Source organism: Dryobates pubescens, chromosome 3, assembly GCF_014839835.1.
Source record: "Dryobates pubescens isolate bDryPub1 chromosome 3, bDryPub1.pri, whole genome shotgun sequence".
Taxonomy (NCBI): Eukaryota; Metazoa; Chordata; class Aves; order Piciformes; family Picidae; genus Dryobates; species Dryobates pubescens.
Genome location: NC_071614.1, coordinates 40,906,621 through 41,018,351, shown reverse-complemented (window position 1 = coordinate 41,018,351; position 111,731 = coordinate 40,906,621). Strand labels below are relative to the sequence as shown.

General features: G+C 40.2%; 4 protein-coding genes across 5 annotated transcripts; 2 read left to right on the top strand and 2 right to left on the bottom strand.

The window, feature by feature from the left end:
* Positions 1-16,063: 16,063 nt before the first annotated feature.
* On the top strand, positions 16,064-79,240 carry PSME4 (proteasome activator subunit 4). Its single transcript, XM_054180030.1, has 47 exons — positions 16,064-16,283; positions 23,482-23,622; positions 24,162-24,278; positions 29,367-29,411; positions 30,113-30,262; positions 31,388-31,451; positions 35,262-35,336; positions 35,835-35,957; positions 36,422-36,514; positions 37,390-37,655; positions 39,183-39,369; positions 39,951-40,040; positions 41,661-41,725; positions 41,822-41,972; positions 42,757-42,855; positions 43,202-43,271; positions 43,704-43,771; positions 44,304-44,519; positions 46,473-46,630; positions 48,328-48,423; positions 55,379-55,434; positions 56,755-56,811; positions 56,991-57,046; positions 57,129-57,227; positions 57,760-57,822; positions 57,989-58,084; positions 58,548-58,679; positions 60,055-60,264; positions 60,705-60,841; positions 61,094-61,147; positions 61,800-61,929; positions 62,569-62,650; positions 63,175-63,328; positions 63,800-63,869; positions 64,615-64,740; positions 65,170-65,322; positions 65,784-65,888; positions 66,653-66,744; positions 67,127-67,258; positions 67,853-68,061; positions 68,337-68,422; positions 69,361-69,489; positions 70,413-70,568; positions 75,175-75,337; positions 76,212-76,345; positions 77,832-77,970; positions 78,609-79,240. The coding sequence occupies exons 1-46, from the start codon at positions 16,081-16,083 to the stop codon at positions 77,964-77,966; spliced, it is 5,493 nt and encodes a 1,830-aa protein (XP_054036005.1). The 5' UTR covers positions 16,064-16,080; the 3' UTR covers positions 77,967-77,970; positions 78,609-79,240.
* A 4,845-nt stretch (positions 79,241-84,085) lies between these two features.
* On the top strand, positions 84,086-86,254 carry GPR75 (G protein-coupled receptor 75). Its single transcript, XM_009902091.2, has one exon. The coding sequence runs from the start codon at positions 84,210-84,212 to the stop codon at positions 85,986-85,988; it is 1,779 nt and encodes a 592-aa protein (XP_009900393.2). The 5' UTR covers positions 84,086-84,209; the 3' UTR covers positions 85,989-86,254.
* Positions 86,255-89,330: 3,076 nt separating this feature from the next.
* Positions 89,331-92,011, bottom strand: LOC104301675 (toll-like receptor 2). The gene has a single exon (XM_054180029.1). The coding sequence runs from the start codon at positions 91,983-91,985 to the stop codon at positions 89,376-89,378; it is 2,610 nt and encodes an 869-aa protein (XP_054036004.1). The 5' UTR covers positions 91,986-92,011; the 3' UTR covers positions 89,331-89,375.
* A 5,988-nt stretch (positions 92,012-97,999) lies between these two features.
* On the bottom strand, positions 98,000-109,447 carry ERLEC1 (endoplasmic reticulum lectin 1). 2 transcript variants are annotated; one of them, XM_054180027.1, is made up of 14 exons: positions 109,215-109,445; positions 108,464-108,568; positions 107,448-107,528; positions 107,016-107,093; positions 106,813-106,876; positions 105,040-105,080; positions 103,382-103,605; positions 101,339-101,468; positions 100,772-100,933; positions 100,212-100,271; positions 99,677-99,801; positions 98,844-98,921; positions 98,592-98,667; positions 98,000-98,284 (listed from the first exon to the last, which is right to left on the bottom strand). In XM_054180027.1, exons 1-14 carry the CDS (start codon positions 109,374-109,376, stop codon positions 98,213-98,215), a joined length of 1,458 nt encoding a protein of 485 aa, XP_054036002.1. In that variant the 5' UTR covers positions 109,377-109,445; the 3' UTR covers positions 98,000-98,212. The 2 variants fall into 2 exon arrangements, with proteins under 2 accessions (XP_054036002.1, XP_054036003.1); XM_054180028.1 differs by lacking the exon at positions 98,844-98,921 and having other exon boundaries at positions 109,215-109,447.
* Positions 109,448-111,731: the final 2,284 nt, after the last annotated feature.

Here is a 111,731-nt window from a genome sequence, read left to right as displayed (position 1 = left end):
ATGACACATCTAATCAAATCCTTGCCTTTTACAGGGGGTCATACATTTTGCTGTTGTGGAATCTGCACCATTTTGTTTTTGAAGGGGAGGATTTTACAGAAAGCAACAGAAAGCAGTGTAACGTGAAAATCTTTTGTCATTTGCTGCCATCTATCAGCAGTGAAGAGCAAGACAGGTAAACGATAAATTTACAGTAGCCACCTATTTAGAGTATAAAGCATTGTAATACGAGTCTTGAAACCAGAGTTCATTCTGGTACAGATTATACTTTGCTATCTCTACATTCCAGGACTAGCAATGGCAACTTTTGTTGTATCCAGAGAAACTGAACTTTGAACTGAGTTTTCTTGATACTTGGTCCCCCTGTATCTGCTCTGGCTCCTTCTCAGAGTGGAAATCTCACTTGTTGCTGTCCCTGAGAGCTTCCTAGCTCCGAGAGACTCACCATCTCTTGTCTTCCTACTGCCTTTTTCCCCCCTCTCATAGAAGTCAGTTTCAGAATTTTTTATTTGCAATAGAAACATCTTGCCACTCTTTCCTTAGATGAGTCTGAGTCATTATTTCATGAAAAGTAGCAGAACCTAAGGGATTCCAGAAGATACTACTGTGAAACACCTGGTATTCTGTAGTCCAAATAATCAGTATCTGTAAACAAACAGTATTCAAATACCCTAATTAGCAAGAGATATTTAGTATGCATTATGAAGAAGTGTAGATAGTCTGTAGGAAGTCAGTCTGACTTTCCCTCCCTCCCAGCTGTTTACCCTACCTAGGATGGTGATGCTGACCTAAAAAGAATCATTTGGTTGCACTTCCTTAAGCTACAGCCAGTTGTAAAAAATACTAAGCTCCTATATCTAGTAAGGCATACAATACACTCCTTGAGTACACCGCAGAGAAATGCAAACGATTATGAACATTTCCTGCAGTGAACAAATTATTTGGCTTGAGGATGAACAGAAAATATATATGCTGTAACACCTGTAGATCATCTGGAGATAACAATAGTCTTCCACGGTGCTGCCAGCTTAGCTATTACGATGTTGGACTCCACTTGATATTCAGTAAATAGAGGTGACCTTCTTTCATTACAAATGCAAAGCAGCAACAGTCACAATTAATATCCAAGTGATAAATTCCAGGCTTCAGTGGATTCCAGGGATGACTAATACACTGCTAGTTTACCTAAGCCTTTGCTATGCTCACAGCAGTTGCTTTTTTTTAGGATTCATCTCTTATTTCACCATATTAATTTCATTTTTTCTTTTCTGACCATATTATATCATTGTGCTGCAGTTTGAGCTGGGTGCCCCCCTGGTGTGTTCACTTCCTGTGTCCAGAAGTCCAGCCCAGAGGGCTGGACACAGGAAATTGTGTATTTCCTACCATAATTCTTTGCACCTCTATAAGATCCAGTGCGGGGTCTAGCACTCTCTCTTTTCTTCCTCCTCCGCCAGCCGGTAACTGGGGGAGATGTCTCCTGGCTTTGGGCCTGGCTAGGCCCAAGGCCACGGGGGGATGGGCAGTCTCAGGTCTGGCCAGCTGAGACTAGCCCAGCAGAGGGAGGGGGAAGAAGGAGCCCTGGGGGTTGTGGGTGTATCCTCAGGTGGGAATGGGATGCCTCTGGGTTTGCTTTGGGATCTTTCTTTGTCACTGCGCTTTGGGTTTTCTGTAACATTCACTGCTCTCTATTTAAACTCTCCACTACTTTTGCAATCCGTTTGTCTGAGTCGTTATTTCTGCGCGTGGTGGGGAGGGGGTTTGCCGCAACCCATTACACATTGTTAATTCAAATCAGGGCTAGCCAGCTTTTATTGCTCTGTCTCTTTGCAAAGACATGTTTTGTATTCTCATTTTTGATACGTAGATTGTGTCATCTAGGAACAGCTATTATTGCAACTTAAGTTTATATGAAGAACTTTACTTTTATACAAAATATGCTTTACTTGGCAAGTTTTTCACAACTGGTGCAAACTATTGCAGACTGATCTAGTTTTACTACTAGGTCATCAGGCTCTGCTATGAGCATTAACCCTGTAAAATTTTCCCACTGCCTTATTTTCAACCATAGCATAAAAACTTATATGTTAAAAAATATCATTACTGGAAAACACCAAAACCTTGTAATGGTGCCAATGCAGCCAAACATTAAGGAAGTGCACAAGCATGGCTGCATAGGCCAATGAAGGAACTGAGGATGACCCTAGCATTTGGGTGGCATAGTCCTATAGTACTTCAGTAGGGCAGGTGGAGGCAGCACAGTCTATTCAGGATTGGCAGAACACTGGAAACACATCTGTGTGTTGTAACACATGTGTGTTGTAACACACAGACAAGGTACATCCAAGAGGCAAGGCTGAAGACTAGTTTGCCTATTACTTAGAGAAAGTTGATGTGTTCAGACCTGAACTTAAGTGGCGCTCCAGGACCAAGAGGCAGAGGGGGTGTGGTTGAGGTGAGGCTGGCTGGGACAAGTAGACCAATTGGTGCCCTTGACACTGACCACTATCAATAAAAGGGGTTTTGATTTAAAAACAAAACAATCAAACAAATAAACACTTACTTGTTAAGCTTTTGTTTTGGTGGTTAAAAACTTGATTGATAGCAGAGTCTGATGAGTGGTTTCCCAAAGGATATTGAAGACTCTGAATAAAGGAAGCTCCTGCTCCTGTTGCCTGGTTATTGGTGTTACCTAGGGAGCACTGAATACCCAGGAAAAAGGTTAGGAGCTATGTAAGTTTAATTTGTTCTTTCTGGTTTCTTTTTTTGTTTGTTTTCTGCCAAATACAATATGAACCAGTCTCTTTCTTTAATCCTTTAAAGTTCTCTTGTGTCTGCTTCTTCAAACAAAATTATAAACTTCCTTCTTCAGTATCCTTCCTCTTTTCATTATTCCCTTATCACATTTTCTCCATCTATTTAGTATTATTTAATTGTATCATTATTTAATTTCTGAATAAAAATTAATAGCATTTACAGACTTCAAAGTTGTACAAGCACCTTCAGGGGCTTTATTTTGCAGTCCTTGTTGACACCATGTATAAAAGTACGCCAGAAACATTCTGAAGGCTTAATCTTGATCAGCTGTGAAATAAGAGATGACTTTACTTCATCCCACTTTTTCCTCTTCCCGGTGATCACTGGCTATCAGTAGATGTCTGCTCTTTAACATTAAAGATTAGATTTAGAAGCCTGTAGGATGGGGATTCTCGAAGAGCCTTAGTCTGATTTTTTGATTTTTTTTCAGGTTAACATATAAACAAATGATTTGTTACAGAACTGCTAAATAGAAATGCTATAATCATATAAAATAACATAAACATAAAATATTTTTCCCCCCATAAATTTAGCATGAGACAATGAACTGCTCGTAGCCTGGAAGTGTTTTGCCAGTGCCAATACCCGTAGCCATGAGTCAGCTTATTTACAGGAAATTAAAAATCAAATGGAATGGATGTAAATGTGTCTGTTGAAGTAAAGACTTACACTTTATTTATCTTTTATGTGGTGTGTCCATATATCACAGAGAGTCTAAGCACTCTGTAGAAAAATGTAGAAAAAAAGAGTGTCTATTAAGAGAGAGACAAAAAACAAAGCAGTGCCTAGCAAAAATGAAGTCTCATGATGAAATAGAGCAGCATAGGAAGAAACTATTTTCCTTAGCTGCATCATAAATGAAAGATTACTTTGTACTGTAGAACTGCAAAATTTGAAATCCATGCATATAAATTTTATAGGCTTTGAGAATAATCTATGTGGTAACTTTTATTGTAATTATTACTGGGTAACCCATAGAAAACATTTAATAAAACAGTTGAAATAAATGCCACATTCAGTGTTGAAAGAGGATTTTATCCTCTTTCTGGGAAAAGTATATATGACAGATTGTTGAAATAATAATGCATGGAGAATTGCTAAACCATTTCCTTGGCGGCTGGCTAAGTACATATGTTACAGATGAATCTACAGTACGCCCATAGCACAGGCAGGTGACCTGGTTACAACATTTGTCTCCTGAGCCATTTATAATGCAAGATCCAAATCCGGCAATCTGATCTGTGTGGGAGGACCCACACACCTGTGCCAAGGCCCACTTAGGCAAGTGGAGTGTTATGCAGCGGAAGGGTCATGCCTACACAGATCTGATTGCAGGACTGCAGCCAAACTTTGTGTGGATGGGACCTAAATTTGTCCCTCTCATGCTCTAACATCATCAACTGCTTACATAAAGTTCTATGGTGACATATAAAACTGTGAACCTGTTATTTTACTGGAGCTAGACTACTTTGTGTGGATTTTGTGCTAGTTTGTGCTTTCCCCAGCAGTTATTCTGAGCCTTCATGTAGAACTATACAGCAAACACCTGGAAGACATTTTGTTTTATTAAAGCCTCTATTTGCTATGCCATGATCCTGCTGAGGGCACAAAGACCTATCAACTGTATTCTTCTCTGAAAGAAGCTTCTATTTTTCACATTACAGCAGTAATCCCCAAAGCTCTTTCACTTGTGATCCTGTTCACTTCTCAATAATTTTGCTTGACAACATCATATATGGATATGAATATTTAATGAACTTAAACTTCTTTTTTTATCATTGCCATTTCAGAGTCCTTAGTTTGCTTAACACTCCTCCACATAAAGACCTGAGATAATAACCACCAAAAAAAAAAAAAAGTGAAAATCTAAACTAAGCATTTTAAAATATTCTCACTGAAATATAAAAAAGAAAGCATTTTCAAGTACATTTGCCCTAGTTATTAGTAGTGAAATTTTTCACCTAAAGCTGTCACAAGAAACTAAACTACTCAGTAAACATAAATGCTTCATGTGAGGAAATCAGCCTTAAGGACTTGCATCATAATTGCAAATTCTCTTACATCAAAGTGTTGGCCAGTAAAACACGGGAATATGAACTAGTGTATCCTATATAAAGAAAATGCCTCTCAAACAAAAAAGTGACAAAGTTCTGCTGTTGAGTTCCAAAGCATAAGAATCTGAGGGATAATTTGGGGTGTAGTCTGCCAGTCTTGTGCCAGCATGATGAATCAAGTAAGTCTTGGCCTGATGATTAGATCTAAACACACCCAACTACTAGAATGCCTCCAAGGATTTAAATTCACTGGGTAAAATTTCATTACAGAAGGTGAGTATAGTTTGACTTCAGAAGGAGTTTGTGAACAACAGAACAATTTAAGCATAATATTTTAATTTTGCGATTCTGAGACTCAGGAGTTTTATGTGAATTAGATTAGATCCTGAACAAAGATGCAAAAGCAGTATTATTCAGGAAAAAGTTTATTCTGCAGGCCAAGAGAATTCCCCCCCTCTACTCTGCTCTGCTGAGACCCCACCAGGAGTACTGCATCCAGTTCTGGAGCCCCTGTTACAGGAAGGATCTGGACGTGCTGGAATGTGTCCAGAGAAGGGCCATGGGGATGATTAGAGGGCTGGAGCACCTCTCCTATGGGGACAGACTGAGGAAGTTGGGGCTATTCAGTCTGAAGAGAAGGCTCTGAGGAGACCTAACTGTGACCTTCCAGTATCTTAAGGGGACCTACAAGAAAGCTGGGGAGGGGCTTTTTATGGTGTCAGGTAGTGATAGGACTAGGGGGAATGAAAAAAAACTAGAAATGGGTGGATTCAGATTGGATATTAGGAGGAAGTTCTTCACCATGAGGGTGGTGAGGCACTGGCACAGGTTGCCCAGGGAGGTGGTGGAAGCCTCATCCCTGGAGGTTTTTAAGGCCAGGCTGGATGTGGCTTGGGCAATCTGATGTAGCATGAGGGGTCCCTGCCTATGGCAGGGGGATTGGAACTAGATGATCCTTGAGGTCCCTTCCAACCCTAACAATTCTATAATTCTATGATTCTTCAGCCTAGCAAGGTGCTCTTTTGTATTTGTAGTCTCTGTTTTACCTGGATTATTACTTAAGGGTATGAAATACCATGCTTTTTGAGATTTTACTGGAGACTGAGCTGCAAAGGGAAAGAAAGCAAGCATGAAAGGATCTGGGTTCTGTGACAACGGGGAGCCCAGGCCATCCTCTAACATTATAAACCTTAGTCACATGGTTTGACAGGAAAGCAGAAGTAGATTTAACTGGCATTTGAGTTATGAACTATCCATTCACAGGAAACGGGTTAAAATTCAGGTGGAACATTAACTACTCATCTCAGCTTATGTTTTCCTCAAATGTTAAAGTGTTTCCTGCTGATGGTTTTATTTTCTTTTATTACACAACATGATGAGGAGGAGGAGGTGTGGTCATTTAAGGCAGGTAGTATTTTATTCCCATTTGAAATATGGAAAATTTCAGCATCACCCATCCCACAGCCATTAGAACAATCATGTCAGATTTTGTGGAGGATTTAGGGCTCTATAAAAAAAAAAAAATCTAAGAAAGCACAAAAGAGTGTGGGTTGGTAAAGGAATGCTTTAGAGTGGAGGTGGGTTGACAGCTCTAAAATGTTGCAGTTCTGTGAAACTATTTGATTCATTCTCATTAACTATATTACCCCACTATTTTTTATTTAAAAGCAACACAGAGAAACCCTAATTAGTATTTCAGAATCTTCAAATGTATTACTGCAGTCTGTGTCATCAGTATTTCAGTCAGGTCTCGCTGAATTGATTACTGCTTTAGTCACTGCAACTGGGTAGCTTGGGTTACAGTTTGTGTTGAAATAGCTACAATGAGCCACCTGCTATTATTAGAGGGGTATCTGAGAACCAGAGGTGACCACACAACTGGAGCTGAATGAGTGATGGAGTCCAAATAGCTTCTTAGATTTAGCAGTAAATGTTGTCATATCAATTCAGACTTTCTCTGGGAAAGTGAATAGTCTGTTCCAAACATTTACTCAAAATTGCCCATAATACTGCCTCCTTAAAATTGTACATTGAGTTGTTATTTATGCTAGAAAATTAAATGGTAAGTTAGTCATGACAATGAAAACATGTTGATGTGCTCATCTTGCTAAGATAAAAAGAGAGAACACATCAAAAGCAATAATTGCATAGACACTGTCTATATTGATACATTGAAAAATTCCAGATGGTTTCAGGTGGTCCTTTTGTTCTCTATTTATAGTTCCCTGATAGCAGGATCTTGTGCTGATAAGAGTAAGCTGCTAAGAATAACAATTCTTTCCTTAAGTAGTGATATTTATGCTGTCACTGTCTCCATCTGCCTGTCAACCTGCCATATCTTTCCCCAAATCTGATGGCCAACCACAATCAAATGAGGGGAATACATTTAAGAGACATTAACTTGTGGCAGTTTGGGTGAAAATGAGCATCTGGATGAAGGAAGATGCTGTTTTGCCTCTGAAAGGTGGGATGGAGCTCTAGAAATACTAATCATTATCGAGATGCAGCAGGCAAGACTGACTGCATGCCAAAGGTAATGAAACATAGCTCTATGACACAGCCTTGTGTGCCCTTTCTTTTGTCCTAATTGGACAGGGTTTGTGCTTAGATAAATATGTTGCTGCTGTCAGACCCAAACTTCCATCCGTTCTTACACTATTCTGAAGCCATTTTCCCCCAAGCCTAGTAAAAACATCAGTTCTGATAAAATGGGAGGAATCTGTATGATTTTTGTAGCACAAATTCATGTTTAGAACTGACTTGAATGCTTTCAAGAAATCAGTGATTATGTGGAAAAGGGTCATGTGGATTTTTAAAAACCTTTTGACAAAATCCTGGGCAGTGAAAACAAGTGCCACTGCGAAGAGATACACGAGTATCTCATTACACTGAATGACTTGGCATTAAAAAGTCAGACTAAATTCACTGTTATTACTGTGCAGAGCAAAAGCACACCAGACTATGCAAACAGCAGTGGTTTCTGGATGTGGCATTTACTACTCGAGAAAGAGGTTTGGGAGTTACTGTGAACACTTATGAGAAGATAAGTGTAATGCTCAGTGACTGTCAAGAAAAAGCCTTCTAAGAAGAATGTTAACAAAGAGCAAACCAGAAAATACTCTTGGGTGCAAACCCTGGTTCTTCCAAATGTCCTGTTCTTGCTGTTCTTCACTTCAAAAACAATAGAAAAGGCAACAGAAGGAATGATGAAGCCTGCAACAGCTTCATATGAAGAAATATTAGAGTAATACTCTCCTGTGTCTTCTGGAGACAAAAGGAATATTGTCTGTCCAGAGGATACCACACAGGTTTGTATACTCATAAATGGTGAACAGACCTCGTTATTTTTCATGTCTGAAAACTTGTGGGCATCAGACAAAGTTACTGGGTAACAAGTTTATGACAAAAGGGAACAACTTATCACACTGTGCATGAATCAGAAATTGTGGCTGTGGGACACTGCTGCACAAATATAATGAGCTTAAAAAGCAGATGAATGAGGGGATGAAAAACCTAGTTAGCACTAATTACACACAACAAAATAGCCTGTGACTCAGGATGTCTGTGAACTGAAGAAAATGGAAAGTATATAGAGGGGAAGTAAAACTGTATGCATGCTTAGTCTTTAGTTCTTAGTTTTGTCCCAGGAAGCATTTCTGCAGCAAAGAGGGAGGACAGTCTTAATTAAATGGAAAGCTTTCCTGTGAAAAAAAGAAATGTTTGCATGGGCTGGAGAGAGAAAAAGGCACAGAACCCAGGAATCTAATGAGAAAAGAGGTGAATATTGGTGTTTTGGTTTTTTTTAAGTCAAATGAGGGAACCAAAGGAAAGGCTAAAAGTTGATGTGGTGCAGAGGTGGTTGGCTCAGCAGCTATACCAGAGCAAGCCATTGTATGTTCTGTTGGGATCTGAAAGTGATCCCTACTTGGTAACACCTCTGATACCCTGACACCACCCCAAACTCCCTTTCCTCCAAGATTACCATTTCAAACTGCTCTGGTTTCCAAAGTTGTTTATTTGCTGGAGGTAACCAGAATGTCTCTGACTCAATTTCTGCCAGTTTCAGAGCCTCTCACTGGAATTCCAGATGCTGGTGACCAATTCCTTACTCTCTCTTTCCCAAGAAAAAGTGGGCTGGAATCTCCAAGGATAACCCATTTTTCCAGTCATGTCATATCAGAGCTTTGGATGAGCAGGTTAATGCGTAGCATTGTTATAGGATTTGAAGATGCATTTGGCAAAGGCAAGCATGAATCAGATTCTGTATTCATCCATTCCAGTGTTGCTGGAAAAGAAAACACACGGGGGCTGTAGTGGTATCACTCTGTCTGAGGAAGTAACAGTTAACGCCTACTGAATTGTCCCGCAGAGCTCTCTTCTGAGATTACAAGCTATCTTTTCTGCTCTTTTTGTTCAAGACAGATTCTCTTTCTCACTTGATTTTTCTTCAGCTTCCTTAGTGCTTTCATGGTAAGTTCTTGGTAAGTTGCCCAGCAGAAGGGCATTTTCTGGCTTGATACTAAATACAGCTCAGTTTCCCTCTGGGTTTAGCCTTTAAGTTACAATACACAATTGTGGCAAAATCGACTTTTCCCTCTCCCTGGGATTTCACTGTATTTACAGTCCTGTTTTATTCCTTAACTAGAACATTCCTTCTATCCTAAACGGCCTTTTTGACAGCTACATTTCCAAGGTTATTATGAAGTGTTAATTTACAGTTAGCATTTCACCTTGAACTCTTCTTAATGGGACACCTGACACACAATAGCATGCACCAGTTTACAGATCCTTGAATCCCAGTGTTAGTCCTGCAGTTTAGACCTGTATTGCCATAATCATGCCCCTGACATAATTATACTTATTGTACTCATGTTGTTCGGCTATAAGCATAAATAACTCACCATATTAGACAGAATAAATGATACATAGCTCTGAGCTTGTTTCACATTATCCTTTCAGAGGTTTGTTAACCTGCTGGATGTCTCCATAAATTGCTATTTTAGAAACATGCCAAAACGTCTACCATGCAGATTCAAGGCATAAAACCATGCAGCCATGCAGTAAAGTATAAATAATTCTTTAGTAGGAGAGATAGGATTGGTTCCTTAAGGGAAAATTTAAGTTATCTCGCCCCTCTTCCAGAGCTCATACATATTTAAGTATTTCTGATTCACAGATTGAAACACACAATTCACCTGAAGAGTTAAAGCCTGAACAACCACTTGAGCTATGATCATGATAAGCATAACAATTATTTGTGCTGAATGCTGATTGAAACAAAGGAAACAAGGTTGAGAACCTGAACAAAGATTTTTAGCTGTTACTAGAGTCATCCTGGGTTGGGAAAACAGACCTTATACTTCTTTTCAAATCCCCAATTTTTCCTAACTGGAACAATGTGGAAGACCTTAATTTTTCAGCTAATGCTCAATTCAAAAGAGGACAGGCTGCAATATTTTAGGGTGAAGAGTACCTGTTCACAGGTTCCATCCATCAGTGATTTTCAAATGGGCTTTGGAGGCTTTTCTGAAATAAAATATTTATAATTGTGGTAGTTTTAGGCTATGCCTTTAAAATTTTGTTACAGATTTTCAGCAGAAAAGTAGAAAAATGGAAATAAATCACTATTGGGTGTGAAATAGAATAGAATAGAATAGAATAGAATAGAATAGAATAGAATAGAATTGACCAGGTTGGAAAAGACCTTCAAAAACATCAAGTCCAACCTATCAAACCAATACTATCTAATCAACTAAACCATGGCACTAAGTGCCTCATCCAGTCTCTTCCTAAACACCTTCAGTGATGGTGACTCCACCACCTCCATGGGCAGCTCATTCCAATGGCAAATCACTCTTTCTTCCTAACATCCAGCCTAAACCTCCCCTGGTGCACCTTGAGACTGTGTCCTCTTGTTCTGTTGCTGGTTGCCTGGGAGAAGAGACCAACCCCAACCTGGCTACAACCTCCCTTCAGGTAGTTGTAGACAGCAAGAAGGTCTCCCCTGAGCCTCCTCTTCTCCAGGCGAAGCAACCCCAGCTCCTTCAGCCTCTTCTCATAGGGCTTGTGCTCGAGATGTCTCACCAGCCTTGTTGCCCTTCTCTGGACACATTCCAGCAACTCAACATCTTTCCTAAACTGAGGGGCCCACAACTGGACACAGGACTCAAGGTGTGGCCTAACCAGTGCAGTGTACAGGGGCAGAATGACTTCCCTGCTCCTGCTGGCCACACTATTCCTGATGCAGGCCAGGATGTCATTGGCCTTCTTGGCCACCTGGGCACACTGCTGGCTCATGTTCAGCCTACTCTCAACCAGTATCCCCAGGTCCCTTTCTGCCTGGCCTCTCTCCAGCCACCCTGATTCCAGCCTGTAGCACGGCATGGGGTTGTTGTGGCCAAAGTGTAGAACCCAGCACTTTGAAAATAGAGATAATTCTAAACAATTTCATTGGAGAGATGTCTCGTTGTACTAAAACAATCTTCCCTCTTCTCATCTCTTCTCTGCTCACTTAATTGCTCTGAAGGGATACTAATCTGCTTCTGCTTGACTTTGGCTGCATTGTTTTGGTTAAGTCTAACAGCTACTTTTTCTCTGCTCCTCTCTCCCTTTTGGACAGGGGGTGAGGGGGTCGGGAGACAGCTTCTCTGGTCTTCTTGACTTGGGGGTTTCTCGTGTTGTTAATTGCAAATACCTGTAAATATTGTAAATACTGTAGATTTTGTACATACTCGTTGCCTTCCATTGTAGATTGTAGTTTTGCCTGTAAATACAGCTTTCATTTGCTTCCAACTGAGTTAGTCTGGCAAAGTTAATGTTGGGGGGGAAATTTCAACCCACCACAATAATCTTCTATTACAGTGAAGCAGACTACTGTATGTGATAGTTCACTGAGGTTGATGGGACTATTTGTGAATTAGGATACTATCAAACAAGTTGGTATTTCACGATTTGTTCCTATTTCAAAAGAGAAACCCTGCCCAGAAATACTATAAAGTTATTGTTGCCATTTTGCTAACCTAAGAATTGGAAGGTCGCTGAAATGAGAGAAATTAATAGATGAACCAGAGAACTGCAGATGAAGGTGCAACAAATATGTTTACCACTGAAAACAAAATACACGGTTGGCTGCTCAGGCACTTGGAAGGCAAACAGCAGGTGTATGAAGCCACACACTCTGTAATGAGCAGTTTCTATGCAGTGGACTGCAGGCTGCCAAGGCACCGTGTTTCCTTGATTTCCTAGAACAGCACAATCCTCAGAATTGAGCTTTGTGAGTTCACTGTCATCACATGCTCCCCTGCAGCTGGTTTCTGTTTGGCAAGGAAGCAATTCAGGTTCTCAGTGCCTCAAGAGATAAAAATAAAAAGTACTGTCTCTTTCCCTGAAGTTGGCTGCATTTACTTTGTATCCAATGAATTATTATTTACTTCAAATAACCATGAGTAATTTGGAAAGAAATCAGCAGTGAGCTCCTATAATAAGGCTCAAGTCTATTCCTTTTTCTCCATGCAGGTACAATATCTTCAAAGAATATCTTCAGGAGTTTCACATACATAAACACACTGTCAATGCCAGATTCTCTTGTGTGAACTTGAGACAATTTTGCTTTCCAAATCTTAGGCAATAAGACACCTAAAGAGAACAAATCCAGGGAGTGAAGATGGAAAAACAATTTTGCTATCAGTTTATTTCACCAAGGAGGATTTGGGTCCTATTTTTGTACAAGCAGTGACTGTTGATTCTTCTAAGTGTAACCAACTAGCTTTAGCTAGGAAAGAGAGGAGGCCAAATAACATCTTATGAATGGATATAACTGAGGATGAATTTAACCACCTGAACTGTCATAAGCAACCACCAAGAATGTAAAGGGAAGGACAGCAATGGTGCACATATTTGGTCAGCCTTGTCTATGTAGTAGAGTTTTGCAAACTATAGAAGTGCCCATAGAAACACTAACCTCTTCACAAGTATCTTTCATTTCTAGTCAATATAGGCTAAGCTGAGGAACATTACACCTGCAATAGAGATTTTTATGTAAATGGGTATCATAGAGCAATATCAGTATTAAATGTGCTTTTGCTGATACTGAACCCACCTCCCTATCCAACTTGAAACATGGAACAGTATTTAGACAACCTTACTTTAGGCACCTAAAATTAGTTCCTCTGAATCACACTTCAGAAGCAGCTATTTTTGTCCCATACTACACAGGAAGCCTCAGTTTGTTGCCACACTTGCATAGATTCTTGCCACCATCCTCCAGATACAATTCTCTGTAAAACAGAAATTGGGCAATAGCTTTTTCAGTGGCAGTCTTCTTGGTCATGAAACTTCTCTCTTAAGTAGAGCAATGTTTCTCATGTTTGGTTGTTTATTGTTGTTTATAATTTTTAAAGTAAAGCAAAGGAGGTCACATGCCTCCAGATGAGATTTTTCTAGCTACAAATCTAGATGCAATGTTTTCAAAATCAGTATTTCTGTTTATTTTAGACTTGAAACTAGTGATTTGAATTGCATTCACATACTTCAGAAGATTGGTTAGACTGACTGATCCTACTTCCATCTTGCTGATGGTTTCTCAAGAAAGGACTAACTGCAGTTGAGTTCCTGGTGCAGGAAGGGAGATGAGCAGCTGTAATTACTGCTCTTCATTGTTGATACCAGACAAGGAACTGACACTAACCAAAATCTTTACAGCAACTCAGTTTCCCAGGAGCAGGAGAGTAAACGCTTTGACAGCAGGCTGTAATTACAGGCTTTTCTCATGGGCCCATCCTGAAAGGACAGAGGAGGGATTAGAAATGCAGGGATGAGAGAAAGTTTGAGGATTCTCATCACTAAGAACATAAAAAACCAAGCTATTCCTCATTATTTTTGTAATGTGACTTAGTAAAATATGAGTGGAGGCGTGTCACAGACCAGGACAAGTATGAGACAGGCAACACAAAGCTCCTGTTGGACTGGGTGTTCTTTTCCAAATTGTGGAATATATAGAAGTCTGTCCTTCAAAAAACTACTTAGTTTAGGTCAGAAGACAGACTGACCAAAATGTCTGTGTGGGAAAGTAGCTGCTTCAGAGCTGAGATAGTAAAAAGCATCTTTAAGATTGAGTGACAAGTTTCCTAAACACTCCTGACAGTGCTGGTGTTAGTTGAGCTAAGCCATCCAGCCAGGGAATATGTGAATAATGTGCACTGTGACTTGAGCTGCTGTTAACAGCCAGAATTTCTCATGAATGGAAAGACTGTATTTTTTTTCTTCACAACTACAACACTTGGATTGATCAGTTCTTGAGGTTTAATGCCAAAACCAACAGGCAGCAGCCATATTTGGGTCACTCTCAATTCGTATTCCTCCTGCTTAGAGGGAAAAGCTGTTGATGCAAGTAGTACAGATGGGTTCATTGTTATGAAAGCTAGTCCTTCCTCATATGACTTGGAACCAAATGTGCTTTTACACACTGCTATAGCCAAAACATATTGCAAACTCAAAATTTATTTCTGACTCACTTGGCAAAATGTTCCTCTTTTTTATTTATTTATTGTTATTTAAATGTTTAAACACCAGAATCCTGATGAAAAGGATTGTTTTTTTTAATATTAGGTAAATCTATTAGACAATGCTTGGATGATGCAGGTACTATGTGTGTGTTTACTTTCATAATTGTAAATTTTTCCTTCTTTATGATTCCATAATAAGGAATCATATTCCAGAGGTCAGATTAGTACCGGCTGAGGTGCTGATACTTTGCACATTTTTCCTTAAGAACTACATATTTAATCGTGGTGGAAACTGAGACGCCTCTTACCTACATGACCACCCCTCTCAGAGCATGTGTTATCAGTTTTGTAGGTACTGTTTCTTTAATTGAAGTCAACAAAGCTGTAAACCAGCTGGGTATTTTGGTGATAAGAAATTGCATACAATATGCAAGAAATATGGGGGAGGTATGCTAGTTTTGCAAGTGACCACCTATCATCCAAACTTGCTCGACTTTGTAAATTAGTATCATCTTAGTGCTGTGTGGCTGTTGCACAGCAGGTGAATTTGGTTCTTTGGAGAATAAAGCCACTGCTAAAGATGTCAACAAACACCTTCCATGTCACTGTAAAAATTATAGTGTAGAAATTCTTCTATGTAATCTACAAGATTATGACACAAAATTCCCTCTTCAGAAGACTGCCATGAGAGTATCTGAGTGCGATGACCTGTGCATATCACATTTGTTTTCTGTGGTGTTTCTCCCCTTTGTAACATGTTTCAGCATTTAGTTAGCCGTATTTTTTGGTTTAAAAAAAAAAAAAAAAAGCAGAGCTAGTTTAAGCATGAATATCAGGAAACAGGATTTGCCCTTGTCAGTAGCTTTAAATCTAATCAGTTTGCAGCTGTTGTATGGTCACGATGTGATTCTTAGGGGGAAATTGAATTAACAATTATATTTAGGAGACAGCTGGAGATAACAGCTATCGGTACTGCTAGTACTGTTACCACCTCTCTATCACAGGGTTTATCCTACACCCACAGGCCAATGACGGGGCTGGACACCACTGAGCTCCGCTCCACTGACTAGCGTTATTTCCAATAAGCCTCTTAACCGCACAATCTGCTATCAAACTAATTACCTCTATCAAGTCCATCCCCATTTTACGTAACACTTGTCGGGTGAAGACTAGCGTTCAGTTCCTTTCCGAAGTTCTGCTCTTAACAGCTAGAAGGTAGATGTTTTTACTCCGAATTCCACGTTTGGATAGCGGCAGCTTCACGAAAACCGCAAAGCCACAGAAAGTGAACTCTGAATTCGAGAAGTTATGCGGCTTTTTCGCCCCATCGTTTTCCGCATGCTGCTGCCTACACGGATATCGCGCTCTTTCCCCTCAACTCTGCCGGGAGCCACCCCAGCACTGCAGGAAGAGGGGGCACGGGGAGCGAGTTTCCCCGGTGTACCTTTCTTCCCCTGCGAGGCTCCTCCTTGGGGAAAACGCCTTGTTTGGGCGGAAGGGGCGAGGTGCATGTGGGTGCCCGGTTCAGCGGGAGGAGGCGGGTGCTGCCCTCAACCCCCGCCTTCCGCTGCTGCGCCGGAAGTGAGCGGGGCGGTCGTTCGCTCGTTCGTTCACCGGCCGTTGCCCGGTGTGTCGTCACGGCGCGCCGCGGGGTGAGCGCCGGAGGCCGGGGCAGGGGTGGCATGCGAAGTAGTGTAGCGCCGACCATGGAACCACTGTCACCAGTACCACCACCGCCGCCGCCGCCGCCGCAGAAGGAGATCGTCTACAACAAGCTTCTACCGTACGGGGAGCGCCTGGAGGCCGAGGCCGCCCGCTTTCTCGCGCAGATCAAAGAGAACCTGGCCCGAGCTGTGCAGCTCCAGGAGCTGTGGCCTGGGGGACTCTTCTGGACCAGGAAGCTCTCGACGTGAGTGTCCCAGACAGGCTTTGCCTTCTTCGCTTCCCCGGAGCTATATGGGCTTCGCCCTATCTGGGTGGAAGTGCCGCGCCTGGGGTGAGGACGCCTAGTAGAGGGGCCTGCGGGCCGAGAGGGTGCGAGACTGGGGCGCCGGGCTTGTTTCGCTACCGCGGCGCCACCCCGGGGCCGGTGGGGCTGTTGAGCAGCTTGGTGGAAGGCAGGCTAGCCTCATAACGGTTCCTCCCGGCGCCGCTTAGTCAGAGCCGGGCGAGCGTCCGCTGCCCCGTGCCTTGCCGGTTTGGCCGGGAAAGGACTGCGGGCCGGCGCCGAGGGCCGACCGCTGCCGGCGAGCCCGGGCGGGAGCAGGGCGTCAGCTGCTTCTCAGGCCTGCTACTACTTAGACATTGGAAACGGGGACAAAGGTGGCTTCGTCTCTTAAGAGCTTGCCCGTCGGGCTATGAAGTTAGGGAATTTTTACACCCCTCTTGTGGGCTTATTTGTTGTTTGTTGTATTTTGCCTCCTCTTAAAAAAAAAAAAAAAAGTAAACTTGGCTCCCTGTTTTATCTCTTGCCCTTTTCAAACAAGTTGTGCGAGATACCATCTCCATGTAACCTCTGCTGTGGGAATGCAAAGTGTTTCTTACGACAGGCTACTTGTTAGTTCAGTGCTAGCAGGAGTAAATTCCGGGTTAATGCTGTGTAAACATTGTTGATGCCCTTGATGTCTTGCCTGTACTGTGGCATGGTATAGCTTATGCTGTCAGTGGCTCTGTGGTGTGTGCTGACAAGGTGTTTGTAATACAGATGAAAACACAGCGTCTTCATAAATAGCACAAAGTAGAACATAGGTTTCTCTTAATAAATTTTACAAAGCATGCTTAATCCTTTTTTCCTTTGACATTGGCACTGAACACGGTATCGCATGACAATGACTGTAGCTTTGGTCAGTAAACCAAACTTCTGTGAATGTGTGTTGAGGCTTTTTGCTGAATGGTATGTAGGCCTTCGTAAATGGTCGTTCCTGTGTACTGGAAATGGTGAAGTATGTATGCTTTGTCTGTTAGGTCTTCTCGTACAATTTTCTTCCTTGCATATTTTTTAAAATATTAATTGGATATTTAATATATATTTAGCAGTGTTTGATATATATTGAAATGCAACTGGTTTTATAATTGCAAAGAGTTATTCTTAGATAGAATTACACCGATGGTTGCGAAATGACTCACATGTTTGCGTTGTGTGACAGTTTGAACCTGCTTGGAACCAGTTCAGTACTGTTTCACTTCCTGCCCCCTCCCCAGCCATCTTCTAGCTCGTGCTGCTTTCAGTGCTACCTGTTGTCTCTGTATCTGTGGTAGAACTTTGTGTACTGATAAAGTTGAAATTAACTGTAGTGGTTCTTGCTGTGAGAAGAATTTGCCTTAGCTAAGTAGTCTTGGATGTTGCCCCTAAGTCCTTTGAAAATGTACAGGGTTGTCATAGAATCACCTATTACTCACACTAAATTGCAATTAATGTTCCCATTTTAGGCTCCAGGGCAGTGAATTTAGCCTTTTTAGAACTGCTGCCATGCTACTGCATGAGTCATAGCAAGGTCAGGAGGCTCTAATTTGTGGTTTTCACCTACTCTTTGAAGTTGGAATTTATTGTGTGTCTTTGCAACTTGGCTGATGCCCGTTAGTCCCAGGTTTATTTGTGGCATGTTATATGCAGTAAGACTCTGAGTATGTTTGGATGTTGGCAGGGAAAGAAACAGTGGGCTCAGTTTAAAAATAAGCTGGTTTATTTAACATGAGAGATATTTTGCTTCTCAGTTTAACACAATGAAGTACTTCTGCTGGATGAGATATAAGTTCAAGCCTAGATGAAACACAACCATATGGCTTTCTGATGGCATACTGAAGGCAAATTATAGGATAATGACAACAAAATAAAGGTTTTGATGTCTGTTGGTAGTGGGGGAATCAACTTTTTCCTGTTGGATGCAAAAAGGAATGCCAAGGATCTTCATAATTATATGCTTGCTGTTTTGCGGGTGTGTGAATTATAAAAGCTGGTGTTCTTGAAATATTCTGTGAAATAATTTATAGTTCAGAACAGTGTCTGACACTTACGCAGATACAAATGTTAATACAAACGTTGTGATGTATATACACACTATATATTTGTATAGTTACACCTCCTTGGGTGCTTGCAGCTAAATACAACCTGCGTAAACCTTGTAGAACACAAGGAATAAAAATGAAACACAAATATTGTGAATTACAAATTTAGTATTATTTCCTGTTTCATGATGAAAACTGTATTTGTTACAGTCCCAACAGCTGAATACATGACTTGAATGTAGTTGTCTTAAGAGCAGCTATTTTGGCTGTGTGAAATCACAAACTGAGTGGGGGAAAAGCGAAAGTGGAGCTTATCAGGTATAATGTCTGTAAGATGATTTGCATAATTTTCAGTGATGCGAGTTGGTTCTTTGCTTGGGATGCATGTGTGGAGTGTGGTGAGGGAACTTTCCTGTTAAGACAGGAATAGTGCAGTTACTTAAGTAAGTTATGTCTTAGTGGAACTTCTTATGCAAGTAAAACTGCTTGCCTTAAAGATTGGTGTTTAAATCTGTATCATTACCTGCAACTTTTCAGAGGACTGAATCTCAGTTATATAACTTGATACAGCATGTGTGGGGGGTGGGAAAAGCAGGTTGCATCAAAATCGTTTGCTTAAAGGGACTTGCGTCACACTCTCTTATGATCTCTAGGTCAGAAACAGGCTGCTGCTTCAATTTTCCCCTCTTCCACATTTTTTGTGGCAACTTTGTGTATGGTTGGGTTTTTTAAATTGTTTTTATTTTTGACCATAGCCTGTGACCAAATATATTAGTATAATGTGAACATTTAATAGTTATTGGACATATAGTTGACTCTGCATCCTGGAAAACACTCATTCTGTGCTTTATACTTCAGTAAGCAAAGGTAGAGTTTTTGGAGCTGAGTGACCTGATTTCTCTTCGTAATAGTGTTATTTTATGTGCCTGTCAGGTATAGGCTTATTACAACATGACATTTTACTCTCTTGTAAGGTGTGGAAAAAATGCAGCCTGTTTTGAATTAGAATGAGAAGACAAAGTTACAGTGAGGATGCTAAAGTATTGTAATCACTACTGCTTATAAATCTTGTTTTACATTATTTCTCACATTTATTAGAAAAATACAATATTTCCTTTTAGATGCATAAGGGATGTGAGTGTATACTCCATATGTGTACCTTTCTGTGTTTTAAATAGCTTTGTAGAGCATGATTTATTTGTTTTTCATATAATTTGTCAAAATCTGAGTTTTAGACCAGTCATAATCCTGTCCTCTGTGTTAGAAAAGGAAAATAGATAGCTGGGAATTTAGAAGAGTGCTTTCTTCATCTTTGTAACTGTAGCAAGGCAGCCAACTTTCTAGGGCAGTTTAGGATGTCCACTTGATAAGAGAGTACACTTCCTAAAAATAGGTATATTGTAATTGTGGAGTGAGAGATTAGATGCCTAATACTTTTAGAACAGGCAATTGATTTTTTTTGTTCTTTTTTGTTCCCCCCCCCCCGCCCCCCCCATCTCCAGAGACCCTGTCCAGAAATGGAGATGCAAACAGAATTTTCACTTCTAATCATGTTTTTTTTAAGATGGGGTGGGGGTTGGGTTTTTTGGTGGGTTTGGGGGGTTGGTTGGTTTGTTTTTGTTTTTCCTTCCCTCCCAGAACCTTGTAGATCAGCACAATGAAGGACAATTTATTTGTCCATTTTGCAGTTGACTGATTGAGTTTGAGAGGTCATAAAATCTTTTGTGGTTTCCTTAAAGGAGAAATCAAAGGAGTTAAGATCTCAAGAATCTTCTCATTTTAGTATTCCTTGCCTTCATATAAGAAGTCTTACTTTTTGGTTTGCAATAATACAGGTCTAGAATTCATGTGGTTTTTTTCCCCCAATACCTCAAATAGTAATATATTTCTTTTTAATCCTTAAAAACTACCGTTTATGTAGTGAACATGCATCAGTGCCATTAGCCTCTTGGTGTCCTTCAGGATTCATGAACTTCTGCTTGTATTCTTTTATTTAGTAATGGTGATAATATGAAAATGTTGCTGTTACATTTTGTTCATGAGGAAAAAGTGATTAACTCCATTTTATGAGTAATTATTTTCTCTTACTGTCTTCATGCACAACTGGATTAAAACAAATAATGGTTTAACATCTCCTCCTCCTACATAAAGAATATGTAAATATTAGAGCAATTTGGCATCTAGTTCTGGGCTTCTTGGGCATAGTGACATCTTTGTGCTTAGTATGTTTCTGTGCCTTCTGTTTTTTAATTAAATAGTGTTTTCTATAGTAGAGTTACTGTTAGCAAATGTCAAGAAGGGTAACCAACCAAACATTTAATTTTTGGTTAACTACAAAGGAGCTCAAATTAATCTGTCAGTGTTGCTATATTTAAAACTTAACTTTTCAGGCTTATGCAGTTTCTCTTTGTTTAATCATACATGAAGAAATGAAAACAGTACTCTTTGTTACTTTATATCTAATATTGTGAGAGTGAAGAAGTACATGAAAGCTCATATGGCTGAAGGATAATGAAATGAAAGCCATTAAAGGTTAAACTTCAGTTTAGTACATTCTGTTCCTCAGTGAAGTAAGCCCTTAATGTTGCTCTGTATCTTGTGTATTCCTTCCCAGTTGTGTAGTGCCATGAAAAGTAAAAACACTTTTGGAGGCAAACTCCTTTGAAGTTTTGATCATTGCTTCAAACATTATTAAACATTTATTAAACAGCAAGTGAAGACTGAGGGAAATGACTGAGAGTATTGATAGGCTTCTGTGGCTGGTCACGCCTCTCATGGTCATGTAAACTGCCTCTGATTTGCCTGCTAAGTCTAACAGGCTGTTTTCAAGGTAAAATGTGTGCTTTTCCTTTGAATGCCTGGAAGTACCTCTTCTCTCTGCTTCTGAAGTTTGTGTTGTCCTGATTATTACCCCATTTATCTTGAAAAAGCTTACAGATTTGACACTGGATTCTCACCATACAGGGGATGGCCAGTATATGCTTTTAGAAGGTAAAATACTGCATTTAAAATAAGTGTGGTTTAGTTATGTACTGTTAGCCCTCACAAAATTGTGTCACCCACTTTATTTTCAGTGAGGATTCTTTTTGCATTTCCATTTTATGCATATGGAACATGTATGTGTTCAGCTGTTGATGGTGTCAGTCTACAGGTAGATAGCGTGTCTGGCCAATCCAGATAGTTTAGGTTCCTGTGGTAGAAGTATAGAATATTTCGTATTTTGTTTGTTTCCTTCTTTATTTAGAATAAGTGAAACACATTGAAATGAACATTTGTGAAATTACTGCCCATTACATATAAAAATCCCAGCTAAAAAAGGGAAGTGAAAAGAAGTGCTGTGGAACTGGTTGGGGGTTTTTTTGTTTGTTTCTTTTTCTGAAAACTGATGATTATCAGATTGTCAGAGACCTGCAGCTGTTCCAGTGGGTCTCAGGAGGAAGGTTGGAAAAAAATCATGTGAGGAAGGAGCAAGGGGTCTTGCTATGTGTATATTTAATAACTCCTTTTGGCAGCTTTACTAGCTGTGGATGATCTTGAAAGGTCAGAGATCATTTTGTTTTAAATTGAGGAACAAGGAAGTAGAAAACACTTGAGCAGTTGAGTCCCAGTCCTGTGTGCTCCTGTGTCATTGTGTGAAGTGTGATTCATACAAGTGTGTTTTGTTTTATAAAGGCATCTGAATTTTAGTTCCCAAGTAGTCAGTTCTCTCACTGGTAGTTCTGTGAGAAATAAGTTTACAGAGGAGCTTGAAGCTTTTGAAACTGAAGCATGTAATATTTAACTAAACTCCTCAGTGTCGCAGGAGACAAATGTGGAGACCAAATTTGGCAATCAGGACAGTCTCTTTTTCATTGTCAGGTCACTAACTACACTAATGGTTGCTCCTTGAAAATTACCTAGTACCTCTGGTACTGTCCAGTAGGAGTCCTTCAGAAGTGTTTCTTTCCTTATCTTTTCATGTGGTGGTTACTGTGTAGGATTCTGCAGTCTGTCCTGCCCTGCATACCAAATAAGTAATGTGAGATCTGGCATTCTTCACAGAACAAGCCTTATTTCTCTACTGGTATATACTTAGTAAAAATCCAACCTCTTCTAAATCTTAAGAATAATGAATAGACTTCTCAAACTTTGTTTTATGTGAGTTCATATGTTGTATGCTTTTATCTAACTGCTGCTTGGAGGGTAGCATATTGGTAAGGCTTCTTATGAATCTGTAGGAGCAGGAAGGAAAAGAAAAATGTCCTTTCCAGGTGAGCATTATAGCTTCACTAGAACCTTATTTAAGTTTTGCTGGTGCATATCATCTTTCAAGGCTTTAAACATATTCCTTTATTCAATCTAAACTTGGAAAGAGCAAACACTTCTTCCAGAGTTAGTCCTAATGGATCTGCATTTTTTAAGATAGTAATATAAAGCATAGCAGTGAGACACACTGCTCTCAAACCTCAGTGGTTAAATCAGTTGCTCAGCCTTCCTGGGATTAGCAGATTTGGTATGTACATGATACTAATTTTTTTTATTAACTTCTGGATTGTGTCCTGTCTCCTCCCTCACGTTGCCCCGGTTGGAAGAGAGAGAGTATGACAAGGCTAGTTGTGGCAGTTGTGGTTTTGTGTTGTTAGTTTTGATGGGTTTTGTTTATTTGTGGTGGCGTGGGTTTTTTGGTGGTGGTGTTGTGGTTGGGTTTTGGTTTTGTTTTGTTTTGGTTTTTTTTTGTCTGTGTTGTTTTATTTGTTTGTTAAAGAGAAATAAATACATGGGGGTATGGAATTACTAAATAGCTGGTAGATTTTGAACTGAGGTGAAAGAACTTCTGTTTTTGTGGTATCTGGCATGAGCATGAAATTAGGTATTTAGAATCTTATGCTGTAAATTAGAGTAATTTATTTTCTATATGTTGTTAGTTCCAGTTTAAAACCTTCCTTTGCTGTGTATCTTCAGGTTCTTACTCTTTGGACTTGTGCACCAGGTTTTAGAATAGAATAGACCAGGTTGGAAGAGACCTTTAAGTTTCACTAAACAGCAAGTCAGATGGAGTCTCTCAAGTCTTAGATAAAACAAATATTTTAAAATATTTCTGACTCACCTTGTTTTGTTTGTAGGTACATCAGGTTATATGGGAGAAAATTTAGCCGAGAAGATCACGTGCTTTTCATCAAGCTGTTGTATGAGTTGGTAACAATTCCAAAACTGGAGATCAGCATGATGCAAGGGTTTGCACGTCTGTTGATAAACCTGTTGAAGTAAGTACAGATTTCTGCTGATTGCAGAACCTTTCATCTCTTAAGTAGCTGATCACTTGCTTAATGTTATGTACGTTAATGGAATAGTTTGCTCTCTTACATGTTACTTCACTTAATCTCCCATGTTGATTAAAACATTCTTACTACACAAACACTTTGCCTCTTGCAGAGCTTTGGGAGTATTAGTGAAACAATGTCAGTGGTTTTTTTTCCCCTTCTGCTGGGGGAGGAAAACACTAATGGAGAGCCAAGTGTTAAGTCTCAAATAGGAAAAAGGTGAAGACTTTCACAACTTAATAATGTTTATTTCACTTATTCAGATGTCTCCTAGAGGTTGTTCTAGCTTCTGTTGATGCAGAAGTGCTGCGTCTCGCTTTCTTCTTGGCTGACCTTCCTGCAGTTTCTGCCAGTGTTGGAGATATGTATAATTCAGAGCAGTGATCTGGAGTATTCTGAGGGGCAGATTGTTGATGTATATTTTAAATCCTAAAGTGCTGATGGTTGGTTTGTTGTTTGTGTTTTGTTTTTTTTTCCATTAGGAAAAAAGAGCTGCTTTCCAGGGATGATTTAGAGTTACCATGGAGACCCCTTTATGAAATGCTGGAAAGGATATTGTACTCCAAAACAGAACATCTTGGATTAAATTGGTTTCCCAAGTAAGTTTGCATTTTAAAACATTTGATGTTTTAAGTAAGTAAGTACCTATTATGCTTGGAAGCGCTTGGAGATTGGCTTTTAATATCTGGAATGTGATACACAGTAAATACTTATTTTTCTTTAAAATATATTTTGGTAATTGCATGGAAGACTACTAAATCATGTGCATCCTTCTGTCTGAACTGTTTGCTGTGATGGTCCTCTCTTCATGAATGTGATGAATGTGTAAATACTCTGGAATGGGTCGTCTTCAACTTATTTTAGGATGATAACCCACATTTTAAGACATTTAGTGATCATTTCATAATGATATTCAAGTAAAATGCCTGCTGTTCCATTTTACAATGCAATAAGGGTTTATGAAAAAACTATAATGGTACTGTTCTTAAATACATGCACTGTAATTATTTGCAGTATCTGTAATCTGAGTCTAAGCTGGTGTGCACACAAAGTGAAGTACATAGAATACATAGAATAGAATACATAGAATAAACCAGGTTGGAAGAGACCTTCAAGATCATCGCGTCCAACCCATCAACCAATCCAACACCGCCCAAACATCTAACCCATGGCACCAAGCACCCCATCAAGTCTTTTCCTGAAAACCTCCAATGATGGCGGCTCCACCACCTCCCCAGGCAGCCCATTCCAATGGGCAATCACTCTCTCTGTATAGAACTTTTTCCTAACATCTAGCCTGAACCTCCCCTGGCGCAGCCTGAGACTGTGCCCTCTTGTCCTGGTACTGGCCGCCTGGGAGAAGAGACCAACATCCGTCTGTCTACAACCTCCCTTCAGGTAGCTGTAGAGAGTAATGAGGTCACCCCTGAGTCTCCTCTTCTCCAGGCTAAGCAACCCCAGCTCCCTCAGCCTCTCCTTGTAGGGCTTATGCTCCAAACCCCTCACCAACTTTGTTGCTCTTCTCTGGACTTGTTCCAGCGAGTCAACATCCTTCCTAAACTGAGGGGCCCAGAACTGGACACAGTACCTTCTACAGAAAACACAGACACCGTATATTCCGGGTGCTGATACAATACTGACAAATAAAAGAGTTTTAGCAACGTTGTACTGATTTTCAAAAATGAGAACTTTGTTTCCTTTGCTTTCTTTCTGTTGCCAACTACTTCCCATCTGTCACATTTCCAAAGTGTCGGTTTTCCTAATCATTCTGATTAGAGAAGGTCCTGTTCTATGAACTACAGATTATAAAGGATATTACATGGATATCATTATGGATAATTTAATTTGCCTTCAAAAAAAAGTTATGTTGAAGTACTACCACTGATTCCTTACTGTGTGAAAGATTCTAATGCTGCTAAGTGATGTGAACAGAAAGTATACGTAGCCTTGTAACTCACTACAGAACAGTTCAAGCTGAATTTTGCTCGTGGCTGCATAGCTGGAGAAAATACTTTTGAACTAAATTGTGTTATTTTGCTAATTGAAGCTATTGCTTGTAAGGGAAAATCCAGAAGAGCAGAGCCTTTTTTGGTTTATTTTTGTGCACATGCCCTTAACTATTGAAACTGCATTACTCTGCTCTGAGGATTGTTGTCTGGTCTCTTCATTTACTGTGTGGGAAACTCACATAGTGGGGAGGGAACTTTGCCAAGAGGGAAAGGAATGTTAAGCTGGGAGAGGAGTATCAGTTGTGATGGTCTGTGTGAAGCTGTGTTAGATCTCAGACGTTCCATCCTAATATGCAGTGCGATTTGTTCTCATATGGTGCTTATTATTCTTTTTGTAGCATCAATTTTGAGGGGTATCTCTGGAAGTCAAGAGATACTTTTCAAACTGATTGATGTGCTTTATAGCTGTTAATGTTAACTCTTGTTTTAACTTTTTTTTTTTTTTTTACATTCAGTTCATATCGACCAGGCTTGTCTTCACCTAAAACATTTGTGCTTAATGTATTACATAGGTGGTAAGAATGACTTTTTGTTCTGTTCAGCTCTGGCCGATGTGTAATCTTCTGCATGTTCTGTTAGATTGTAACACTTGTCACACAGGTGTAATTCTCTGCATAAATAGTTGTACTGGAAAACCAGTGTTAACATGACACCACTGTTTATGAGAATGTCGCACTGTATGTAAACTATTCTAATTGGGGAACAAGGTAGCCAGTGTGAAGTGGTTGATGAAGTGGCTATATGCTAACTTATTTAACCAGCATAGATAAATCAAGGGTCAAAGGAGGTAAATTTTACATGTGAGTAATTGCTGTGTCTGCATATGGGCAAAATCAGTATTGGTGTAGCAATGTGTGTTACCCAGTAAACATACCTTACTATTAAGAACGATGAAATCATGGAAAGTGCTTTAGCAGTGAGGTAATAGGTTCTGGAAAATCCACCCAGCAACAGCCTTGTAGCTGTGCAGTGTGAAAGAGTTTCTGTGTCAGAGAAGTGTGACTTTTTGCAGTGAAAATTTTGTCAGAAATTTTGGTTTATGTATTGTTTTGGAAAACTGGTGGAGTAGAATTGCAGCGTGTTTTGCTTTGGATTTGTTTCATTTTTTTCTTCTTAGAAAGAAAAGTTCTACTAAGCCAGTGAGAGATTGATACTGGGCTCACTGTAGTTACTAATTCAGTAATAGTTTGTGAGGCTATAGCTTGTTGCTCTTTTCATTGTCTTAATTGAAGCTCTTGTAATGCAGTGTCCACTGCAGGGCTAGGAATTCACTTAAGGCCTGAGTCTGTCCTGAAAAAAATGAAAATTGTGCTTTTATTGCTTTTCGATAGTGTAAGAGTCAACAGTGTCAGTTTATACCTTCTAACTGAAATGTATTTCTCTTTGGAAATGCAGGGTTCAAAAACTTCCAGATTTGCAAATCAGTATGGCCAGATCCTTTCTAGAAGAGGAAGGGAATCATGTAGTACCAAAATGACTAGCAAGATAGGAGTTAATAGTATTGCTGTGGGTGACTTCAAATATCCATATGTCAATATATAATAATAATAATAATCAGCTAATAATACTACAGGGGGAACTAAAAGCTGAGAAAACAGAATGGGATGAGAAATTTTCTGTTACCTTGTCAAATATGCTGTGGGAAACCTTCCAGTGTAAGTGGCTTCATAATCTTTTGATCACAAAGGTTTTAATACTGTATCCAAATGGTCAGCATTAAATACCTGAGTAAGGACAATTTTGAATAATTCTGCAGTAGTGAGTATGCAGAAAGTTCAATGAAAAGTGAAACAAAAGCCACTACTAGAAAGCTTGAGAGTTGTTTCCAAGCAATAGCAACACCAGTAACCAGCAGTTTCTTCTTCTCCCTGGCTTAATTGTTCTGCTCATTACTAAATGATAGTCCCCCAAAAAGGAATGATAAAAGATTTCTTCAGCAGTTGGTCTGTAGTTTAACTGTCTTAAGTGGCAAATTCCTTATGTACAAAATTGCTGGTGTGTTATTCTTTTCAGCTTCTGTTTTAAGCTTGTAATCAAAAAACCAAGAGGGGATGTCCCTTTCAGTCTTTCTCCGTTGCTTTCTTCCATGACCACATGCTGAGATCTGACTGAAAACTCAAGAATCTGAAAGACTTGTTGATCTGGCATCAATATTTCTAAATTCCTCTGTGCTTCAGGTTCCCCTTAGCAATAGTTTCAGTGGAGTGTGTTAATGTGCAGATACATTTTTGTTGTTGTTGTTCGTTTTGTGACATTTTTTCATGTTAATATTTAATGCTCCTAAGGAATGTGGCTGGCTCATGCAGTCTTTATGTACTTTCGGGGCAACTGTTATCTGTTTCCTAACTCTTTTGAGGGTAACATTCATTTTAACCCAGAATCTTTATGAGCTGATTGCAGAGTTGGATCATATTTTTGTTTAGTGGGTGGTTAGCCATTCCTCTTCATATTTTTTGAAGCTGTCAGCTCAGATTTTTCGTTCTAGGAGAGGTCATGGATTAACTTTGTCGTTGTGGTGTAAAATGTATATAATTTCGCTTCTTAGAGCCCTGCTTGAACTGAAGTAGTGGTATGAGGGCTGGGTGACGTTTTTGCTGGCTTGCGGTGGATGTTGAGGTGTTGATGAGAAATGGCAATTTACTCATTTGTATTTCTCCTGTCTTGTGTGGGATCAGTTTTTGTGCAGGACTAAGAGAGAGAGTGTGTGCATGCTCAGTATTTGTGCGACACAAAATTAATTGACCTGAATTGGTCTTTGGTAAAATTCTAAAGATGATATATTTGCATCATCTTTGATCAAAACAGCATTTCTGTATGTTAGTTTTTGTTGCTGAACTAAAAGGATGCAGTTTTTCTATTAAGAATACACAAAGTACAATTAAAAGATATAGGAATCTTTCCTGCCAGAACTTTTTTTCCCTTCAGGAAATGTTTTTTGCTAATAGCGTAATTTAGTCTTGAGCTTATCTTGTACGAAACAGAAGATATCAAGAACGTGATTGCTTACTACCTTTATGGTTTCACTGATCTCTCTCTTCCCCCTCCCTTTCATTCTTTGAGTTTATACTGAAGTCTTTTTAAAAGGGTTTGATGGCATCCTGTGACAACTCCTGTTAAAATGATTTCTGAAGTTTTCTTGCTGTGGATGAAAAAGCTTTTAAATTGTGAGGAAAGCTAATGAAATAACCATTGATTTGCAGATAGTTCACTTCTGTCTCTTAGAACCACCGGACAAAAGCCAAAACCAGATTGTAAAGGACAGATACAGTGTTTGAAGGCTAATAATAACTTTCTGAAGTTGCCTGTGTTTTTATTACAAATACTTACAAAGTCCCATTTTTTGGGTGTGTTCTCAGATTCCCTCATAAGTTGCCTTGCACTGCTGGTTGTTGATTGAGCAGGGTATTACTTGCAGGAAATTAAAATTATTCTTCACTGAAATGCACTAAATAATTTGGTGATACATGAAAAATACAACCAAGAGTTCAGCAGAGCAATTTTAATTTCTATGATTAGGTCTCTGTAGAAGGCAATTAGCTACTGCATGTTCACAGAAGACGTCTAATTGCATCAACATTATCTTAAGCTCTTCAGGAAAAAAAATCAGCAAGTGTTTGTTTTACGTTGTCATTGAAACATGGTAATATGCTCTCCCTAATATTTTCTTTCATGTTTCAGCTCTGTAGAAAGTGTTCTGAAAACACTGGTGAAGAGCTGCAGACCGTAAGTGTTTGTTTTGGCTTTACTTGTTGGATGTTTCTAGCCTTTTTAATTTAAAGCATGTATCTTTAATGGGGTAAGGGGTAAGAAAAGTGTTCTTAAAAACAAACAAAACAAAACAACCCCACAGCACAAAATACCCACGATTCCCCACCCTACCAGTCATTCCTTGGCTGAAAAATCTATTAATAGGTAAGCCAGGGTATTGCTAGATAAGGCCACCATTGCTTTTACTCCTTTGTGTGGTTACATTCACTGAGAGTATGTGCCTGAACCAGTCTTGTTCTCTCTGCTGAACAACCATCTCTGTTCATAGTTTTAAGATACTGCAAAGATGTGGAGACTCGTTCTCTTTTATTTACTCTTTGTATGGCCATTTGTGTGTATTAGGAATAGTCATTTGAGTTTTGACCAGCCTTTACAGTGAAATGGTTTTACATAGTTCAGAATCTTTTCTGGTTCAACAAGAATCGCCTTACATTTGTGGTCTTAAAATGATGCACCATGATACCCTTGACCTTAACTCTCTGTGTTTTGTGGAAGTTAAGTGGAGTTGAGGGCTGCCTGTCTGTTGCCTCTGTGAACACAGTCTTAGCGTAAAACTAATATTTATGACAAATTAGTTGACAGTTTTAAACATGTTTAAAGAAAACCTAAGCCTTAAAGCCAAGCCTTTGTATATTCAGTAATCTCCATGTTTTCAGGTATTTTCCAGAAGATGCCACTGTAGAGATGCTAAATGAATGGAGGCCTTTAATGTGTCCATTTGATGTGACAATGCAGAAGGCTATTACCTACTTTGAACTGTTTCTACCTACTACCCTTCCTCCTGAGCTTCACCAAAAAGGGTTCAAGTAAGTATAAGTCTGTGTTGCAAATGCAAGCAGTTACCTTTTACAGGATGACTTGTGGTCACCAACAAAATGAATGGTGGATTTTAACAGTGGCTTTGGAAGGAATTCCAGATAGAAATTGTCAGCATTCTTTTGTCACAGTAACCTTGGGGAATTGGGTGTAAAAGCACAGTATACAGCAGCAAAGCAAACAAAATGGAATTAAAGGTACTTCAATTCTAAAGGAATAGTCTCGCAAGTAAAAATCATTAGCAATAGCACAGCTTTGAGTCCTGCCTTCTATTTAATTTGGTGGCTTCTGAACCTTCAAGTAGGTTAAATTACAGCTGTTACTACAAATGGAGGATTGTGAGATGGAGGCCTTCAATTCACTCTCAAGATGTGGAATTGTGAGACAATTGGAAGGCTACTATAGGAAATGAGTTTGAGAATTTGAGGAGGAACATTTGCGTGACAGAACGGTTTCTGGCTCATATTTAAGGTAGAACTTTGTTGAACTTTGAAAAATACCCCTTTGTTTAGTACATGTAAAGATCACTCAGGTTGTTGAGGTTAAAATTGTATTTGTGCTATAGGGTTATTGAAAACTTGAAGGAAGGGAGTGAATCTACCTTATAAAGGTGATTCAAGTGAGGAACTTGTGTGGAGGGCTTGCATCCTTGGCTTCAGGTGAATTCGGAATCAGTGCTCGTGACATTTGTACCTTAGTCAACAGGGACAAATTTTAGATTTAAAGGTAGAGGGAAATGAAATGTGACTTGTTTTCTTTTGGTTTGCCTGTGTGGGATGGAAACATATAATGAAATGGTAAAGTTGAAGTGGATAAGGAAACTCGTGGTGAAACACTTGTGTGAAAGGGAGAGAGCTGAAAAGTATAAGAGGAGAAGAGGTAAAAGAAGCAAGGACTGAAATTCAGGATCTTAGGAGGGTGTAGGGAACATGCTGTGGGAAGCAAAGCAATAAAGGCGCTATGTTGATCGCTGTTCTTGTTGAAGGAGCTGAGGGGCCAGTGAGTTTGTGTGACCACCTGGTAAAGTAAGAGTTGAATATCCAATGAGAGATAAATATGGCGTGAAGGAGCTGCTTTCACAACATTAAATCTGTTCTGATTCTCTTCTCTTGCAGGCTTTGGTTTGATGAATTTATAGGCCTTTGGGTGTCAGTTCAAAATCTTCCCCAATGGGAAGGGGTAAGTATTTACTTTTCACTTACACTAAGAGAAATCTATTTAAATGTCCCTACCCTGCCCTTTCAAGGCATTGAAGTTGAACAGTGATATAATTTTCCCTCTCTCCCCCCTCTGCTTCAACTAGTACAAGAGACAGTTTTAATGCAAGCAGTTACTGGCTTCCCATGTGCTGGGTGATCATTGTCTGAGCTAGCCATTTATCAGCTTTTCTTTCCAACCTTGAGAATGCTGGCATTTCCCAGACTGCCTGCCTGTGCTTACAATGATGCAAAGTGCCATTGTGTTTACTATAAACTGTAATTCCCTGCAGTCCATATTTTGTATCTTAGCACTTCTTTCTTGATCGCTTATTTTGAGTAGCAATATTTTGTCCTGACTACAATGAGATGTTCTCATCTTTATTTTAGATACAGTAAAGAACTTGTACTTCCCTTGGCCAAAAATACCACTGGGCTATATATTTTGAAGAAAACAGTCTTAACAACACCCCTAGCAGCATAAGTGCTGTAGTTGTCAGCTGACCTATGCCTTGGCTTTACTGCAGTGAAACTTGACATGTGACCAGATTTTTTTCCATACTCAGTATGAACATAAGCTCCTTGACCATCTGGTTCCTTTTTACTAATCTCTTGAATATACACAAGGAGGACATGCCACTGTCTTTGGAGAAAGCTGATTTCCATACTACCATTGAATGCTACCTGTGTAGCACATCCTATCTCTGGGAATTTCTTTGTAAAAAGGCTTATGTAGGTCTCTCTGGTTTGAGTTACCTTTCATCACAAATAGAGACGGTAGTCTTTGTTCCAGCAGTTGGCAGTTGTTCAGGTTGGAACAGAGATGATTGTCAAAGTTTTATTTGAGATTGTCTGTAGGCAATTTTGCATTTTTCTGATGGCTATCCAAACAAACACAGTTCTCTGCTCTGACAGGAAGATGACAGCCTGCATTCTGATACCAGGATTTGGTTTGCTTCTGTCAGTCTAACAAATAGTCATCAACACACTTTGACAAACTGTCTCTGACATCTTTGCACTCTTCCGTTGTATTCTGACAGTTTGCTCAGAAGGCTTAAGCAACTTTAATTTTTCCCCCAATGCCCAGTTCTTGTTCATTTCATCTAACTTGGATGCAGATAACTAGACATATGGATTCTGACTCTGCAGTCAAATTTATGCCTCTGTATGCTGCAAGCTTTCAGCTTGCTTTGGCAGGAGTTAAATTTGCTGTTTGAAGGAGAGGTATAAAATCAGTTGCCTTTGTGCGTGATAAGGGTTTGTTCAGCAGATCAAATCAAACCAGGTAGATCATCTAGGAAAATGTAACATTTCTCTTCAGGTTGTGTCAGATGTGACTGCCCTGAAGTGAATTTGTGCATTCACAGGATGGCCAAGGGATCAGGCCCAGCCAGCATAGGTTTAGGAAGGGCAGATCCTGCCTCACCAACCTGATCTCCTCCTATGATCAGGTGACCTGCCTGGTGGATATGGGGAAGGCTGTGGATGTAGACAACCCGAACTTCATCAAGGCCTTTGATACTGTCCCCCACAGCAAACTCCTGACCAAGCTGTCAGCTTGTGGCTTGGACAACAGCACTCTGCGCTGGCTTAGGAACTGGCTGGAAGGCTGAGCCCAGAGAGTGGTGGTGAATGGTGCCACATCCATCTGGCAGCCAGTCACTAGTGGTGTACCCCAGGGATCAGTATTGGGCCCCCTCCTGTTCAGTATCTTTATTGATGATCTGGATGAGGGGATTGAGTCCATCTTCAATAAATTTGCAGATGACACCAAGCTGGGGGAAGGTGTTGATCTGCTAGAGAGTAGGGGAGCTGTGCAGATGTACCTTAACAGGCTGGACAGATGAGCAGAGTCCAAGGGCATGAGATTTAACACATCTAAGTGCCAGGTTCTACACATTGGCCACAACAACCCCATGCAGTGCTACAGGCTGGGGTCAGAGTGGTTGGAGAGCAGCCAGGCAGAGAGGGACCTGGGGATACGGGTTGAGAGTAGGCTGAACATGAGCCAGCAGTGTGCCCAGGTGGCCAAGAAGGCCAATGGCATCCTGGCTTGCGTCAGGAATAGTGTGGCCAGCAGGAGCAGAAAGGTCATTCTGCCCCTGTACTCAGCACTGGTTAGGCTACACCTTGAGTCCTGTGTCCAGTTGTGGGCCCCTCAGTTTAGGAAAGATGTTGAGTTGCTGGAATGTGTCCAGAGAAGGGCAACAAAGCTGGTGAGGGGTTTGGAGCACAAAGCCCTATGAGGAGAGGCTGAGAGAGCTGGGATTGTTTAGCCTGGAGAAGAGGAGACTCAGGGGAGACCTTCTTGCTGTCTACAACTACCTGAAGGGAGGTTGTAGCCAGCTGGGGGTTGGTCTCTTTTTCCAGGCAACCAGCACCAGAACATGAGGACACAGTCTCAAGGTGCACCAGAGGAGGTTTAGGCTGGATGTTGGGATGAAGTTTTTCACAGGAGTACACTAGCCATTGGAATGGGCTGCCCAGGGAGGTGGTGGAGTCGCCATCACTGGAAGTGTTCAGGAAGAGACTGGATGGGATGCTTGGTGCCATGGTTTAGTTGATTAGATAGTGTTGGGTGATAGGTTGGATGTGATGATCTCAAAGTTCTTTTCCAACCTGGTTAATTCTATTCTATTCTCCAAAGCTATCAAGTCCTTCAGACTGAGATGTGAACTGCTGTGCTGTGATGGCTCTGAATTAAGCAGGATTATTTTTAAGGTCTGCTTTTTTGACTTCACCATAATGTCAAGACACTGATAGAAGCATCAAGGCTCTTGGACCCCTGATGTTTTCCTATTTGGACAAGCTCATAAGAAGAGTGTTGGCAGATTGTGCCAAACATATAATAGGATATAGGGCTTAGCCTCCTTTTTTTTTTTTTTGGTTCAGCCCTGTCTTTCCTGAGGGCATCTTCCATTCTGTTTTGGACTCATGAGGCTGACTTCTGGCAGTGGAGTATCTAATTCTTCATAGTTGGTCACATAGTGCCATCCCATCTAACAGTTAGTGCTTTGACCTTTACATGGCACAGATGTGGATAAAGCAAAGCTGCTAATTGTGACAGTCACAGGCAACAGCCCTTTAAGTAGGATGAATCTGGATAGAGCTGTCACCTGAAGTTTGTTCTAAACCTTTGCTGCAGAGATGAATAGTCTGCTACACCCAGCTGTTGAAATGTTGGTAGTGTTTGAAGGACTCAGAAGCTTTGCACAGGTGTCGTCTTGTAAGCTAGTAGTAGTGTTCTGCTGTGTGGAAGCTGTTACAAGAGGTAAAAAAAATTCTAAGCTGCTCAAAAGGGGAAAAGATCTTTCTTGGGTATAGCTAAGGCCTTTGACATCATATAGTTTGAGTCTAAGTTTTTTGTTCATCTGCTGTTCTTCAGAGCTGTTCTAACAGTAAATGTTTCAGAATTACAATGTACTCTGTCTTTCATGTTCATTCACAAGCATGGAAAAGAAAATGTGAGTATACCTTCTAAAAGTGTTTTTAGTACTTACAAAACTCTAAAAAGAGGAGTGTATATTCAGAGAGGGGTGTATATTCTGAGGGCCTGCCTTTTCCAGATCTTGGATCACAATGACCTGCTCTAAGTACTCAGACAAGTAAGGAATTGTACTCCTGAAGGTAGGAATTATAGTATGGATAGTTTCTGAAAGAGTGAAATCTCCTTTTACAAGTGCTTTAAGTGCCACAGTAGCTTTTATCTTTTTTCTGTAGATGAAGGGTTTTGTGCATCTTCTATAATAAATACATTCCAGTGAATATTTCCTTCTTTTGTGGTTGTTTGCAGCATCTAGTAAATCTTCTTGCTCGCTTGGCCACTGACAACATCGGGTACATAGACTGGGATCCATATGTCCCAAAGGTAATACTTCCCATTTTATTAAATACTTTGAGATAAGACTTCAGTGTCACTACACTAAGAATAATTCATATACCCAGTATGGGCCTTATACTTCAATGGCTCAGTTTTTTTAGACAGGTGAATTAATTTGAAGATTTAAGTTTAACTTGGAAAGTTTGAGCTATCCTTTTGTAACAGACAGCCCTGGCAGATGTTGCTGTTACCACCTGACTCTAAACCAAAGCAACAACATACTGTGCTGTCTCATTCTGTAACTTAATCCCATGTTCCTGTGGAAATGGGCTTTACTGACTTTCCTTTGATAAAGAGTGTGTGTGTGACCTTTTGAATCTTTCAGCTTATGGTTTTAAAGATGTTCATAGCAGTCATAGTGCTTAAAAAAACTTGAAACCACAGATCACTTTTTCATTAGAAAATTAATTTGTGCCACGTTTATGGCATTAATTTATGCCACTGTTTTTCTTTTGTTGTTTGTTTGTTTTGGTTTTGTTTTTCCAGATTTTTACCAGAATTTTGAGGAGTTTAAATCTTCCAGTGGGAAGCAATCAGGTTGTAGTTCCAAGGTTCTTAACAACCGCTTATGAAGTAGGACATGTGGTAATGTGGATCACAGCCATGATGGTTAGTAACTTAATTCATCAAGTGAAACAAACTAATACAAAGCTTTAAGTATGTATTTAAAAGAAAAATCTGTTTATTTTACTGTATAAATGGGGGGTTTATACTGTATTTTGCCCAAGCTTTGTTTGAGGTTGCATTGTTTCACTGTCCATATGGAATGTTGACAGAAAAGCTTATTTCATAGCTCCTGTCTCTGGTATTCTAGAAATGAACAGCTACAAGTGCTACTTTGTATACAAACTTTGGACCTCCTGAACAATTAGTAAGACTCTTTAGGGTGAATTTCATTAGATCAGGCAGAGAGGACTTAGTGCTGAGCTGAGAGTGGAGAAGGGAGGAGATTTGCAGATGTGATTTGAGGTATTGCTGTGGTAACAGTGTTCCTTTGTACCTTGTACTACTGCTACCTGTTCATTGTAACACATTCCATGTAATAATTCTGTGTTTTATTGTGTGTTTCACAGGGTGGACCAAGTAAACTAGTGCAGAAGCACTTGTCTGGGTTGTTCAATAGCATCGCCTCTTTTTACCATCCTTCAAATAACGGGCGCTGGCTGGTGAGTGTTTTGCACATCAAGAGAACTTGCAATTTCAGCAAACCTGTCAAATCAGACTTGTCAATAGGTGCACTGTGTGCTCCAACAGCCAAGTTGTTGTATAATATTTTGACACTAATTTTCAGGATGTGTGTTTTTACTGTCATTCAAATCATGCTTCTGTTCTGATGTCAGGACCGTTTCCAAACATTTAACCCAAGTGCTGTTTAGAAGTGCAAAACTAGACATCTAATTCATACGTACCTAGGATAGGCAGCACTTTAAAGGAGGATGATACACAGTATTACCTGTGTGACATAGGTTTTGTATCACTGACTTGATGTCTCTAGGTTAGCAATACCTAATTTTGATTAACCAAAGGAAAAAAAAAACCAAACATTTTAAACATATATCTAGTTTGATGAAGTATAACTTTTTAATGATGTAGCTGATGGAGTCTTTTGCTAGAGAAGGTGAGACTCTGTTTGTGATAGCTGGTAGAAACTAGAGATTAAAATGGCAAGGCTGGTAAAAGTGGTGCCAAAGGAGCTGACTTAGTCTAGTGTAGGATGTTTGCTCACATGTGGTTGCAGAGGGTGCTTTCAAAGGTGTCCTGGTTACTGGTAAATAATCTTGATTCATGACTATATCCTTTGTATTTATTTTTTGCCTGATTTTTCAAAATCACAAGGTGTGGGGCTGGTAGGTAAATTGTTAATATTTTGGGGACTGAAGGTTAATAACAAATTGTGAACATTGTATGTTAGAGCTCTTCTGAGTTTTATTGCATTTGTGTAATTTCAATATACTGGCTTATTAACTGTCTGTTGTACATTTAGTGGCTCAGATTCTTCCACTGCCAAGTAATTGAATAGTGTTTCTTGTCTATTCAACAGGCCAAACTGATGAAACTACTTCAAAGGTTGCCCAGCAGTGTTGTCAGAAGGCTGCATCGTGAGCGCTATAAGAAGACAACTTGGTTAACTCCCGTGCCTGATAGTCATAAACTTACTGATCAGGATGTTACTGACTTTGTAGAATGCATTATTCAACCTGTTCTTCTGGCTATGTTTAGCAAAATTGGAAGCCTGGAGGCTGCTCAAGCCCTGCAGAACCTTGCACTAATGCGTCCTGAATTAGTAATTCCACCTGTGCTTGAGAAGTAAGTTCCACAGATACATTGCAGCTTCCCAGTTCCCTTCCCAACAAATATGCAAAGCAGTCATGTTAAATTACGAGCTAATTCCTTGCTGAGGGTGCATGCTTGCAGTGTGTGAAGCTGCTAATACACCCCATGAGCATCCACCTGAGCCAGGATAGGAACCAAGGGAGGACTTTGGGTTTTATTTTAAATTTGCTTAGTTTGTTTTAAACACCTGGTAAATGGAATAGTTTAGGGAGCTGTTTGTAGCTTGTGTGATCCAGGGTAGTGCTTAGATGGTGTGCTTTTCTGTTAGCAGTTTGTTACCAGCGAGTGGGTGGGTCAGTTGAAAAAACTACTTTGTACCCTGTGTTCAAGAGCCATCTTCTGCCTTCTCACTGCGTTTCAGTTGAGCCAAATAGGAATGGTGATGATGCATAATTTTTATATTTCTGTTTTGTGTCAATGTGTTACACTGTTTAAAATTATTGTCATTGCATCTGACTTACTAAGCAAATCATTATAGTATGTGCCCATGTAAAATATTTTGTACTATTACTAAAGCCTTGCTGCCTGAAATGCCAAAAGAGAGGTATAACTCCTTCCCGCCCCAATGGAAAGCTTTCTTCCTGGTCCCTGTCCATGTTCCCCTTCTATGCAGTCTTTTGTACTTTGTGTTGTAAAAACAGCAGAAAAATGAGGTTTCTCTGGAAGAGCCCTTCCTCAGTCCCATACCTCACTGACTCAGCTCTTTGTAAAAACTTGTTAAATCTGTTTCTACCTGAAACATTTCGAGCAGAATAGTTCTAAGGGCAGCAATGGATGCCTGTGTTGGATGTGCCTGCTTTTTGTGCTTTGAGAGCAGACTGAATGCTGGCTTACTAGTTGGAACTATCCCTGGTACGATTGCCTTGGCTGTAGCTCCAAGGTCATTTTGTTGAGCCCGTGTAGATCCTTTGGATGATGTAGGGCAGGGGTTACACTATGACTCTGGTTTGAACTGTAGACTGTTGGTAACAGGAAGCGTTAATCAGTTTGCTTAGAAGTACTTAGTGCAGAAAAAGGTTCAAAAATCACAGTAACAACAGTTTTTTTATGAAAAAGGTAAGGACTTTAATGTAACCTTCAGTAATGTATCCCTTAACTATTTAGAAGCAATTAAGACAAGTTTTCATGCTCGCTACAAGAACCTTACACTTAAGTACACAGCTTACGTGAGCTTACAGTTCAAACACTAAAATCATATGTTTGTATCTAGGAGCTTGTGCAGTTATTAATTCCTGTGCTGCACCTGCTGTCAAATAATTTAATCCTGAATTTGCTGTGAATAGGGCTTATTGAATGGAAGGAACATTTTCTAACAGAACTATGTTAAGTCTATCAGAAAAAGATTAGAAAAGAAAAAATTAGCCATTGATTAATTTCAGGGTTTGTTGCAGACATTTATTACCCTTTCTGTATAAATTAATGTGTGCAGTCCACTTTTGTTTTCTCTGAAGACTTTAGAAATATTGTTGTTCCTAATATGGCTGCTTTTAAACCTTTTAGAACATATCCTGCACTTGAGACCTTGACAGAACCTCACCAGCTCACAGCTACTTTAAGCTGTGTAATTGGAGTAGCTCGGAGTCTGGTGTCTGGGGGGAAGTGGTTTCCTGAAGGTCCAACACACATGCTACCTCTCCTGATGAGAGCATTGCCTGGGGTGGATCCGAATGACTTCAGCAAGTGTATGGTGAGCATGTAAATCTTTCCCCCCACCCCAGAATATAGGCAACTACTTTGCTCTGAAAGCTGCTTTTGTATTTGTACAAAAGAATAATTAAAGTTTCCAGAAGTTCTTAGCCTGATTTTTGTTCCTGCACAATTTTATTTGTAAAACGTTCTAGCTTCTAACTTACAGTAATGCTTTTGGCTTGTCAAACAACACCAAGTGAATCTGTAGCACCAGATTGTCGTAAGCATTGTTGTGACTATGTGGGCAGCTCCGAAAAACAAGATACAATAGATGTTCTAAAGCTGCTAACAAATATTCCTAATCTTGTAAGATCTTTATGAAGAGCTTTATCACTCATTTTTCATTAAATTGGGTCCTAAAATAGCACATCAGGAATTAATATTAATTGGCTATTCAGACAGTGCAAACATCATAAGGTTTTTGTAATTCCAAAGATGAAAAAGTTTAAGTGTTAATTTACTCAAAAAAATTGAAGGGTTTTTATGCACAGTTCTGACACGTTTTATATATGAAATCAGTAATAGAATGTGTAGAATGCAGTTCTGTTTATTAAAGAGCTGTTTGCAACTCTTCAACAGATTACATTCCAGTTCATTGCAACATTTTCTACTTTGGTGCCTTTAGTAGATTGTTCATCTGTATTGCAAGAAAGAGATGATCTTTCAGAGGTAAGAGTGCTCTGCAGTTACAAAACCAAAACTGTAACCTGATTTTCAGTTTAATTTGTAGTAATTTGCATTAACAAAAATGCAAACAAAAATGAAGATGTGGATCATGTTTGCTTTTGGTCAGCATGCAATTTGGCTGTGTATTGCTGCTTAGTCATAGGATGTTGTGGAGACCATGTTAAATTCAAACAGTTTAATATTTTTATGTCAAAATTGTAGTGTAATTTCACCTTCAGCTTGCCCTGCTTAGAGTAGGAGGTTAGGCAACATGGTATCCAGAGGTCCCTTGTCATCTGAATTTTCTGAGTCTAATAAAATAGCAGGTTTGTAACTGTTTAATTTTTAAAGCTTCCTGTCACCATGAAGCCTTAAGGTGGTAATTAAATACAAAAAATTCCAGAGGACTGCAGTGTTGCTATAAGATATATATACATCATTTCATTTCTAGTTGTAAATTAGTCCAGCTTAGGGCAAGGTAGAAGGGAACTAATTTTGATTCTTTCAGACTCTCTGGAAGAAATTTGGTCTCTTCTTTTGGAAAACTTCATCTATATTAAAACAACCACAAAAGTAAAATAACCCAAACTCCAAAACTGTTTGTATTTATTTATTAATTTACACCCTTAAGTTTTCAGGGCTGTTTTCCTCCCATGGGAAACTACTTCAAAACATTCCTCTTTCAAGTCTTCTGTAGTCATGCTTGTCTTTTGTGATCACGATTCTGTTGCTTTATCTTCAGATGCTTGTTAATATCTTCATATTGAGAGACAGTAGCAGCATTGGACAGTGAGCCACCCTCTTCTGTGTTTTATCCTGTGCTGCCTCTTTATTATTAGACATGGTCACCTTGACTGTCTGCTGCTTTGGAGCGTTGTTCATATTTGTCTCTAATTTCATAGCTCCTTACACTCCGTTTCTCCAGCATTTTTCTAATACTTCGGCCTTGTCCACATAGCAAAAAAATGGAAGAGAGAATGGGAAATAGTTGTTCTGTTTCTTTGTTTATTGCTAGGCTTTTGATTCACCTTTTGATACAGCAATTGAAGCATAGATAGTGAAGCTGTATCTGGCATCTTACAAATGAAGCATCCACTGTGGTATCTGCAACAGTCATGTGAAATGTCTTATCCACTACTAGAAGAGGTCTTGTATATCAGAGAATAGCTTGTAGCTACAGACTGCACAGATTGTGAATGCTTAGCAGCTGGAAGAAGGTTGATTTCTTTGCCCCAGATCTGCAGCACTCAAAAATGAACAGAGGAGTTGTATGCTGAATGTTTAACTATGTCAGCAGGGCTGAGTCTGCCACCACAGTTAGGACCTGGTGAGCTCCTGCTGGCAAGTAGGATCAGTAGTAAGGCCAAAGTTTGTATCCATGGAGGCAGACCTGATTTCATCCTGAGAAATTATTTGGCTAGATATCAAGGTCAGGAAACTTGGCAGGACACTGTAAAGAAAATGTGAGAATTGCTTTTAGTGTACTGGGCAAACTTGGATGGGAAATTCACTCTAGTATCTATCACTTAAAAACGGTTTTTGTAGTTAATAAAGTAAATTGAGTTTAATGTTGTCTGAAGAAAAGACAACCTTTTGTGCTTCTTTTGCATCGGAAAACTGTAGGTGGAAAGAGAACTGTGCTCTGCAACTGCTGAATTTGAGGATTTTGTACTACAATTTATGGACAGGTAAGTAACCTAAGGGGAGGTGAAAGTTTGGTATGAAGAACTTCATAAATCTTTAAAGTTCCACTTACTAAAATTGTGCTTATTCTGTTTATGTAGATGCTTTGGACTTATAGAGAGCAGCACACTAGAACAAACCAGGGAGGAGACTGAAACTGAGAAAATGACTCATCTAGAGAGTCTAGTGGAACTGGGTCTCTCTTCCACTTTCAGTACAATCCTTACACAGTGCTCAAAGGATATCTTTAAGGTACATAGAACATAGGCTTTCCACCTGACTTCAAGAGACTTAATTTTCTGTTGTGAATGATGCATTCAGATTCTTCTTTCCATCATGCTCCTGTTGTGAACTGTAATCCTTAACTGAGGAAAAGGCTCAGGGTAGTGGGGGAGTTCAGGATCTCATGTCAGCTTGCTTTGCAATTTTGAGGTACACATATAAAGAGCGCTTAGGTTCTTGGTGCACCATTAGGAGAAATCATTCTGGCAGCTGATTTTTATCTATTTACTGCTTTAGGCTCTGATTGGTTTTTGATGTATTGTAATGGTAATGCTAGCCTACCCAGCTTCAAGCTTTTATTTTCTCTCCCTCTCCCAGTTTTTCAGCTGGGAAAAAAAAACTGTTCAGGCTTCAGCTATGTGGCTGGTGAGATCAGAAAAATTACCTGGCTTGAAATAACTGGGGAGGGGTAGGTGTGGAGAATCTGTGTTTTTACATGGGTAGATTCTGTCCTTGCAGGTTGAGTTAAAACATTTTAAGCTTTTCACATTACATTATGTGCATATTTGGAAATGCTGGGGTTTGTACATATTGAACCATTACACTGGACAGTTTGGCATGATTTTTGTCTGGAATCCTTTGGTTAATGTAATGTTTTCCTCTGTATTTTTAAAACAGAAAACACTGACCATGATTCATGTTAAAAATAAAAATCAGAACAGAGATGCTGCCTGCTGTGTAAGATCAAACATGATGCCTAGTTTTCATTTTTTTAAAGAGTAACTTCCATCTATCTTTTTTTCCTCATTTTCAGGTTGCCTTGGAGAAGGTTTTTAACTTTGCTATTTCAAATATATTTGAGACGAGAGTTGCTGGTCGAATGGTTGCTGATATGTGCCGAGCTGCAGTAAAAGTGAGAGAAAACCCCCCAGTCCTACTGCTGTTTTATGTAGTATCTTTATGTTTTCTTGTAAATACGGATGGTTCTTAATATTATGTCTTCTAAAATTAGATACTTGGATATAGCAGTATTTGAAGAAGTTAATTCACAGAGTATTTTTCTTGTATTAATGTTCAATTTAGGCTTTATTGAGTGACTAAAATTATGAAGTCAGGCTGACTGTAGGTTGAATTGGAATTGAGATAATATATTTTTCCTTCCTTCTTACTAATGTTGGTAGAAGAGTTTTATCAATGCATGGACTGAGTTCCATAAGGCGTTTGTATTTACAATGAGCTATTTATGATGCTGTTTCTAGTGCCGTCCTGAGGAATCCTTGAAGCTGTTTGTACCACACTGCTGCAATGTTATAACTCACCTCACAGTCAGTAAGTGTTGTATGCTTCAATTTGGGTCGACTTTCATTGAACATCAAAATAATATTTAAAACTTCTCTGTGTTTTCTCCCCAACTTTGTTTCAGCAATGGAAAATTGATTGTCTGTTGTTTTGTCTAAAAAAATCTCAGCAAACAGCTGCTTATGCGTAATTTTAAGACAGAAAAGCCATCAAGCTGCAGGATCTTCCTTTTGTAAAAATGTGGTCATTTAAAATCTCTGCAGGCATTCTTGTTTTTCAAAGCATTCAAGATACTGAATTGGCTAAAGTAACTTCCATCTGGATGCGGGTGCATTACGAATTGGAAGATGGTAATAGAAGGGCTGAGAGTAAACATTTGGGAAGCAAACATCTGGTTTATGACTTGTTGGAAAAACTTGACTGCAGTATTGTTACAGCAGTGCTTATTACTTGTTCCTCTAGATGATGATGTATTACATGATGAAGAACTAGATAAGGAGCTACTTTGGAATCTTCAGCTTTTGTCAGAGGTATCACAAAGAATGTTCTTCGCATGCATGTGTATCAGTAAATCCTGTTTAATGCTCCTTAAAGAAGACAAAATAAGCTTCTCCCATTAAAGCAAAGTAAATGTTATATGAATGACATGATCTTAACTTTTCTTATGTGACTTCAAATGGGCCATAAGTGGTTGCTGTTTGAAGAATATAAACCCACAGTGTGTATGTGGAATAAACTAAAAGTGTTTATTGTAATTATTGAGGGATAGATAGAAGAGGGATCAGTGCAGGGGAAAATGTAAGTTATTTTTGGTAAAGCTAGATCTTTTAATCTAAAATACAATTATTGCTAGAAAATTTTGAAGAGCACCAAGAAGCAATGTATGTCACAGTTGTTACGTGCTACTTTTCCAGCAGCAGAAGTGAAAAGTGCAAGTTAAGTCCTTAATTTGAAATCAGTCTGATGTACAGAATGAATTCTGGTACAGGTTCAGTTGGGTGGTGTAATCCTTTAGAGCACAGTCAGTTATGTTTATATTTTAAATGTTTGTCTTTCTATTAGATCACTCGAGTGGATGGAAAGAAGTTGCTACCATACAGGGAGCAGCTTGGGAAGATACTACAGCGAACCCTACACTTAACCTGTAAGCAGGGTTACATTCTGTCTTGTAACCTACTGCACCATCTTCTTCGTTCTGCTACACTTATCTACCCCACAGAGTACTGCAGTGTGCCAGGTGGCTTTGACAAGCCTCTTTCTGAATACTTTCCTATCAAGGCAAGGATTTTCATTTATTTAGGATAAGAGGATTTTATTATTTTAAACACTTTTATAATGTATTATTTTGGGTTTGTTTTGAGATTTCTGAATATAGGTAGCAACAATGGAAAGTGTAATTGAAAGATACTTTGGGCTTTGGAATGTATAGCAAATGACAAGTTACTTAAAATAATATTGATAGCCAGCATTCCTTTTTTTTTTTTTTGGGCTATTGTTTTGAGTAGGTTAGTAGTGTGATATAGTATTTTATGATGTGTTTTACAATGATTGCATGATCACAGTAAGAGAATACAAACCAACAGTGCCTGCTTATTTTTATGTTGTCATACATGATGTATTTAATTGGGATTCAGCTGTCATGAAGTGCAGAGGTATAAACAGTTAAGTTTCAAGTTCACCTGGAGAAATTTGCTGTTCACTTTAACATGAATATCCAGTCATAGGAAGCATTGTTGCACTGTGACAAACTTAGTCTTTCATCTGTTTTGGTGGACAAGAGCTTCAGCCTTTCCTTGTACCTCTTCATATAAATGTGATTATCAAATAGAACAAATAATGATGAGTGTATGGCGAAATGAGTACCACAATGCAGAACAACTGCAGGAAAGGAGCTGTGGTATTTTACAGGTAGGCAGAATAGCAAAAAATGACTCTACACTAAGCTTGAGACAGAATGAAAGTGAAGTGGCAATATAAAATTAGTGGGATGGTCAAAAGTAGTATGTTGGTCTACTGTTAAGAATTTGAGGGCAGTTTATCAGTATTGCAGATGAACAGTGAATACCGAATTGTGTATTCCTGAAAAGTGTTCTCTAACTTTACAACTGCATGTAATCCAATGTTTGTTTACTGAAACCTAGTACAGTTTTATAAACTGATGACAGCACCCAGTTGGGCCAGATTGTTAAACAAAAAAAAATCTTAGTGCTGCAATACAGAAATGGACTTAGTATTTTAAATTCTTCCTCTGAAATTGAGAAACAGTCACAATTACTTGACCGTTCTGTACATCAATGGCTACTTCAGAAAGTGCCTATCATGTCATAGAGTCACAGAATGGCTTATTGGGTCTTCATTGCCATTAAAAGCTTATGTTTGCCACTTCCATACTTTCTACCCTGTCCCAGTATCAATCTGCAGTTTTGTCACTTTGTTAGGTAATACTGAGAAAGAACACTCACACTGAGTGAGTGTGTTGGTGTAGTTCTTCGTACTTCTGTCCAGTCAGGTCAGTTAGGCATTGTAAGAACACATGGTGAAGGTTTGAAATGCTAAATTAACATACGAAATTGAACAAACCTAGGAAGTGGAAAGGCCTGTAAATGGATATAGTTCTAAACATGGACTTCATATTTTAATATAAATTAGTAATAAATACTGACTTTTACATACTCAAGTGGTGTTAATGTTATAGCAAGTTAAGCAATTTGTAAGGCAAAACATAAAAAACTTGTGTGTTACAGGATGCCCCAGCTTCATATGGAAATATTAACTTAAAGTGAAGCTTGCTTTTTTTCTGTTTCAAATGAAAGCACTGAGTTCCTGATTGCAGTTGAAAACTGGCAAGAATTATTATTAAAAGGACTAGCTTATTCCTTTTCTAAATGAGTATCAATAGGCTGAGTTGTACTTAAGACTATTTCTAATTTTTTACTCGGACAAAGGAATAATGAAGTTTATATTTCAGTTAGATCAGTATAGTTCTCTTCCTTTTAGTCCTTTCAGGTTTGTGTGACTTTCCAGGTACATGTAGACAGTATAGTAAGTTTGGGGTTTCTCTTTTAATTTGTTATGTTCTTAATGTGCTTGGGTTTTTTTTTCCCCTGAAATTGTCAGAATAGCTGCTTTATAGCAGTAACTAGTTCATGGGTTATTTTAGTAATATGAAGTGCTATGTTTTTGCAGTTTCTTCATAGTTTGCTTAATAAGAAATTCCTGTCTTTACTACAGGACTGGGGTAAACCAGGTGACTTGTGGAATTTGGACATTCAGTGGCATGTTCCTTCTTCTGAGGAAATAAACTTTGCTTTTTGTTTGCTGGATACTTTCCTTCAGCCTGAACTCACCAAACTAGAGCAGTATGCAACTGGAAAACTAGAAATGTCCAGGTTAGTAGTAACATGTAATACTAAGAGGGGGCCTTTATGTACTCACATCTGTTTTAAGCCAGTATTGCCAGTCACACTGGCACTAGAAAAATTAAGGGGTGAAACACTGCAGTGAGGAAGTGATGCAGTCAGTGGTTTAACAAGTAAGGATGGAGGCAAGAATGCCACTGCCCAGTCATGTTAAATTCTGTTAGTGTGATACCATGGCTTTTTAAGGATAGTTTCCTAAGCACAAGATAATCATGACCTCAGTATGTGCTAAAGCATTTACCAAGTATCAAATAGCTAATGCTGTTCACAAGCATTAAATCTCAAACATTTTTCATTTCTCACGTTAAACCTTCATGTCCTTAAAGCTATATATGCTTCAATTCATAGCATCTGATATTATACTTCCTGCTGTTAAGTGCAGCCCTACATGAAACAGGGCATGGTGCTTCTTCCTGACCAAGTTCCCACTTTTTTTAATCTGGAAAAGTCAGTATACACATGACAAATCAAACCATAATCATGCCACCAAACCTTAATCAGAACGTACAGTTAGCCCAAAAGAAGGGAGGATATGCTTCCTATTGAAGTCCTGGATTTATTTGTATGGGTTTGGGGTTTGTGTGTGTGTGTGTGTTGGGTTTTCTTTGTTTTTGTTGTTGCTGCTGTTTGGTCGTTTTTTTTTTTTTTGACATTAGCATGTAAAATTCTCAATATATAACAGAATTGGACTGTGATTTCATCAAAGCTTTCCTGTGCTACCCAAAGGAAATAAATGATGATTATTTGGTTTGAATGCAGCTAAGTGCATGTATTACAAATTAAGTTGGAAGGCAAGATAAGCAAAGCTACAGGAGTAGATAGAGCTGTTTGTTCCTGAGGTGGTTACAGGTATGAATATGTGGGATCCTGGATGAGCCTGCTATTGTTTTGAATTGCATTATTCATGGAGTTCTCGTCCAATTTTTCATTCCCAGTATCCCACTAAGTAATATTTGGAAATAAACCATTTTTTATACACTTAGGAGTTTCACAGTAAAATTTGCTATTACAAAAGATATAATGAAATATTCTGACAGTCTTTATTAAACACATGCATTTAGAGATTTGACAAGTAACATATGAGTACCAAGAGATAATTGGGAACCTCTTAAGAGGGTAGAAAGGAGCTGCTTACCACAAAGGCAAGAACAAAGGACAAAAATTGTAACTATATACTCAAGCCTCCTACTTTAGATGAAAAAAGAGTTCACATCGTTGCATTGTATTTTATTTTCAGACAGTAAAATATTCACTCAAAAGTATTCCTTCGTCTTTCTTGTGGTGGGAAGGACTTTTCTTGGCCTCAGGGCAAGGAGTTATTTCATGGGTTATAGCTGAGATTTAGATAAAATTCTTCAAAACTATTTTGTTGGGGTGAAACTGCCTGTTTTGCAATTAGTTTACCTCATAATGAAGTTAACTTTATGTTTTCAGAATGTGAGGGTTTTTTTCTGAAAGTTTTTCAGAATATGAGGCTAGACATTGCAGTTTTGTTGGATCAGAAAAACCACAGCTTGGTTTCTGTGATGGTCCCTCTTGTGTCTAGAACTGATGTAGCTAAAGAAAAAAGCTTTGATAAAACTTCATAAAAAATGTTCTGTTTTGTATGTTTTCCAAGCATTTATCAGATAAGTAATTAAGGTGTTTTGTTTTGTTTTTTCTTTAAGAGATGACGTGCAGCAGTGTCTTGCTATAGTACATAACTGCTTGATTGGTTCTGGGAATGTTCTGCCTCCTCTAAAAGGAGAAAGGGTAGCTCATCTGTAAGTAAAATATTTTTCCATATCACAAATGTTCTTAGCAATTACATTACTTCATACTGGGTTTTTAATGTTTTCGTATTGCTGTTATTACACAACTTCTAGTGGCTGTTTTTAAGCAACTCTCATTGGTATAAAGATATTTGAAATAGTGACTTACAGAAACACTAGAACACTTAAAACATTTTGGGGCTTTTGTCCAAGACTGAAAATGTTTTTAAAAGGTAGGTGACAGCACTGCATTGCTAATGCTACTTAATAAAAAGGAAACAGAGGCAAAGTATTTATTCGTATGTCTCCCCTCCTGTAAAAGAAGCCTTCAAACCGTAGTGCATGCCCTCTTTACTAATATTCCTGTCACCCTGAACATAAACTTTCTCAATGTGTTGCTGACCGTCTTCTTATATTAAAATAGGAAATAAGTCCTGTGTGAATTCTGAAACTCCTGTCAATAATGTAGCAGGGCCAGGTTGCTGGTGCCAGCATACGGTAAAGCTCTAGCAAAAATACTTGAGTGAGCTTCCATTTTTGAAATTACAACTTTCTGCTGCATTACAGTAGTTCAGGCTTTAAACAAGACTATTTTAATAGACAGGATTCCTGCTTTGGCTCTGACTTCTTTGAGCAAGTATGCTGAAATATTAATGTTAGAGGCAATTATGACTTAGATCTCACAGTATTGCTGTTGTTTAAAATATGGAGGGTTTCAGTTAAGCTTATGGCCAGGCTGTGTTTGGTGTCTACAAAGTCGCTGAGATTTTTTTTGCCTGCGCTCCGCCTACTGAAAGTGCCAAGGAACAGTGATAGAGTCTCAAGCCTATTTTTTCGGTGTCTAGCACCTGTGAGATAGTATGGCAAAAGAGGCTCTTGAGTATGTTAGAATATTTGGTAAGCTGGGGAGTTCTGCAGAGGCCACCTTTTTCCATTGGCTAAGTAAAAAATGCAAGGAAATAATCTTTAAATTAAAGCAGCAGCACAGGGCAGTCAGGTTCATTGTGACTGTCTGTACCAGCAATGTGCTGTTGGTCTGGTATTGGGAAACCATGGAACTGTCTATTGCATTGCTGCTTGATTGAATCTGAATCCTGCCCTGGTGTCTGTTAGGCTAGCAAACACTAGATGGAATTCATATGGCTCATGGGTTCAAGGTGTCTTCTGTTTTATGGGCTTATTCTATGTAAGCAAGGGTCACATAAGGAAATTGTGCCAAGAACCAAGATTCCTCTTCAGTGCCTGGCTCCTTCCTTTTCCAAATAAGAACTGGAATATTTGTGATGAGGGAGATAGCTTTTGAGTTCAAGAGCATCATGAAATGGCTTCCTATGAATACGTTTTTCTGTCTCATATGTTCATCAAATTGTATCTAATTTGATTCAAAAGACATTAACTTGCTGTTGAGATGGAAAAACAGTTTGATTCTAGTTGTCATTGTATTGTGAGTTTCTGGGTTATGTTTTTGTAAAATAGCAGTTCATGTTCCCAAGCCTGTTCCCATTGTCTGTAGAGGGGAATGCACCTCAAGCACTCAGTTTTGAAACCAAAAGGCTTTTCTTGAAAGTAGCAGTTGGTTACCCAGAACACCTTTAATTAAAGTAGTGTGTACTGACAGCACCACTGACAGTGGTGATGATATCCACTATCTAAAATCTCAGGATAGGAATATTTTTTAATGCAGATGTTGGTAAATGGCTCGAGACATTTAAGTTTAAAAAACAATTCCATGTGTAAACTTCTTCAAGCTGGGAGATGAGATTTCTTGTTGAGGACAGGTAATGAGTGTTCTTTTATGATCCTTCAGCCTTCTCACTGATTGAAAGGAAATGGACGTAGATGGGGGAGTGCTTGGAGTGATGTGATTTGAACCTTGGCAAAAGACCCATGCGGGGAGAATGGACTTCAAACGTTTGTGCGTAGCAGTGTGACAAACTAGGTCTGATCATTCACTTAGTTTTGAGAGCTGCCTGCAGGCTGCCTCTGACACCAAGGTGCTTTTTGCCCCTGAACACGTGGGGTTTATTTTCCTGTGTGACATCTGAAAACTACACAAATATTTGCAGGCCTTGCTTAGGGGTCTTTTGCAGTCTTGCTGGGGTGACAGGCAGGGGAAGGCAATGGTGAGAATAAAGAACATCTGCTTTCCTCAATAAGTCTGTGAGACCGTTGTACCTGATGTGATCCTTGAATTGAGTGACTTAGTCATAACAATGACTAGTACAAAGATGACATGACTGAGGGAGAAAGTCCTTTTTTTGCTTAAGTGATGGGGAAAATAATCATGACAATTACATATTGACTGTGTCACAGGTCTCTTAATCTGGCCAAATGCTTATCTCATTTTTGGTTGTCATAATTGCCCTGTCTTGTTGCATAAAATTCCTGTGCATTACATGTGAGCTTTAGGGTTGGGGTTTTTTTGCATGGGTAACTTTGAAATCACAGGCGGAGAATATATCAAAAGTTTTGGGAGAAGAAAAGGAATGGAGCTGGATTGACATTTGAAACCTTTCTGTTTTAAAATAAACTGCAGCAGTGAACATGAGAGACCCATTTCCACTAACACGGTAACCGTTTGCTGCTTGGTGTTTTGTTGTGATAATTCTTTTGAAGTTACTGCTACAGTAGGAAAGAGCAGTTGCAAATGTAAGGGCTTTTCACTAGCAAGGAGAATACTGCATTTTACTGAAGTAGTGCTTTTAACCCAGGATTCTGTTTTGTTTGTTTGTAGATTCTTTACTACCATTTGTCAACATAATTTTATGGAAATGATGTTCAACACTTGCACTGTTCACTTAGGAAAGCCTCTCATCTTGAAAAGTTTAGGGGGGGAAGTCACTTGGTCCATTTCTGTAGACTTCTACAGGTGTTATATTTTTCTCAAACACCTGAAAATAGCAAATAAATTCAACATTTCTTTCTGGTTTTATCTTTTAATTACTGAAAAGTTACATATTTAGTCTAGAAACCATAATTGTTAAATTGAACACTTGACTTGAGTAAGCTCATCATACCCAGAAGGATACACTCTGGATGTGTGTACATGCACCACCTCTGCGTGCACATCGGTGTAACTATTGTGAAGGGCTTGAAGACTGATTTCCTTCTTTAGTGGACTTGAGCATAAATGGTGTAGGTTTTGTCATGCTCCAACTGTTTTGGATCCTGAGCAGTTCTTAGGCTCAGTTTGTGAATTATGTTCCTTTTTTTTTTTTTTCTTCCTACTTGTGGTAGTAAAATGCTCATGTGTGTTTCACATGAATGACAAATAGCTTAGATCCTTCTGAAAATCCCACAAGAGCTCATGCTACTATTTCTTGACTCAAATACTGTGTATTTATATAATTACTCCACATAGTGTCCTCCTTTAGTAGAGATGCCATTGATTTCAGGTGCATTCTGGCAGTAGTCATGAGGTGAAGGAAAACAAGGAGTTGCAACTATCGGAGATTGTGAGGAGCATCCGTTGTGCCAGCAGTAGCTTTCTGTGGCTGAATTAAGGAGATCAAAGCTGTGATAAATTACCCTATCATAGCTGGGGGAAAAAATGAATACACTGTCTTTTCTGCACCTGCAGAAACAGTGTAATAGTTGCTTTAGCGCATGAGATGTGTGCAGGTACACATAATGCTTCTGTGCACACAGCCTACCCTTCAAGGGCTGCTGTAACTCTGGTATCTTTGCTGTTCTGATACAGTGACTCTAGTGGTGTGCAGATGAAGATTCTTTCAAATGCAGACAGTACAAAGCTCTCTTAGAGCTGAGAAATCTTTTACTGATGTTGAGCTGAGTTGTCCTTTGCTTTCTTTCCTTGCACCTTACTTACCAGTGAAGTAATACTAAGCAGCTCATTTTGGGAAACAAAAATAGGAGATTTATTTTTTTTTTGGTCTCCCTGTTAAATTCAGTGTGGTTAGTTAGAATGTAGTATTGCTCTGCTCTTGCCACAAGATGCAGAAACTTCCTGAAGGTGTTGAGGCTACTGTTCAAGACTAAGACTACCGCTTTTAAATGTGTAAGGATGTGATACGGCATGCTGAGGGGGCAGGGCTAGCTAACCTCTCTTGGCATCTCCAGGAAACTTCCCAGCTCTGCTGGGGGAGCTGCACACAGGAAAGGAAACAGTTACTCCTCCACGGTGAGTAACCCTGTTTTCTTCTTGTTCACCTTCTGACTGTTGTCTCTTAATTTCTAATGTCAAAAGATGCAGCCCTTGATCTAGTAATTAATATGGCACAGGTTTTGATTGGGGTTTTTTTTGCAATTAGAAAAATGTGCTCTGCAGTCAGTTCAGTGGAGTGATGCTGAAAGTTACTTGTTTCTGAAAAGCTGAATTTGATTAAGCCGTACTTGCATACTGAGGAATATGTACACAGAGACTTAAATACAGTGCTCTGTGGAATATCTGGAAGTTGAAAAACATAGCCAGGTGTGTTTTGTTTTGTTTTTTTCAGATGCCTGTTTTGTGGGGTTTTTTTACTGTGGCAAATAAGGGAATGAATTCAAGGTTGTGTTTAACTGGGATTTCAGTTCCAGCTATAATTCTGGATACTCTTTAAGACATTTTCCTGGCAAGACTGAAACCTGTTGATGCAGAATGAAGCACAGTATTTTTTTTACATGGTGTATGAAGCATTGTCATTAAGAGTCTTGCTATCAGCATTGACTGAAGTTAACAAAAATTGATAGCTCTTCGTTCTCTGTCTGCAAAGTAAAACTCCTGTAGTTTTCCCTGGCTCGCTGTCTGACACTTATAACACTGTATTACTAGCATGGATCTTTGTTTGTGGGACAGCTATAAACCTTTATTTCATTTTGAACGTGATACATTCATCCTGTTAGTAGCCTTGTTGAAGTAAATGGTTCTGTCTGTGGAGTATGGCAAATGTAAAGACTGTACCAAGCTAGTTCTTGATTATTGGGTGCTATGTGCCGAGTTGTTACTCTTGGTTTACTCAAGGACCTGAAGTGTAGAGACAGCTTGGAGTGTTGGTTTTCCTTTGCTTTAAATACTAGAGGTTTACTTTGGGACTCTGCAAAGCTGACAAAAAACAGTTGAATGTGTTTTGCTGGGAGTGGGAAGGAAGTACAAAGGTTTTCATCTTTCAGTAAACTGCCTGTGGGGGGAAAATGGAAATTTACACTCAATTGCCCTTGCTTCATGGGTAGGAAAGCTTTAAGTGAACTTAATTTCTATACTTGAATCAGGGAAAACTGTTTAAGGGTAAAAATAATGTAGAAAAATAATTACTGCCATGAGTTAATTTACCTTTCAACATATCCAGCATACTGTACAAATGTAATTGGTTAACATCTAGCTGCCTGGGATTGTTGGATTGATCTGTTAATTTCTGCTTTAAAGAAGTAATAGTATTTTGGGGTGGGAGGGTTCCCCTTTTTCATTTATTTTTCACCCCAGGATGTTGATTGCAGAAATACCCCCTCTGTTTATCTTCCCAACCAGAAAGATTTGATCTGGGAGAAATACATAGTACTTTCACAGTCAACCATGTAGACAATTCTAAAAGAGCAAATGTGTGAGACTACAAAAACTTTCCCTTTTTTTTTTTTTTAGAACTCAAGTACTGGATTGGTGTTGGATGTTTTAGAATTTGTATTAGAGGTCAAGTTGTACCTTAGAGTGCAAAGTTTTGGGTGTGGTGGTGGAGGAAGCGGGAAGGCTTTTGGAATGGCTTGTTTTCAAGTTAACCTAGCTCTACCAGAAATACACTGAGTAAAATGAAATTAAGACTGTGCTTTTTGATGCCTCTGACCCTTGTTGGTGTGGGTGTGAATGTTAAAAGGGTGGTGAAATCTGACTTTTGGTTGCAAGTTTTTTCCTTCATCTAATTACTGCAGTAATTGTAGCAGTTGTGTGATAGTCTGCACACTTACAAGAGAAACATGATGCTTATTTCTAATTCTGACAGAAGTTTGCTATTGCCTGAAATCTGGAAGTTTAGTTTAGTACCTCTTAGTGCATGCTCAGATGCACAATCTGCAATGTTTTCTGATGTGTTTAGCATTTGTAACAGGAGCAGATTTGCGCTGCTTCAGCTGGCTCTGTTATGACTATACTGTCTATACATTTTTTCAAGAAGATTTTTGTAGGGATTACTTGCTGATGCTGTTTGTAAAACATAAGGTTCTGGTGTATTTTGCCTGTGAAAGCTTGAATTTGTCTGCCTTAATGTTTTGGAGGGTGAAGTTTAAAAATAAAAATGCCCCAAGCCATACAACCATAACAAAGACTCACACAAAACTCCTTAAGTGTATGCAGGATATGTTTTGCTGTCTTTTAAATTCATGGGGATGTGGTATCTGAGTTTATATTTTTTCATATGGTAACGTAAAAGCAAATCCATGAAGACTTAACAATTCACTTTAAAAAAAAAAGAAAAAGGTAAGTTTGATGCTGTTCCTTGGAAGAAGTATTGCTTTGTTGTTTTGTGTGGTTATTAATAGTGAACTTTATATAGCAGTAAGTAGGACTTTTGTAGGACTTTTATAGGTGGTGGGTAAATTTCGTCATAACAAAGGGAGCAAAGTCAGAAAAGCTTCATCCTTTTAATTTGTCAGGAAGGGATTCTGCCTCTGCAGTCAAATTCACCTTTCCATCCTAAACTAAGATGACCAGGAGCCACATTCAGTTGGATTAGTGTGTTCATACATTTGTGAAGGAGGCTGGATCTCCAGCCCTTTAATAGAAGTGATGAGGTTCTGTTAAAGAAGGGGTCAAGATTGTGGTTTCAAGGTGATATCCTGGGGATGTACTTGTCTCTATCAAACAGTCTGACCCATACTACCGTTGATTTATAATACTTGAACAGAGACATACTGTTAGTAAATCCAGACATCTTCGGTGTGATTGGCATACAATATAACTTGCTACAGTCAATGAAATTCATATAGTTAATAATTTCCGTAATGTGTACTAATTCTTTCTTTCCTTTTTTCCATGCAGGGTCCCTACTCTAGTGTCTTTGGATGAAACAAAACTGTACACTGGTGTTGAATATGGTAAGTAGATCCTAGTACTGTTCAGACAGGTTGTTAGTGTTTTTGTTCTTTCTGCTGTAAAAACAGTAGGGTCTTTTTGAGACAGTATTTTTGATTCTTCTCTTTACATTAAATGGGCTTTTTTGGCCAGCACAGAAGTTCTTGTGTACACACTTCAATCTTCAATGATGGTACACAAAATGCAAATCTGCTGCAATAATATGTCTGGGAATGGAAGCTCAGGTCTAACCCCAGGTCAGAGTAGTTGAGCCCCTGTCCTTCCACACAGATGATAGTTGCAAGAGACTACACGCATCACCCACAGACTGCACTTGAGAGGCAGAAGGAATCAAGACATAACCTGCTAAAAGCTGTGACAGCTCTGTTAGAAGAAAATACCACTTTTCAGGCTTTGTGTGTATACTTTACCATCTTCCAAGTGAAAATGGGCTATTTAAATAAGGAATTGAGGCGCACAGTAGCTGCTTATCAGACTATTAAAGGGTTTTTGTTGCTTTATTACTTATAAAATCTGGCCCATTGTTTGCAAGAGGTGACTGTGTAGCCATATAACATGTATTAGAGAATAAGCATCTGTTTTGTGGTCGTTTGCAGCAATTAAGATTTTTGTGGTTTAAAACTTCCCTTGCATCATTGGTCTTCCCCCTCCCTGCCCCCCCTTGCTTTTTTTGTTGTTGTTTAGATTGGGAATATCTGTTCCTTTCTAGATATCTCAGGCTGCGTCAGGGGAGGTTTAGGCTGGAGGTTAGGAGGAAGTTTTACACAGAGAGTGATTGCCCACTGGAATGGGCTGCCCGAGGAGGTGGTGGGGTCGCCGTCGCTGGGGGTGTTCAGGGCAAGGCTTGACAGGATGCTTGATTGCATGGTTTAGTTGATTGGGTAGTGTTGGATGATAGGTTGGACATGATGATCTTGAAGGTCTCTTCCAACCTGGTCTATTCTATTCTGTTCTACTCTATTCTATATTGAAGGGGGGTAAGTTCCCAGATTTCTACTGGCTTCATCACTTTGTGTAAAATCTGTGCTCTATTGACTTTTTTTTTTCCTACCTTCTTAATGCATTACTGAATTTTCATGTGCCAAACAATATGCCTCAGTCTCTGCTTAGAATTTAAGCCAGCTGTCAAGGCAGGTAAAGAAGGTTATGCACTTACGAAAAACATACTGCTGGCTTGATGAAAGTGGTGTCATGGACAGGCTGTGGTTAATATAGTCCATAATGCCGTTACTGAATAGCCTGCCTTTCCACTGGTTTTCATATCTATGAATTGCTTTTTATGCTATTGTAAAATAAAGAGAAAATCTCTTACTTTTTTGTAGACTTATCAAGAGAGAATTACCGAGAAACAATTGCAAGAGTGACAAGGAAGTTGCTGCGTAAGTAACCACTCCCTATCTAAAAAGAACTGCTTGTGCTTTAAGTATAATTTGATAGATGAAAAACTGGTTTGGTTTATTTAGCCTAGAATTCTTACATTTAAGCTTTGTAGAAATAAAATTATAGTTAATTTTAAAGCTCTTTCCATGTCCAATAATTATTTTTCTTCCCATTGCAGGCTACATACTCGATAACTCAGAAGATGATACCAAGTCTTTATTTCTAATAATAAAGGTATATTTATAATGTATGGTACTTAAAAGAAGATTAATAGTTTTGAGAAATAATCACTATTTTGTCTTTTTTTCCCCTACAGATTATTAGCGATGTTTTACAGTTTCAAGGGTCTCACAAGCATGAGTTTGATTCACGATGGAAAAGCTTTAATCTAGTGAAAAAATCAATGGAGAACAGGGTCAGTGATTTTTTTTTTTCCTATGTAAAGCCTAGTTGAGAGATTGAAATAGTTCTTAATGCTTAAACAGACTTTTCATGTTTTTCTATACTGTCTGAATCAGTTTTCATAATTTTAAAATCTATTTCTCTGATAAGCACTGCAAACCATCATTCTTCTCTACCTTTATTTGGAAATCTTACGAGCAAATAGCTTAGCCTTTCTGAATTGTAGTAACCCTCAGTTTGCACATATGCTCGGACCAAAGTCTGATCTATCTACTCCTTGTTAACTGAGAAGTTTGTGTGTCCAGAGCTTCCTTTTGGTTATGAAGTAATAGACACATAAAAAAACTTCACTGGTGGAAAAGAAAATAAGGGGGGGGGGGGGGGGTGAACAAAAAACAATCAGCCACACAAAACTGTCTGCCAAGAAGAATTTCTACATGAAATTTGCCTGTTTCAAGAGGAGTACCACCACCTGGGGGATTCAGTCAGTACAAATTGCTAATATGAATACTGAAATCTAAATGCTGTTATGTATTTGTTTACAGCTCCAAGGAAAGAAACAGCATATCAGAGCTTTGCTGATAGATAGAGTTATGTTGCAGCATGAGGTAATACTTTCACTTAAATCTTCACTAAACTACTTTATTTTATCTGTTGTTACACGACAATGTAGCAAATCAGCTTTTCAAGTAATCTTGCACTGGTGTTTCTTTCTCCTACCTATATGAAGTCTTAAAATCAGTATGTCTTTTATTTGTTTCCTATGCAATTTAGCTGAGAACATTAACAATGGAAGGCTGTGAATACAAAACCTCCCACCAGGAGATGATAAGAGATCTTTTGTGTTTGTCCACAAGTTCATATGGTCAGGTAAGGAGAAATCCCTTTTAAACTGAAATATTTGGAGTTTTTTGTTGATCTCTCCAAGTTACACTTTTGGGATCTTCACATTTTGATTTATTTCTGTGGCAGCATGAAATATTTACTTGCTTTGTTTGCATTCGTTGCTAGTTTTGGCGTAGTTTTTGCCTTACGCTCCTCTGTCAAATAAAGAACTGGGTGGAGGGGCTGCCAACTTAGGTTACAAATACTAAATATTTTGAGGCACTTAACAACTACTCCTTACTCTACAAATAATTTTATTCCTGTAAATCAGTGATTGAAGTGGTTAAGGATGTTGGTTTTTTCAGTCTGCTTTAGTTCAGTGTGGCGGGTTAAAATTTCCCATTCACATTAAGCATGACCAGCTCAATTGGAAGCAGCTAACTTTTAAAGGCATAGCCTAAAACTGCCACATGCAGAAGACTTTCTAGTAATACATCTCTTCCCACAGGTCAGAAGTAAAGCTCAGCAAGCATTCTTCACAGCTCTGGGAACATACAATTTTTGTTGCCGAGATATCATTCCCTTGGTTTTGGAGTTCTTGCATCCAGACCGGCAAGATGTTACTCAAAAGCAATTTAAAGTATTACATCATTAACTTTGTTTTATGTCTGTCTTTTGAAAGTGTTTTTATAGGACATTTTTTAATGATTAAAGTGTGATTTGTTTGTTATCAATGTGACAATTTTCATGGGATATAGCTTATGTATGAATACTGTAAGGAATTATTTGGATTAGGTCAGTTGTCAAAAGAAATGCTGTGTTTGTTACTCATTATGTGTTCAGGTGTTAAAAATTGTCTGTTAATAACTATTTTGAAATTAATGAAATGGAGATTGAGAAGCTGTAGTCCAAGGTGCTATAACTCAGTAAGCAGTTCCATCATCTGTAGCAGGATTAGAAAATAGTGTGAACCGGACAAAGTTGACCACCCACATAAGTTACGCTAAATTGGGTGGAGTTTATTATGAAGTGGGAGCTAATTGCTGATGCTGTCAGGCCTGGAAATGGTGCAGATGTTCAAAAGCATCATGGTCTGTGCCTTCATCAGCACCCTCCTCAATCCTCCAAGCCACAGAGGCGAGTGGCACTCTTGTCATATGGTCAGAACAGCCATGGCTGCTGATACTGCTCCAGCTGCCTGCTCATTGCTATCAGACAGCATGTGATTACATCATTTGCATATCTTGCAACCCCTTTTCTTGTGTTTTGATGATTACTTTATTCTGCTATCCTTGTACCTTACTTCCCTTTGTCCTTCTGTCTCACACATAACTCATGGTATTTTCCTACTATACCTGAATTTGGTATTTCTGGTACTCCTACCAGGAAGTCTTAGCCTCAGTGATGTTACTGCTGTAGTTACCTTGGCACTGTTGCTATTTTAAGACTGTTTACCAAAAGGTCCCCAAGATTTCCTTCCAATTACCTGTAAAGCTCAGCTATTTCTGACCCATCATCACCTGTGAAATCCAACCTCTCTTTGTTTCATTCTGTGTAACTCTTGTCAGTGTCTCACACAGTCACCTCTCACATTGACCAGTTTGTTGTGTCATGCCCAGCAGTTATCCACAACCCATCCAGCTGGCATCATTTCAGGGTCCTGTTTAACAGCATTATGATTTGCCTCCAACCCAAACATGACTAAGTTCACAAAAAGGCCAGGTCTGGTACTATTATTCTATCATCAAATACTCTCCTTTATAATGTAATTCAGAAATCAGTCAGCCGTGCTGTGGATAAAATAATTGGCAGGGCTTCCAATCAAGATGATTCTGTGAAAAATCTTCAGTATTTTGACAACAAAGCCACATAGCTGAATATTTCTGGTACATTTTAATGGTGTGGTAACAGGAAGATTAATTTTCATTCTATGTGGGTACATGCTTATGTAGATAGATATCATTTATATGTGAACAGCACTTCAGCTTTCTAAAATTACGTTTTTAATTTTACAGGGTGCCTTATATTGTCTTCTGGGAAATCACAGTGGAGTATGTTTGGCAAATCTTCATGACTGGGACTGTATTGCACAGACGTGGCCAGCAATTGTTTCTTCTGGACTTAGCAAAGCTATGTCCTTGGAAAAGCCATCCATAGTTAGACTCTTTGATGACCTAGCAGAAAAAATCCATAGACAGTATGAAACAATTGGGTTGGATTTTGCAGTAAGTTGCTGATTGCTTGGTGTTAATACCTTGGATTCAGAGAGCACTTGATTACAGAAATGTTTGAAACTCATCTCTCTTGTTTAATTTAGTGTTCTGACTTTGATTTCATTCCCATTGTAGTTATAGAACAATGCAGACTGCCTCTTGCCCCATCAGTGGGATAAATGTCATGTTACTTAGCTTTAAGATAGAGTGCCAATCTTTTATAAACCGTTTGTATGCTTAATAAAATAATGAAGTTTGTCTTCAGTTTAAAATAGAATAAAACAGTGTACTTGGAGAAATAATACCCACTGTGAGCAAAAAAGCTGTTCTCCCTACTTCTTCACAGACCTGTGTATGTGGACAGAAAATTCTGTACTGTCCTTATTTCAAAACAGATTTAAAAACTAGCAAGTTGCTGCCCAGTCCCAAATCTTTGCATTCTTTGTCAACAGGTTCCAGAGAGATGTGTTGAGATAGCTGTCCTGCTGCAAAAATCAGGACATCCAAATTCAAATTTCACAGGTCTTCGTTCAGAAGAAATTCAGTTAGGGATTCAGCGACAGAAAGAAAAGAATGCGGAGGCTGTGCGGTAAGTTGAACATGCCTTGACACCAGCTTATACTGGCTAATATTTACCATGCATTAAATGTAATAATCCAAAAGCAATGAACAAAACCTTAAACTTGACAAATTGAGAATGCCTGAGGATTGTTGCAGCGTGTCTTGGACAGCCTTTCCCTTCTGTCACTTCCCCTTCTCCCTCCTGTTGGGAAACTTTTATTCCCTTTTAAAATGTTTTTTTCCTTGTATCATCTGGTTGATGATTCCCTTTTTCCTTCAGAAATTATGAAAATTTGGTCAACATGCTGCTGGACTGTGTGGAACAAAGAAATCTGTAAGTCTCCCTTTCTGTTCATGAGAAATTTTGGGGGGAGGTTTATTGGAGGTGACTGCATGAATAGATATCAATTGCATCAAGTGCAGTGAGCATGACGAGAACCAATTAGTATTTTTTCCACCCTTGAGTTAATTGTCCAAAGGCAGTATCACAATAGCGGTCTTGCGTAGAATGGATTATGGTAAAGAATTGAATGAGTCTTCCATTTATTTTCACTGAGGACTAGATTTGTTCATATAAGGTGGCATCACATCTTGGAGTTAAGATTTGTTGTTAATTAGGTTTTTGTTCTGGGGAAAACCCCTGTGTTTCTGTTGTAATACTGATTTGCACATAAATTTCAATTGGTATTATAATATTTGTGTTTAAAAACTTCAGAAGAATATCTCTGTGGGTCCGTAATTTACATTGAAATGCCAAGGTCAAAAGGGGGCCATTAACTAAATAAGTTTGCACTTCTGTGTTCATAGAGCACTGGAGGTTTCACTAAATAACACTTAAGCATGTTGACTGTAGACTTGGCAATGAATATGGCTTAGGCTAGCCCAAACATGGCTGCATAATCACAGCACATGCGGTAATTTCTGTGCGAAAAATACTTATTGTCTGGTCCTAATATTCTTTTCTTCTTTTTTTTCCCTTGCCTTAGCCCCTGGAAGTTCGAGCACATAAGCATTGGTTTTCTGTCTCTGCTCTTGAGGGATGATAGGATACTGCCTGTCCGTGCAATAAAGTTTTTTGTGCAGTGTCTCAACCATGATGCGATTGTAGTTCGTAAGGTAAACTCAACAGGATTCTGTCTCTTTGCAGCTCATTGGGGTTTAGATCGGATGTTTGTGGTGTTTGGCTGTGATGAAGTACAAAAATGGAGGTGTACATCCCTCCTCACCCTTCTGTGCACAAAATCCAAGGAGATGACAGTCTTGGCAGTGCTGTAGCCATGATGCATGGTGTCAAGTCTCTGAATTGAAAATGTATAGTGTGCCAATTCATTCTTATTTATATCAGAGTTCTTTTGTATATTTGTCTTTTGCAGGTGTCTGATTTTTCTGCAGCTTATTACTTGAAGGGATCCGTGTTTGTGTTTTATTTATAACTTTCATTCCGCTGATTACCTCAGCAAGGCTCAAAACTTAACAACTCCCTCATTTTCCTGGAAGTTATTAGCCAGGGAGGTTTTTCTGGGCTGTAAAGATCACACTTAAATTGTGTCCTGTATTCCCCTGAAATGAGTGAGATTACTTCATTACAGGAAGAATATATTAGTGACTGGGCTGACAAAATTCACTGTAACGTTCACTGGCTCTTTAGGGCACTGAGTAAACTGGCTTCAAATGTCTGTGATGAGATGATTAGCCATCTCCTTCTGGAGCTAAGTGTATGGAATGGATACATAAATTCCCATTTCTTTCTTTTAGGTGGCCATCTCAGCTGTGGCTGGTATTCTTAAGCAGCTTAAGAGAACACACAAGAAAGTGCCCATCTGCCCTTACGAAATAAGTAGGTTTTATTCAATATGTGAAATACCTCACTAGTATTTATCCTAAAATGGTTTTAAAAGCATATTTTTCTGGTTAAATTCAATGTAGAATCACAAGCTTTTAAAATCTCTCTGGTTGTTTATGTTCTGAGTAAGCAAAATTGGTAACATAATCAGTCATTTCTCAGGTCTGGGTTTTTTCCAAGCAGTGTTGTACTTGTAAGTGTTTATTAAGCTGTTCATTTATTTTAAATGAGTCAAAACGTCAGAGGTACGAATCACTCTGATTTCAGAGAGCCTTGTAATTTGTAGCAATAGTGTATCTCCTTTTCATTTTTTTGTATCATTTCAGATGGCACGTGTATTTAAATTACTAGAGGTGTCTTTTCTGTTACTGTTAGTGTTACTTTTAATCTCCTAGAGCAAATGTTTGTACAGATTTGACTGGAAGGAGGTAGACCTAAAAACTTCAAAAAAGAACTGTAACATTTGCTGGGACTGTTAGCAAACATGTTTGTTAGAGTATAAATTCCTCTTTAACCAGGTGGAAACCCCAAGCCTTCCGGCATTCAGGCTGGTGACAGACCAGATAACCAGTGGCTGCACTATGACAGCCAGAGTTTACCAAAGACAAAGGAAGCCTGGGAGTCATGTTGTTTTGTGGAGAAAACACACTGGGGGTATTACACCTGGCCTCAGTGAGTATCATTTGGCATTAAGATAGAATTGTGAGAATCAGCAGGAAAAACACAGTGGGAAATTTTCGTTTTGTTTTTTTTTAAGTTGAAACAAACCAGATTAATTTCATCCTTTGTGCTTCTTGCTTGTTTTACCACTTCTGTGTGGGTTTAATGGGCATTGTGTTTGGTTTTTTTTTTGTTATTAATGTATTTTTATCTTCTCTTAAAATTTTGTGAATATTATAGGCACATATTTCATGTGGTTATTTAACTGCTCACTTTAAAATGAAGTATGCAGGTTTGAAGGTTATGTAGTTGTAAAATATGCTGAGTGTTCTTTCACTAATAATTCTGGTTTGCTTGCTATAGTAGAACCTTTGTAAAAACACTTAATTTTTATTTCATATATAGAATGGTGAATGTAGAAAATAATCATGAGCTTTAGTTTACTTTCAAGTGTGTTACTAAATTTTTCTTTTTAATATTCAGAACTATGATGGTTTATGCTCCAGCTGAGCATCAACCAAAGCTGGGGCGAAGGAGAGATGAGCTGACAGAGGTATGGGTTTCAGTGTGGTTCAGTTTTGTGGATATTTTTAATAGTACTACTACTCCTCTCTTCTTCTAATGTTGTCCACAGATTACTGTGGAAATGAGGAGACCAAATTCCCTTCTCTCTTTTGACTGAAGTATTGCTTGAGGTTTGGAGAGTGCTTACACAAAATTTGTGGAAATGGATTTAATTAACTTGATTACAAATGAAGACAGAGATTGAACTCAAATACACTTTTTCATGGCTGTGTGTATATAATCATGTTTCTAACAAGCAATAAGTGATAGCTGTTCTGCAGCATAGATCTCTACAAGACATTTAAAATTTTATTTTTGTACTTCATTTTCATGCTGCTTGTGTTATATGTTTTCATGTGTTGCAGTTTCTTTGTCAGCGATCATGGAGTAATTGTATTTATGAGCCATTTTTTTGGGTTACTTTTCAAATCTTTATCTGAGTTTAGAGCAATATGATTAATGACCTTGGGAATGGCTGCTTTTGTAGGTGTTGTGCTATTGAAAGAAAAGACAATTCAAAGTCATGAATGAAAATAAAAATCAGGAGTCTTGCAAAACAGTAGCTAATGTACCCTGTAAAATGAGGGGGAAATGAATAAGTGAGGCCTGATTTTTACCAGAAACAGAACTAAACTGAAAAATTGGGCTTGAAGAGAGTGGGGTATCACTGACAGTGAAACACCTCAAAGTGAATAATTTCTTTCTTCTTTTTTTTTCCCTCCTCCCTGTTTCAGGCAGAACAAATCGTATATGATCATTTTTCTGATTCCAAGTTTGTTGAGCAGTTAATAAAATTTTTGTCTTTAGAAGACAGAAAAGGAAAAGACAAGTTCAATCCTCGCAGATTTTGCCTTTTCAAGGTAACTTGAGTTCAACAACTAAATTGCTTCTAATTGTAGGTAATGATCTTAGCATGACAAAGCAACACTTGGCTTCTACCCCAGTGTTGCAAAATGTTGAGATATGCTGCTGTGAGTTCAAGCCTGCAGTGGGCACTAGTGGCCTCCCTACTCTAGTCATGAGGTCTGTGGTGACAGGTTGGACTCGATGATCTTTGAGGTCTCTTCCAACCTTAGTGATACTGAATACTGGATTAATCTTAGTAATTCTGTCTTCTGATTGACTACATAGAGAAACGCAGAGGGATACAAAAGTGCGTAGGACACTTGTATGTTACAAAAGCAAAGTAATTTCTGCGTATTCAATTCTCAAGCACTTCCTGATCGTGTGTTCTTATAAAGACAGTGATTTAGATGTGTAATTATTGAAGACACTTCTTTGTTTTACAGGGCCTTTTCAGAAACTTCGATGATGCCTTCTTGCCAGTTCTTCAGCCCCATTTAGAGCAACTTGTGGCAGACTCTCATGAAAGTACTCAGAGATGTGTAGCTGAAATTATAGCTGGCTTGATAAGAGGTTCTAAACACTGGACATTTGAGAAGGTGCCGTAGTAGTATTTTTGTGTCATAAGTTTTGAATTATTAAACAAATGAAACATACCAAGTTGAGGACTTTCAATGTGTCACCTGTGTCCAAGAAAGGACTGGGGAAAATTGCAATGTGTAGTGCTTCATTGCCAAATTTTGAACACAATTTGTATCTTGGTTCAGTGCTGGTGTAACACTGAGTATTAGCAGAATGCTTCAAGATTAAAACTAAGAAAGGTTTGATGGTAAGGAGTTAGCAAAGCTGCCATGGTATGTAATTGCCAGTTGGATTAAGTGCTTGTTTCCATGTCAGACTACTGCTTCTTTATTTAGTCTAGATCTAGCTGTCTAGATTATCTGTAGATGAATTTCTGTGCTGGAGAATAATAAAATTGAAGGAATTTTGTTCTTAGAGGTTAGATGGCCATTTTGTCCCTAAGTAGACAAATCTTGTCTTTTGCCTTTTTGCTGAGCAGGTGGAAAAACTTTGGGAGCTTCTTTGTCCATTGCTTCGAACAGCTTTGTCTAACATTACAGTGGAAACTTACAACGATTGGGGCACATGCATAGCGACCTCCTGTGTGAGTACCCCCTTATTAATCTTGTAAAGATGTATCTAGATGGTCAAACTTTACAGGTAATGTGTAAATAAGAACTTTCTGAGCAGAGGTACTTGGGTATATTTTGTCAGCTAAAACTGGGAATTGTAAATATGTTCCAAAAATAACATCCATTTTAAACTTTTTTCCAGAAGTAGTAGTCTCTTCTGCCCTTTGCAGTCAAACAGAAGATTTCAGAAAGGAAAGAGAGCCTTAGTTCTAGGATTTGCTTGCTGAACATTCAATTCTTATGGGAGATTTTGTACTCAAATTACTCATTTATTCTTCAAAAGTATGTAGCTTAGCATTATGCTTTGAAAACCAAGTCTAAAGTTATTTTAAGATACACAGTATTTCTGTGCACTGTGGTAGACTGGGAGGTGTGTTGTCTGAGAATCAGGGTACATGACAGTCCACAGACATCCTGGATCAGTAGTTCTTTGAAATCACTCAGCAAATTCAGCATAGTTTGTCAGCCAGAGCCCTGACAATTAACTGGCAAAATAATTCAGACATGATTATTCATACATGTAGAAAAGAAACGTAAAATTCCTTCTAATTCTTAGTGTATCTGCCAAGTAATTAAAACTGAATGTAGCTTCGATTTTCTTACTGAAATGTATTTAACTTTGCACTTGCGTAATAGAACAAACCCAAGGAATGCAAGGAAAATATGTCAACATTTTCCCTGTTTATGTATTTTAAGCCCCCAGATTTACTTATCTCTGATACCCCTTTATTTTCAGGAGAGCAGAGATCCTAGGAAACTGCACTGGTTGTTTGAACTGTTGTTGGAATCTCCCTTGAGTGGTGAAGGAGGATCATTTGTAGATGCATGGTAAAATTAATTTGAACTGTTTGATTATTGATGAACTAAGAAGGAAATAAAGCATGGATAAAATGTATCGAGAGCACATCGTGCCTGGTACCTCATTGAAGCAGGGAACAAAAGTGCTGCTTTCCATTTAACTTTCCCCACAAAGTGGTAGTTTCTTCATTATATTTTTTTTTTCTTTAGGTAACTAAATCAAATTAACAGAACATAAAAGTTTGCAACTGCTGTAGCAGCAGTACTGTTGTTTCTTCTGTAACTTTTACCCATCTTTGCAACTCATGCAAAGGCATTTCTGTCCCTATACATACTGAAAACATTCCAAAACAAGGCTTGGAGGGGATAAGGAGGAAAAATTTTGTATGACTTAAGATGTTTTGATTTCTAGCCGACTCTATGTGCTGCAAGGTGGCCTTGCACAGCAGGAATGGAGAGTACCAGAGCTGCTGCACAGACTGCTGAAGTACCTGGAACCTAAACTCACACAGGTTTACAAAAACGTTCGAGAGAGAATAGGAAGGTCAGTGTTGTCTTCTGCAGTTCTTGGAGGTTGTTTTTTTTAATCTTATGTGGGTAATTACCTGAATAATTACACTGCAGTGATGACTGTGCCTTAATATTTGTAAAAGAAATCAGATAATTTAATATCAGACTTGCTTCAGAAACTTCAGATTACTTCTGCTTTTATTGTATATAAGCTTTTATGTTTATGCCTTTTATCTCTAAAGCTCTTAAAAGAACCCCAATGGCCAACCTGTTCCCTCTCCCAGAAAATCCACCACACCCTTCCACAAAAACCCAACCCTGCAACACCACTACAATCCAAATTTATTTTGTGTAAGCCCTAATAATCCATAAATCTACAGAGATCTTTTAGAGAGCATTTATTGATTTCAAAACCGTTTGCAGATCTGTCAGTAGAAGGAAGGCTTGCAGCTTACTGTCTAACCCTCCTGTTTTTAAATAATTCTGAAGTGAAGATAAGCATGAGGAATTAAACTTTGAAGTTGAACAAATTATCTGGGATCACTTCTAGTTACATTCTCCAGACAGTAGTCAAGCTAACTGTGTGTTCCTACTTTCTTTCATTGCCTTTTTTTTTTTTTTTTTTTAGTGTTTTGACCTACATATTCATGATAGATGTTTCTTTGCCAAATACTGCTGCAACTAAATCCCCTCGTGTCCATGAATTTACTGCTCGGATACTTGAAAATCTTAAACCCCTTATGGAGGCAGAAGAAGAAATTCAGAATCACGTCATGGAAGAGAATGGAGTTGGTGAACAAGACGAGCGAACTCAGGGCATTAAACTCTTGAAAACTAGTGAGTTACTTAATGAAATTAAGAAATGGGGGTATTTTAGGACATCACACAAGTTGTACAGCTGCAGTACGCAATTTCTCCTCTCACATGTACATACCTGTTTCAGGGCTGAGGTTTATGAAGTCACCTTTACAGTGTTAACTACTGGTATAGGTCCACTCTAATACGTGAAAATCTCACAGGTGGATCTTGCAAGAAATGTGGTCTGTAACTTGTTTTGGGAATATTAATATTTTTTTATCATAATCAGTGATCATTTTTCTTTATAAAACCAGTTCTGAAGTGGTTGATGGCAAGCGCAGGACGGTCCTTTTCTACAGCTGTCACAGAGCAGCTCCAGCTTTTACCTTTATTTTTCAAGGTAACTTGGGGGGGGAAAGCTGTTTAATTCATCAATGAATGCATGTTTTGTCTATTCTGATATGTATCTTGAGTAGTTTTCGTGTGTTCCATTAATCTTTCTAAATGCTGATACTTATTTTCTTCTTTTTCCTGTCACTTCTGCTTCTTGTGATTTTATGAAGCTCAGTTGTTCAGTCCTACAGATCTGAAATAAAACATTTGCATGCCCTGAAGCATATGTCTTCCTTTGTTGTTGGATAATTGACTGGGTTTTATATAATATATGTGACTGGAAAAGGAAAGTTTGCCTATGTGAAAGTGAACTCGAAATGTTGATACAGGTTTCTCTTAGTTTCTAAAACATGAAACATGAAATTCACAGAATCAGAATTGTCAGGGTTGGAAGGTACCCCAAGGATCATCTAGCTCCAACCCCCTGCTACAGGCAGGGATACCCTCCTCTAGATCATGTTGCCCAGAGCCACATCCAGCCTGACCTTAAACACATCTAGGGAGGGTGCTTCCACCACCTCCCTAAGCAACCTGTTCCAGTTTCACCACCTTTAGGGTGAAGAACTTTTTCCTGATGTCTAATGTAGATCTACCCTTCTGTAGCTTGGATCCATTCCCCCTAGTCCTATTACTACCCAAAAGAATTACAGTGGGCAACCAAATTCTTAACATCACCTATTTAATCATTCTTAAGAGCTTCAGACTAGCAATACTGTCTAGATACTAGTATAAGGCAAGAAACAAGATTTTGATTCTGTTTATTTTTTTTCCACAGCTTATTGCTAAGCATATTTTGTTTTTACATTAATTGTATTTCTAATTAAGTTAATCTCGGTGCTATATTAATTTGTATTTTTCTTATCTGTTCTTCTATGAGATTCAACTTCCTTTCAGAATTTTGCTGTTGGCAAAGCTTTCTTACTCACACTTTCCTCTGTTCTCTAGATTGCACCAGTGGAAAATGACAATAGCTATGATGAGCTCAAAAGAGATGCCAAGATGTGTTTGTCATTAATGTCTCAGGGTTTGCTGTATCCTCAGCAAGTGCCTTTGGTACTTCAGGTGCTAAAACAAGTGAGTATGGTGCAAATAGCTTAAAGCTGCTTATCTGATATGCTCTGTGCTTTAAAAAAAAATTGTGATTCGAAGAGAATCAGATACTGATTTTTTTTTGGAGGTTGAAGGAGTTGTAGACATTTTTTAAAACATTCTTACAAATACTAAACACCTTTGATAAGAAATCAAACAGTATTTTTATAAATTGCAATTTGGTTCAGCAGTGGATCATCTTAAGCCAGAAATGTCTCCTCATGAACATAACAATTCAAATCCACATTCAGAATGAGTCACCATATAAGGGACTGCTCTTGAATCTCTGCCTTTGTATGGTTTTACAGCGCTCTGGAATTGAATGGTTCGTTCTGTGTAGCTTGTCATGCAACAAATGCCTTTTTTTCTTTCTGAAGTCGTTCAAGAGTGAACTACATGTTAGTAGGTAGTAAAGCTACCTGTGCACAATGTTGGGGGACACAGAGCCAAAACAGTAACTGAAGCATTGCAGTCCAAGCTGCACTCATGCTTTGCACTTTCAATAACTTGGAATTCCACAAGCATGTAGAGATCAAAGTAAAGGAACTTTAAAAAACTTGGCTTTCTAAATCCATTGTGTAGAATACATATTCAAGCAGAAGGGGATTTATGGTTTATTTATATCTGCCTTACAAACTGATGTTGGGAATGAATCGAAGGGAGAAATTTGCCTGCTTTGTATTTTACAGTATTAGGTATCTGTTAAATAACAATATGCTTTGGAAATTAAGCCTGTAATAAATTACTGTCTAAATAGTAATTGTATGCTTTGGAGTGTACGTCAGAAAAATACTCGAATAAAGAAAGTTACTTTCAACTGTCCCCAAAAGCTTTTGCTAAAACAACTGCTAGTTGCTGTCTTTCACATTCATGCTTTCTCCTACTGATTTATTTATCTGTATTTGTAGACAGCAAGAAGCAATTCTTGGCATGCTAGGTATACCATATTAACCTACCTCCAAACCATGGTGTTCTACAACCTCTTCATCTTCCTCAACAATGAAGAAGCAGTCAATGACATTAGATGGCTGGTTATAAAACTCCTGGAAGATGAACAGCTCGAGGTGAGTACTTTCTTGCCCTTGTCAAGTTCTATGAAAAAGCTACTGGTTCTAAATTACAACAGCAAGTTTTTCTAGCTTTATAGGATTTATTTCTTTGCTATTCCAGTTTTTCTTTTTACAATTTCATTCCAGGAAAACAGCTGTTCAGAAAATACTTCATTAGTGATTTTTACAAGTTCCATTGTTCAACAGAATAGAGCACTGCTTTATTTCATTCTTGGTTTAAGTGCAGTTGAAATAAGGATATTACCATTTTACTATAAATAAGTAGCTTGCATTTTGGTTGAAAGCTCAGCTTCCAATGAGGTAAAATGCCTTTCTGTGTGAAAACTACATTAAACTGCCGTTTGTTAATCTACAGGCCTGTTTCCCATGTAATCATATCAGCTTAGGGGAGACCTTATTGTTGTGTACAACTGCCTGAAGGTTGTAGCCAGGTGGGGGTTGGTCTCTTCTCCCAGGCAACCAGCACCAGAACAAGAGGACACAGTCTCAAGCTGCACCAGAGGATGTTTAGGCTGGATGTTAGGAAGAAGTTCTTCATAGAAAGTGTTATTGGCCATTGGAATGGGCTGCCCAGGGAGGTGGTGGAGTCACCATCACTGGAGGTGTTTAGGAACAGACTTGATGGGGTGCTTGGTGCCATGGTTTAGTTGATTAGATAGAATCGGATGATAGGTTGGACTCGATGGTCTCAAAGGAGATGGTAAAAAGTAAATGCTAGCAAGTTGCAATGCTTATCAATGATAAAATTACTACTTTTTTTTTTTTAATGCATCCAGCTTTCTAAGGAATTATTTCTTTAATTATAAGTAGCTTTTCCTTAGCCTTGTGAAAGATGCATGCATAATAAGACAGAATTTGTCTAGCAGCTGCTGCTTCTAATGATGTTACATGATTCAAAAAAGATAATAGTTTGTCAGCATACTCATCAGTCTGACAAGTTTTAGTATATCTTTTGAGCTAGTGATGCTTCAGTATATGCAAATGAAAGGAGATAAAATCCAAAACCTTGGCTGTGGTACACACATACTCTTGCCAGATCTATGTGTAACTGTGCAGTGTACTCTTAGAAGTGTTGTTCAGGGTCTTAAGCCTGTTCTTGGATAAAAATAACTGTACCTGATGTGAATCATCAAGTCTTGTCAGGATTCAAAAAGGTGGCAGAAGAGTCACAAAAGTGTTTTGGTACCACTAACTCATAGATTCAAAGGCTTATATTAAATAATGTGAATTTAATGATATTTGATCACGTTTAAGCATAGTGAAGAATCTGCAGTGTTAATCTCCACTGTGTTCCGTTTCTCCTGTGCCACCATTTTTGCTGGTTTTGGTGCTGTTGGTAAAAAGCAATTAATTCCTGCTTTTGGGTACCTGGGTGCTACTTTTTTCTTTCTAGAAGAAAAGGTTCTGAAGAAAAGATCTTCTCCCAAAAGAAAGATCTTTGTTAGGCCTTTTTGAAGCTACATTTAAGCAGTAGCTGTACCTGAGAAGTGAAGGTTGCTTTTGTGAAGATTGATTTGGAATACACAACTGAAAATTTTTGGTTGAACGGGTTGGACATTACTGTCTCCTTAAAGAACAGCACTTGGACTCCTCTACTAACCATGCCAATGTCAGTCTGCAGATGACCATTCTCAAGTCTTGCATGTCACAATTTATGAAATGAGCTGGAAAGCAACAACTTGCAATCTTAGAGAAGCTGTTTCTCACACCAATTACAGCACTTATCCCATAATCTCACACAATTCTGAAAAATACCTTTTATTCACTTGAATACAGTTTATCAAATTACTTAAAATGTATTAAATTGTTCCTCTGTGCTATAGAGATGCAGGTCAAAAAAGTTTGTGTTAGGATCGTGTTACCATGGAAGCTTTGACTTCTCTTTGGAAAGCAGTCTTGTTCTTTCTTGATAATTGGCAAAATGCAGCATCTTGCAGAGTTACTCCTCTGTTTTTTTAATGATGGCTGAGTGTCTCTTGTGACTGCAATACAAAGTGACCATGGGTCATAGGACAGTCTGACTCCTGTGGAATAGAATCATAGAATCAATAAGGTTGGAAAAGACCTCAAGGATCATCAAGTCCAACCTGTCACCCAAGACTCATGACTAATAAACCGTGGCACCAAGTGCCACATCAAATCCCCTCTTGAACATCACCAGGGATGGTGACTCCACCACCTCCCTGCGCAGCCCATTCCGATGGCTAACAACTCTCTCTGTGAAGAACTTTCTCTTCACCTTGAGCCTGAACTTGCCCTGGCACAGCTTAAGACTGTGTCCTCTTGTTCTGGTGCTGATTGCCTGGGAGAAGAGACCAACCCCCACCTGGCTACAACCTTCAGGTAGTTGTACACAATAAGGTCTGCCCTAAGCTGATATGATTACATGGGAAACAGGCCTGTAGATTAACAAACGTTCCAGCAGCTCAACATCTTTCCTAAACTGAGGGGCCCACAACTGGACACAGGACTCAAGGTGTGGCCTAACCAGTGCTGAGTACAGGGGCAGAATGATTTCCCTGCTCCTGCTGGCCACACTGTTCCTGATGGAGGCCAGGATGCCGTTGGCCTTCTTGGCCACCTGGGCACACTGCTGGCTCATGTTCAGCCAGCTGTCAATCGGTATCCCCAGGTCCCTTTCTGCGTGGCCGCTCTCCAGCCACTCTGACCCCAGCCTGTAGCACTGCCTGGGGTGGTTGTGGCCAAAGTGCAGGACCTGGAATAATTTCTTGCACCCAGCTTTAAGCACAGGTGTTTAGAATAGAGGAAAGCTGTGCTTAAAGAGTAGTTTTGGAAATCCTCCTTCTGAAAGTGAGTCATGGAGACAATGTAGGAATGTAATAGCTAATGTGATCCCACAGCTGGTAAAGGGGAAAAGTAAACAACCCTGAGAAACCGTCTCTGTGTGTGCAGCAGGATAACCACCACTGTATATCATCCCCAGTTCTTGGGTCATCCAGGCAGTTGGAGAGAGCTGCAGGAATGATTTGAGTTTGGAAAAACATGTTTTGGAGTAAGAAATTCCATTTAGTCAGATGTAGAGGAAAAGTGACAATGACTGTATTCCCCTTAAAGCTATGGTGGTAGCGCTAGCCTAGTTAATCTGCAAGCATGTTTCTCACAGTTTTCTCAGCCATAATTTGATCTAGGAACCTGTCTGAGGTTTATATTTTTATACATCAGTGAACTCAATAGATAGCATTTATGTCTTGATAAACATTTTTCATATTGCACTGCAGTATTACAGAACTGGGATTGCATTCTCTTTGTATGAGTAGCGCCTTGCAAATACTGGTGAGATTTTGCTTGTTGAGTGTTTGTTTTTTTCTGATAATGTTACTGATTTCTAGAATTCAGTCAGTTAATTTTTGTAAAAAAAAAAAAAAAGGACCACCACCAAACTAACAAAACAACATCCACCACCAAAACCAAACATCAAATCCCTTATGGCTGATGGGGAAGAGTATTCTTCTGTTGCTCATCTGTAGTTTTTTTTATTCAGTAAGTCATCGTGTGAGTATGATGATCTGTAAATTGTCATGTGTGAATGGTTGGCTTGTTAGTGTATGATTTTGAAGGCTTTGTTTCTAAGTGTTCCCTACAGCAAAATGTTCCTTTCAGCTAGGTTATTAATTGGCAACGAAATTGGCTTTAGTACAGCAAGTAGTGATGTAAACGAGTACAGATCACTTGGGAGCTTGCTCACTTTACAGCTAAGCTTCTTTCTATTCTGGGTCTAGCATTAGCACATCATGTTTCATTTAATAGCTTAGTTGTTAAGAGACTTACAAATTGCTGATAATACTGGCAGACTTTGATTTTGTACTTCTTTACACCATTAATAAAGTTAATTTGAATATTTGAATAATGTTGAAATTTATGTGGAACAAAATGAAGCTTCAAGTTTATTGTTAACTTGCTATGTTTAATTATTGCAGCTCTTGCAGCTATACTTAGTGCTTTGTAGAGGTTCAGAACATTATGTTCAAGAATATAATTTATTATAATCTGATGCAGTAGATTCAGAGAATTGATAGGTGTTTGTACTCCAGACAAATGTTTTGTTTACAGTTACAATATGTACGTTAGCAGAAAATCTGACAGTGTTTCAGCAAGTTGATTTCGTTTTCAAGTTTGGGAGGTTTCTGTCAACTTGCAGTTACTGAGAATGGAAGTGAGTTTCAGAGGCACTCAGTTTAAACATGGTTTTATAGTTGTATAGCTATGGATTTAGGAGATTTGAATAGATTGTGAGGGGCGAAATGAAATACTTTTGAATAAAATACAGAGTTTATTTAAAAAATGTGTATCATCTTATGTTGATACAGAGACTATTATGAATGTTGAAAAGCAGGCTGATTATTTGGGGTGGCATGTCTTGTTTAAAGTCAGATTGTAAACCTACTCTAGTCTATGATACGTCTTGACAGTAGAGTCAAATTCCATTATTGCCTTGACTAGTAGGTTATTTTATGACAAATTATGTGAAGGTAACTTGGCCTAGCTAGATATGTCTAAAAGGACAGTAATAGCATAACCACCTGTTTCTTACTGTACATGTGTGCTTAGTAATTGTGGTATGTATTGTCTGTGCTCCTAGGTGAGAGAAATGGCTGCTACCACACTAAGCGGTCTGCTCCAGTGCAATTTTCTCACAATGGATGGGCCTATGCAGACTCATTTTGAACAGCTGTGCAAGATGAGGTTACCAAAAAAAAGGAAGCGAGATCTGGCTTCAGTGGTGGATACAATTCCTTCTGGGGGTAAGAACACCATGTTGGTAGCACATTAGGAAGAAAAATCCTTCGTGCAGTGCTTCCTCTATCAGTCCAGATAGACTAGAATGTGTCCTGTGTTGAAGCAGTGTTTAGAAAACTAACATATACCCAGAGAAACATAAGGGCTGTTGTTTGTGCAAATGTTGTTCCTTCCACACACACACTAGGGGGAAGAAAAGAAAGAAAGGAAAAGAAATAAATAAAACCCCCCAACAACTTCTTCTTAGGCTTCTGACCAGACATTTAGTGCGTTTGAGTCACGTTCATGTGACGCAGGAGTGGGTTTCCATACTGTCAAATGGTTCGGGTGCTTGAGAATACATTCTGAATGCAGAAATAGGGAACAGTGAAGAAAGATTTAGTTTATGAGCTATTTACTGAGTAGAGAGATTCTTTGAGAGAAGAAAGCCCTGTTGAAATGCTTACCAAGTATACAGCATTTGTTGATAATTTTTTTTAAATTATTTTTTTACACATCATTCCATTACAAATTTAAGATAAAGATTGACTCTGTGACTCTCTAAGAAAGCAGAAGCAATTGGGAGATCCATACACCCGTGTGAATTTGACTATATGGTCTGTAGAAGTACCTGGCTTTCTGTAGAAGTCAGAGAGCGCTCTACTGTGTCAGTGGGTTTTGTTTTGTTAATTCAGGATCAGAACTTGCTCAATATTGGCACCAGTCTGTTAATTTAATTAGATCACCTCTATGTAATGGCTCGCTTCAGTCATGGTCATCAATCAAAAATAGTTTTATTTTCACTGATAATCAGTTTGAAAGTTTGGCTATGTCATTGAGGAGTGTCTTAGACAAGACATTTGCACCTTGCCAACTGTAAATCCATATCCTGCATTGCAGACCTAGTTAAACGCCATGCTGGTGTACTGGGACTTAGTGCCTGTATCTTGTCAAGTCCATATGATGTACCCACCTGGATGCCACAGCTCCTGATGGATCTCAGTGCTCATCTTAATGATCCTCAGCCTATTGAGGTAAAAATACCTAATTTCTCTGATCAATATATCATGTCTGAAATGCATGTGATTCATTCTTGGTTCTCCTTTCCTAGAAATAAATAATAAGAAACTTAAGAAGCTTAACATGTGCTGCATTTTATTAAATGGTTCTAAATCTTAAGTCATGAACTACTTACAAGTTTTGTTGTTCTGATTTCATTTTGGTGGTTCGGTTCTTACTTTAAAAGCATAAACTGAAAGGTGCAAGAAATATATAAGGAGGAAATAGTCTCTTTTAAATGTGGCTTATGTGTATGCTACTTGAGAAAATAACAACCTGAAACCAAAAAATCATTCTGAAATTTATAAAACAAGCTTCTATAAGCAACCCTAGAAACAAGTTTTAAATTAAATAATTATTGAAGTCTGCTTCTTTCCTTTGTCCACTTTTGTGGACCTTTGCTGTTTTAACTAGAATAGTGAACTTATGGCTGAATGTGCTGGGTTGAGGCAGCCCCCTCTCCCCACCAGGGGCAGGAATAAACCACTCAGACAAACGGATTGCAGAAGTGATGCAAGTTTAAATAGAAAGCAGTGAATGTTACAGAAAACCCAAAGCGCAGTGACAAAGAAAGATCCCAAAGCAAACCCAGAGGCATCCCATTCCCACCTGAGGGTACACCGACGACCCCCAGGGCTCCTTCTTCCCCCTCCCTCTGCTGGGCTAGTCTCAGCTGGCCAGGCCTGAGACTGCCCATCCCCCCGTGGCCTTGGGCCTAGCAGGCCCAAAGCCAGGAGACATCTCCCCCAGTTACCGGCTGGCGGAGGAGGAAGAAAAGAGAGAGTGCTAGACCCCGCACTGGATCTTATAGAGGTGCAAAGAATTATGGTAAGAAATACACAATTTCCTGTGTCCATCCCTCTGGGCTGGACTTCTGGACACAGGAAGTGAACACATCAGGGGGCACCCAGCTCAAACTGCAACACTGAAGAATTCCATAGACTGAGCAAATTTTGCTTTGGTGTGCTTTACTGAATTAAAGTGAACTGAGGGGAGGGTTGTGGTTGGGTGGGTTTGGTTTGTTTTGGTTTTTGTTAATAACAAACCTAATTATTTTACTAGTAGAAGGTAGTTTACCTCTGATTTGTTTCTTCTATGCACATAATGTGATTGATAACTCATTTTGAGACCCAAACCATTGATTTGAAACATTCAAAGGAAAGGGAAAAAAAAACATTTCGCTCATAAAATTCTTTATAAGAATATTTTAATTTTTTCAGACACAATTTTGTAAGTCCAAGAATCATTTTTATAAAGATGTTTGAATCATGACACTGGTCAAAATACTAAACAAAAATAGAACTTAAAAAACTGGGAAACTGGGCTGAATTCCCAAAGCCCTTTTCAACCTTCGTAACCGCTCAAACATGTTGCAGTTGTTTTGTTACGTTTAATATTTGTTTTATCATGGAGCTTAAATCAGTAACTCATGCAGATCAATATTGATTGTCTGCTGTGCAGATGACCGTGAAAAAAACCCTGTCAAATTTCCGGAGGACCCATCATGACAACTGGCAGGAGCATAAACAGCAGTTCACAGACGACCAGCTACTAGTGCTTACTGACCTCTTGGTTTCACCATGCTATTATGCATAGAGAGGTAAGATTATTTGTTTTGACGTAAACTGACAGAAACATGTCTTGTGAAATCTAGTCTAGCTCTCCAGCCTAATGGGGAAAGCAAGGGAAAATCCCTAACTGCAGGGAATATTCTATAGCCAAGTGTCAGTTCCTTGTACCTCCAGTGGTCTGTTTGAGGTAAGATCTAAATATTGTCCATCTGTTTGTCTGCCCCTGTATTACACTAGTGTTTTGCTAAGACATGTTTGTTTTCTCGACTATTGATGTCCTTTTCTCCATTTTCTGTCAGTTGGCTGCCCTTTTAAACACCTGGCAGTTTCACTGAAGGCAAGGTACTTACTACTTTGTACTTCTGATGCCTTTGAGGACTTCAGTCCAGTAAATCATCTAAATCTCACAATGGGGAATGACTGCTACAAAAAGCTTTCCTCTTCCACATTATGGCTTTGCTACCAGGTCCCTTCACACAGGCATGTCCCCAAAGAGTGAATCCATTCCTGGGGTTTCTCTTTGATATGCTACAATGTTGTGATGTTTTATGATAGTATTCCAAGAGAAGTTGTTGTTTTATTTTATTCATTAATTTCTGTGGCAATAGCATGAGACAATAGTCTTGTACTGAATTCTTATTTTGAATTCCATCTTCTTTTTTTTCAGATTTCTCCTGGAAAAAATAGCATGTAGGAACCTTTCTGCAAAATAAAGGAAACTCAAAAGATAATTTATCATGTAGAAAACTTCGTGTTGGAAATCCTGATGCCTAATCAAACCCACTTTCAAATGCAAATATAAAAACCTAATTCTGTTCATGAAGAATTTCACCTCCCCAGGGTCAGCTGTGGGAGCCCCACAGTCTCCTTGTAACTGTGCTTGCAGAGCCTGATTGTGAGTTTATTGCAAGACCCTCCTCATTGGCCTTCGTTACACATCTGTCTTGTTTCTGCTTTCTTGCACGCAGTGACTTACACTGCACATTTTTTTTTATTCTCTTTTCCTGACCCTTTTTCTCAGCTGCTTACAGCATCCAAGATAGACAGAACCGGAGAGCACTGCAAACCAGAATATTCTCAGTGAAGCTGTCCAATTCTGTTGATGCAACTTCTTACCTAGTCAGCATCCAGTACAAGAAACCTCTTTCTCAGAGTTTATTTTTCACTACTTGGATTCAAGTGCCCACTGGGTGACAGGCTCTGTATCATTCAGTCCACCTCAGGGCAGGATTGCCTTTTTGTATCTTCCCTGTCAAAATGTAAATAGCTGATCTTCTCTGTGCAGTATAGGTGATGGCAGGACAAAATGTGGGGAGTGAAAGCTCTGACTTGCCTGGCCAGGTCTTCACAGATAGCTTGACCACGTATGGAAAAAAATCTTATGATCACTTGCACATTTTTAAGGGTGAAAGACTATGGGTGTTTCCATATAATAGAAGCCCACAGAGATGAAATAATAGACTACCAAGCAATGGTTGAGTTCATGGAATGAAATGTAGGCCCAGTGTGGAAAGGTGCTGAGTGGGTGACTTGTCTGAACAGCGTGTTCCCATAAGGAGTGTCCCTGTGTGAGCGAGCATTTCTTGTTCAAAGATGCTGGAAGCTCTGTATTTTTTTTGCCTGCAGCTTTGTTCGGAGACTGGTATTTGTTGGCTATTTGACACCATGTTTAATACGTGTTACATAGTTGTAAAAGACTGTATAAATTGTAGAGGCATTGCATTGACAAAGCATTGTACAGTTTGCAACCTTTTACATAACAGCATTGTGAGATTAATTTGTAAAGATTCATACTTAGCTGTTAATACAGTAGTAGTCCTGGCTTTTGTATCAAATCAAATGCCATTATTAGTTTTTTAAATTATTTTCTTTAACAGGATATCTCTTCATGTCTGAAAGGCAGAGATTTGCTTTGGTTTTCTTGTATCTCATTATTACTATGTCTTGTTCGGATTTTAATGCAACAGTTGTGGCCACCTCTGAATGCTGACATTGCCTGTTCTGGTGTGATAAGTTCCTAGAATGTGTGGTACACTGAAATAATTCAACTGGTGTGTGTTTCAGCTTCCATGCAACCCTTCAGGAGCACTGATATGTCTCGAGTGATCTACCTGCTGAGTGTGTGACTCATTCCAAACTTCAAAGCACAGCAGTGTTCCTGGTGCAGTATTTAATGACTTGTCAGCACACCGATGTAACCACTCTATAGCGTAGTGCCAAAATTATTATTTCAATTGTGTATGTAGTTTAAGACCAATAAATGGACTGTTTGTAATATTTGTATTTTTGAGGCATTTCTAAAGTGGAAATTTCTTATTCTGAGACTGCAATTTAAGATTGTTTACTGTGCTTTTGAGTGTCTTCTTTCTTTTATTGGGTATGTGTTTATTGTGCAGTTCAGGTGTGAGTTAAGGGAGCATTAAGGTTTAATTAATAAAACTAGCTTTTATATTTATGTAAAAATATGTTGTACCTAGTGAGGCTTGCCAAAAAAATTAGTGACTTCTGAGAGGCACACCTAAAACTGGAGAAACTAGTTTGAAGTGGAGGTTAGTTTTGCTGATACAATTTAGGGAAAAAAAAGGAAAGTATTTGTTGCAGAGGATAATCTTTAATGCATGTATTGGATTAGTAACTACTGGAGCAGATCTTACATGTGCTGTTTCACCTACGCTACGGGCAGCTAAGTATAGGAACCAGCTCTGCTGCCTTTTATTGTAGTTGGGAGTTTATTTTCTTTTGTATCCCTAGTAAAAGTGTAGCTTGGAACCGGTTGCAGTGTTGAGGATCCAGTGCCTGGTGGAAAATCTTCCCTGTAGTCAGAGCTAGGATGGTAAATAGGCAGGTGGGGTTAATTCGCAATAGCTGTTTGTAAATCAGCAAGAAATCACTTGATACAAACAGAAAATAGAATACCTATTCGAAGTACAGTTCTATAGGATAAAATATATACCCATGGTAGTGCAAACAAAGTGGCACTGACTTTTTGTGGGTGAATGATCTAGTCTCCTATTATGAGAATGTAGGAACAATCTTGAGTTTTTCATCAAATAGCGCAACTCATTTGTTACTTTTATTCCCTACCTTTCCCCAGGCAATATAGACATGTAATGAATTCTGAGCTTTCCATCACTTTGTCTTATGCTGTCTCTTCCCTAAAACCTTAGGGGTGAAAAATCTGCAATCCCTCGGGAGAGGGAGACATTTATAGCTGAAGAAGAGAGCATTTCCCTCCTTGAACAGTAAGACAGATGGGAAAAAAATCTTAAAGATGTTGTGGTAGCAGTGGTAATTCTAGTGACCACATATCAGTGACCGTTGCTGTTTGAAGCACCAAAGAATGAAGATGACGTAAGGCAGAATTCATTCATTTGGAGGTTTTGGGATGGGGGTTGGTGGGGTTTTTTTGCTCATGTTTCAGTGGCTGTTCAGTGACTGTCTTGCAAGATGATTAAGTGAAGTGATTGTATTTCCATAACCAACTTGGTAAGTTATTGGATGTGAAAACCTGCTGAAGTCACAGCAGACATGTTGTTTAAGAAAATGATCAAGTAGGTGAATAAGACTTCAGCTGGTGATTAACTGTGATTGGTTTGGACTGAGGGATTTCCCCCTCCCCCCCCCCCCCCCCCCCTTGGTCAGCAGGTGCTTCTCAGAGCTATTAAGAGATATTTAGAAAGTAAAGTTCGGGGGGGGGGGGGGGGGGGGGGGGGGGGGGGGGGGGGGGGGGGGGGCGGAGAATGTTAATATTCTCTCCCTGGGAAGGAGAGTGACTCTCAGTAGAGCAGTCTTGGCACAGATGAAAGCTTCAGCTGTTGCTGACGGAGATTAGTAGCAAGAATAATGCTGATTTCCAAAGGGTGCAAAGGAGAGGGAGCCTTGCTGGCCATGATCCTTTTCTAGTTCTGGATTAAATCACCTTTTCCACAAAAGTTCATCCTACTTGCCCTTTTTGTGCTCTTCATACCCTTACTGCTACAGGTGTTTCATGTATATTACCCCAGCAGATCTTGATGCAAGATCTGGACACCCACTTCCCCTGCAGAATAGTGAGAGGTACTTACAAGTAGGACCTGCAATCATTTCTGATTAGCATACTTTGGAAAACCAGTAGTAAACCAAATAAAGCTGTTATAGAAGTAAATGTAGTCACATTAGGAGTAAGTCTATGTAGAAGCCTGGGTGAGTTCACCCACAAAAGATCCAGAGTCACAGATTTTGGAAGAGTATCAGTTAAAAGGGGAAATCGACCTAGACAAATGGAAATAAAATCCAGGACATTAAGTTGGAGTAATGAAAGCTTTTATTTATTCTTTTTCTTACAACTCTTGTTAAAATCGTAAGATGCTGTTTTTAATGCTCAGACAAAGGCCTAATGTGGACTTGAGTATTAGATGCAGTGTGAAAGTAAGGTCAGTTTTTATGCAGCGTCTTGCTCACTACTGAAGTGCAGCAGCTGATCTGCTCTGAAAGGGCATGGCTATTCTGTGCTATTAAGTTCACATGAAGAGAGCAATCATCACTGTTTCCTAAGCATTAATCACTTTGAAGTAACTGCATGAGACTGATATTACGGCAGTCTTGTTTAATCATGCAGCTCAGCACTCTTGAATAAGAACATTCAAGAAGGGAGATTCCAGGTTGTCAATGAAAAAATAACTTCTACTCAACAGGGCCAGGAGTCATCCCCAGAGTTCAAACTAACCATGATGGCAGAACAAAAAATGTAACTAAGGTGAGAGAGAACAGAGCCTGAAGCTATGGAACCTTCTCTGTCCTGTATGTTTTTTAAGACCAAATACCAAAGCCAAATGGGCCTGACCAGGTTGGGGGGCAGTGTTGCAGCCTTCTCTGAAAGCTGCTGGTATTTCCCTGCCACCAATCTTGGTAAGAAATCCAGCCTGTGTGCCAGCTGCAAGCATGTTTACCATGCAAGACTCATAGGCTGGGCTGCTGTTCTGAGTCATGGATTAACTTAAAAAAAAAAAAAACACCCAAGCTCTTCATTTTAAACAAATACATTGAAAAATAAACAAGCAGGTACTACTGGCAAGCTTTCAGCTATCAGTCTAACATACTTGTCAGTCTTGATGGTTCTGCAGAGCACCTACATGATTGCTGTGGGTAGAGGAAGATAATTAAGATGTGTGTGTATAAATGTGTGTGTATGTAGAAATGTACTATATAGGATAAGTACCTGTGCCCAAGTCAGAAATGCTGAGTCTACTATATTTAAACAGCACTTTTCTGCCTTACCCGGACTTTCAGTGCCTGCCTGACACTCAGATCCCTGTGTTGTGCCTGCCTATGACAGCATTTGACTGGCTTGGATAATGTGCACCGAGCATGGTCAAATCCATGGAAGTGTTGTAAAATGATCCCTTTAAGTCTTCCAATGCTTGGCACTCTCCATCACTTTAAATGGCAACTACTGTATTTGTGATCATAGTAGTTAGCAGTAAACAGATAAATAATACTAGTTTGTTTTTTTTTTTCACCCCAAGTGGGAATACAGAAGTTCCTTTGCCTTAGCTCCTGTGCTTCTAGCTCTAGATAAGCTTGCCTGGGAAAGCAGCACTGCAGTCCAAGCGCAATGAGACAGTGTGCAAAACTATTGATTTTGGATTGGGGTGCACGTTTTGTTGGTGTTAACAGGGCCTTAGGTGCTTAGCTGTTGATGGGATAAGGACAGGGCTGTGACATGCCTTAGTAACAAAGTCTCCACCTGCCTTACCTGACCGCTCTGCTTCATGAGAACCTCAGGGGCAAGACTGCTGTGTCCAGTAACCTTTGCCCTGCCTCCCTCTTGCCTGGGACGAGACTTGGTGAAACTGCAGGAAAAAAACAGATCAAAGCTAGAGTTGCTACACTGTCTCTCATCAACACAGCGCAACTGGAACTGTTTGTGCCGGGGCTGCTCATCAAGCTTGAACCGCAGGTGCAGCGCCAGAGACGATTAGGGAAGCTTGCGGAGCTACAACCTCCCCCTCACCACCCCAGCACACCACTTCCCACGGCAGCTCTTCCCGGAGGCAGCAGGACGGCTCCTTTCCGGTGCCACGGTTACGGCAGGCTCTCCGTGGCGGGGGCTGTAGGTCAGGGGCTGGAACTGCGGGAGGGGCGGGCCCTCTCCCTGCAGCCGCACCTCGGCCGTGACTTCAGCGCCGCGGCAGAGGCATCAAGGCGGGATGCGCCAGGCGGGGAAGGGGCCGGGCCCCGGGTGCAGCGCCTGTGGGTAGGCGAGTGCCATGGCGGGGCGGGCGGCGCCATGTCGGGGGTAGCCTTGAGGGAGCGGTGGCGGCACGGCCGCGTTCGTGCTGCGGGGCAGCGGGAAGGGCGGCCCCCGCCGCGGGCCCGCCTCGCCCGCAGCCGCGGTGAGGGGGAGGCGGCGGCGGGAGGCCAGGCGGAGATGAACGCGTCGGGACGGCTGCCGGCGGGGGGCGAGCAGGACCCCCCCGCAGCTGCTCTGCTGTCGTTGGGTGGGAACGGCAGCGCGGGCAGCGGCCCCGCGGAGCTGCGAGAGGCGACCCATGCCGTAACGCTGGCGGCCTGCGTCTGCTTACTGGCCCTCATCTTCTGCCTGGGCTCCTACGGCAACCTCATCGTCCTTCTGTCCTTCTTCGATCCCGTCCTCAGGAAATTCAGGACCAACTTCGACTTCATGATCCTCAATCTTTGCTTCTGCGACCTCTTCATCTGTGGGGTGGCCGCCCCCATGTTTGCCTTTGTGCTCTTTTTTGACTTGACCCGAGGCGTCCCGGGAGCCTTTTGCTTCACCTTCCACCTCACCAGCTCCGGCTTCATCATCATGTCGCTCAAGACAGTGGCGGTCATTGCCCTGCACCGACTGCGCATGGTGCTGGGAAAGCAGCCACACCACACAGCCTCCTTTCCTTGCACCCTTCTTCTCACCCTGCTTTTGTGGGCTACTAGCTTCACCTTGGCTACCTTGGCCACCCTCAAAACCCACGACTCCCGCCTCTGCTTGCCCATGTCCAGCTTTGCTAGTGGTGAGGGGAAGATCATCCTCTACCTTTACGTCATTGACTTCATCTGCTGTGTGGCTGTGGTCTCTGTCTCCTATGTCATGATCGCCCAAGCCCTGCGGAGGAATGCCCAGGTGAGGAAGTGTCCACCTGTGATGGCTGTAGATGCCTCCAGACCACAGCCCTTCATGGGACCCCTAGCCACTGGGGCCAGGGAGGGCGTGAAAGGCTCCATGCCTGCCTTGTACAGGAACCAGAGCTACAGCGAGCCACAGCATGTCCAGATTCATGGTTATGCCAAGCGTCTTGGCCAGCCTTTGGCCACTACTGGCCAACTCCAGCTAGTGTCAGCAGTCAACCTGTCCACAGCCAAAGACTCCAGAGCAGTGGTGACGTGCATCATCATTGTGCTTACAGTATTGGTTTGTTGTTTGCCCTTGGGCATCTCTTTGATGCAGGACATGCTGTCCAGCAGCAGCAGCTTTGTTCTCTACCAGTTTGAGCTATGTGGATTTACTCTCATTTTTTTCAAATCAGGATTAAATCCTTTTATATATTCTCGCAACAGTGCAGGACTTCGGAGACGGGTCCTCTGGTGCCTGCAGTATGTAGCCCTCATCTTTTTCTGCTGCAAGCAGAAGACAAGGCTTCGGGCCATGGGCAAAGGCAGCCTGGAAGTCAACAGGAACAAGTCATCCCACCATGAGACGAATTCAGCCTACATGTTGTCTCCAAAACCTCAGAAAAAGTTTGTGGACCAAGCTTGTGGTCCTAGTCACTCCAAGGAGAGTGTGCTGAGTCCTAAGGTGTCTGATGGGCACCAGCACTATGCACAGAGCAGCTCCACCCCCATGAACACTCGGATCGAGCCCTATTACAGTATCTATAACAGCAGTCCTTCCTTGGAAGTGAGCACACCAAACAGCTTACAGCCAGCAAACTCAGCTTTTGGGTTTGCCAAACCCTACATTGCCATGCATTATCACACCACCCACAACTTGGTGCAAGACTATGACAGTGCTTCAACCAAGCAGATACCAGTGCCCTCAGTGTATCCTTAGAAAAGGTTCTGGTCTGGGCAAACCCTTTTTTGTTTTTGTTAATAATTATTTTGAACTTGGTGTTACTGCTGCCAGTTAAGGAAGTCGGCACTAACATTGATACCAAACTATCTGCATTTGAAGTGAATACTGGGATATTACTCTGATGATGCTTTCTTGAGTTTCTGAGGGAAGTGAAAAGGGGGGATGTTGTAGATCTGTATTTGGAATTGTTACATAAAGGTGTTTTTGTTACCAGATTTTACTACTGGACAGGCAAAAGAGTAAATGTTGTAATGATACAATTAATTATGTCACCAGGTAGAATGTCTTGGAGAACAGTGCCAGAAGTATTACTTGTTAATCTGTATATCTGCTGTATTTTCAGGAATTAGAAGCGTGCTCAGTATTATGTGACCTAAGTTTAACCTCTTCCCGTTGCAGAAGGTTGAAAGATTTGGTGATTTTTCTTGTAGCAAGTGTCAGTAATAACAAAAATCCTTTAAATGTGTAGGGTGAAATCCTGGCTCCCTTGAGGCAGATGGTAACATTTCCATGAACTTGCACTGAAGTTTAGGATTTCAGTCTCTGCTTCCTAAAGCAAGCGAAGGTGTTTTACAGAATTACAGTGCCAGTGGAAAAGAACTTCTGAGAAGTGTTGTGGCACTGTAATAAATCTCTGAGGCATATATATATATATCTTAATTCACATTTATTTCAAGGATTGGTGATGTTCTGTATCCCAAAATAATTCATCAAAGTATTTTCCACCTGATAGAAGTAACTGTGCAATACCTACTGGAAGATAAAGATGAATATTGAAGTATTGTGGTACTGATACACTATGAGCCATGCAGGAATGTTCTTATTCATAAACTTGCTTTTTTTGTCTGTGAGTTTGTATAAAAGCAGGAATTGGGGGGATTCAGCTGTGATATTCCTGACATTCTTAAAAGCAGAATGACCACACAACTACAAGTTTTTGAGGTTTTCTTAAGAACTCTAATAACTTTGATTCAAAGGTGAGTAATCTGTCTACTTACAAACTTCAGTGGTTGAGCTGCAGACTGAGCAAAAGCATGGATATGTTTTTATGAGTCTCCCACGTGCGTGGTGTCAGGTGTTGTGGGAGTTTCTTGGAAAACAAGGATTTGAGAAATTTAAATGCTTGGCAATTACCATTTTAAGTGGCCAGATCTTTTCAAAGCAAGCAATCACCCTTCAACTTCTGTGGACTTCAGCAGAGCCTTAGTCCCTCTGTAATAATGGTGCCACAGACTTCGGGTGCCTTGTTGTAAGGAAATGCCACGTCTTGGGCAAAATTGCAGTGATGGGAAGCTGAAACAACCTGTTCATCTCTTTGCCCTGTGTGAGTTGTCCTGGGTTTAGGCTATTAACTAAACTCTTTTCAAGGTTTTCCTAGAAGACTGACATCATGAATACTATTTGTTCAACACTCTGCATTTTAATTAATTTTGAATAATTCATGATAGCTTTATTGCAATAAACTGGATGTGAACAACTTTCTAATACACCTGTAAAATGGAAATTATTTCCATAAGTAATTTCTTTCTGGCCAAGTACTTTTCTCTATAAATAAATAACATGGTTCTTTATAAAGTAATTATAAAAGATAACCGAAAGATCTGTTTTGCTTGGACTTTCTTTGCAGTTCTCTTCACTACTAATTTGGAGGAAAAAACCATGGTGTCTTGTCATTTTGTTTCAAACTACATTCTTAGCAGCAATTACGGTAAGGAGCGTAGGCCAGGACCCCGTAAGTTGTTGCAAGATGGAGTCGTGTACATCAAGGGAGTTGAAGATACACATTAAGACTTCATTTTATCATGAAGCAGATTTCAGGTTTATTGTCTGTATGTAAATTCCTGCTGTGCTTTTGGTTTAGGTCATAGGAACTTCATCACATGACGGAAGATAAAATCCCTCACGTCTTATTCACAAATGTAATTTGCATTGATTATTTCAACAAGGGGACACAGTCTCAAGTTGTGTCAGGGGAGGTTTAGACTCGAGGTGAGGAAAAAGTTCTTCACTGAGCGAGTCGTTCGTCATTGGAATGGGCTGCCCAGGGAGGTGGTGGAGTCGCCGTCCCTGGAGGTGTTCAAGGGGAGATTGGACGTGGCGCTTGGTGCTATGATCTAGTTGTGAGGTCTGTTGGAACAGGTTGGACTTGATGATCCTTGGGGTCTCTTCCAACCTTAGTTACTGTGATACTGTGTGATACTGTGATTTCAAATGGGAGCAAAGCGAGAAGGGTAGAGCTTTAGGATGGAAGAGGGTTTTACTGCCTTTATGCAATATATTATTAAACTAAAGAACTGAAATATCTTCAAAGAACTTTGTTATATTGCTTTTCTGTTAACTCCTGCTGCCCATTGTATTAATACTACAAATGTGTTAATATTCTTAGAATGCCCGGTAGGGAAGTGCCACACCTTTTAACCAGCAGTAGGAGCAAAATGTGGTTTAAACTGTCAGTTGTACTAAATAACTGCTTGGGGAGAGGCTTATGGATGTAGAAAATAGAAAATGGATTTGAAAATATGTACAATTTATTTGAAGTGAATCGTTAAGTAATCATCATATGATAAAATAATCAGTTTAGACCCTTCTGGAGTGTAATTTTTCTCCTTTCCTTTAGCCCACTTGTTGTATAGCAACCCTCTTCTGCTGAGCACAGGACCAGCAAAGCGTGAGAGCAAGGTTAGAAAAGCAGCAATCTGATTGAGAGGGGAAGCAAGAGAGTGCTGGACAAAAGAGCTGGATAATGTGTGTGAAGAGAGGAGCTGGGTAAGAGAGCAAGTGATAACAGTATGTGAATTCCCAGTGGTTTAGAAAAAGCAGTTGTGTAGCTGGTGCAATCCATAACACAAGAAAAATCAGCTCCTGCCTGTGAATGGTGGCAAATCTTTTCTTGCTAAACCTCTGAAGGAAGCTCTTACCTCTGTGCTGTCGCGGTTTGTGTGTTCCTTAGGTGTACACAGTGTGTGTTCCCGTCCTAAGCTGGTTCTGGACTACAACTTTATCTTTGAATGACATCACCTTCCACTTCAGTAACCTCAGAAAGACAGGTGGGACGTGCAGTGTGACTCAGGCTGTTCTTCCTTTCAGGTAATATCCACAGCACTTTTAAGAAATAGCTGAAGCAAACCAAGCACCCAAGAAGGAAAGTCTGTTTATCAGTGCTTATGTCTCATCCCTTCAGGTAACGGGTTCTTGTATCAAATCTAATAACTAATGTACTACAGCCCCGCAGTAGTGACCTCTCCTGGGACTGATCCAAGACAAACCTGTCTTGCATACAGCAGCCTTTGTAGGAGGTAAACAGAGAAATACTTTTATTTGACCACAGACTTTCCAGGTACAAGCTCTATATGTTCTTGTACCTCATTCCATCTCATATGCTTCCTGAGTGGATCCATTTTCTGTTCTCATAAGTGGTTCATTGGTTGTTTTTAAGACAGCTGCCAGCTGTCGCCAGAACATTTTCTGTTTGTGTTCCTCAGGACTCCACTTCAAGTATGTTTTCCTTTTCAGCAGCTTCCTGAGCTTGCTGAACTTCTGTGGCACACTGTTGGGTGGGAGGTCTTCCAGCACAATCATGATGAGGGAATCCTGATTTTCATTCAGGACCCGGTGTTCAGCAAAATACAGTTCATATTGACACCAGCAGCTGTTTACAAAGCTGGGAGAGAGAACAAAAAGGACTTTATGGCTGTTCTCTATGCAGTAGAAAATGTTACCAAGTACAGGATGCCCTGGTTTGAAATCCCTCTCATGGTAACAAATTTTGAATCCATCCATTTCCAGTTTTTCCAGTAGATTCTGTTTTGTCCAGTTTGCATCATGTTCGCTGTATGAAACGAAGGCATCAAAGGGCTTGTTTTCTGGCCTCTTCTCGTACTGCTTCCTCTTGGCCATGCACCAGTACCAGCCCATCTTCATGTACCACAGGCCATCGAACCGCCAGCACAAGCCCGTCAACACCAGAACAACCAGAATGGCAGCGCACGCTGTGATAGCCATCTGGATGCCCAGGGAGCAGTGCAGAAGTGTGAGGTTGCTGCTTTCCACCAAGGAGCCCCTTCTCTCGGGTGGAAAGCTGCACCTGAGGTTTCCTTTGCCATTTATCTGCAGCTGGGGCTTGCGGATGTAGACGTTCACAAACCAGTACAAATCACAGTTACAAAAGAAATGTTTACCTTGGATGGTCAAAACACTCAAACTTGATAACTGACCAAAAGTGTCTTCCACCACAGTGGTAATGGCATTATCACTAATGTCTAACTCAACCAGAGAAGTTGGGAGAGAGCCACGCTGCAGGAAGGAGATCTTATTCCCTGATAAATTAAAATACTTCAGCATCGGAAGAGATTTACCAAAGTGATCAGGGAGTTCTGAAATCAGGTTGTGGCTACTGTCCAGGTTAGTGAGCACAGAAAGGTGGCTGGTGGGCTCCAGCCTGGTGATGAGGTTTCCAGAAACATTCAAATGTTCAAGTTTCTCTAGGGCATCAGTTAATAGCAATAGGTTCAGCTTATTCTTACTAATATCACATTTTGTTAAAGTCAAGGGGAGATACTCGGGGTGCATATCTGTGATTTTATTGTTTTGAATGTTAAATATGGTTAAGTTAGAGGCAGATTTAAAACCAGGGGGTATCATTTTAATGTCACTATTGCTTACGTCAAGATGCTGCAGGGAGGGAGGGAGGTCAGGAAGCACAGAAATCCTGTTGCTGCTGAGATCCAAAAGCAATAGTTCTCCCATTGTGTCAGCAAACCACTCTGGCAGTTCTACAATGGAACAGTTGGACACTTTGAGGTGTTTGAGTTTCTTGGGAAGGCTCTCAATGGGGGTGCCAGCCTGGTTTCTGACAAATGAAATGGCATTAATATGTACAGTGCCAGGGGAAAACTTTGGGACTTCTTCAGTGACTTCTGGGCGCGCAGTGTAGATGAAGTGGTTTCCTTGTACATACATGTGTTCTAAGTTAAAGAGTTTTGTAGCAAAATTGGGGGGTATCTGGCTTATGTTGGTGAAGGACAAATCAATGACCTTGATGGTTGAAGGCAGACACAGTGTATCCAGGCTGTTTATGGGATTATTGCTAATGTTTAAAAACAAAAGCTTGCTTAAGGGGAATTTGCAGATAGCCTCAACATCCAGAATGTTAATTGTTAATTTGTTGCAGCTGGCATCAATGTACTGCACATTTGTCATCGGCAAAACCAGGGTGAACAGTGACAGAAGATCCATTTCCAGGTCACAGTGACTAATGTCAAGCTCCAAAATGCTGTCCAGCTGGGCTTGGCAGAGATCTGAATCCAGTTTTAACATCAGCTCTTCCTCAGAGAGTTTCCTGTGTGACAGATTGAGCATCCCATTTATTGGTGCTGCACAGAGATTGGGCTGTAGTGTGCCTGCCGGAGAGTCTGCTTTGGTTTGCTCTCCTCGTCGAAGAAGATTCTCTGTACTTCGCCTCAGCCTGGGGTGAACATTGTGCAGGCCAGATGGACCTCCTGAATGTGGCAGCTCCTTGGCAGGTTCCAGAGCAGCCCCTGAGGATTTGTCAAAATATTTATAAAGTTGCAAAGAGCCCAAGGCTTTGCTGGTGGCTAAGAGCTTCAGGCTGGATGGAATACCTGAGACAAGAAGCTTCTTGTCATTAAATGATAAATTCACAGAGATAAGGCTGAGCAGACTCTCAAATGCACCAGGTTCAATCTCCTTAATCTGATTGTAGGAAAGGTCTAAAACTTCCAACGCCTCAAAACCTTCCAAGTCTCTCTTGGTTATTTTTTCAATTAGGTTATGTGAGAAATTGAGAGCTCTTGCCATTTTTGGAGCTTGTGCTTCTGGTACAGAAGAGAGGTTTAAATAAGAGTAGTTATATGCCAGTAAGGCACAGGCTGTAGGTGTTCTCAGGAATCCATTTGGTCTACTGAATAAGAAAGAAATGAAGCACAAATGAAGGCTTCCAACAAGGATTCTCATCCTGAGGAAAAGAAATTTTAAAAATCAATCATTACAGCAGACTCTGTGTTAATGAATACCCTTTAAAATATCCTAATTTACTTGCAAGCACAGAAATTGTTTCTTTAGTTGACTTTATGAATCCCTTTTTAGAATAGAATAGAATAGAATAGAATAGACCAGACCAGGTTGGAAGAGACCTTTGAGATCATTGAGACCAACCTATCATCCAACACTATCTAATCAACTAAACCATGGCACCAAGCACCCCATCCAGTCTCTTCCTAAACACTTCCAATAATGGTGACTCCACCACCTCCCTGGGCAGCCCATTCCAATGGGCAATCACTCTTCCTCCCCTGGTGCAGCTTGAGACTGTGTCCCCTTGTTCTGATGCTGGTTGCCTGGGAGAAGAGACCAACCCCCACCTGGCTACAACCTCCCTTCAGGTAGTTGTAGACAGCAAGAAGGTCTCCTCTGAGCCTCCTCCAGGCTAAGCAACCCCAGGTCCCTCAGCTTCTCCTCATAGGGCTTGTGCTCCAAACCCCTCACCAGCTTTGTTGCCCTTCTCTGGACACATTCCAGCAACTCAACATCTTTCCTAAACTGAGGGGCCCAGAACTGGACACAGGACTCAAGGTGTGGCCTAACCAGTGCTGGGTACAGGGGCAGAATGACTTCCTTGCTCCTGCTGGCCACACTGTTCCTGATGCAGGCCAGGATGCCCTTAGCCTTCTTGGCCACCTGGGCACACTGCAGGCTCATGTTCAGCCAGCTGTCAATCAGTACCCCCAGGTCCCTTTCTTCCTGGCCACTCTCCAGCTACTCTGACCCCAACCTGTAGCACTGCATGGGGTTGTTGTGGCCAATGTGCAGAACCCAGCACTTGGATGTGTTCAATCTCATGCCCTTGGACTCTGCCCATCTGTCCAGCCTGTCGAGGTCCCTCTGCACAGCTCTCCTACCCTCTAACAGATCAACATTTACTTACATTAAAAATGACATCATGCTTCATTATTGTGTTCAAGAGGCAATACTAAAAGGTGGTGTCAGAGAACAATTTGAAGGAGGGCTGTTCATTTCAGGTCATTGTAGATAAAGCTTGAATTATTTTTCTTAATCTTTTTTAGGCAGGTAATGAGTAGCCATTGGAATAGCAGCTTCCCCTTGTACAACCTGAGATGCACTTCCATAACCACTGCCTGGGACTTGAATTTTATGTCACTCATCCTGGCACACAACCACCAGGTAAATCTGACCTGTCCAAAACCTGCCCAGCCACTTCAGTGGTGTATCCAAGAGTAATGGTGCCAGCAGCTCCAGGTTACTGAGTGGTTTGCTCTCTGCCATGAATTTACCAGTGACCATCTATTTATTTAGCCTTCCATTTTAGGGTAAGGAAAAGCATAAGTTTGCTTCAAAGTAGGGTATTGGAGGCTTGTATGAGGCAACCTGCACCAGGAGAGGTGAATGCCTCTGCATCATTTATATTTGGACTTCCCATTCCCTGGTATAAATTGCTGCCCAGCTCCTCTCCTGCCCTGGGTCTGTCTGTCTGACACCTCTGGTCAGTGTCTTGTATTTATTACCTGAATATGGAGGTGTGGACTTTCAAGTGAGCAACCTGGTGTCACCATAGTCGCCTATCTTGGCCACCAGACCCAGACCATCAAGTTTAACTAGAGGGAAGAGACACCAGCAACATTCCAGCTCTGTCCTCTGGATTCTTGGCTTCGTGCAGGACACCACCAGCCCAACCCACTTTCCTCTACCATGCTTTGCACCAAGCAGGAATAACCCACAGCCCCTCAGGTGTTAAAAGGGCTGTAGATTTAAAGTTGAAAGACATCCAGTGACCCACCCTGTCCCTCTTGCCCCACTTTTACCTGCTCTCCTTGGCGCTGCTCCCCTGTCAATAGCTGCTGCCACAGCCACTGCCTTTTGTAGCCCTGGGAGCAGAGCGGGGCGTGCCAAGACGCCCCCAGGAACCGCCCAAGCAGCATCTGCAGCCCCACTTCCCTTGGTGAGGCTGGCTGAGGAGACTTTCTTCTGCAGATTCTTCTTCCCTGTGAAAGCTGTAATGTTTTCGCCATCATGCTGGTACCAGCAGTTGCTCAGCTTGTCGTTGAGTGGAAGATTGAAGGTGAAAATTGTTTGTTGTAGTACTTAGGCACTGTGAATGCTGTTGTCCCAAGGGATCTGTTGACTTTGTTCCTACTCAAGCATCACAGGAAAGGTCTGGAAGCACCAAGCGTGACCAAGGGTTATAAAACTGATTTACAACCCTAGTGTGGTTTGTGGTGGGGTGTTTCCTCAGATGGGGATGTTTCGTTGTGGGCTGTCATGTGAATACAAGGTCTCATATGCCAGAAGCACTCCAGCAAAGTGAGCAGTTGTGCCTTCTGTGGACTTTCACTAGGGAGAAAATAATAACAGGAGGTTTTCTTAGTGTTTGTAATGCTGCCTTGAAGGATGCACTTCCTGTGTGCAGCTAGCTTGGTTTGGAAAGCCAGCAGATTGCACAAGGTGTAGAGGTCTGTCTTTTCCTCAGCTTTTTCTGCTGTTGAGCTGGTTTTTCCACTGTTTTGTAACTACCAGTGACAGGAAACTCTTACAACAGCCCAGAGGCTCCCCTGTCCCATCTTGGGGGCTGAAAAACCCCAAGGTTGTTTATGGTCTCTTTCTAGTCTGACTGGGCACTTCCCTGCCCTGGCAGGTTCTGAGAATTGCCCTGAAGTTACCACTTTTTCTGCAGTAGAAGAGACCAGAAATTAAGAACATTCTGAACAAGTCAGGAGACATTCTTGCTCCTGCTTTCACCTTGGGGTCCTCCCCTGTGTCCCTGAGTTTTGCTTTCTTCACCTAAACACAGCTGTGCTGCTTTTGAAACTCAGGCTCTAGGTCCCTCTCTGGGAAGATGGAGCAGCTGTATCCAGTACAGAGCTCATCAAACCTCAACTCTTTGTCTGGCCCTAAGAGTAAATCATGTCTGGAAGTGGCTAAGTAAAAAAGAGTATTTTTGGGGTGCAATAATGGTTATTCTACCTACAAGCTATGCTGGCATGAGAGTAACATTTTTTTTATTCAGCATTTTTTTCCTTTTCTTTTTTTTTTGTGGGCAACCCACAGTTTTGGGGATTGTGGAGGAAGAGCAGCCCATGAGAAAGGTCTGTGTGAATCAGTATGCACACCATGGCTGAGAGCAGAACCAAGGCAGGATTGTGGTTTCCCATGAGGACTCAATAAAGAGCTCTCATTCCTGAAGGTGATCTTTCATTTGTTCACTGTCTCTCTGCAGAGGATATTTTTTTGTGCTAGAGAGCTGAACCTGCCCAAGAGCTGCTCAGGACCAGAGATGATGAGCCACCAGCCTTCAGGAAAGCAGACCTTAAAGGAGCTGCTTCTTTTATTAAGGTGAGCATAGATTTGAGTGCTGGACGAAATAGTAAGATACTTATGACCAGTACATGCACTTGTCTGCCTCTGTGCAGGGGGAGGCAATAATGCTCTGTATTTATTTGCCACTTGAGAAAATCTTTCCAAGACCTGTCATCTTATTTCACCACCTCAGCCAAGTGAAACTTCCCAGGGGCTGTCTCGCCGCGCACACTGAGCCACTGCCTCCTCTTAGACATACAGATGTCTTTATATAAATATTGTCTCTGCTTTTTGATCAAGTCTCACAGAAAATTAATAACTTGTGAGCTTAAATTACAATTAAAAATGAGCTCTAGAATGAACCTCTATTGTCTGAGAGTCTAACAGTGGCAGTATTTGAGCAGTGTCTTTGAGTGGAGATGCAAATAAAGACACAGCAACAATGGCATTACTCTCACCTTCTGCAGAAAGTTCTGATTTCACTTTCTGATACTCAGTCATCATGTTGTGGCAAGAAGTGAGCACTGCTGCTCTTACAACACGGGTTTAGGGTGCACTGAAGAAGCCCACAAGTGAGTTTTAAGCATTCCTGTGCAGGTGAGTTGGAGGGTTTAAGTGTTGTTCCCTAAATGTTTGTCCTTCCTGCTTGGATAAATCCTGTGCTTTGGGACTTGAACCAGCTCATCCTTTGAACTCTTCACATAGGAGTAAATAATCTAGGTGGCACATTTCAATTTCTCAAATGCACGTTCCTGTGATGTCATTCCTTTGACTAATTGCAGATGAGATCTAAACTAGGGCTACAAATTTGCTGGCTGCTTTTCATGTTATTTCCAGGTTGCTGTTTCTTAAATGAGCAGGGAAACAACTCTTCCTCTCAGAATGAGAAGCAAACCTGCACAATGGCTCAGGCATAAACCTAAGCAGATCAGCAATGGAAGCCCTCAGCCCTCCAGTTCTGCTTTGTGCATTCTGCATGCCAGAAGAAGCTTGCTTTGACCTGTGTTTGGCACTGACAGGTTCCTGCACTCCAGGGTTTCTCTGGGAGAGGGTCAACGCAGCAAGCTACTCTCCTTTCCACATTACTTTTAGATTCAAATGTGTTAGAATTATATTAGAATTAATTACTTCTAGAAGTGGCACTCATGGTCTGTGGTGCTCTTATGTGTTTTTGGCAGCATCTTCCTGCACCACTCACCCTTGACTCGGTGGTTCTCTCCCAAAATCATGTTGGTCAGGAAGTGAATGGAAAAGAAAAGCATGTTCTTTATCCTTGTGAATTTGTGTGCTTGTGGGTAGTTTGGACACAGGGTAGGAACATCTGTCAGTGCGTTGCTTCCTGTAGAAGGGGAAGTAGAAGCTGAGGAATATGCAGAACTGGGTACAGATTTCATGTTTGGCAACAGTGTGGTTTGGCATGAGCAGCACACTAAGGTGCTCTGGCTGCTTAGTCTGAGAGCTTGTGCTTCTCCATCACCCTGGGACTTCCTCTGTGCAGGGAAGTGGAATTTATTTTGTCCCACAGAACTATTCTTAGTTTTTCTCTCATCTAATGACCACAACTGAGGGCTGTACAGGAAGCTTTATCATGTCATCTCTTCCCTGTAGTATGACCTAGCCTGACAGATGAGAAGGAAGCTTCACACCCTCCCAACCCATGCTGTGTCTGTATCTTGCCACATCTATCCAGATCAAACCTGGGGTTTTAGAGCTCTGCCCAGCACTAAGACCATGGCTATACTGCCTGCCCCAAGAGCAGCCAAGTAGATACAGAGCAGCCACGATTCAAAATAAAACACATGCTTTTTTATCAAGTGTTGCAGAAGATTGTGGGAGAAATCTGGACAGAAGACTCTTCCCCCTTTTTCAGTTTCCTCTGTTACCATATCCATATGTGTGATGGCTTAGCAGCGTAAGGAACAAGGACTTAGGATTTAAATGCTGTATCATCCTGCCAGTGCTGTTTTAGTTTTCTCCTCTATGAGCCACTACCATGAGTTCTCTTGCAATAGTTTAACTTGCTATTCTGGGTAGCAGTCAACTTGTCAGGTGCCAAATGGTTGGTGGATTTCCATCTGACATCAGTTAACGTAATTCCTAATACCTTGCACAATAGCTTTGGAAGGAAGTGGAGTGGGCTCACATGTGTCATCAACATGCTCAGCACACTCCACTGCTACAGTCCAAAATGTTGCCAAGGCTTTGCCCCTTCCAGCAGAGGCATCATCACAGACCTTACACTATGCTTTCAAGCACCCTGTGGCAACCATTCAGTAAGTTTGTTCAGCTGTGAACTCACAATTTCTGGACTTCCTCTGCAGCACTGCACATTAATGTATTTTTAAAGTGCTGGAAAGTAGTCCAGATAGGGGTATTGAAAACAGTTGAAGTAAGCTACAGTAAGGTGAGGATAGAGTGGGATATTAATATGTTCCAAGCACTTCCACTCAGGTAACCTTTGTGTTTGGACACAGTTATGGCAGTAGAATCACTTAGTGATGTAGTGGCTACTGAAGCTCCTGACCAAGCAGTGTTTCATTCTGTTGGCAGCTGAACTCCTCACTTGAAGCTGGACCTTGTGGAGTTTGCCTTTAAATTAGCAATTTCTACCTTAACAATGATGATGATTGTAGAACGTGTCACACGGAAGCCAAACAGGAAGTGCAAGACAAGATTTTAATCATTAAAAGTTTCTTGATAACCTCTTATATACAGATAGTTATACACAGAGTGGTTCAGGAGTCTCTCATCTCTCAGAATGCTGCTGGTGAGGTTGGCTGGAAGCGTCTCTCTGCCTTTGCCATCTCAGATGGGATGCTCACATGGGCAATGCCAGTGGGTCAGTGAGGGGTACATCTTGTTCACAGGCTTTAGCTGGGCACTGAAAGGAGCCCATGTTCATCTGCTGTGTCCAGGATTTTACAGATGACTGGGGACTCCACCTTGAACAGAAGGGATGGAAGTGTTAAAGATCATTAAATCACTGATAAACATTTACAAGAGATTAATGACAAGAGGCACAGTGTTCTAGCATCATTCTACATTTTTTGCTTTTTCTTTCCAAGATTGACCTCTGTAGCATATTTAGAAGGTAACTACTGTAATTAGGAACCACCCTCCTCCCTCGGAGCAAATGCAGCTTCCAATGAATAGCCCCTGCAAGGGCGGGACTGTTTTAAACGTACTCCTGGAGATGTCCACTAGGGGGTGGCACCCGATCTTAGGGAATTGGAGCGTGTCTTTACATACCCCAAGGATGTATTGGCAAGAATGAGGCTCTAACATGTATATGGTCACAGCGTGAGGAGAATCCGATTCTTTACATCTGAAAACAGAAAAGATACTTTTGCATTGTGTAGCACATAACAAGCACAAAGCTCAACCATGTTATTCCCTCATATCTATGGCATTTTTATTAAGCTGACAGTCATGGCTTTATGAACAGAGGCTTTCACCTCTGACAGAGACAGAGACACCAGTTTACTAAAAAAGTTAACTTACTTCAATTTCACAGTCACCTGCCTTGGCTTGTCTGTTAGGTCGCAAACATCTCCGTTTCCATAGAAATGAGACACCATCCTGCCACAAAGGATTGGAGTGGAAAGGTTTGGAGATAATAAACAGAGTTCTTAAGCACACAGTGAACCTGTGTGATGCAGCATCTCATCATTCAGAGGTGATGGAGCACCTCTCCTTTGAAGACAGGCTGAGAGAGTTGGGGTTGTTCAGCCAAGAGAAGAGAAGGCTCCTGGGAAACCTTTTAACAGCCTTTCCAGTATTTGAAGGGTGCCTACAGGAAAGCTGGAGAGGGACTTTTTAAAGACATGTAGTGACAGAATGAGAGGTAATGGCTTCAAAATGGCTTTAAGCTAGACATTAGGAATAAATTCTTCACCATGAGGGTGGCAAGGCACTGGAATAGGTTACCCAGAGAAGGTGTGGAGATTCCAACCCTGGGAAGTGTTCAAAGCCAGGCCAGATGGGGCCTTGAGCAACCTGGTCTAGTAGGTGTCCCTGCCCACAGCAGAGGCTTGGAACTACATGATCTTTAATGTCCTTTCCAGCCCATTCTGTGATGTGTCACATATTTAACTGAAATACACAGAACAAAGATGTAGCATGCTGTACTTCAGTAACTGCAGAAGCAAACCATTGTTCACTACTAAAAGATTTTTCCTTGCATCTCCAAAGAATGGAATTACATGTTCTGATGTAGCATGTTGATTTGGGGGCGTGGAAATAAATTAATAATAATAGCATACTGTGCTTTTGACTTTATCTGTTGGCATCCTAACCACTCGGGCACTGCAGAAGTGGGCCCTGCACGACCATACCTGACTGTCCGAGTGCCATCCTCTCTAAGGTAGTAGGTTCGAGCAGCATTCTTCCGGGACCATTCGATGTGCTCCTCCCTGCTCCAGGTACCCACAACCACAGATGTCTTGCCACTTTCCTTATCCTAGGAAAAGAAAAGCTGATTGTTACACCTTGCAGGATATGGTAAACAGTGAGGATATTTTAATAGTGTGATAAACATAATTTCTAGAGCAAGTCTCCTACTGTCCACAGAACATGTCCTTGCCTTTGGGACAGACTGTGACTGATCTTGTCTTAGGATCAAGAGGGATATTGATGTTCTCTTCAGAACAGCCACACAGGCTGTATGAGCTGATAAAAGTGTCTGAATCACCACAGGGGCACTCCCACAAAACCCCATGGTTTTTCAGCCTCAATTATCACTGTGCTCTCTATGGCATGGTAGCTACATCCCCCCTGTATACTCTGCAGCAGTACATGGAGGATCTCTTTTATGAAATCCAGCTTCTTAAACCCAAGATGTTGATCAGTTGAACAACTATTTAAACATACCTCATGATACTGATGAACATATTTGCCGTAGCAGAATTCGTACTTCCACCAACCAACACCCTTAGGAAGAGGAGTAATTTGAGTGTTAAAACCAAGCCCCCAGACCAAATATAACACCCCAAAGCGACCATATCCCTTTCTCTCCACACCCTAACCAATGGTCTGTAAACCTCCATACCTATGAGAGATGTTGATTCAAGCTTTCCACTGAGAGAGAATCTCTTACTAGGCTAATTGACATAGGCAAGGGATGGAATAAATCAGTTTAATCAAAGACTTTTGGAAGAGCCACACAAAACCAAATTCTTTAAACTATTCATATGCTTCCTGACCTTTAAAGAAATACCTTCCTCTTTCAAAGAAAGAGGAAGCTTCAGACGCCTGATCTCTGCTGGCTGGTCTCTCAAGTTTGATGAGTCTTTTTTTCTTCTCATGTATCAATGCAGGGAAAGGCAATTATTTTAATAATGTAACTACCAGAAAAAACCCAAACTAAATACATAAAGCACCATGTGCAGTTATGAAGCAGCTAATTTGTTATGCACAGCTTTATTTCTCACCCCATGGAAGCAGTAGGAACCACTAAGAAATTCCTTTATAAGCTGGTCATCAGTCAATTTGGAGATGTGAGTGGTGCCCACAGTCAGTAGCTGATGGCTCCCAACAGCAACAGGCTTGTGAATTGCAGAAAATTTCTCCTCTTTTGGAGAATGTATTTCTTCCTGAAATTGAAGTATACACAAATAGGCCTCTTTAGGTTTTGTAAGTCCCTTGTGCAATCTTATCAATTGTATGAAGTTATTTGATACTAAATGAACTTGGCTGTGAGAAAAGTGTAAAATGGTTGTTTTCACTGTCTTCAGCATAGCTGAAAAAAAGATCCACAGTCAATAACTTAATACATTTCTAAGCTACAGAAGTTTCACATTAGTAGCCCAAGCCTACTTGCTTTGTTTTCCTTCCAAATGAGGTTAGAGATGAAGTCAACAATCTTAAAGACCATTCAAAAGACTGACATGGTCTTACAGAGGTGGGCAAGAGAACTTAATCCAGGGAACTGGAAGAGTTGTATGTGTAAAGAACATGGAAAATAAATATTTATCTATTTAAAATTCCACAAATCCTACCTCCTTCACCCTTCTAAAAGGCATCTTCAGCATTTCTTGCTGCTTCTCCAGCTGTTCTAGATTATGGGGTTTAAGCGGGGATCCAGGCAGAGACTGGCAAAAGATGTCATTCACAGGGGAAGCCCTGAACCTGGCCAAACAATACATCATTTAGTACGCCTTAAAGTAAAACCAGACTTTTTTATTGCTCTAAGCTTCAGGCTGAGCTGAGGTGCATATATTTTTCATACTGCATATACATCCATTATTCCTTTATCATCCTCTTCATGAGTTACACCTGCAAAAAGCATCTCATATCAGGAAAGCAAAAGCAAAAAGATGAAGCAGAGAGCGAGCTTTCCTCTTGATTTATACAGATGAAGGTCTCATTAAAACATAATAACCAAACACCAATACACTTTAACAGAGTAGTCTGCAATACCCAGTAGTAACTTGGTATAATCACCACTGTAGCTAAAACATTTCCTAAGCAGTAATGCATTAGATTAAATATACCCCATACCAAAGCAGCCTAGCTTTGCCTGAATGTTAAACAACCTTAAGACTAACAAACAAATACAGTAGACAAATGCTGTTTCTCACTGCCTGCATCCCTGTCCAAAATTCCTACCAATTTAAAGTCAATTTAAATCCAAGTAAGGACGACAACTAGAACTAGTGTATATACATTTGCTGACATAAGATGATGGGTGTAGAGGAGAAGTACTGGTGGCTGAAGTACAACTCAGAGCTGTTTCAAGAAGCTGACAGGAAAACTGCACTTCACTTAAAATGAGGTTTGTTTGGTGTAACCTCTGTTGTGCAGTGTTTCCAGCCTGCTGTCTCCACCCAGCTTTATTTACTAAGTAGGAGAATTAAGAGCTTGCTTGTTTATTTTCAGTATTTCCTGCTAGTGGCCAGGAAGTGTTTCACAGAAAGGAAAAGTATTTCCTTTTTTCCAAAGAAAAAATATTCCCTTTGGATAGAGGCAGCAGATCAAGATATTATCCTCAAACAATAGAACAGTTACCCTGTGTGCTTTTTATGTTCCTGCTGATAGAGGAGCTAAAGTGACTCATGTAGTAAACATACGGTAGTGCAAGAACTAAGTGCCACAGATAACACAGTATTACCAGACCCACCTACATGAGAACATTTGTAATTGATACTAAATATTTAACCACATCATCACATATCTACTCCAGCTGGCAAGTGTTTATAAAATGGACAATTGAGGGTTTTTTCCTTTAGACCTTGCTGCCTCTTTCAGAACACTGATTAAATGCTCACTTGTGCTGACATCTGTGTATGTGGGGATTCTGAACTCTTGTCCCTTAATTCCCTCTTCATTTGTATGTCCTCTTCCATTTGCAGTTCTGTCTACAACCTTGAAAGGTCAAAAGCTTGTAGTACTGAGACTATGGATACCCCTTAGATGCATGGTACAATTCACCAGAAAAAAAAGGCACAAAAGGAATCCTAAACTTGACTGTTGAAAAGTAATACTGAAATTGTGAATTCTTCATGTGAAGATGACTTGTAGAGCTGAAGGTAAGGCAATAAAGCAGGACAGAGACAGATGGGAGCTCCTTAAAATGGGAGTAATGCCTAAGTAAATGCTAAGGTTATGGCTGAAGGGTGTGCTTCGTTTTCATAAATTAGAGAAGCTGAAGTCTGTGCACACAAATAATGGACATCTGCAGTCTTTCAATACCACAAGGATGATCCTCCAAGACCCTGAAATCATAAACTAAGAGGAGACTGAGAGTTCTCAATCTGTCTGCAGCCTATAGTGTGTGCTTCTGCAGAATGACAGGGCTAGAAACATACCTGTTGAAAACAGTGATACTCCCTAGCTGCTTCTTATAGGGGATCAATTCCTGGAGACATACAAAATGCAAATGTTGTGCAACTTAACTTGAAAAATTAAGACTTGGCAAAACTGCACTTGCCAAAGTATGTACACACAAGTGTCACAGCTCTCTGTCAGAAACCACAGTTGGATATCTCGCTTGCGTGGAAACAGATGAAAATGTGATGTTAGCCAAAATGTGAGTACCATACCTGTATTTAGGATGGCTGCATAACAGGGGTGTCAATATAACCACTTCGTATTCGCAGGTTGTAACTTCTGCCACTGAAAGAATTTCATGTTTAGCTTCTGGGTGACAGATGTAGATCACTGTACTTGACCTGGGTAGGTTCTGCCTCAGGCTACAAGGTGTGCCATTTCCCATCTCTACAGGATAGTACGGGGTCATTTGCCCCTCTATATTTTTTGTAGGTATCTAGATGAAAGAAAGTGTAAGTTAAGAATCACAGTAAATCTCTGTGACTTCAGAAACAAACATGTACTGCACTGTACATAACCAGCACTACTGGATTGAAAAACAACCCCTGTACAGTTATTTGGTGGTTCTGCAACATCCAAGCATGTTCTGGTTTATTACCTCCAGCACAGCACTGCACAAAGCCACATGAGCTCTGGTTGCAGAAGCAGCTGGTTGCTCTTCATGAGCTGCCTGACATTTCAGTTCTAAGAACCATGAGCACCATGCCAGCCATGCTCACCCTGTAGTCTAGGAGACAGGGAGATACGTGTAGCTCTACCAGACTGCTCAGGGCTGTCCAGGCACACTGCCTTCCTGGTTTTAACCAAAATGGTGAAAGTCTCTCTCATGGCTCCTGTTCTGGAAGCAGCTAAAGTTCCTGGGTGCCTAAAGTTCTGTTTGTGTAAATGCCATGTTGGAACCTACAACCTAGACCTTCTTCTACTTGTCTAAAAGTTTTCAACAAGCAAAAATCAGGCAGTGGTCAGGACACTAACCTGGGGACATGAGACCCTTCTATATCTCACATGCTTTGGTTTTTAAACCATGCCACCCTGCCATAGCTTTCTCCTCCTGAAAACAGTCCCATCAGTAATGAAGGGATGAAGGTAAAGAATGGACAGCCTGGCAGCTTAATTTCTCCTCAGCTTCCATTCATTCATCCCCTCTATACTTCAAAGATGAGAAATGAAGATGTATTCTGCTTGTGTATAAAATGACGGACAAAAAAGGTAACAACGTCTTCCCTTTCCATCTTCTTGAATGAAACAGCTGATCTTTCAGCTACACTACAAATAATTCAGTTTTCTTTAGTTTTCCTTTATTGGTAATTCCAAACTCCAACATCCTTCAGGTATTTCCATTGCTTTGCTATAAAATTGAGGTGGGGATAAAATTGAGATGCTATAAAATGCTATAAAATTGAGATTTGCTATAAAATGGAGATTTGGGGCCTAAACAAACAGAAGAAGGAAGCACAGCTGCAAAAAGTTTCAGGGATTTTGTGCTGTAGGATTTTGTTCAGCATTTTTTTCCTACACAAAATCCACTAGTGTCATTAAGGGAGCCAGAATCTCTGATGTAGCTGGAAAAAATAACTACCACTAGATCATAATGTGACTTTGTGGTTATGTGTATAAAGGTGAATACATAGTTCATCTCATTTAAGTTTAAGATCAGTGTAACTTTAACAGAAATAAGTAGAAGGACAAGAAATGGGACTAGCTGGCCTGAATAAGCATTCTGACATGGGACTGATAATCAAAAGTGAGAACAGTGCAGCTCAGGAACAGAGCTTCATTTTTTTGATGCTTATTTTGCTTGGAACTTAATTACACCATCTCACCAAAATTGCCTCCACAGCAAAAATTAGAATAGATGTTTTTTACTTGCCTCTTTGGCACTCTCTTTTGAACTTTCCTTCTCTTCTTGATCTAGGGAATAATTGAGAATGAGGTAAGCATAAAATCTCAGAACTTGAAATAAAATGAAGTTATGTACAGAGAAATTGTTGGTTTGTTTGCTAGCACTTTGTGTACACGCTGCTGAGTCAGTTTCATGAACTTGCAGGTGCAAAAGAGGAAAGAAAGGAAATTAAAAAATTTATCTGACATGCAGAGCAAACAGAACAAAACACAAGTTAGCATCCACCTAAATCAATTTTCTAGTGGAAGGACAGGTCCAATTCTGCCCTAGCACAACAGGAAGGCCAGGAGCACATCACTGATGCTATTCTGCAAGGGGTAGCGGACTGCCTCTTCAAAGGGAGTGAATTTCAGGCTGGGACAGTAAGCAGCCAAGTACTTCAGCCCACCTCAGTAAGCAGCCTCAGAGGGTATACTTGTTGTTCTTAAGAAAAGTAGTGTGAATTGCTGTACAGGAAGTGTAGCAAGAATACACTCTGCCACCTAAGCAGAAAGGACAGGGGTCAACATCCCAAGACTCCAGTAAGATAGTCTGAAATACCATCAGATGTCAACTTCAGCTTTTATCCCCAAAATAGAATTGGTAACTCAAATTAAGTGTTTTGTTTCCTTAACATCTGAGAAGAATTGGGTATCTCTACACAGAATTAATGAGCACAAATGAGCACTCTAACTCACTAATGAAGAAATGACAAACAATGCAGTTTCTGAAGCCATGTTTCTTTTCAAGAGTCAGTTACCTAACTGAAAGCTGGAGGTAGGAATGCAAAAGAACGGGATTAACAGTGCTAAATCCCCTCCAAGACTGAGGTGTTCAAGTTCATCACTTTTAGAAAAGTGGTGCCCACCTTTTACACGCTAGCCTGGAATGAAAGAAAACCACCTAGATGATGATTTTTCTATTGTTTCTATCAACACTGATGAGCACTTGGTCTGTGGATTTTTGGACTTCTTTGGACTAATGTACTGCCAAAATGCTCAAACAGGTAAGCAGATTTTGGCAGATACAGCCACAGAATTTCCAGCATCAACAGTAATTTGCAGGCAAATAAAATGGAAATGCTCAGAAAATTAGTTATCCTGAAGCGCCACTTGGATTTGGGGTCAGCTACCTAACTTCCACCAAAGTCTCACTTCAGTATTTCTGCAGATGTGCACCAAGATCCTTAAGATAATGAAGACTCTCAAACAGTCCCAAGGAACAAATCTACCTGCAAAGGCTGTGAATGTTTGGTTTTGCAGACTGTTTCATTAAATAAGAGCAGAGTCCAAGGTGTGCTACACACTCTGCCCTCTTGTGTATTCTTAAAGACACTTCTCCCCACCCAAAGAAAGAGTGGCAACTGGCTGCATCATCAAAGCCTGATCTGTCATATATTTGGGTTATTTCTTATATTATGTATTTTCTTTCCCTGACACTAATTATTAATTACTCCAATTACACAGCATGGCTGAATTGACAAGATGAATGCAAATTGAGTTGCTTAATGGAATTAATTGAAAATGTACTGTAAAAAATAAGTAATCTACAAAATTATGTTGTATTGCACTGGGAGTCAATTTTCCACAGCATATTTCTCAGGCAGTAATAGTAAGTAAAAAAAACCACCCCAAAACACATTAAAACCCCCAAACAACAACCAACCAAACCCTCCCCCCCTCCCCCAAACAAACACACCAACCCAAAAAACCTCACCAAAATTAAGATAGCATCCGCAAAATAAAATAGTCTGAAACAGACCTGGTTCTGACAATGGGTTCTTCATCATCATGTTTCCCAGATAATACTCCTGGATGTTTATCTTCTACAAGTAAAAAAAGTTAAAACAAATTTCAGTTGCTTTTGTCCATACTTTCAAGCATATAGGAATTGAAGAGGAGGACTTAAGCACGTATATGCCATTGGAAAAGGGGGTCGAGACAACTAAGTTGTAAGAAGCCTACCTGCCCTGTTTCCTTCTCCTCGTGATACTGACGGATGTGTTTTCCATGGCAGACCTCATAAGTCCAGTAAGATTCAATCTTGAAAAAAATACAAATTCTGTTTAGATATATTACTCAAAAAAACCCCACCCAGTAATTGCCCCAAATTTTGGCTTTTGCAGCAGTGAAATGCAGCCCATGCAGAGGTGCTTGGGCACTCTCAAAAAACAACAGCGTAGTGAATGGTCTCAGTGGTCCCCAGGAATTTTATCAACGTCAGGAATCCAGACATCTTCAACTACATAGAAACGTTAAGATATAGTCATGAAGCTGTAGAGGCCTTATTTTTGTACTGACTCAATACCTGAAGTTTCAGGCACATTATTATAGCATAATGGACTGGACTGTAAATTCTTGATTAGTGTGACTATTATCAACACAGAAGGAACATACCCTATATGAACAGCTGCTTTGCTTGAAAAGAGGTTCCAGCAATTCTCTTGGAGTAGGACCTTTATAGTCTTTTTCTTCTTCCTAGAACAGTAAGGGTATTTCATTATATTAAAATCTGCAGTAGTGTGGTTAGTTAGTATTCATTTGCAATAAGGGAAAAAAAAGAACACAAACGAAACAAGCACAACTAAAAATCTTATAACAAAATTTAAATGTACAAAACCTCAGTTCCTGCCCTGGAGGAGCTGTGTGGTGGTTAGAAAACACAGTAATTTAGTAAGAAGGGGCAAATAAAACTCACAAATCATACACCGTGTGAAAGGCACATTTACTGTGGAAGTTCTGCATAATTTTTGGTCAGTAAATGAGCATCCTATTGAAGAGATTTCCACACAAAGCTCTTCAGTACTGAAGATTTCGCACCTAGGCTGAAGCATTCTGTAGTGGCAGTCATTTAAAGGGTGAAAGCTATGTCAGAATGGAGGTGCCCAACGACAGGGGAGCAGATGACCGAGAATAAACCTCACCAAAGGTCTCCTCAGCCTACCTTCTCTTCTACAAAAACATTTATATACCTTTTTTAAAATTTAAACCCCACATTGTACATTCAGCTTTCCAATTAAGGAAGAAATGATAGAAAAGCTTGTATTATTGGTGGTAGAAGCACTGCTGAGATAGTATTTTCACATATGGCGATCGTGACAGCAGTGTTAACCTTTACAGTTGTTTACTGGCCTGAATTTGACAGTAATACTTGAAATAAAGAATAACCCAAACAGCTATAGACCTAGCAATAAAAAGAACATTACGGGAATGATGTGTTGCCAAACAAGGACTTCAGATTGCTCACACTGGCCCCACTTAATACAGAGCTAGTATGTCATACAAAGAGAAGGCATCTGCCACAAATGAGCTGATTTTCCTTTTACAGGAAAAGTCTTTTGTTTTGGAAGAAGAAACAAAAAGACCCAATAGAGACTTGTTTATAGTTACAAAAAATCCTTGACTGGACTTACCTCGTTGCCACTTGCTATCAGTGGAAGAATACATTTATATTTTTCTTTATCTACAGTGGTCATTATAATGTAGTTATCCTCTTTGTACAGGACACCAGTCGTAGGCTAAGAAAACAAACATCCTATGGATTAGTCAGGTGGAATTCTTAATGCTACTTGTTAAAAATATTCCTGAATTCTTTGATAACTCATAGAGCAAGTGGTGTAAATTTTAATTATATTACAAGACTGGGCTTCAGCATTTAAGCTTGAAGTAGCTTGCTAGTATTTGCTTGATTTCTCCCTTGCTTTGATCCTTCTACCTCCAGCCACATTTCCACACTCCTCCAGTTATCTGACTCCAGTTTACATCCATAACCATTACACTCTGGAGCCAGCCATGCACACGTTGACTTTTGGGGAGACTTCCCTGGGATTCTCCCAGATGCCAAGCTTAAGCTACGGCCTTGTCCTCCGGTCTGGTGCGTGTGTACTTACTGCTTGTCACCAGAGCCAACCCCAGGGTGCTATCTAAGGCAGGCACCACCAAGGATGTTCGGAGAACACCCCGAAGTGAAACACACCTTTCCGCGGGTCTTCTAAAACAACCGCCAAGTGTGAGGGGGGCTCTGCTGGCTGGACCTAACCCCTGCTGCCGAAGTTACCTACGAACAGTCCAGCTCCTGAGTGAGGGAGGCTGCAGAGGAGAAACCCTCGCACTTCCCTCCTATCCCCCTCACAACTCCCCTCACAACCCCGCCCCGGTACCGACCAGGCTGAACTTGGCGCCGGGCCAGTTCACCCTGAAGGGAATGTCGTCGCTGAGCTGCGGGAGAGCGCGGCCGCCCTCCACCACGGTAACTGCCGCCAGCAGCCCACAGAGCAGCGCCCGGGGGACGGCCGGGACGGACGCCCAGTGCCGGCAGCCCCTCATGCCGGCCGGCGGCTCCGGGGCAGGGCGGGCAGCGCCGCCGCCACGTCTGCTTCCGGCGGGGCGGAGCGGGACGCATCAACATCCGGGTCACCCTTTGCCTGAGGCGAGCGGCTGGGGGTGAGTATGGGCGCGGGGATGGCGGGAAGGCTAGCAGAGGCTGCTGTTTCTGTGTGGAAACCCCCACAAAAAGAGGGGTTGGCGGCGGCCCTGGGCTCGTTACAGCAGCAGTGGTGCCGGGGAGGGCTGCGGTGGCGACCTGGAGGTGTGGCGTGTTCCCGCCTACCTGCGTGAGGGGCAGAAGCCTTGTGGGAAACAGCTGCGGTCGCATTGATTCTGTAACCGGTTTAAAATGTTACTCTGTTGGCTTTTTAGAAAGCTACCAGGCTCTGTCGTTGTAGTATCTCCTTGCTCTGGGGGAGAACTCCTCGGTAGCTCCCCCCCACCCCGTATCTCTAGGCAGAAGCCGGTGGAATTTATCACCCCGTTACTGCAGAAATGGGCTTGGTAGCCTCCGGTGCTGGAACTGTATTTTTCACATCAGCAGAGCATACAGCGGGAGTGCTGAGGGTGTCTCTGGCTACACTGTGTTGTGTTTTCCTCTTTTTTCACAAGTTTTTACTGATAGAGTACTGCCGGCAAGGTTAATGTAAGTCTGGGAGACACACAGAAAAAGGTTAGGGACAGTATTTAATGTTGCAGTAAATATACTGAAGCACTTAATTTTATCTCCAATTCAAACTAAACTGTAAGTTCAGAGACGGCCAGAATGGAGACATGGAAGGAAGTAGAAAACTGGGTCGGGTGACTTTCTAATTAGTGATAGGGTGACATATGGGGATAGCAGTAATGTTCTTGCAACATACAGTGATTCTTAATAACACCCTAGTGAACAGAGTGGGCACTGAAATATACAGTGAGAGAAGTATATGAACGCAAAGGAAGGGGATGATACCAGGGAAAAAAAACAGTGGCAATGGAGAAAGATCGATGTGGATGATGTGTAGCTTGGTTTACAAAGTTTTGTTGCATTCTTCATCACTCTTTTGCAGGCAACTTGAACATTTAGATTGGGCAAAAGTATATGAGTTTGAACTGTGTAAGTAAATGTCTTGTAATCCCTTGGCTGACTTTTGCTTTGATCAGAACAATTTGCAGGTGGGTATAATACATGTGAGATAGCATAAAACCTTATGAAGTGGCTGCATGTGACAGTTTTAGGCTGTGCCTTTAAGAAAAGGACAGTTACTGAAGCACTCTAGCTGAATGCTTTGGTGTAAAACGGAAAGCAAAGATAGTTCTAAACGAATTTCATTGGTAGATCAGTGGGAATGTAACTTTAAGTTTTCAGTCTGTTTTAGCTCAGTCTGTTTCAGTCTGAGTCCGGACAGCTGTTTTGCTTTCTGTGCTTTGCACTGATCTTGGACTAAAGAGATAAGAAACTAATTCTTTTTCTTCCCTTAGCATATGCTTTGAACTAACAGAATTTTCCTAATAATTACTTTTCTCTCTAACCCTTTTTGGGAAAAAAGGAGGAAGGGGGAAAAGGGGTTTTTGGGGGGCCCTCCTCTATTGGGGTGCGGGGGGAAGTTTTCTGTGTTATGTTCTTTCCTGTATATTTTTGTATATACTATAAATACTGTATATTGTGTATATATTCACTGGCATTTCATTCTGCTTGTAAATATAGCCCTTCCATTTTGTTTCTCCGACTGAGACATGGATTCTGTGGGGGGGGAGAATTGAACTTTTCTCACTACCGCACTGCATCAGGTCTATTCAATACTTCTGTGCTTTGCTGCCATAATTTTCTTGATTCAGGGTGCCTTTCCAGCCCCCCCTCTTAAACTGATACTGAATTAGATATAGTTGTACTGAGAGAGGAATTATCTTCCAGTTGAAGCACATGCACAATGAGAGGAAGGCACCAGGAGGATACCTGCAGAGAAGACTTGAGTTGTAAAATACCAGAAGGATGCAGGCAAAATTTTGAGATAAAGGAGGGCAACAATTAAAAGGGAGCTACTTGAATAAAAAAGCTGGAGGAGCAAGGAGTGAGCATAAAGTTAGATTAATCAGGGCTGAAGTTAATAATCGAGTGTGTAGTCAGTGTTCAGCTTTTGTGGAAGACTGTTAGAGAAATCTAATTACTTTTAAAACAGCCTCTTTCTAATCTACACCACATAGTTAACAGTCAAGACACTGAACCCTGTTTGGGGCTTGCTATCCTGTTGTATTTTTACAGCTCCCCTGTCTGCCAGTTGGCAGCTTGGCTGAACAGTGGAAAATTGCCTCCTAAACACTTTGTTATGTAGCTGACAAGCACACACACACTGTTACAAATATCAGGAGTAGGTC

Coding starts and splice junctions, on each gene's coding strand:
- GPR75 (XM_009902091.2), top strand. CDS start 84,210: ATGTCGGGGGTAGCCTTGAGGGAGCGGTGGCGGCACGGCCGCGTTCGT.
- LOC104301675 (XM_054180029.1), bottom strand. CDS start 91,985: ATGAGAATCCTTGTTGGAAGCCTTCATTTGTGCTTCATTTCTTTCTTA.
- ERLEC1 (XM_054180027.1), bottom strand. CDS start 109,376: ATGAGGGGCTGCCGGCACTGGGCGTCCGTCCCGGCCGTCCCCCGGGCG. Junction 103,606..105,039: donor CAAAAGAGAGTGCCAAAGAG/GCAAGTAAAAAA, acceptor TCTTTCATCTAG/ATACCTACAAAAAATATAGA. Junction 101,469..103,381: donor TGCAGCCATCCTAAATACAG/GTATGGTACTCA, acceptor TTGTTTGGCCAG/GTTCAGGGCTTCCCCTGTGA.
- PSME4 (XM_054180030.1), top strand. CDS start 16,081: ATGGAACCACTGTCACCAGTACCACCACCGCCGCCGCCGCCGCCGCAG. Junction 29,412..30,112: donor CTGGTGAAGAGCTGCAGACC/GTAAGTGTTTGT, acceptor CCATGTTTTCAG/GTATTTTCCAGAAGATGCCA. Junction 42,856..43,201: donor TGTGCCGAGCTGCAGTAAAA/GTGAGAGAAAAC, acceptor TGCTGTTTCTAG/TGCCGTCCTGAGGAATCCTT.